Source organism: Hermetia illucens, chromosome 2 (assembly GCF_905115235.1).
Source record: "Hermetia illucens chromosome 2, iHerIll2.2.curated.20191125, whole genome shotgun sequence".
In the NCBI taxonomy this organism is placed as follows: Eukaryota; Metazoa; Arthropoda; class Insecta; order Diptera; family Stratiomyidae; genus Hermetia; species Hermetia illucens.
Genome location: NC_051850.1, coordinates 133,692,724 through 133,836,902, shown reverse-complemented (window position 1 = coordinate 133,836,902; position 144,179 = coordinate 133,692,724). Strand labels below are relative to the sequence as shown.

At 40.4% G+C, this 144,179-nt stretch overlaps 3 protein-coding genes and 1 long non-coding RNA gene across 9 annotated transcripts in view; 3 read left to right on the top strand and 1 right to left on the bottom strand.

The window, feature by feature from the left end:
* Positions 1 to 17,722, top strand: part of LOC119648133 (4-aminobutyrate aminotransferase, mitochondrial) — a 19,352-nt gene extending 1,630 nt beyond the window's left edge. Inside the window, exons 3-5 of the mRNA XM_038049676.1 lie at positions 9,648 to 9,819; positions 9,894 to 10,056; positions 15,937 to 17,722. Of these exons, the coding sequence (XP_037905604.1) occupies positions 9,648 to 9,819; positions 9,894 to 10,056; positions 15,937 to 16,906 (1,305 nt within the window). The 3' untranslated portion in view covers positions 16,907 to 17,722. The remainder of the gene's footprint in view (positions 1 to 9,647; positions 9,820 to 9,893; positions 10,057 to 15,936) is intronic.
* On the top strand, positions 1,323 to 2,182 carry LOC119648134. The gene is made up of 2 exons (XR_005249020.1): positions 1,323 to 1,702; positions 1,760 to 2,182. It is a non-coding gene; the product is annotated as an uncharacterized LOC119648134 (long non-coding RNA).
* Positions 17,723 to 25,863: 8,141 nt separating the features above from the next.
* On the bottom strand, positions 25,864 to 33,637 carry LOC119649706 (islet cell autoantigen 1). The gene is made up of 3 exons (XM_038051977.1): positions 32,942 to 33,637; positions 32,640 to 32,885; positions 25,864 to 27,267 (listed from the first exon to the last, which is right to left on the bottom strand). The coding sequence occupies exons 1-3, from the start codon at positions 33,521 to 33,523 to the stop codon at positions 26,557 to 26,559; spliced, it is 1,539 nt and encodes a 512-aa protein (XP_037907905.1). The 5' UTR covers positions 33,524 to 33,637; the 3' UTR covers positions 25,864 to 26,556.
* A 269-nt stretch (positions 33,638 to 33,906) lies between these two features.
* On the top strand, positions 33,907 to 98,470 carry LOC119649046 (nucleosome-remodeling factor subunit NURF301). 6 transcript variants are annotated; one of them, XM_038051020.1, is made up of 17 exons: positions 33,908 to 34,330; positions 34,396 to 35,097; positions 51,848 to 52,438; positions 52,775 to 56,815; positions 56,886 to 57,272; positions 57,331 to 57,384; positions 57,463 to 57,753; positions 57,840 to 58,009; positions 58,081 to 59,353; positions 65,642 to 65,784; positions 79,719 to 80,040; positions 80,322 to 80,764; positions 81,253 to 81,443; positions 81,513 to 81,704; positions 87,585 to 87,948; positions 88,009 to 88,093; positions 96,106 to 98,470. In XM_038051020.1, the coding sequence occupies exons 3-17, from the start codon at positions 52,138 to 52,140 to the stop codon at positions 96,306 to 96,308; spliced, it is 8,460 nt and encodes a 2,819-aa protein (XP_037906948.1). In that variant the 5' UTR covers positions 33,908 to 34,330; positions 34,396 to 35,097; positions 51,848 to 52,137; the 3' UTR covers positions 96,309 to 98,470. The 6 variants fall into 6 exon arrangements, with proteins under 6 accessions (XP_037906952.1, XP_037906948.1, XP_037906947.1 ...); XM_038051019.1 differs by lacking the exon at positions 34,396 to 35,097; XM_038051021.1 differs by having other exon boundaries at positions 33,908 to 35,097; positions 81,274 to 81,443.
* Positions 98,471 to 144,179: the final 45,709 nt, after the last annotated feature.

The window sequence follows — 144,179 nt, the reverse complement described above, 5'->3', positions numbered from 1 at the left end:
TTTGGTTGCATTATGGAAATTAGGCGGTATCAAGTGCTGCTTTGATTTTTATGGTGCTAAATCCGTTCGCTTTGGAAATATTCAATAAACCTGGGAAATCCAACATGTGTTCATTATTTCAGTTTATCGGAAGAAGGATTGTGTGAACAAAGCACTGCAAATTTTACGAGGGCGTGCTTAATTTTGTGATTCGCATGGATCTAAGTTCGCTTAGCGTTAACTGAGCTTATTATATGCATACGAGCTCACTTGATCTAATCTTATTTCAAAATAAAATATGAATGCATAGATTAGAATAAAGCCGAAGATCAGTTCAAACTAAGCTAAAAAAGTATGTACAAGAACTCAGTATCTTTTCCAGAATTGATGTTTGTTGGGTTCTGTAATTGTACCATTTGGTACTAATTAAACATTGCGCCCAAAAACGAGATAAATTGTGCCAACTGGTTCTCCAGAAAAAAATTATACGACAAACGGTTTCCTCCAGGGCAGAGGCAACCATTTGGTCCGGTCCAACAAGTGGTTGTGGACTTAGGATCCCTCACTTATCCTAAACAATTATTTTAGCTTTAGCCAGCTCAGGCTCAAACTATTGGTTTCTACTGGATATAATTCGCACCCTTGGCGTGTTTTTCCAAATATATAAAAGAGCGTTTTCCATCTGTTGCCATTCGCGGTCACGGTCCCGGGGCAGAGGTGAGGCAGTGTCTGACGAGTTGCCTCCGCCCTGGACGAAACCGTTTGTCCTATAATTTTTTAATGCTTGGGTGTCATGCCCCAAACGAGGGATCTGCGGACCAAAGAGACGTGGGAGTAAGTTGCTGTTCATTTGGTCCGGTCCAACAACAAGTGGTTGTGGACTTAGGATCCCTCACTTATCCTGAGTAGGGTAGGGCTGACGGAAAACAATTTGTTACGAAACCACAAAAGGAGCCTCGGACTGGATGGGTTTTACAAAGACGAACCCGGCAACAAAAACGGACTAATGATTTGCGCATTTTTGTATGGAACAGCCCAACAGCTACCCGATATCCTGTCCCAATATAAGGCTGGTGTAACAGCATTACAAGAGATGAAATCTGCTCTTATCGGCTTTGAAAACATAAGCTTAAATGTTACTTGATTGACCATGCATTCTACGCTTGCTATGCAAATTTCGAAATATAGGCCTCGTTAACGTTCGTGCCCCTACAGATGAGACTGCAGAGTCGGAGAAGGATACCCTCTACGAAGTAGTAGAACGGACCCTTGAAGCCTGTTCCAGGTATGATATCAGGACTACTTTCAACAAAATTCACCACGTGCTGGTTGAACGCCACCATTTTTCAGCCTTGATGAAAGTCAGAACATACAGGGTGTCCAACAAGTCAACGGTAATATTTAAAGGGCGGATATAGATATAGAATATGAAATGCCCTTAGTAAAAATTGATGGTTTTCGAGATATTGGCAATTCAATGGAATTCATTAAAATCGTTCACTTGAATCAGATTTTCGAGTGTGACTCCTAAAAAAATTCTTATTTTTAGATTCAGATTTTCTATATTAATTAAGCATTTCATTAATCAAATAGCAACATATGATTAGTTCTCAAAACTATACAACAACTGCCAGGTATTCATTAAGGAAGTGACAGTACAACCTTTTCACTGATTCAGAAATCCATTTTTAAAGTAATAACTCAAATCATTGTGACCGCGCAGGTACTTTATAGTAAACAATTGTGGAATAATTTACTGTCTTTTTCTGTTTTTTGTAAGACTGTTTACATGAGAGATACTGGCCTTAGTTAGATTGAGAAAAATTGTCACTTTCCCGTTCGAGAAGGAAAACCCCGTGTCGATTATGATGATGAAATTTTAAGAGACATTTCAGCTGAGCAATCGCAAGATGAACAAGGATGCCAAAATTAAATATGATTACTACTTGAACACTTGAACACCCAAATTTTTTTACTGGGGTTGCATAAAAGAAAAGGTTTATGCAAAACCAAAAATAATATTCATGAATTACGTCAGTGAATAACTAACGCGGCCCAAGAGCTGAATGTCGCAAGAAATGCAAGATGGATAAAGAGGTCGTTTTTGAGAAGATACATCGCCTGCATTTGCGTTAGTAGTAGGCAATTTGAACATATTGTTTAATTTTTTTTAGGTTAAATTAAAACGGTACTTTAAACATGATTCAAATTATTTTATTTTATAAAATGATTTCATAAAGTACATTATGATTATCCTTCACGATAAGTCATTATTTTGCTTATTAGAACAAGGAATACCTTGCAGGTGTTGCATAATTTCGAAAACTACATTAAAAAGCAAATTGTTCAAGTCACTGGCCAAATTAGCTCAGTATTTTTTTTTACTGCGTGATTAGGGGGCCGAATAAAGACTCGGACCACTATCTTGTTGGCATAGTGCTCCGGCCCCAAAAAACAACCCTGCTAGAATCCTTCTCACAATCATTATGCAATTAGTTGCGAAAACAACAATTTTTATTAAACCTATAAAAATACAATGCTAAATTAACCTAACTTAAGTACTACCTTAACAGCCTAGCTTAATCTAAGGTATAATCTATGGCTTAAACTAACTTATCGCTAAGGAGTAAATGGAAAAAATACATGTTATGATATCTGGAGGAAAAGTCGAAAAAAACCTCCATTAGTTGACTTTTGTTATGCAATTAGTTTGTCAGACCATTCACTTTTATATGATACTGACTTTCGAAGTTTTAGAATGCAATAAATTTGCACAAAAGTGACAAAGTTGACGTATTATAGTTGTTAGTAGTTATGCAATTTTTACCGAACTTGGTATTATCGTGCTCTATAGTATAACTTTCATTACTGCATTGATACTTCTAACAGAAACTTGAGAGGGGTTCCTAATCAATTTCTAAAAAAAATATGCTTATAATGAATATGGTAATATATTATTATTAACTTGATTTAAACAAGTATTCGTATGGAGAGTATTTTGAGGCCTAGATAACATTTGCGTGGATCAGTAGATTTTCATATATTTGGGGTGTATAATTTCTGAGAGCGGTTCCTTGATGTAACTGACCCTCTGCGGATCTCGCCCTCCTCCCCTTTGTAACCAATGCCAAAACTAATATCGGTTTCGGAAAATACTAATCGAGACCTTTCATTTGATATCCCCCACGACTATACTCGATGAAAAAAAAATGTTCACCCCTCTTTTGCATGTAGGGGACCTCCCCCCTTAAACGAACTAGGTTACTCACAGCATGCAATGAGATTTCCAGGTCCCACCTTTCTATCAAATTCCTTATCAATAAGAGTAAACATTTCTGAAATAATTGGTGTCACAAACAGAAAGACAGTAAACTGATTTTAATAAGGTTTTGTTTTACACAAAAGCTTAAAAAGGGCTAGGGAAAAGTAAATTCTTGATAAATGAAACTTTAATATTTCACTCGAATGTCAATTATTCTCGTTAATTATGACGTCAGCATTTTGCATGGCTTAAAATCCAGTTTATTTGTGCGAAATTTATAAGCTTAAACAGTCGGACCGGCTGGTTCAACAATGAATGCAAACTAGCAACCGAACGGAAGATTGCTGCGTACCGAGTAATGATGCGTTCTCAAAGAACACGGGCACGCGTGAAGACTTATCACGAACTTCGTCGAACAGAAAAGCGACTCACAGACAGAAAAAGAAGCCTGGGAGAACCAGCAGCCTGTAAACTCGAAAAGTATGGAGAGCAACCGTCCCAGGTACTCAAGTTTAACTAACAAGTCAGCAGGATGAACCCTTATACATGTCGATGCTCTTCCTTCCGAGACAGAGAGGAACAACGACGGAAGATGGAAGAAACAGTCCGTGCAATTCAACGGCTTAAACATCATAAGTCACCAAGATCTGATAGAATTATAGCCGAACTGTATATGTAGGCGACCAATTACACCAAGCGGTTCATCAACTTCTGCTCGAGGTGTGGAACAGCGAGTTAATGTTTGATGACTGACAGAAAAGCATTTCTATCCCATACATAAAAAGGGAGATGTCACGCAGTGCAGCAATTATAGAGGTTTCACGCTGAGAACATCATCGGGAAATCATCAACAGATCAGTTTTTCTTTGTGCGGCAAGCGATAGAAAAACTGATGGAATATGACCAGCAATTGCACCATATTTTCATCGACTTCAAGGCCGCCTATGATAGCATAGCCAGGGTGAAACTGCACACGGCCAATTCGATATCCCGACGAAATTGATAAGACTGACTAGGCTGACCTTAAAAAGTGAAAAAGTGCTCCATGATGCTATTGTAAATGCGAGAGTCACCATCCTCTTTAAGTCCATCCAGCTATTGGCCTACGCTGACGATATCACATCAAGGGAACAATAACCTGAGATGTTCAATCTATCTTTTTCTAGATTGAGCAGGCGACGTGAGATATTGGACTGCACACCAACGAAGGCAGGACGAAGTCGATAGTAACAACGTCAGCACCAAAAACTAAAAGCCAACAACATCAAATAGCACTGGTCAAATGAGAGCAAAACAAGTCGGAATACCGGAAGCTCGCACTTCGGGTATAAAGGTTTTGTGTTCATCTTATGTAAGAAATTTCAACGCACATTTTTCTATCCGTATATAGCTACAAATCCAACATAATCCTTTATATTTTTCCAAACTACGAGACATACGTACACATTACGCTCGCCCTAAACAAACAAACTGCCTATTTCCGAATACTGTACACATATATGCACGTATATCAATTGATCGTACCCATATTTCCGATTTACTTCTTATATTTATCTGAATTAGGTACTACCCGCAAAGTTCATTAGCACGCATATACTATATACCTACATACACACATGTCTGGTTGGAGTAATTGATATTCACATACAAATGATTAAAAAACTAAAACAAAATAATTCTTTGCGACCCCATCCATAACAACTCATTTCGTTGTGGTATTGACGAAATGATATGTGATGATGACGTCATGCAGGTTGTAGAGTGCACGAAATTCACAAAACATGGTAAAGTTTTACCCCCTATAACTTTGTTAGTAATAATTGGATTTTCTTCAAACTTGATCAAACTGTGCACTATGTTCTTTACTATATGCATGCTAAATTTTGTACTTCTGGGATGAACATAAGAGGGGGTGCCGGATAAATTTCTAAAATGTGGAAATATACTATTATTAACTTTATTTGTGCAGATATCGGAACCGGATATATTTTGAGGCCTAGATTTCGTAGAGGTGCACCACTGTGATTTTTTTCAGATTTTTCGGTTGGATAGGTTCTGAGAACGAGACCTGTTACACTTTTTGGGGGTCATATTTTGAGCCCTCACTCCCCCATGTTTCACCCAACATCAAATATTGAACCAGTTTCGAAAAGTACTAATTGAGACCTTTCATTTGATACCCCACATGGCCACATTCTGTGAAAAAAAAATTTGCACCCTCCTTTCACATGTATGAGAAGCCCCCCCTTAAACTTAACGCAAAATGGCGTCGGTTGCTGCATGTAAAGGGAACGGCAGATTACATACTCCTACCAATTTTCGTGACGATCGGTCCAGCCGTTTCCGAATAAATCGGCTGTGACAGACAGACAGACAGACAGACAGACAGACAGACAGACAGACAGACAGACAGACAGACAGACAGACGGACAGACAGACATCGAATCGATTCTAATAAGGTTTTGTTTCACACAAAACCTTAAAAAAATAGAAGACTACAACTTTGAGACCACTGATAATTTCTCGGCAGCCAACAGAACCTATTTCAGCTTACAAAAACTGTTCCGCTCGAAATATCCCACAATAGAGTCAACACTCTTACTGTAAAAGACAATGACCTTGGCAGTCCTCATGTATTCCTTGGAGACCTGGGTTCTTAGCAAGAAACATAATCTTCCCAAATACATTTGTAAATCCGGTCCATTGTGTTCATTCCTACTTTTAGCGAATTCCGTGGGTGTATGTGATGAAAGAAACTATTCCTATGCATTAAGTGACAAGCGTAAAATATTATAGCGAAAGTTAATATTCCACTCAAATGATTTTATATAACAAAAATGTAAAATCTTTTCATACTTGACTTGTTTATTTTGGTATTTCTCAGGAATCTTTTTCTTGCCGTGTTGTATATTAGTTTCCCATTAGTCAATTTTTCATGGATTGACTTATGGCAGGCTGATAAAATACTAACGGCTTAGGGTAGGCCTAAAATGAAGGCCGTAACACTAATTTTTTATAGGATCATAGGATCGTGTGTGCACAAGACTGTCGTACGGAAGGTCGCGGTTCAAATCTCAGTGGTGGCAGTGGAATTTGTATCGTGATTTGACGTCGAATATCAGTCGACTCAGCTGTGAATGGGTACCTGAGTCAAATCAGGGTAAACATCTCGGGCGAGCGCAGCAATGTTGACCACATTGCCTCCTACATTATACTGTAGTGTACCGTTACGGTCTCGGGCTCTAACACACTTCAAGGCCCTGATCCAATATGGATTGTTGCGCCAACGATTATTATTATTATAGTACCGGTATTGGAAAATTTAGTGGAAATCCTACTATTATTTTCAAAATTGTATTATCTTGGAAAATGGAATGAAGTTTCACTCCCTTGCTAAGTGGGTATGAAGAATGCAGTATCGATAGTTTCAAGTACAAAAAAGACAACAGTTTCACACCTAAACCGCCCAGTTTTTGACTTTCAACTTTTTTTCTTTATATCTTAATTTTGTAACTTATCTTTCACTATGACACCGCACATGACCATTTCTTCAACAAGCACTATAGGCGTCTTCTCCACATTCTGAAAAGTACATTTAATTGGGGGATATTTTATCAAACATATTAATATTAAATAAATAGTAAATTTTGTAAGTTTTCTAAAATTGACTTGAGGATTGAACAGTTTTTCATTGATTCTTTTTGAATGGTATTAAACAGTAATGGCTTTGAGCCTTTGCCATAGTAAATATCTCAAAATCTTTTAGGGAGGAATGAAGAAATTCGATGCCCTGGCCTTTTATTTCTAGGTTGTGCTCAAATGCCCATGTTTGGTTCATTGTCTCAAAAATGAGTTTGAATGTGAACGTATTCTACAGGTTCGTTTATAATCGCCATTTGATTACTTGTCTATTAACGCCTTGGTACCGACTTAGAGTGCGCATGCTAATATCGTTGGTGATGCGCACAGGAATAATAAGAACTCATGGTGTAACAGTCCAATTTGAATCTAGGCTTTTTGGTGGCCCTCCTGAAACATTTAAGAGAATCTTGAAACTTACGAATATAGAGTGGAATCTTCTTAGACATACTGGGCCAACTGATTGGTTCGTTATAATTTTCGCCGAAACCGCGTGGTTGCCAATCTCTGTTATCGCCCCACATACGCCTTTTGGGATTCAGTACAGAGGGTTCTATACATTCCACTTTTTCGACAAACAAAAAGGACATGGTCTTTAACCGATTTGAGTAGGCCTTTTAGTTCGTGATTCGTAATTATGTAGAAATGTGTGAAAGTTATTCTTTTCTTGTCTGTCACTTCTACGTTTTGTGAAAATGCTTGGTTAATTCAGATTAGCTTCTTTTGAAATCGTTTTTTTCCTGGGAGGATGCAGTATAAACCTCGCCTTCTGGAATCTGGACGTAATTGAAGGGGTTATGTTAGTTTACCTCGGGTGGGTTTAATATTTTTTTTGTATTGAGTCTAGGCACATGAATAAAATCGCTGTGTCCTGACAGGGAGATAATATTTGAGAACCAAGAACTCCGGCTCTCATCTCGCCGAACTGTTAGCATTCGGGGTAGCTCCAGCATGTCCCGTCCGGTTCCACATATTATCTCGCACAGTCGGTGTTGAAGACTGGCAAAATTGTTATGGAAGTTTGGTTGTCGTTTCGGATGCCAATTGTAATAAATGTGAAAGTCAACCCTCTAAAAAGCTAGTCACCCTCTATCACATTTTCTTTAGTGTCGAGATATCAGCATGTTATGTGCAAAGAGAGTTGACTACTTGTTGTGAAGCTCGAATATCATATAAGGAGCGCATGAGAAATGAAATGAGGAACTAATAGATTTTGCTGAAATATCATTAAACGTTTTATTGGTAACATTCCTTTGTATGTACGATCATGCAACTCATATATAGTGTTCTACCGACTTCAAACTATCACAAACGGTTGTGAAGTCGATACATTCAGTTGAAACCCAGAATGACAATACCGATAAGAAAAAAAGATCGGAACTTACTCGATTCGCTATTGCCTAAGATTTTATGAGACGTGGTATTATATGTATATGATTCCTCTTTAGTCCTTTGTGAGCCACAAAGTGTCTTCTTTCTTATTGCCATTTTTTCCTCTTTCATTTTTATGATTATATAGTTCAGTTTCACTATCATCAGATTTTATACTGAACAAGTGATAAAGCTACATAGTGAGTCAAATCCAGACATTCATTATTGGAATCAAGACTCGAACCCGGGGCACGGGGGAAAACTGGAAAGATACAGTCAGCCCGCCTCTTGGACCGCCGACCCTCGACTCTTACCACTTGACATTCCTTTAATCAGTAATTGAGACCCCTAATAACAGAAATTCTTGTTGACACTCACAAGAAGAAGGAATATATGTCCATGGAGTATGTGTCAACCTACGATTCTAGAGTACTTGAAAATTTTGACTGTTCAGGATGAAATGGTCAATGCGATGAATAGATGTCAAGCAAGGCTAGGCAATTCTCCAAATAAACTAGTTCAAATCAACAATAACAACCTGGAATTCAACGTGTAATTTATTTAATGAAATTCAACCCATTTAGAGTTTGAATAATGTAACGAGTGCTAAGTGCGATGAAAATTAAAGTATGGTAAATACTTATAATGCAACATTATTGCTAAACACTAGAGGTTATAATGTTTGCGCCAAGTGCCTAAGGCTTGGGAATTTTGTTTTGTGCAGTGAAATGGCTAAAATAAATTAATGCTTGTACTCGTAGCTTAAGGAAACGCAAGTTATTGTTCTATGTTGAACTGAGGCGAGCAGTAACATTTAGTAAAGTGAAATAGCCAATGGAGTGTTTAAATTAGTCAACTAATTAGAAATATAATTAGAAGTTTAAGCTTGTCTGATAATATTTCTTATCAATATGTCTACCAACTGGCTATAGATCCATATAAGCTCGACAAATATACCAAAGGGCACTAGGGAATCGCAGCATAATAAGAACCATTGTACACATTTTAAACAAATCACTCTCACCAACATGTGTTTATCGATACAATCAGAATACCCATAGTTCTCGTATCAAACAAATGCCATAAATTACATATTTTTTTCTAATTTCATTTGAAATTCTAATCTATTTACGTATACGTATGTAGATGACTATTAAAATCTGTTGGTTAAATCTAAACATGTGATAAGATAAAACAGTTCACTACAATGCACTTGAATTTCGCGAATAAAGGTGGCAATATCAAGGAGAACTTTTCATTGTCACGACCTCACTTTCCTTTGTTGATATTACATAATAACATAAGTACAAATCAGATAAAAGTATTATATATCAAATGATGCAAAGATAAGTTCGTACGTAATAAATCAAAAACTTCTGATTTATCCATATTACAGAATGCCCAAGCTGTTCAGCTATTTGTCAATTATGATAAATCAATCGGAAACTATTTGGTCGATGCTGATGGAAATGTACTATTGGATGTTTACACACAAATCTCTTCAATGCCCTTGGGCTACAACCATCCTGAAATGATCAAAGCGTTCAAAGAAGATCATAACTTGCGAAGTAAGTAAATTAAATTATACAAAACTCTCCGTGCTTATGGTGTTCATACATAATAAAATTACCTTTATTTACAGCATTAATCAATCGTCCTGCTCTTGGCGTTTTCCCTGGAGAAGATTGGCCGAAAAAATTGGAAAATATCCTGTTAACTGTTGCACCGAAAGGCCTCCAAAATGTAACCACAATGATGTGTGGATCATGCTCCAACGAGAATGCCTACAAATCCATATTCATCTGGTAATTCTATTTGTTTATCAATTATTTTGTAAATTTGTAACTTGTTTCGTACTTTGACTTCCCAAACACCATATAATTGGTCGTCCGAATTATTAACCACATTTGCGACTTCTGTACAGTCAGTAGGGATGTATTACCAATATCATTTGAGTCCTCCTGAAGTTAGATTGGCTTCTAACAAATCCCATACCGTTGGCTTCTTCCTTGAATACTCTTTCGGTATTCTGAACTCAATCATTCTTTGTATGCAGATGGGCTGATGTTTTCGAAATTCCTTAAATTTTATATTGCATATTCAAATTTGCAATTGGCATTTCACGGAACATAGGACATTTTTTTTTTCAATAAGTTCGTAGAATGGGGGCGATGGAGGCAGATAAAATCGCTCATTTTTACTTTGATTGATGAGGGCACTCCTTAAAAGTTTATAATAACAACACCACTCAGAATCCCCTCTGACAATCAGGTGGCAGTTAACACTGAAGCCATTCACAACACAGCCCTCCGCAACACCTATAAGAGGAAAATAGATGCCGCAATAGCCGCAGTCAAGAGAGATCCTGGAGATGAAGCATCAACAAATGATCTTCACAATCACCTGAAGAACATTATCATAAATACGGCCACAAACATACTTGGACCCAACCGCAAAAGGAGTCGGAATGGCTGGTTTGACGATGAATGTAAGCTAGTAACGGAACGGAAGAATGCTGCATACCGAGTAATGTTGCATTCTCAAAGGACGCAGACACGCGCGGAGACTTACCATGAACTCCGGCGAGCGAAGAAGCGACTTCACAGATGGAAATAGGAAGCCTTGGAGAACCAACAGGTCTGTGAACTCGAAAAGTACAAAGAACAACCGCACCAGGCGCGAAAGTTTTATCAATAAGTCAACAGGATGAACCCTTATACACCTCGATGCTCATCCTGCCGAGACAAAGAGGGAAATTTGATTTCCGACAGAATGGGCATATTGGAGCGATGGGTTGAGTACTTTGGTGAACTATTGAACAACCAGAACATCGGCGAGTTGGAGGTCCGACCAACTGAAGACGACGGACAAATACTGCCACCACAAAGTATAGGAGAAAGAGTCCGTGCAATTCATAGGCTTAAAAATCATAAATCGCCAGAAGTCGATGGAATTACAGTCGAATTGGTTAAATATGGAGGTGACCAGTTACAACAGGTGGTTGATCAACTTCTGCTCAAGGTGTGAGATAGCGAATCAATGCCTGACGGCTGGCAAAGAGGCATTATCTGTCTCATAAAAGGGAGATATCGCAAAGTGCAGCAATTATAGAGGTATCACGTTGCTAAGTACCATCTCTAAGATATTCTCTGCTATCTTGCTAGAACGGATAGCCCCATACGCCCAGAACATCATTGGCCCATACCAAAGAGGCGTCACTCCAGGTAAATCAGCAACAGATCAGATTTTCTCTGTGCGGCAAGCAATGGAAAAACTGCTAGAATATGGACATCAGTTGCACCATCTTTTCATCAATTAAAGCCGCCTATGATAGCATAGCCAGGGTAAAACTGTACATGGCCATGAGAAAATTCGGTATCCTGACGAAATTGATAAGACTGACTAGACTGACCCTGGCCAATGTGTGAGGCCAGATAGAAGCAGCAGGATCATTCTCAAAATCATTTGACATCAACAACGGTCTGAGACAAGGGGATGTCCTATCATGCGTCCTCTTTAACCTGGTCTTGGAGAAAGTGATTCGCGATGCCGATGTAAATGCGAGAGGCACCATCCTTTTCAAGTCCTCCCAACTACTGGCCTACGCTGACGTAATCGACATCATTGGATGAACACCCCGAGATGTACGGTCTACCTTCATCCAGATTGAACAGGCGGCAGTTGGTGCGAGATCTTGGGCTGCACATTAACGAAGGCAATAGGAAGTACATGGTGGCAACGTCAGCGCCAAAACCAAAAGAATGAACAACATCGAATCGCACTGGTCAAACGAAAACCATGAAGATAGGAGACTACAACTTTGAGCCCGTTGAAAATTTTTCCAATCTAGGGTCGAAAATCACAACCGATAACAGCTATGACGATGAAATCCGCGCACGGTTGTTGGCTGCCAAGAGAACCTATTTCAGCTTACAAAAACTGTTTCACTCGAAACGTCTCACCATAGGGTCAAATCTCTTACTGTACAAGACTATGATCTTCCCAGTCCTTATGTATTCCTCGGAAACTTGGGTTCTTAGCAAGAAAAATTGGGAACTCTCGGCCGCGTTCGAGAGAAGAATCCTCAGAAGAATTTTTGGCCCCCTACATGAGGATGGACGATTCCGTAGTCTAAATAACGACGAAATCTATGAGCGATACAACGACCGTCTGATTGTGGATAAAATCCGGCTCAACAGGTTGTGGTGGGCGGGTCACTTAATCCGTATGGATGAAGATGATCCAGCCCGGAAAGTCTATAAGGGCAATATCTCTGGTAGAAAAAGAAGACGAGTCAGACCCTGCCTGAGATGGAGTGATAGCGTAGGTCAGGACGCCAGACAGCTTTTAGGAATATCGAATTGGTGGACCTCGGCGCAAAACCGGGGTGTCTGGAGTTCCTTATTAAGGCAGGTCTAGACCGGATACCGGTTGTTGCGCTGTTGATGATGATGATGATTATTTTTCGTTTGGGGAAAGAAAGTAATTTTCGAATGACGGTGAATGATGTGATTTCTGGCCACACAGCATTTTCGGGATGCATGCCCTGCGATGAATCTGCAAGTTATCAACATCTTTGTGGCTTTTCGACATACATTTTCAACATGTATCTTCCAGAGTAGTTTTTGGTCTGTTGTGATTCCTAAATATTTGACCTTTATTGCTCGTTTCGCCTTCATGCCATGTAATCTAATGGCTCTCAGGTGGTGAAGCGTACGCTTCCTAGTAAATAGTACAAAATTGTCCTTGGCAAGATTTATGCGCAGCCCTGGTTACCTGCACCAGTTGTTAGTGATTCGTAGTTGAGTTTGGATTCTGTTACAAAAGGTATATTCATATTTTCCTCTACAGGTGTCAGCTACCATACTTCACATTAGCAATGACAGTATCACGCCCCGAAGACAACCCTGAGTAGTGTTCTTGATAATGTCTTTTACTAACTTCCAATTTTCCTTTTTCATTTGTTGTTGAGATGTCAGGCAAACTTTTATTGTCTTTCACCGTAGGCAGGATCCCGGGAAGTGGGTTCTGAGAAGCAGATGTACCCTTTCTTCTCATTCTCGATTCCTTCTTTGTAAAGACAGAAGGTATTGCTTTGTCTTTGGCTATAGCTTTGTATAGCCTAGATGATCCACTCACAGAATTCGCTAGAAGCTGTTTCATTTTGCTTTCCTAATCGTGTTACAGGTCGTCAGGGTGTTTTGCACCTCTACTAGCCTTCGGTTCGTTTCGCCCCCTGAAGAGTTTTCGGACCTCCGTTCTCATTTTGGCTAGGTTCGTATTCTACCAGGGTATATCCGTTGATGATGTGATTGTCTTAGCAAGATAGCTGATAAGACTTGTTTCCATGTAGATGAAAGTCACTGTGCTTTGCATAGGGGTCCCAATTTTTTCTCCTGGCATTTCTAACTATTCTTTCTACTTCCGAGTTGTTTTAAATATCGAATTTGAATATTTTGTGATTCGACATAGAGGGCTCATCCGACATCCTCCATCAATCCGTTCATTAGACTGTTCCCTAGAGTTATGTCTAGTAACTATGGTTAATCACGAATATTGGTATGTTCTCTAGATTATATATTTCTAGCTTATTAGTGAGGATAGTGTCTGAATGGTTGAATGGTTAGTTGAGTGGTTCAAATCTCACTGGTGGCAGTGGGATTTGTATCGTGATTTGACGTCGGATATCAGTCGACTAAGGATAAATTCAAGGAGGATCTCAACTCTTCGATTAGTGTCCAAGATTTCATGATTGACGTTAGCATTGAGAGGAGAAGTGGTAGCACCTTCATCTCGCAAAATTTCGCCAGTCTAACAACTGTTTCCGGTGGGATCCGGATGTCGTCTCCTAGGAAGTATCCGTGTTTGTCTCTCAAGTTCTCCCCCTTATATGTAATTCCTAAACTTTAAGTTTAACTGCTAAAATATTTGTTTATTTTTTTTTTTTTTGTTTTTTTCCATCTTTTCAATAATATGTTACTCATAACAACAACATCGTCCCTTGCATGACAGATTCCGCCTTCACTAATAGCCAAATCAGAATGAATTGAGGTGAAGTATTAAGCCTTGGAGGGAACTGGAACGCATGGCAATGGGGCGTATGTGTAGTTGACGCGCGATGCCTCACGTAGGAGATAATAACGCCATTTATACACATATATACGTTAAGTGCTTCCGTTCCTATTTGAAGCAACTTGCACTTTCGTTGTCATCACCTTGGTGTTCCTCACGTTTATCGATTTGTCTCCATACTACTAGCCTACTACAATGTCAATGCCTTTTTTGATAGGCTAACTCTTCTTCCAATCGTGATATGCTTAACTTATATAGGCCGCCATTCAAGGCAACCTAATTAATCTTCCATTTTGAACAGTATGCTCAGATGATGAGAAACTAAGAAGTTCACAAGCTTTTGATGTTAAAACCGGGGCTACATGGGGCTGATAAAACATTTCTCCTCTCCTCCAGGGTATTAGCCCATAATATTGTACTCATCGATTTCAATTCGGCATATTTAAATCAGGGTCATTTCGAAATTATGATGCATGGGAGACTCGTGGTTTAGTTCTTATTTTCCATAACGTACCATCTAAATCTTGGATTTAAAAATCGCTGGAACCCAGCTAGAGAATACGTACAATTTGGTAGCTTCCTATACCGTGAAAAGTATATGGTACAGAATTTCAAAAAGACATACATTAATGATTAACAGCAAACGAAAATTTGTCCACATCCAAAAAATGAACGCATTTTTCAAAGAAATGAAGCTACGGAATTTGGTGGGCGGCGATATAGCATCCTGAAGTATCTCCGCCACATGCAGGCTGAGCTTCAAGAGGAATTTTGCGATTGACTTTCCTACCAAGGCAGAGTGGAATACCGGCGGTGTGTTGCGAAGTTATGACGCAGTATTCTTTACCTTCGAATCGAAGGTGAAATCGAAGCGGTAGTGTTTTCAAATACGCATAGTGTGCCGAGTTGTACGGTCTTACGGGATATGCCAGTGAATCCCAAGTGGAGGTACTGTCGTTACTGGAGGACTACCGATAACATAGCCGTTCTGACCGACAACTAAGCGGCCGTCACAACTTTGTGCTGGCAGGGACACACTCAAAGTTCTGGGTCTGTGGGGATGGAATCTACTCGCACTACTTGAAAGCCGCTGACTTCAGATGGCGAGGGCTCACCACTTACGTTTAGTTAAGGAGCATCTGGGCCTTCTGCAACAAAACCGGACTACAAAAGCGTTTGAGCCCAGATACGCACAAATGCGTACTGGATTATAGGACGGCAGACTAGGAATACAATACAATTCGCATTGTAGAAGTTACGGAGAAAAGGGAAAAACCATTAATCACTTCCTTTGCGATGGTCCAGCTCTAACTAGAGCCAAGCTAAGGATCTCAAAGAGATTTATGGGGTGGGGGTGATGTTATTCTTCGGAAATGCTATGGATTGGCTCTGAATTAAGCCGACTGGGTTCCGCTCATCTTTCCTTTGACACGAAGTCACAGTTTTAGATATATATGACATCAAAACGGCGCTCCACTGCCCTAACAGGGCTCCTCGAAGCGACAACAGATACCTACCTACCTTTGCTATGATCAAATAAAACAAACCTTGTATGAATGTTTTTTTTTATTTTCTATGCTATATTCTTATTGATTCTTTATATAATTTTCCAGGTATCGTCGAATTCAACGTGGTGAAAAAATAGAATTCACTGATGCCGAAAAGAATTCATGTATGATCAACATGCCACCAGGATCACCTCATTTAAGTTTGCTTTCATTCAAAGGAGCATTCCATGGTCGTACCTTAGGAGCTCTTGCAACCACACATTCAAAATACATCCACAAAATCGATATTCCATCCTTCGACTGGCCGATTGCTTCTTTCCCACATTATAAATATCCTTTGGAGGAAAACGTCCGTGACAACAAAGAAGAGGACGAACGATGCTTGGCTGAAGTAGAAGACCTTATTAGTCAGTATGCCAAGAGAAATATACCAGTCGCTGGTATTGTTATTGAACCGATTCAGAGTGAGGGTGGTGACAACGAAGCCTCGCCAGAATTCTTCCAAGGATTGCAGGCTATTGCCAAGAGAAACGGTTCAGCTTTGCTTATCGACGAAGTACAAACAGGAGGCGGTGGAACTGGAAAAATGTGGTGTCATGAACACTTCAATTTACCCTCCCCACCAGATGTAGTTACCTTCAGTAAAAAAATGCAATTGGGTGGCTATTTCCATGCCCCTGAATTCAAACCTAAGGAATCATATCGCGTATTCAACACATGGATGGGAGATCCAGGCAAACTTGTCTTGCTGGAACGCGTTCTAGACGTTATTAAACGCGATTCACTTCTCGATAATGTCGCACGTGCTGGTAATCGTCTTAAGGGTGGTTTGTTAGCCATTGAAAAGGAATACTCACATTTGCTGAATTCGACACGTGGTCGAGGCACTTTCTTAGCTATTAATTGTAAGAATGGAAAACTGCGAGATGATATAATCCATAGGCTCAAACAAAAGGGTATTCAATCGGGTGGATGTGGTGAATTATCTATTCGCTTCCGTCCCGCTTTAATATTTGAGGAAAAGCATGCTGATATTTTCTTGGATAAATTCCGTCAAGTATTGAAAGAATTGTAAACTATCTAAAAAGCAAGAAAAGTAAAAATTGAGCAGATAGATAATTAGGTAGAAGCATTTGGAGTAGATCTTTCTATGATGGCGGTATTACAGAACGGGAGATGGAAACAAGTTTTCAGTGACTTAGGCTTGAAGTTCAGCTCATAACATAATGAGTGAAAATTACCTTACAAGTGTTCCTGAATGTCTGAACGTAACAATATTGTGTCAAACACGAACGTCTTCATTATTTATTAAAAGGAACAAATTGCTGCCACGTTCACTAGCCAAATTTGCCTATTGTATGCTAAGTGGTCTACTTCCAAATGCACCCAACAACCTCAGAACCTATTCCACATTCCGCAGAATTGCTTTGCCGCACAAACAATTAAAGAAGGAAAACTGCTCAAAATATATGTTATTTTATGGTAAATAATTTTCTATAAAAAAACCTGTAAATTTGCGTTGCATTTAGTTCAAGTAAAAATGGCACCTTAACATTAGCCATTGATTTTTTTTTCAAAAACAAGAATGCATTTATTCCTTGTTCCTAGTTTGTTCTGTAAGTTTTAAGTTTAATATATTATGTATGAATTCATTCAGTCACTGGAGTGTATAATATGTTTGCAATCAATAGTCTTCCTCATGAAGCAATCAACGTCTTCCAATTAGCCATTGAAAAGTAATAATATTGGTGTTTAATAGATGTACTGTTTTTAGTTGAAAAATCACAAAAATTGCACAAATATCATGTTCAAAATGGAATTTAAAAAGAAATGAAACAGCTATAAATATTGTATGTTAAATCTGTGAGAAGAACATTAAAAGATTATTCTTGAAAAAATAATTTCATTCATATTTTTTTCCTGCTAACCGCGATTTTTTTTTATTTTATAATATACTATGGTATTTTCGTGCTTCCTGGGGTCCCGAAAATAATAGCTAAAATCACCTCGAAAATTTTATTGACAGGAAGCAGGTTTCCTCTCTGGATCCTCATGTAGCGACCATATTAATACCATTAGGGATCATTGGGAAACAGTGTATAGATTTTAGATCTCCGCTTCACCTGCTCTTCATTGGCTCCGAGATACTTTCCGAAAACGTAAACAGGCAGTGTATCTGGAATGCTCTACTTACGAACGATGCGCCATATGATGGCACATGTCACGTGTTGCATCCAGATACAATCTCTGAACAATTAGAAAGTTCAAAGCAGGGCCGATCACTGCGGAATTTTGACACCGAAATTACTTCTCTTCGTTTTCGATGACACTCCCCATGTGGCCTTGACCAGCGGATATTTTCAATTGGCTATGTCATCTTTCTTCAAACACCTCGACTACAACAATGCCCCAATATGCCCGCTCTTTCACTGAGTTATCGACCTTGGTTTTTGTTTTGGAGAAGGAGAGAATTTGCATTAATGGACAAAACACCGAAAGCGCCAACCACTTCATATATATGAGCCAATCTACGATAGCGCTAAATCCGCTTTTATTAATTGATGTCTGCGTCAGTTCACCAGGGTTAGTTAACATGAAATAATAACTAATGAAGAAGTTAGTCTATATAGAGACGAGATTCCTGTCGGTGTTTTGATTAGATAACAATTGTGGCCCGTACTGGGAAAAGGCAATGACTCCAATGCGGGTTATACAATGGAACCTCTGAGAGGGGCTCCCTAGAACTATGTGGCGTAGAGCAATGGAGAGGAACGCAAGTTTCCCGGAAAATCTAAGGGTGAGTTGAAGCACATTACTAAGGCTGACATCGATATCGCATAGACATGGTTTACACGCCAAACATTCATATTGTATATATTATATACATAATATAAGGTATATTTCATAACAGCAAGGTATATTTCAAGTACAGTGCTTGGCGCAGTGCCCAAGCAGGCATATTAATAGAGAGTCTTGTCAAGATTCAAAGAATTTTTGGGAGGAAAAGGTCCCCTGAAGATAAAGTTTATGTTAATTTTTCCGGTTGCATAATTTATGAGATTGAGTTCTCGATCCAAGCATGCTCTATTTAACCCCCGAATCTCCCTCCCATGTATGGAGGATTATATTTTCAAGATTCTGCTCAAATTTAATGGGGATGGCGGCCTTCCCTCCCAAAAAGTTGAGCAGGTAAGAAGGACGGCTGAAGAAAGGTGACACTTCGGAAAAGGAGAGATAGGAGGAGGATACGACCGGTGCTTATTATTATCTCCAAACGAGCGAAGGGTCAAACGCTGACATTCTCAGGACATTCACCAATCTGGGACATAATGTTAGCCGCATTAGATAGTCCCAGAAAGGAGACCTTATGTTGAAGTTGTAGAAATCCAAATGCCTCCGTCAAATTGGAAAGTCCTTAGGACAGGAAGCCGAAATCTGGCCTAGCAGGTCGGAGATCTCTATAGTCTGCAAGAATATACATGAGGTCATCACAAAGGGGGAAGCTCGCGACGCCTACGAAAAAAGGAGTTCAACCTTATTGGACTTCAAGATTCAGTGGTTAAAATGCTGCGAAAAACCTACGGTGGGACGCAAATCGCCATATTCAAGCTACCAGTGGAGGCAGCACGCAAACTGTTGTCATTCTGTGCCGTCTTAGGGAGGTGGAACTGAAGCGGTGCCTTAGATGCCTTGGCGTCTGTCGCATCGCGAAATCATGTTCCAGTGCAGATGACAGATCGAGCAATGCAGAAGCGTGCTTCCTGTAGAGAAGCAGAGCGAAGGGTTACATCCGCAAGGACTGTTGAGCGGACCCAATTTGCACACCGTTCAAAGGAAAGGAGGGTGTGGACCATCGGTATATTGCAGGCAGCAGCAGGTGCCCAAATGTTGTCTAATATTGGTGGGTCCAAACACTGTAGAAGATTGCTTCTGGCCGGTATGGTGCTATCCGTTTAGCTTTACACGTTGCGCGTGTTTCGGCGGAGGCGATTGCGAACTCTGAGAAAAGGAAGCAGGAGAATTCGGTTGTCCGGCTGATGGCTTTGAGAATTTGCTGCGGTTTTAGAACCACATTCGATGAGACAGTATTGATGCTGGCGGACATGATCCCAGTCGACATTACGGTGAATGAAACAAGTGTACTATACTATGCGAGATGTATGAAGGATCGCTCAGAACTTAGGAGTTGCATGATCGTTGGCAACGGAGATGGGAGAAGTCTTTGAAGGATTGGTGGATGTACAGGTTCATTCCCAACGTTAGAGTATGGTTTCAGCGGAAACATGGAGAAACGAACTACCACATTACCCAGTTCCTCACGAGGCAAGGTAATTGCTACATTCACTACCAAATTTTCGCATGATCAGCTATAGCGGACTTGTCTTTCTAAGATTTTATGAACGAAAAAATATACAGATACACTCAGGTTCTGCATAAGTTCAAGAGGGAAGTAAAAGTGTAAACAGTGCAGGGCATCTTATTTCCTGAAATTCATTCAGGTGAAAACAAGATTGAAGGTATATATGTATGTAATCCTGATTGTACTTCAATATAACATCCAGACCTCAAAAACTCTCCATCTCGATATCTGCTCAAATAACGGTAATAATAGTATGCATGTTACTATATTTTGTAAAGTTACTGAAAGTGAGCTCGTTAAGTTCATCCTGGAATCATACATGCGAGCCATAATATGAAACATGATACTGGGAAGTTTGGTGCAAATTCTGCTATCCTAAACAAACTCAGGAATCCATAGAAGCCTGTACCCATCCACCACTGTTCTAACCCACTTGTTGGCCATCCTGGTGTAGTAGTGTCCATTGGATGGAATAGCCAGCAATGGAGTTGTCGCGACTTTTTGACTTGTGACATATCCATTACCACATCCGTCTTCCCATTAACATGGGTAACTGGTTTGTTCGTCGAATAACTGGCCAGTTCAAAGCTCGATGAAATGTGAAATGTCTAAACCCCGAACATTGCTCCAATATGATTTGCAGGGTGTTGGTTTTGGTGGTGCAGAAGGGTATAGAGGAGAAACCAGTCTGTTCTTTGACGCTGCCGGAATTATTTTAATCATTATTTCTGCAGTAAAGCAGTTTTTGCCCCTATGTTATTTCTCGAACATAACATAAGGTGTGCAGATGAGAATCGTGGTGGAGTGCCTTTCCACCTCTTCTGCTGCTCATAATAGTGCCGAGCCGGACTATGGAAATATTTGCACTTACAAATTACTTCGTGTTGCGGTAGGCGATTTTAAAATCGTGATTATTTGCCGCATCTGCTTCTTCACCAGCGTAATAGTAAATTTATTTTTACCGCGGCGCAGACTACATTTCCCTTTTAGGGGTTTCTCCTGATATCGGAGTTCGAGCACCATAGAATCGTTATTGTTTTCATTAGCTTTGTACTGATGAAGGGAGTAAGTTGCTCCCGAAATATATATATACATAATAAAATAAAATTGTAGTTGGGATTAAGCTAATGGTCTATTAATTTTAGACTTAACTACAAACAGAAGGCGATATCTAACATTTTATATTCAGCTGCTCAAAAAAGCCTTCTTCTCCTTTCCATGTGGGGTATCAAATGAAAGGTCTCAATTAGTACTTTTCGAAACTGGTTCAATATTTGATATTGGGTGAAACATAGGGGAGTGAGGGCTCCAAATATGACCCCCAAAAAATGTAGCAGGTCTCGTTCTCAGAACCTATCCAACCGAAAAACCTGAAAGTCACAGTGGTGCATCTCTACGAAATCTAGGCCTCAAAATATATCCGGTTCCGATATCTGCACAAATAAAGTTAATAATAGTATATGGAAATATGGGTACGATCAATTTATATACGTGCATATATGTGTACAGTATTCGGAAATAGGCAGTTTTTTCGTTTAGGGTGAGCGTAATATCTATTATGGCTGTAATATGTACGTATGTCTCGTAGTTTGGAAAAATATGAAGGATTATGTTGGATTTGTAGCTATCATATATACGGATAGAAAAATGTGCGTTGAAATTTCTTACATAAGATGAACACAAAACCTTTATACCCGAAGCGCGAGCTTCCGGTGTTCCGACTGGCTATTGAGGTTGAAACTGTGTGTAGAAATATATCAGTGGCGTAGCGTCATTGAAAGCAACGGAAACATTGCTTCCCTTGCTTAACTATAGAAAAATAACAAGAAATAAATGTGAGAAAATGTAATACAGCTTAAACTTCTGCAGTTTGATAGAACAAAGCAGAATAACAACAGAAAATGCTCTTTGCGATACACATTTTAAAATCTGCTTGTATCACGGTGTAGTCGTTATCGAGCGTTCATCGCGAATTCATAAATTGTATGGAACCAATGCAATGGATTGAAGAAATAAACCTCTTCATCATCCGCTCCTACGACAAAATCCCGGCCACCATCAGGGAGCGTGTTCGACTTGAGGTCATCGGGGAAACTGGTAACCTAGAGTCGATGGGGGCAGAGGCGGCGGCATCAACAACACCACACCGCACTGCAGGTAACAGTTTCAGTACTCGCCAAAGCACTCTTCTCCACCGTCCAGCTGAGGTTTCCGCTGAAGTTCGGGACGAATTCCAAAGAGCGTGTATAAAATTCTCGGATATGGATCCTTTGCATAGACCAGGTATTCCCAGGCTCTATGCATCTTCAGCAACTCCGGGAATTCTATCTCAAATCAATGATGAGATTGCCGGTTGTGTGCTGATAGACCGTTAGAAGATTCGCTTTTGTGCTATTGGTTTGAGTGACCGAAGAGATCCACCATGGAAAATTCGTCTGGAACGTCGGCGGGGTTCACTAAGTCAGGAACTATGCCATTCCCAGACACCCGTAGTTGAAATTTTGGACACACTAAAGCAGAAACTTTCTGTCATATGCAGTCGGTTACGACGATATGGCGAAATTTATTCCAGACGTGTCCAGAATGCAACATACGCGAGGAACCAGCGCAGCTTTTTCAGATCTCTCAACGAATCCCAACAGAGCGTCCAGACAGTGCAGTTTTCGGTGATGGAAGCGAAGGAGTATTGGGGTGGACTTTGGGGGTTATCCGCCCAGCATGCTGAGCATGCTGAGTGGATCATCGCCGAAGGCACCCGCCGGGCATGAATTTTACGGATGCTACCGAAGAGGAAGTTCGACGAACCATAAACAGCTCGAAAAACTGGAGGGGACTAGGTCTGGATCGGGTGCAGAATTTCTGGTATAAGAAATTTACCAGCTTACACAGTCAGTTGGCACGTATTATAAATGAGGTCATGAGTCGGCTGGAGGAATTTCCACCCTTCCTCACTGCGGGGATTACCTACCTTATCCCTAAGAAGAACACGGTGCAGGACCCCCCAGACACAAGGCCGATTACTTGCTTACCAACCCTCTACAAATTCGTCACGTCCATTATTAGGGAAGGATCAAAGCGCACCTCGAGACCAACAACATTCTTCTCTCTGAGGAGCAGAAGGGCTGCGGAGTTGGGTCAAGGGGTTGCAAAGAGCCACCCATTATCGACTCGGTAGTTGTAGGACAAGCAACTAGAGGCCAAAGAAACCTCTTTTGTTGCTATATCGATTATGCCAAGGCTTTTGATAGCGTTCCGCATACCTGGCTAATCGATATCCTACATCTGCATCGCATTGATCCGAAACTAATAAAGTTTTTGCCGACAGTCATGGAAGGGTGGCATACCACCTTATCAGTGTGTACATCTGAGGGTGCTAATACCTCAGAGCCCCTCCGTATATGGACGGGCATCTTCCAGGGGGACTCATTGAGTCCCCTTTGGTTTTGTATGGCACTGAACCCCCTTTCATGACTACTGAATGATGCTAGAGGGCATGGTTTTGCAATAAAGTATGGCCTACGTGCTAAGTGCGAACTGACGCACTTGATGTACTTAGATGACATCAAGCTGTATGTTGACTGACGACAATCTTAGAATTCTGTTGCGGATAATAAACATGTTCAGCCGTGATATTCGGATGGATTTTGGATTAGACAAGTGTAGAATCCAAACCATCCGCAAGGGTCATCACGAGCCACATGCCGGACATAGCATTGGTGACCTGCACATCGAAGCTATCATCGAGACAGACTTCTACAAGTACCTAGGAATTCTGCAAGGAACCCATGTTCGAGTTGGTAATCTGCAGGATGCTCTGCTGTCCGAATTCCTGCGACGTGTAAAGCTGGTGCTGAAATCGCATCTCTCGGGGAAGAATAAAATAAGCGCGTTGAATGTATTCGCTATCCCTTCACTGGCTTATGCATTCGGAATATTACCGTGGACGAAGACCGATCTGGAATACGTTCAGCGGCGGATACGGACAACTATGTCCAAATTCCGAATGCATCATCCAAAGTCTGCCGTGGAGCGGATGAACCTGCCTCGTGACATCGGAGGTAGGGGCGTAATTGACGTGACGGCACAACATCATCGCCAAGTCGACTCGCTGCCCGCTTATTTTTACAGCAAAGAGCAGGCGAGTCCCTTGCATGCGGCTGCCTGTAAGGCAGACTGTGGGCTGACTCCACTTAACTTGAAGGATCGATCTTTCAATCCTCTGAGTGGGGTGAAGTCGGACCACCGGGGGTGAAAGCGGATCGATGAATGGAAGTCGAAGGCAATGCACGGTAAACACGTGAATTCTTTGGCAGCCATTTGCCGATTTGCATTTGTCGAATAGATGGCTGTGTGCTGGGGAGCTCTTTGCTGAGACGGAGGGGTTCATGTGTTCCATTCAGGACGGCGTGGTCATCACCCGAGCTTATAAAAAGCTCATCATGAAAGAACGGGTCGAAAACTACCAGTGCAGAATGTGTGATTCGGCATTAGAGACGTTGCACCATCTCATTTCTGGTTGCACTGTGATGGCACCGGTGCAATACATCACCAGGCATAATGCTGTATGTAAAGTTATCTATCAAAACCTTGCATACAAGCATGGGCTGATCACGGGAACATGTCCGGTTTACCGATATGAGCCGCAAGCAGTACTTGACAGTTCTGCTTACAGCATGTATTGGGACCAGCAAGTTCTAACTGATCGCCATACTCTACACAACAAGCCTGACGTACTGTTAGTTGACAAGACGAGTCGCTCCGCGTATATTATTGATGTAGCTATTTCCCATAATAGCAACATTGAATGGAAAAACGTGGAGAAGAAAGTGAACTATGAGCCGTTGGCTCGGGAAATCAAAGAAATTTGGCGTCTCGAGCAGGTGGTTGTAGTTCCCATAATATTGTCAGCTATAGGTATTGTACCTAAAGCCCTCACGGCTTCCCTTGGAAGTCCTGGAACTTTCGCACAGTCTGGTTCAAACCATGCAGAAGTACACCATTCTGCATACGTACTCGATGTTGGGGGGAGTTCTCAATGGATTCTTCCATTAACATAGCACCGGCCACGACCTCCAGCGCCCCTTTAGTTTTTAAGTAGGTAGGATCGTCCGAGCCTAAATGCTTGGCACTTAGTGCTAGTATTAGGTAAAATCCGGCATCTGCCGAGATTGTGATAACTCGGAAAATAATAAGGTTTATCAAGTTCCCACTAGATGTGAATAGGACGCGACAAAGCCGATTATCATTGCTCACATTGCACAAATTACATATATTCTTCCTGATTTTCAATTCGTACATGAAAATTTTCCATATAATTTATTAATGTTACCTCAGGATAGCGAAAGGTAAAGTGTGAGGTTTTTACTTTTTGTTGATAAATAAAAATACCGCATCTCATACTCACTAATATCGCGGTTAGATTATCAAATGGGCGCCATAAAAAACGCCGCTTAATCTGCTCTTGTTTAATTAAAAGCATTGTAAATACAAATATCCATATCAAATTAATGTTCGTGTTCGAAAGATTGCTTATAACGATAAGGTGCATAGTAATAACGTTTCACACAATAGGAGACCCAATCTCTGCAAAGATAAGCTCAATATCAAAGTGCCCAATTTTATACACATCCATATGAATATGTGCCCATGAAAAATAAAACAAAGAATTCACATACACTCTGCATAAATATATATGTATTTTTTATTTCGTTTATGCAATGTTTACATCGAAATATATATCGAGGATGACTAGTAATGATTCCACTAAAATTGTCAAATAAAATACGACAAAAATACACGATAAATAGAAAAAAATAAGTTTCAGATTAGTGTGTTTAAACATTTATATATTATATAAATTATACGTTTTGACTAGCTTATAGTGTTCATCTCACATTTCATTTTGTCAGGCTTTCAAGCTTCCTTTCGGAAAAACCTCTCTCAGTAGCGTGTCTTTTAGATTCCTATTTATTGTTTTGATTCACAATTTCTCGTTCGTTTCATCATTCACTTGGGAAAGCATTCGCGATTTCACCTCTAACTGTACCGCAAAAAAGCGAATATTTACTATCGATAAACTGGCAACGCATGACTAAAAGTTTAGGAGTATCCCTTATCGGTAAAAATCTTAATTACAAGTTCTATTCCGAAATGATAATTTTACGAGATTTAAAAAGGTGTTAACCCGAAATTTCGGCTTTCATTGTAGAAACATTTTCAAGTCTTGGGAAAAGATTCTTTTCGAAATATTTTCCCCGCTTTTTGTCGATAAATTCCGAAGAATTTAGTTCAATAAAGGATACATTCCCAGTCTATCGATTGCATGTCATTAACACATATGACTAAGATGATCCTTCACACACTCCTTAAGCAGCTTGGCTATTGTCCTTCCCCCCATCAATTTTCCTTGCCATTGCATCTGGATTCGCCAAAGGATCCAATTCAGCAAATAAATGAAACCATGCAGACATATCTTTACGACCGTTTTTATCTTTTGACTTTGGCATTCCACCGGTGCTACTAGTTTTTGTTTGGTTAGTATCGTTATTATTGGCGCTTGCTCCGCTGGTATTTTGTTTATTCAGTGAAGGAATGTTGAAGAAATCTAAAATGGAATTCTTATTCTTTGGAACGTCGGACGAATCATTCTTATTTTCGGGAACGGAATGGTTTTCTAAGTCAGGTTTCGTTGCTTCTGCATTCATTATGGTATTAATTTCTTCGCCTAGTAATAGTTGGGAGGGCATAAATGAGAGTGGTTCCGATTGTGATGATACAAAATCGCCAAAATCATCGCCTAAACCTAGTAGTTGTTCGAGGGTTGTCTTTTCGGAATTGTTGATATTATTTGTTGTAGTGCTAGGAGGAGGTAAAGGAGCAGCATTTTGATTATCGGAAGAATTGTCGAGTTTGTCCAATAGAGAAGTTGTCGCCTTAAGTTCACTTGTTGTTTCTTCAGAAGTCGAGATGTCAATAAGGGCTGGTATTAATGTAGGCTGCTTTGCTGCTTCAGATTCTTGTTGTTGAGGTTTGGTTTCGGCGTTTTTAGTTTCGATTTTATCGTCTTTGTAGTCATCCTAGGGGATAAAGAGTAGGAAACGGAAAAAGGTATTTTATTTTCGTCGAAACATTATTTGATATACAAAATGAAGAGTAAATTCCAATCTATAATTTTCATTAAAAAAAAACATTGGATATTAAGTAATTCTGATAAGTTATGGAAAAGAATGCTGTCAAGTATTTTCTTCGGTTAGCTTGACAGCATTTATCATTTTAACTCAATGAAAAAGATTCAAATCGAATCCTTTGCGAAAACAAAACTACGTTCGGATACTTCTGAGTTTGATCAACTATGATGGCATCTGCGTGAAGTACCTGAGATTCCAGGATTTCCCTAGGAGATTGATGTTGGATGGCTTACCTGAGCCCCATAAATAATCTCATTGTACAAACCGAACGCAACAGTAAGACTCGCTTCACACGTATAAGGTGCCATTCGATTCGGTTCGTTGTCGGTTCTGTTTAGGTGTCAGAGTAAAACCTATTCGTGTCGTGGGAGCATTCGATGCTATACGGTTTCAATTATATCAAATATGCATCGAATTGAAACCAAAACACCGTTTCATACTTATCGGCAGCGACTGAAACTGAATCGTAAAAACGAACTGAACCGAATGGAACCGGATACGTGTGAAACGAGTTTAGAGCGATCAATCGGAGAAAATTTAATGTCATCAATATGTATAAAACTATATGGTGGGTAGTTCATTAATAATTTTATCTCCTGCCTTGTCAATACACTGGACAAACTGATTGAGGAACACATAAGGGAGAGACTAACAGTCTCTCTTGCATCGCGACCAACATGGCGGGGGCGGCACTCTATTAGTTGGTGTCGAAGATTGAGATCACATAAAATAATAAAGATCAATTGAACCAATCGTCAAGAAGTGTAGTATAGAAGGCACTTGACGTCTACATTCGTTACAGGCTCTTATCACCTCTACTGTGAAAGTTTGTAGTAGAGGAGCTGCTAGTCGGGGGGTTTCATACCGAAGGACATGGAGATGACATTGGCACAATCATGCAACTATATCAAAGCGAGTATAATAACCACTGAGTCTAGTAAGACCATGTTATTAACGAGAACATCTCATGATAAATCCGAACAGAGTCAGTCTCCCTGCAGACACTTCTCACCATAAGAAGGGCCGTAGGTAAGACATGGGTATTGAAATCACACCTAGTATGCTAAATTTGTCAGATCGTGGTGAAGCTTGTCCTTACCTAACCCTCTAATTAACACATCTACCGATACCTGACCTGTAGGCATACTTACATCTGGCTTTGGCTGAACCGTATATTCAGGTAGAAGTATACGCGGTAAATCTATGTGTCTGTGAGAATCTATGGCAACGGCATCGGAGGTCTATAGACATAGTAAATTAATACTACTGGACGGTGGATTAAATGAGCCAAAACTTTGAAATTAGCTAAACTACACTGACCACATCAACATTTTGTTGATCATTTTGGAAGAGTGCGTGAAGTTTAGATCTTCGTTTCAGTTGCTCTTCATCGCTTCGATAGCTTAAACAAGGAGGGTATCTGGTGTGGTTTATACAGGAGCATTCCGGAGAAACTAATAGCTATTATCAGAGCGACATATGTATGATGACGCGAAATGTCACGTGTTGCATCGATGTAGAATCTTCGAGAAATTTCTTCTTGTTATTGATGACGCTATTAATGCTACCTTGCTGGGAGGACGTGGAAGAGTTCAATCGCCGATGACATGTTTCCTCAAACACTTCGATTATGCTGATAACACCTGTTTGCCAAGGACTTTGGCCCATGACATCAGGCAGTTCAACAACTCATGCTCAAGGTGTGAAACATTGGACCAATGCCTGACGACTGGCAACAAGGCATTATATGCGCCATACATAAAATGGGGCATATCACGCAATGCAGCAATTATAGAGATATCATGTTGCTGAGTACTATCTATAAGATAGTACTCTATTTTGCTAGGATGGGTAGTCCAAATGCCAAGCACAGCAAATAAATGAAACCATTATCGGCCCATACCAAAGAAGCGTGACTCTAGGCAAATCAGTAACAAATCAGATTTTTCTCTGTGGTAAGCGATGGACAAACTGTTGAATTTATTCATCGACTTTAAGGCCGCCCATGATAGCGTAGCTAGGGTAAAACTGTACATGAGCATGAGAGAAGAGATAAAAGCAGCAGGATCACTCTCGAGACCATTTAACATCAACAACGGTCTAAGAAAAGGAGATGTCCTATCATACTTCTTCTTTAACCTGAACCTTGAAAAAATGATCTGCGATGCAGATGTTAATGCAAGAGCCACCATCCTCTTCAAGTGCATCCAACTACTGGCCTGACGATATTGACATAATATGAAGAATAGCCCGAGATGTACAGTACGCCTTCAGCCAGGTCGAGCAGGAGGCGCGAAATTTTGGGCTGCACATCAATGAAGGCAAGACGAAGTACATGGTGGCAACGTCAGCGCCAAAATCCCAAAGAACCAATAATTTTGAATCGCACTGGGCAAACCGGAACAATAAAGATAGGATCAAGGGTCAAAAATCACAATGGATAACAACTATGATGATGAAAAATAAGGCACGGTTGTTGGCAGCCAACAGAGCCTATTTCAGCTTGCAAAAACTGTTTCGCTCGAAATATCTCACCATAGGGTCAAAGAGACAATGGATATTGCCAGTTCTAATGTATTCCTGGGAGACTTGGGTTCTTAGCAAGAAAAATTTCGAACTCTTGGCCGCGTTCGAGAGAAGAATCCTCCGAAGAATTTTTGGCCCCATACATGAGGATGGACGATTCCGTAGCCTCTCTAATGATGGCATTTTTGGGCGATACTACGACGGTCCGATTGTGAATAAAATCCGACTCAACAGGTTGCTGCGGGCGGATCACCTAATCCGTATGGGTGAGGATGATACAGCCTGGAAAGTCCATAAGAGCAATATCTATGGTAGAAAAAGAGGACGGAGCAGACGCTGCTTGAGATGGAGCGATGGGACGCCAGACATCTTTTAGGGTTATCGAATTGATGGACCTTGGTGCAGAACCGGGATGTTTGGAGTTCATTACTAAGACAGCCTAGAACGGATACCTGTTGTTGCGTCGTTGATGAACAATTTTGCAGATGTTCAAAATAAAATATTTCCGTTTTCTCCATTTTCTTCCCTAACTATGCAAAAAAGGACCCTTGAAAATATGATATCATCCCAAATATTGGTTCATATTCTCTGTAATTTTGTGAAGAATCATAATGGCCGGTTCATTACTTGTTGAGTTGAATAGAGTATTATAATTCTGGAGTGTACCGTTACGGTCTTGAATGAAGTGCTCTAAGACACTTCAAGGCCCTGATCCAATATGGATTGTTGCGCCAACGATTGTTATTATAAATTACGGACGATTTAGGGCATTAATTATTGAAAAGTTTGTGAATGGAGTATATGACCAATTGAGTAAAACTCTATAGATAATACACAATTGGTGCTGCTGTAATAGACCAACGGGGAACGGTAGGAAGACAGATTAATCATGCTCACTTGGAACTCTGGTGCAGCTGCATGGTATTGATCTTACATGTCTACAACCAAGGCACAATTCGACGAAATACCTCATGCTGGTCCAGAGGAAAGTAGTGCCGAAATATGACGAAAAATTAGGGATGGTATCCAGAGTGCAGCTAAAAACACCCTTGGGCATGTAAAACGGAGGAACCGTAACGAATGACTTACGAGAAGCATTTAGTATAGTGAAACAGATGAGGATAGGTTATAAACCGCGAACCATCCTCTGCGGAGATCAGAATGGAAATATTACCAGCGATGCGACTCAAATAAAAGCAAGATGAACCCAACGACGACACATTTCCACCCTCTTTTTCATTCCGGGTGACCCAAACTGAGAACAAGTGCTTTGTACGAAGTAAAGGCAGCTTTGGTTAAATTCCAAATAATCATTTTAAAAGAAGAGCTTATCAGTCGAATCTGCAAACTAATCAACAGAATTTAGACAGCCAAACGAATACCTATGTCTGGAGGAAAAGTGTAACTTTTTCAGTGACAACATTCTGGCGAATGTTAGATTGATTTGCCTTAAGTTCTTTGGATTTGAATAGTTATCTTTCCCAGGCTTTGGTATGAAGACCACTTTCACCTTCTGCCAAGGCACGTAGGCCAGAGCAAGACATCTTCGAAAAATATTTCTTAGAGGTTGCTCTATGTGCTCCATACTCTCCTTTAGCATTGGCGGATAGAAGCCATCCATGCCAAGTGCTTTGAAATGTTCAAAGGACAGTATGGCAGCTCTCAACTTTTCTTGGGTAACAACCGCTTTCGCAGTGTTCCAGTTCCCCTTGCAGTACTTGCGTGTTGAAGAGGTTGCAAGAACCGCCAACTCTCCCCCTGCCACTTCTCGCACACGTTCTCCCGGATGATGTACTTCCAGGCGGGTCTGTACTGAATCTAGTCTGGAGTTCGTGAAAGTACCGTCGGGTTTTCTAAGAAAGTTCAACTTGGCCGACTCATCCCTTTTAAGGACTCTGCGCAGCCTTGAAGTCTCGTTCCTCTTTACCTAACGAGCCTCTTATATTCATGCTGTTCTTGAAATTTAACCAGGGTTCCGTCATTGTACTGCAGACTGTTCGCCCGCAATAGTCGGATTGAATTCTAGGTATAGGTGATCTGACAGTGAGTCCTTGAGGGTTTAACGTGAGTACCTGTCTAGATGACTTAATCCCACGATCTTCTTAAGACATGGATTGATTTTGTGACCACAATCAGAGCCCCCTTGAGACAAGCAACAACGGTACCAGTCTATACCAAGTGCATGGCTTAGCATTCATACTGGTGGTTGCAAGACCTACCTAAATCTCTGCCGAACTAAGGAGTACGGCACCCGTGTTGAAACGCGACACCACGCCGAGGCAATTACTTCGGTTTAGTCAAGTGTACTCTGAAGGGTGAAGTTGCAAGGGCTTACGTAGCAGAATCGAAAAATCGGAATTCGGCAGGCGGAAATCTTTGTAAAAAGACGAAACTGTAGAGTGGCATTTTTATAGTCCCTCAAGAAGGAAGAGAAATCCTAGTAGGGCTTTTAACCGTAGACAGCTCCTGAAACCATTGCATGAAAAAAAAATCGGGATCACGGCTGTATGTAGACAATGGCAAGAAGGGGAGGGTCTTACATTTTGTATGCGGAATAAGACGGTGCCATAAGGATTTCTTTCGTTGCAACATAACAGCAGTCATTAAAAACAAAAAATCGCCCCTCGTTTTGCTAATTGAATATTAGATCGAACTCCTGCTTCCAATATCAATTACTCACTCGTGGGAAACCTTCCCTTAATCCCTTAAACCCACTTCACTCATTTAATACTCACCAAAAAGAAAAGCATCTGATCGGAATCCAATGGGGTGACATCTTTCCTCTCCTCGGGGACTTCCTCCACCGGGGCTTGGGTTAAATCTTTCAAAATACAAAAATTATATTGTGGACTGGCTGAGAGAGCTTTTGCGGTTGCCTTGAAGGTCTCCGACGTTTTTATGGCGTAGTGTAGGAGCGCGGCCATGTAAGCAACAAGTGTATGGGAAAACATATTGCAACGGGCGGCGGCGAGGAGGTCGATCTGGGGATGAAAAAAATTAATTTTTCCATCTTATCTGCCATCGAGGTGTTACTTACCTTCTGCAGGCAATCCAGAGCCAAGCGATCGAACTTGGTCTTTGCCACTCGGACGTGTGTTTGTGCCTTACGGAACTTGTCCACCCCGCGGCCAGTGTCGGGATCCAATTGATTGCTCACGGACTTCATCCAGCTTAAAGCCGCTCGGTACTCAGTCCGTTCCTTCTCCATAATCACGATTGTGGCATGTGTGTCGGCGATGGCGCGGCCCCGAAACGTCTCCACTTCATGATGCAGCCGTAGCAGCGATGGTCGAATGGTCATTCGCTGTTGGCCACAGTAGGAAATCGCCTTCCCAGTGCTCTGCATCACTTTCCCCGTCGTGTTGCTGTTCTTTCCCGTTTCCTTGAGAAATTTGCCGAGCGCATTCTCTTCCTGTGCTAGTATGCAAAGGCGTTCCTGATAGTGATCGATTATGCGATAAAGGTGCCCGCAACTTTCCGATATCGATTTGAAAAGTTCAATTTTTGCATCGAGTTCGGCATCTGACGATACGATGCACTCGTCCTCTTTGGTGCCGAGGCGACGTTGAAAGGCCTTCTTGGTCACCCAGAACTGATGTTGCATCTCGGACTTGAGCATTTTGTTGCCAGTTTGTAACTAACTTATCGGCACTTCACTGAAACATAAGCGAAAAACTAACTAGACACAAATCACACACAGGAAAAATAATCAAATAGGAATGTGTCATAGAAAATTTTTGACAGATTGAAAATTGTCAAAAATTCATGAGATATTCTAGTACTGCAGTTCGAAGATTTAACATGAGGTTTCTTACAGCGGTAACATTCAGTTAAAAGTTGGTATGAAACTTTGAATGCATTAAAAGCAGATTAAAAGCTTTTAAAGGAATATTTAACAATCATGCTAATAGGTTTGACTAAGGTGGCGTAAATATTATTTAAAAACTACTCCATGATAAGAAGCTGCTTGACATCCGCCCTATAACTTGCCTTCATCTTCTGCGACACATAAATTGGCAGCCCTGCTTGCGTACCAAACTTTCCGGACGGACGCTAGATGCCAGTACTCCAGTGTGACATCGCGAGTGCTTGCAGTTTCTTCGAAGAAGTCGGGAAAAACGAAGGGATTGCGGGAAATTAAATTTACGGTCCATATAAAATCATCAGTTTCAAATTGCTACGTATTGCCGTAGCGCGACGGTTGCAGACGTGAAATTTGTCAATTTGGCGCGTTTTCACGCAATCGGATTTCGCACACACGGTTGTCGCGCGAATATGTGCAGTGGATCGATGACATTTGGTCGCTGAGACGAAGCGGAGCTGTGGCATTTGTCGCGTTGAGTTGCAGGTGAAATAGTTGTGTGACAGTGTGCAACGTTCGTGGGTACGTCCTCAAGGGATTTTTCACGTCCGTAGACCATCAAACGTGAGTTCTTGTTTACATTTTCCAAAAAGTGGAATTTTCTTGCCATATTTTTCATCTTCCTCTAGTTTGTACGGCTCTATGGCCATCTCGCTCTGGCGTGGTACTTGGCTGAACAAAAGGTTCGAAAGGCTATAGATGGCGCATAAGTCGCAGGTTGATAGAAGCCGCACGTTGATTGGCTGAGAAGTGTTTTGGTTGATTGCAAGGATTTTCATTAGTTTTTTGTGAAGTTTCCCATATCTTGCCAATTGCGAATTATCCTGGCCGATTTTGCCATTGATGAATGTATATTTCGCCTGGGAAAAGTGAGTTGTTCGCTTCAGATGCGGCAGAAATCGCTTGAAAATTTCCTGAAGCGCCGTAATGGCGGTTCATCCGTCGACCAATCACCGTCGAGCTTCTAAACGGTCGTTGATCGAATCGACGTCGACTTGCTCGCATTCGCGTCTGAATTTTTCGTGTGGTGGCGGTGCGTCTTTTTTCGCGCTGGAGATTTTATTCGAATTTTTGACAAACGTCGTGCCCGTTTTTAACCCTCAGCAGAAAATAAAAACAAATTGCGTTCGCGGCGTTGTCTGCACCTGGACCCTGGTGCGGGACGAGTTCAAGTCGACGGAAAAACGTCAAAAGTGTGATTTTCTCGGGGATTTCGTCGCGCAGCCAGGCCAGCGCCATTTAATTGGAGGAAGATTTCGAGGCGAGAATCTCGCTCGCAGACAACTGCGGACATCGGGCAGTGCAGTAAATTGGAATCGTCTTGCGAACAGGTGAAAATGCATTCCATTTTGGAATTTTCTTGTTGTTTCCGTGTCTTTGACAGTTGTTGGGACTTTTACTTTCTTCTCGTGCGTTGACGACGGCCGCAGGGGATCAAAACGTCGACAAAACGACAGCAACTCGACCTCCATCGTCTTGTAATCAGCTGAGTTTCGAGTTTGTGAAAAATTTTCTAGTTTTTCAATTTCGCCAGACTGGCCGTCGTCCGGGTGAGAAATTCGCATGTAAACAGAATTCCCGGGAGGAGTTTTTCGCTGTCCCGGTTGGGAAGGACGAACGCGGGTCATGAGGACTGTCTGGGAGGTCGGAATCTTGTAAATTTCGGAGTTTTGGAGCCTTTTCAGGCTCCGACCGAGGCTAAACTTGTCCGGCAGATTTGCATGCCTCGCGAATGTCTGAGCGAACAGCTGATTTGCAATTTGAGAATTGCCCGCTCATTTTTTGTAACGTAACAGAAAACGTAAATATTGACATTATGGACGGAACGGGTTGTGGCGGGGGTTTGGAAATGTCGCCGTCACCGGTGTCATTGTTTACGTTCAGAGCGTTGCCCCTATCGCCGCCGAAATCGACGCGGATCTAATTAGGAGGACGTTCTTAGAAATGGGAATATTTTGGTCGAGGATGGTGCAGGCCGTCGACAAGATGCACTGCGCCATCCTCGGGTATTCGCTTGGAAATTGCACTTGAATGGCTTTGCTTGTCCTGATTTGTGTTCACTATTTGGAAAATGCAGATATCCGGAAAATGAGAGGGGTCTGTTATCACATCTGTTTATAGAAATATACAGAAAATAGTAAATGTAGTCAATAAAATGGAATAGAGAAAAACCATCCAAATTCCTTTGGTGTCTCGCGGAAGTCGATAATTTGCAATTTGTATTTCTAACGTTTCTCGACCTTATTATATTTTGCTTCTTTGATAATCGAACTAACGGTAGCGGATGGTATTCCCTGTGAGTTTATCTACCCTTTGACCACGACTGCAGGCATGATAACTAGTTCCTTCTTTGATAATCAAAATTGCTTTAGTTGAGTACGTTATCCATGGGGGCCTTCTACTCTTTATTCGCATCTGCCCTTAATAGATTACCTATGGAGGTGGAATCTTTCCGTGATTGAGCTTCTGAGTTGACATATGCAGGTATACGGGTTGTTTTCAATATTTCTCGAACCTTTATGATTCCTGAAAGCAAAATTGGGGGCATTCGATGCTCGCTTTTAACATCAAGTTAACTAAAATTATTATCTTGAGTCTAATGCGGTTGCTTTCGTCACGGTTCAGACTTTGCTTTCAGGATATCCCTCCTCCACCCAACTTGATCCATCGATCGCGTTCTCTAATTTCGAAATCAGCTGTCTTCGCCAATAGAATCTGCAATTCGATTTCGGGGTCTTTGATCTTCTATTCTCGTTTTGAATATCTTTTTAGGTATCCGAATGTAGTCCATATGTTGAATGTGGTCGTCCCATTGCTGCTTTCATGGATTGATTATTTTGGAGAGTTCAGGGTCTTCCACTCATGGTTGCGCCTGATTCGCCGTTGGTTGTCTTCACTTTTATTAATGGAGAAACACCGTCAGAAGCATCGCCCTCTTTACATGGCATTTCTGGATCTGGAAAAACCGTTTGACCGTGTTCCACCCTGGCATGCGCTTGGTTAAATTGCTTTACCACGATCCGAAAAGTAAAGTTGGAAGTGTGGCGGGTGTATCAAAACCGCTTCGTGTCTCAGTTGGTGTTCATGAAGGATTCGCCTTTCATTGCTCCTCTTTGTTCTTGTTATGGACACTTGTCACACGGGACATCCAACGTTCAGCGCCATATACACTGCTTTATGCAGAAGATGTTTTTCTAGGGTCTAATAGCAAAAATGATTTCGAGCAACTTGTCCAAAAATGGAATGATCGCCTCATCCAACACGGTCTCAGATTGAATCTAAACAAAACTGAATTTTTGACGGCCGATCCCCATGAAACAGGCACAATCACTGTCAGTGGCAGTGACCTGCCCAGAACTAAGCGGTTTAAATATCTCGTGTCAATGCTATCAGCCAATGGAGAATTGCTTGCGAACGGGTCAAAGGCTGAAGAAAAAGAAGATTCTCTTCAAGACCATCCTCTTGAAGGTATTGACCAGCTTTTCGGAGCTTTGTGTTATGGTCCATGTTTCGCATTTGTAGCATAGCCCAGGTTTTATTGCCACCGCAGCTTTACTTTCCAGTGTGCACAGCTGTCCCTTAAATGAGTAGAAGGCGCTGTTTTCGAGATGAATTCGGCCTTATATTTCGTTAACTTCATTTCCATCTTTCGTCAGTTGTTCACCTAAGTATATACAGGGATACCTCGACTTATCACGTTAATTGGTTCTATGAAAGTGTCTTATAAGTCGAAAATGTGATAGTTTTTTTACCATAAGTTCTTTTTTCAGAGTTACTAATAGAAGAAACTATTTCTTGTGGCTCGATGGCTGCTGCTTGTGCCTCCAATTCAATAAGATCTTCGTCAGTCAGTTTTTGGGAATGTGAACATAACAAATCATCAATATCATCAGCAGTAACTGCAATGTCAGGCAAACGGTTAGGCAAATGAACAATGTCAGTTGTGATCTCATCGATATTTGGTTGATCTGTAGATGAAGAACTTTCAGATAGCTTAAAAAAATGTGGGCATAACTTTTTCCAAACTCCCATTAAATTGTTGGGTGTCACCTCATCCCATGAAGCAGCAATATTTTACGCATTGCAAGATATAACTTTTCCAAAAATCACTCAGCTCCATGCCATCTTTTTCATTAGGCTTTACAGCCTGTGAAAAAGTTCTCCTGAGATAATAGGCCTTAAAAGACGCTATAACTCATTGATCCATCGGCTGTAACAACGAAGTGGTGTTTGGAGGCAGGAACAAAACTTTGATTTGAGGATCGATATCGGCAGTACACACAGGATGGCCGGGAGCATTGTCCAAAATAAGTAAAGCTTTATAAGCCAAATTATTGTTTAAACAGTACTGTTTCACTTCAAGCATAAAATGCTTAGTAAACCATTCTTCAAAAAGTATTGATGTAACCCATGCCTCTAGATTAGCCTTCCATATAACTGGAAGAGTACTCTTGACGTAATTTTTAAGAGCTCGAGGATTTTCGGACCCATAAACCAAAAGGGGTTTCAATTTTAAATCACCTTCAACATTCGAACCCAATAACAACGTTAAACGATTTTTAGCCGCTTTAAACCCAGGCATAGACTTTTCTTCTTGCGATATAAAAGTACGAGAAGGCATTTTTCCCAAAATAAATCAGTTTCGTCCACGTTAAAAATTTGTTTAGACGAATAGTCTCCACTTTCGATAAGTTTCTTTAATATTCCAGGGAGACTCTGAGCAACCACATGATCGGCACTAGCATCTTCACTGTAACGAATATCTCGTTTTAAAGTGTATGAAGTATCCGCGACTGGCAGAAAAAGATTTTGTTTCTTCACTATTATTCTCGCTACATTTATTTTGCAGTGTGTTGATGATACTCAGCGCCTTATTTTGAATAATAGCCCAACTTAGAGGAACCCGTCGCTGAGTTTGATTTTGAATCCAAGTGTACAAGAGTTTTTTCATTTCACAAATTAAAGCATTCATTTTTCGTATATTAGTGCTCTTTAAAGGGACGGAAGGTAGAGCTGTTAGGGAGTTTTACCTTATCTATCAATATTGTTTGCACGGTCTTGCGTGATAAATTACTTTCTCGCCCAATAGATGAAGTCGAACAACCGCGATCTTTGAATTTTAAAATCATAGATTTAACCTCCATTGTAATTGTCTTTGACCTCGCGACAAGTGAATTCTCCTATGCCGGAAATCCAAACAATTGACGTATGCTTGAGGAATAGTGTTAAAGCATTCTTTGACGTAACTTGAAACGACGTTACCTCGAGGACTGCCTGTACATACAAAAATGTAAACGTTTTTGGTTTATATAGAGGATTCATTAGAAAATATTATAAAAGTACACATGTATATAAATATGAATATTTATGAGTCATTCCTCATCACTTGATGACAAATGACGATGAATCCTTGATGTTAACGGTTTGAAAAAAATTAGTTAAAGTCGTCTGATTTGCTTTAAACTTTCTCGATTTGTACAATTCCCGATAACATTCAACACTTTTACTTATTGAAAAGGACACCGTCTGCCTCGATCATCATCCAAATACTCCAACGCCTTCTCAATATGTTCGAAAAATTTGGAAATGTTTTTGGTTGGAAACTCCTTTTCTCTCTCGTCTAAATTTTGTTGTACCAATTCTGTGTCATCTGTTAAAATATTCAACAATTCTTGGTTGGAAAGTGGCACTTCAGGAGTATTAATTACGTAAAATATATCCCCTTCATCGATTTCGTCAAAGCCTATAGTTTTTGCTTCTGGGCAGATTTCACGCCAGGCTTTGTTAATTATGCCACTAGTTACCTCTTCCTTACTTCTAAGAAGCTTCAATATTTTCAACAGCCTTGAGAATATCAAAATTTTTCCAGATTTCTTTAATTGATAATTGCCTATCTTTATCCAATGTCTAAACGTTCGACCAACTGCCTGAAAGTTAGACGTAGATAGTAAGCCCTTGGTCCATGGGTTGCAGCAGGGAAGCGGTATTTGGCGGTAGGAAGACTACTTTCAAATTTTCATCGCTTTGGTTGAGAGTTGCAGGATGTCCAGGAGCATCATCGATTAATAGCAAAACCTTGCGCGATAAGTTGTTCTTCCTACAGTATTCTTTGAGTGAATAAAACCGAAGTTACCCCAGACTTTTTATTATGTCTACAAATAACTGGCAGCGTGGTTTTCGATATATTTTTTAAGGCCCTTGGATTTTCCGAATGGCACACCAGTAGAGGCTTCAGTTTGAAATCGCCGGCCGCATTTCCGGCCAAAGCAAGTGTAAGCCTGTCTTTTGAGACTTTCAAGCCTGATGTTGTAGCTTCCTCCTTGGAAATAAATGTAGGTGATGGCAAGCGCTTCCAGTAAAGTCCTGTCTCATCGACATTAAAAACTTCTCTCGGGCTGTAACCGCTTTCATCAATAATACTTTTAAGCATATCGGGAAATTTTTTCGCTTCTTCATAATCAGCACTGGCAGCTCCAGTCAATTTTAAATTATGCAGACCAAATTTTGATTTGAACTTGCCGAACCATCATCGACTTCGATTAAATTCGAAGGCTTCGTTTTCACTTCTGATGGTATTGAACAAACTCTTCGCCTTTTCTTGGATGACTGAAGTTGAAATTGGTATGCTTCTTTTGTTCATGTCGAGAATCCAGACATACAGCAATTTTTCCGTCTTCTCTAATACAAAGGGTCGGTGTTTTGTTATGGTACTTGCTGGTGAAGAAATGTCCGTCTTAATATGCTCGCGAATTTTTTCCGAATTCCTTTTTATCTGTCTGATAGCACATGCCTTCAATCCTAAGGAAACATCAATTTGCAGGGCTCTCCCTCCGTCGTCCAAACTAATAATAATAACTTGCCTCTGCCTCTTCTTTTTAGAGGAGCTGTATTCTTTATCTATACTGCTATGCGGGTTTTTGATCCTTTTTCTGTTAAAACAATTTTGCCGCTTAGGATATTCTTACCAAGTTTTAGTCGTTAATTTCTTACTCGAAATCAAACTAACAAATTTTTGCCTGATGGGCGTCTTTTTTCTCCTTTGTCCCATAATTTTCGTCTTGTTTTCATTTACTCATAATAAAAAATAGTAAAAATCTTCTTTATTGATGTGAAAGATGGCGCCATGATTGTATCATTCGTATATGTGACGATTTGGCAGGACTAATAGAGCAGCGTGCTTTCTGAGTCCACGAACAACATATAATAAGGTGCACTAGTGCTTCATTGAACAGTAGAGGTGCCAGTTCATTTCTTTGCTTTAACCCGACATTTGTCTCAAGGCTATTATTGATTCAGCCTCGCGCTGTTGAGTGGGACTTTGCCATTCTTGTAGGGTTAGTTAGTTTCACTGGAACTTCCAAGTAGCTATCGTATGCCTGCTTGAAGTCTACCAGTGTTTGATGGGCATCGATATTGGATTCCTAGCGTTTTTCTAGCACCTGTTTGACTGAAAAGAGTCCATTCCGAAAAACTCTTTGTTAGTGATTTACCCAAGGGCTAATCCTTTAAATGAATGTCGAAGGAGGCGGTTAGGAATTAGGAGGGAGCGGGAAAGTACATAAAACGGTTAGCAATTCTTCTTTAATGTTATGAATGAATGAGCACATCCTCCAGTAAGAAAATCTTAGAAGCAGGCTGCAACAACAGAATCCTTCCAACTGTTTCTCCGGTTCTTCTTTTCGTCAGTTACCTTTTAGCACTCATTTCATTATGGGCAAGAGTGGCTAAAATACTTTGTAGATATGGTTGACTTAAACCCGATATAGGGGGCATAGAGAGTCAACCATCTATATGCTCCAGCTCTCTTCATGATTTTCAGAGAAACTGGTTTCCTCTGAGCTTACCTTCGTGACGATGCTGAAGTGGTTGCATATAATTATAGTGAGTGTTATGACATTTTCTAGACTTTTTTTCAGCAGCATAATAAATATTGATTAAACCAGTCGGAAACCGAAAGGTCGACGATTCAGGTATGAAAGGGTTTGTTTTTATGTAAGAATAATTCGCTACACGATGGTTCTACTTATATATAAATCGTAGTTTGTATACGTTGAATATATCTGGTATTCAATTCGATGTGGTACTGACATTTTAACATATCTCTTAGGGAGTAGTAATTTGACATGACTGAGGGAACTTAGACTTACTACAACTTTCTTAATAATAGTGGGATTTCCACCAAACTTCCATATCTTAACGGACATTATTTGGAGGCCTAAATACTATACTACTATAATTTCTTAGAAGTTTTTTGGTAGTAGCTTCTGAGAACGGGCTGTTAAAGTGATTAATCTTTTCCGACCGCCGCACTCCTCCCTTTTCATGTCAATGTCAAAACTAGTAAAAGAAGTGCGGATCAAGAATTTTCATTTCATACCCCACATGGATCTATTCGATGAAAAAATAGCATCCCTTTTTTACGTAATTCATCGTATGTGGGGGATTCACAGTTCTAAACTTCCAATCACATTTCATATTAATAGGTGCATTCAGTTCTGAAGAAATACGTGTGACAGACATACAGGCAATGAAATGATATTAACAAGGTTTTGTTTTCAACAGAACAAAGGAGTAGCTTTGAACACCGAAACAAACACGAAGCGTTTTTGATATATCCACCACACTTCGAACTTTACACTTCGGATCACTGCAGAGCGACTTCACGAAGCGCATGAGGAGCTGCCGCAAACCATACCAGATAAGTTTGTGTGGCGCACGATCAAAGACTTCCCTAGATAAATCCAGTAATGCAATGTAGAGTTAGCGTTGCTTTTTTTCATTCTCTCGGTGGGATTCTCATATTGTGGTCTTACGTCACGGGGCGGGATCTTTATTTGCGTTCATGTTCCTCACTCGTTTCTTCTTCCGGCTGACTTCCTTCTGTCTAAGCTACGATCATCTTTTCATGATGTTTTGGGGTGTTAAGTGCTCCCCGGTTGTAGCTTCTAATGCAGGACTTTGATTTGCGCATCTCGGGCATTGAAATCAAGTGTTTTCTGCCTCTGCAATGTTCGGACAATTTGGGCAATATGCGAATGGTCATGCCCAATGCCAAATCGATAGAGGCATCCTCGATAATCTTCCTGTACGCTCAAAAGTCATGGGTCCAGCGACCTTTTTCTAATTCATTCCGCCTCTCCTGCCACTTAGCAATACATTCAATTCGTGTGAACTGCCACTGGTGGGCAGAAGATTCTTAGTTGAGATATGTTCAATCATAAAAACGTCTCTGAGAATATCAATTGGGGGCCATCTTTACTATCAGGCAGATTCTATTAGTTTATGGGGTATGTGACAATGGACAGAACGTGGCTTCATTATTTCACACCAGAACAAAAATAATCTAAAACCTCTAAAGACGCAACCGCTTGGCAAGTCTGTGGAATCAGTATTTTGGGGTGCGCATGGTATAATATTCATCCACTATCTTGAGAAGGGAAAAACTATCAACAGCGACTATTACATAGCGTTATTGGAGCGTTTGAAGAATGAAATTGCGGAAAAAACGGCTCCGTTAGTAGAAAAAGAAAGTACTGTTTTATCTTGACGCGTGTTACAAATCAATAAAAACGATGGCAAAAGTGCATGAATTGGGCATCGAATTGGTTCACCACACATCCGCAACTTATATATTAAAATGAGTGATTTTTCTCATCACATCGCAAAGGTTTGACGTAACGAACGAATCGAAGACACGATCATTCGAGATATGCTCCCCACTTTTTTTCTTAAAAAAAGTACATTTCTCAGATTTTTATTTGATTTTTTTGAAATAATTGCGGGGAAGATTCCGATCGCCATTGCGTCGCGGTATGTTAATGGTTAAAACCTCCAAATTTTAACATAGTCCTGAAATATATTTCTTGCTTTTGACGATTTTATGATTGATTTCGATAAAATTACCTAATGCAATGCCTAAAAATATTTATGATTGTTTTCAAAAGTCGATTTCGGTTCTCCAGATTACTGATGTTATTGCGCGCATTTGGCTCATCAACATATTCACCGATACTGTGATTGGCGCACAAATGGGGAGTATTAGGGCCAAACTTTTGTTTGGCGCCCCAGTGCATATGCGGAATATTGGTCTATTAACATGCGAATGTATAACCATAGTTCCCGTTTGCACTACAAACCAAAATTACCTATTTCATGGCGTCATCAAAGGACTATGCTTCTAGTGCGAATGTTTAGGCAACTAAAATTCTAAATTTAAGACAGGGTATCAAAAACGTATTTCGGGTCTTTTGTGGGTTCTGCCTCATAATGCAATTTGCAGACGTATGCCCTATCGAAGTTCGTCTACATGAGAAGCTTAATCTTTTTCAAGTCTACTTTCAGTTTCAGATATTCGATTGACTGTTTCAACGGCAGGTTGAATTCCATAGTATACATTTGCTATGCCTACAACACCGCTGACTCCAGTTGGGTTAGTTACCTAAGCTCCTAGCTCGTTTAATTTCTACAAACAAGCATTGTGGTGAAGGATATTGCCTCTTTTCTGTTCACTAACCTCGGGCACAAGCGTTGTAGTTTTACACTCATCGCGTCGATTTCATGATAATACCTCTGCGTAAATGTTTTGCCCGGATTTACATGGGGAGTTAGTTTTGATTCAACTTCCGGGGCAACGGTTCCCATAGTTCTTTTCCATCCCCGATTTCTGTCGGATTGAAAGATGCTGTGACTAAACCTAGGTGAGAAGCAAGCTCTTGTGGCGGCTTTCAGAGCATGCTAATGAAGGGAAATGCATAACTACTGCAAATAAAAACAATTATGCAATAAATTAGGTAGATTAGCTAGTGCCCACATTGACAAATTTCACTTTGACGCACTGTACAGAAACGACAAAGTGGAAATCTACTTTACCAGCCATTGTATATCCATTATATGTGATGGAATAGTATTTAGGAATGCAAATGGAAACAAGTCGGAATACCGGAAGCTGGCGCTTCGGGTATAAAGGTTTTGTGTTCATCTTATTTGAGAAATTTCTACGTACATTTTTCCATTTGTATATGGCTAAAAATCCAAAATAATATTGATCATACACCTATTTTCGATTAACTTCGTGCATGTACATGTTCAATGTACAGATATATCTATTTGAACTAGGTACTACCCCAAAGCTTCATTTACATATACATAAAAAAAACAAAAAACAAATAATGTGCGAGGCCAGATAAAAGCAGCAGGATCACTCTCAAGACCATTCGACATCAACAACGGTCTACGACAAGGGGATGCGCTATCATGCGTCCTCTTTAACCTGGCCCTCGAGAAGGTGATCCGTGATGCTGAGGTGAATGCAAGAGGTACGATCCTCTTCAAGTCCACCCAACTACTGGCCTATGCTGACGATATCGACATCATGGGAAGAACCACCCGAGACGTTCAAACTGCCTTCATCCAGATCGAGCAGGCGGCGCGAGATCTTGGGCTGCACATCAATGAAGGCAAGACAAAATACATGGTGGCAACGTCAGCACCGAAGACGAATCAACCAACAACATCAAACCGCACTGGTCAAACACAAACACGAACAAGAATAAGGATAGGGGAATACAACTTTGAGACCGTTGACAATTTCTCCTATCTAGGGTCGAAAATCACAACCGATAACAACTACGATGATGAAATCCGCGCACGGTTGTTGTCAGCCAACAGAGCCTACTTCAGCTTACAAAGACTGTTCCGCTCGAAACGTCTCACCATAGGGTCAAAGCTCTTACTGTACAAGACTATGATCTTGCCAGTCCTCATGTATTCCTCGGAAACTTGGGTTCTTAGCAAGAAAAATTGCGAACTCTTGGCCGCGTTCGAGAGAAGAATCCTCCGAAGAATTTTTGGCCCCCTACATGAGGATGGACGATTCCGTAGCCTACACAATGACGAAATCTATGAGCGATACCATGACCGTCCGGTTGTGGATAAAATCCGGCTCAATAGGTTACGGTGGGCGGGTCACTTAATCCGTATGGATGAAGATGATCCCACCCGGAAAGTCTATAAGGGCAATATCTATGGTAGGAAAAGAAGACGAGGCAGACCCTGCCTAAGATGGAGCGATGGCGTGGGCCAGGACGCCAGACAGCTTTTAGGGATATCAAATTGGTGGACCTCGGCGCAAAACCGGGATATCTGGAGTTCCTTATTAAGGCAGGCCTAGACCAGATACCGGTTGTTGCGCCGTTGATGATGATAAAAAAAACATACGTATATCTGTCTGAAGTAATTCATATTGATATATAAATGATTAAAAAACTAAAACGAAATGTTTCCCTCCGACCTCCCATTCTCAGCTCACTTTGATCTGATATTGACGAATTGATATGTTGTGATGACGTCACATACGATTTAGAATGCACGAAATTCAGATAAAATGTAGAAGCTTCACCTTCTATAATTTTGTTAAAAATAGTTGGATTTCCTTCAAACTTCCCAAAGTTATACCTTATATTATCCCTTATGCAAGTGGAAAATTTTGTAGTTCGAGCATGAACCTCAGGGAGTTCCGGCTAAATTTCTAAAATATGCTAATATATTATTATTAACTTTATTTGTGCAGATGTCCGAATGGGATGTATTTTGAGGCCTAGACTTCGTTTAGATACACCACTGTGATTTTTTTCAAATTTTTCGGTTGGATAGGCTCTGAGAACGGTACCTGCTACACCTTTCGGGGGTCATATTTTGAGTCCTCACTCCGCTACGTTTCACCCGATATCAAATATGAGACCAGTTTCGTAAAGTACTAATTAAGCCCTTTCATTTGATATGATTGATATGATTTGCACCTTCCATTCGCATGTATGGGGAATTTGTTTGTTTTACACAAAACCTTAAAAATTATCTTTTCTTTCCGTCAAAGTAGATATCCCTTAAAAAAGTGCAAAAGCAATTCGTTTTTCATTTATGAACAGAATCATCATCGAGCTTGAAAGATAAAGCGATATCGGAGGAGAACCCGGCACGTATAGGAGAAAAATTATAGAATTCGTAATCGAAAATACATAATCAATGTGGTACATTACGGGAAAGCTGTCATGCATTAGTACACACAAAAATCGTCATTACACCATCCCCTTAGATTCTATCATTTCGAATATTGGAAAACCTTGTCGCTTACGAAGTAGGCATTTCCTAATTTAATAAATTATTGCAAATAATTTATCTTAGATAAGCAATTTTTCGCGTAATGATTGTAAAATGAAATCGTGTGTAGTTTGTATGCAGACCGAAATGTGTGGATATTTTTTTTTTGGCAATTTTATCGTTTCGAATATAATGCAGAAAAAGTCATTGTGTCCTTTCGAACCAATCTTAAAGGGTTCCTGTTTTTGCCGCTGAAGCTTTGTTTTATTTGCTACTAAAATCTGGGTTCTGTTTATTTTTTAAAATCCTTTTTCACAATTTTAGAGTGTTTTTAAATGGTACTGATTTGCTGTTTCTTTTATGTTGAAGATAAAGGATGAAATTGAAATAAAAAATGTGTCCGGTTGTTGTTGTTGTACATTAGATGATGTATTAGATGTTGAAATTGCCTTTTTTGGGACTTGATCCGGCTTTGCCTGCTTTTATAACCAAACCGTGAACTCTTAAAAAAAATCCTTTATGTCAACGAACTGGAAATTCTAGTTTGGGCCATATTGACGAGTGTTGTCATGTTTCTAGGAAAAGTTTTGAAAAACGCGTTTTCGATGTTAACACCTTCAAAATTTTAGAATATTAAAATTTATTAAGATAGGTATATAGAATAAAATAGAAAAAGAATCAATTAAATCCAAAAAGTGGCCGGAAAAATTTGGTGCCACAAAGACAATTAGTAGTGACTTGTATGAAATTTCCTGACTGACCTTCACTAAAAAAAACCCCAAAAAGAAACTATTGCTAGCATTGACTTTGGAATCTTGAGACATTCTATCGAAATAAAATAATTTTGCAACAAAAAAAAAACTGCTGACTGTGAAAAGTCCCTTTAACTGCTGTTTTGTTTCAGGGATGTAATAGTTTATTTGAATCAAACTGTGAACACGATAGGCGGCCTTAGAAGAATCCAGAGATTCTCAAACCCCGATGCTTGGTTGTTTTTATTGTCTATTAACTTGGTTGAATATATTCCTTTTGTCCTGTAGCCTTGGCCATAAATATTAGGCATAGGATGCCTTTTGTCTTTTTCTTGTTTAGCGAAAAAAATTAAACTCTTTTAGTGATTTAATCGCTTGTGTTATATAATTCACACAATGTTATTAATGGTGTATGGTTGGTCTATCCTTGACCTTTATTGCAGCAGCTATCATTTACGTTATACTCCTATATTAGCTTCGTAAATCGCTGTGTGCATGTGACGCTCCATTCGTGGATTAAAACGTTTTTGAGCACTGTTTTGGTTGTAATGCTATGCTCCCTCACATTGTGCTTTAGGGTGCCCCAAAGATGTTCGATGGGGTTCACATTTGGGGACTGGGCCGGTCAATCTAACAAGGCAATGTTATTCTCTAGACCAATCCATTACGATTGCTGAATTGTAATTGGCTGAGTTAATTTGTTAGAATTTAATACCATTCAAATCGGTGTTACCAAAAATGAACGTTTATGAAGGCATCAAGCCAGTACGACCTTCACAAAAGACCATTTACCCGATGCCACTTACACCTATACATTATAACAGCATAAAACTGCTTTCTCCGTGTATAACAGTGGCTAATCCAGATAATATTTTTCACCAACATGACGTCTTACGAAGACCACCTTCGACGTTTTTTATGCCTGCGAAAAAACAAATACCTATTTCCGAATTTGGTCATCATTTTCCTAATTTCATTCATTATTATTCATTATGCAAACTCTCATATGTAAACTTACTCGGAAGATCACTTCGTCGGGCCGCATAACATTCCTCGAAATTTCCACTCTGCAATGTTGACGTGAAAACCATTCCATGCGATTCCTACTCCAACAGCTGCGGTTTTTTTCAGGCTAACCGTTATAATCCACTTCGGCAAGTATCTTTCTTACGGTACGAGTACAAATAATCTTTCTATTTTTCTTCGGCAGATCCCTAGTAAGCTCAAACATTTTTTTAAAAATCCTTAACAGGTTCGCGAATAAGTTTCCTGTTCAGGATTGTCGCGTTTTCTAACCGCTTTTGGTATAATAGCGTGGCAGCTTGCCTCATTAAATCTTTTAATAGCAGACTGAACTGCTCCCCGCGAATATTGCACTAGCTTTGATATTTCAACGTGACACTTTTTTCTCTAAAAAAATTTTTTTTTCGTTTTGCTATTGAAAGATGACTCATTTTACCATTTTCGGAAACACAAGTGGACTTAACCAAAAAAGCAACAAAACGCCACGTACTTGCACTAACAATAGCAAATACAAACTGATAACACATCAACAAAAAACGTAAAACACCTGTTTTGACTTTACCCTGCAGATGTACTAATCATCGTGAAAAGTCTCATGTTATTTTCCAGGTAACGGTATCGTCCCAGGTTGTATCCAAAGCGTTTGTAAAAATAAATTTTTACGTTTCAATGTATCATTTTCTAGGGGTGCCTAATACTTTTGGCCAAGGTTGTATATTGTGCACTTTGTGAATGATTTCTGTAGTGTACTTTTCGGACTTGTGAGATTTATTTTTTAGGTTTTAACGACCACGTCTAAAGGCATTAGTTCACTTTGATATTGTTGAGAAGGAGGGAGCACAGTCGCTTGATTGTTTTTCTTATTTGTATGGATGTGTGTTGCTGGGCAAATTATTAGTAACAAACAGAATCTCTCTGTATTTTCTATTTTTACTTATTTTTTCAGTAGATATCAGTTTATATACAAAGGAGTTTCTAATTGAGGGAGAAGAAGAATAAGTTACGAAAGAATATTATTTTTGTCATAAAAAACTTCTTGATAGAAAGCACATTTAATTCTTTGTCATCATGCGGTTCTCTGTTGGGAGTTTCGATCAACTGTCCCTTGATTACCTCCATATACTCTTTGGTTCAAGTTGGATTAAATTCCCGGTCAGAGCAGAACGATAATGTTCTTTAGCCAAGAATGTTTAATTCAATTGCACATGATCATGCATTCTTCATCACCACAGAATCATTCTTTAAACATGGCTGTAGCCAACTTTCTAATATTTGCTTATACTGGCAGTGTCTTATGTTGTCCCACACTACTGCCCTATGTCCTTGGCTGAAATTAAAGACTACACCATGAGAGAAACCGGGCTTCACCTTCCCACAAGGTAATCTGAATGAAATTGTTTTCATTGAAGTGGTCAGACGGACCAAAAATCGATCATAATTTGAGAAATTAATTCGTCTGAAAAGAGTATCAAAATATCAACATCTACGCCATCAATCAGCGGAAAAATCTAAGGGCTTCTTTTAAAGTTCTATTTGACATAAGATACCGAAATGGGGTTATAAGGAGAATAATTGTCGAATAAGATCTGGCGATTGATTATGCACTGATGTGGCATTTCATACAGATTGCATTTTTCCCTATGTGTGTTGATAATGGTTCGATTTGTTTTACGCTCAAGTTTCACCTCAGATGTGACCTGAGTCTAATCCAAGAGATGTTGCTTTTGATGCTCTGAAAACGAATATAACTTCCAGCGGATATTTATTATGATCTCCTAGGCGCACCCAAATTTGATATTGAACTTCCGGGCGTTGTACCAGGGGGATTTCGTCTATTTTCTTCTACAAAATTTCGGATTGCATCAACGCAAGATGATCATCTTTGGATGCTGACTGCGAATCTGTTATTCGACGTCTTCCGTTTTATTGGATGGTGTGCTAGCATATGGAGAGTTTTAGGCTCCTAGAGACATAGCTGCTAGTTTTCTCAATGTGGCGATCGAATTCTCCATTTCGGAAAGCGTATAATTGCCTTATTGGGATTGATTGGGTCGATCACGCTGTTCAATCGTACGTACGTACTATCCAGCCGAAAAATCTGAGAAAAATCAACGTTGCCTAGGCTCCAAAATACCCTCCATACCGATATCTGTTCAAATAAAGTTAATAATAGTATATTACTATAATCTTTAGTAATTGAATGCAAAACCCCCCTTAATTTAATCTTAGAATCACGAAGTAATGCAGACTATAACATAGAGCATAATCCTGCCAAGTTTGGTGGAAGTCACACGATTACTAACAAAGTTATAATGGGTCAAAATTGCCGTTTTTGTGCAAACTCAAGACTTTGAATGTCAGTATCACGTGAAAAAGGATATTCACACATAATATGTATATGCCACGTACATGGGACAACTGTCCACTCAAATGTTTTTTTTTTTTAAAGAAATACACAAAACCTTTGATACCTGAAGTGTCCAGCTTCCGATTTCCCGACTTGTTACAGAGTCGCAGTCAACTCTCTCATCTGTTCTTACAGTCAGACCACTGGATATTACTTTTGTCTACACCTTTATGCTGTCTAAAAAGAGGGATCTTGGCTGGGTATGCCCGTGGATCGTACGCGTCGAATAATGAGATTTTAGATCAAAATCTTCTGAACCCATACGTTCAAAAGTAAAATCTATAAATGATGTAAATTATTCGAGTACGTTTTTCAAAGAAGGGGGAAATCAGATGCATCAAATCCAGTTTGCCTCAATTTTTTCCTATTAGAGTTCGCGTTTCAGCAAAGCGTAATTTTTGTCTATTTACATGACGATTGGATTTTAAGCTGATTCCAAATCAGTTTGGCCAGTGTACACTTGATTTCGTTGTAAATTTTGAACGGGGTCAATGCACCTGACTGTTGTGAGTCCTTGTCGCTTTTGGAGTAATTTGTTGCAGTCAAACCAAGCATATAGAGTAGGACAAAGAATGAATCATTTAGTTTAGTCAAGTCCCGTAAGCAGGCGTCGAATTTGAGGAAGGGATGAAAGCTATTGATCCAATGTTTCATAGATGAATTTTTTTAAAGTGTTTGTGCATAATTAGGTTTTACACCTGGGATTCAAGCTGAGTGCGCTCTCTGATCTTCCCAGCTTTACATCATTTTAAGCAAACCAGTGCATGTATCATTCCCACTAATAAATATTTTTTTCTTTTCTAGATTTTTTTATGTCCATCTGTCCACCACTATCGGGAAATATGTGTAAAAGTAATTTTATAAACTATTTAAAAATTTTACTAAAAGACTGTGTCAAAAAACGGTAGACGCCAACTATCAAACGTTATTTTCGGATCCATAGAGTGCGCATGGTTCAAGATTAGTTGAAATTATTCAAAATAAAGCCCTTTAAAGATACGACAATCTTTAAGAGTCTACAAGAAAAAAGTTCATAAAAGTCAAAGTGAATAGAAAAAATTTTACCAAAATCGATAAAAACACCGACCGCAGTTATGTCGGGTCGCGGGTCACGTAAACGCGGCCGACCGCCTAAAACAATAACATCGGATCGTCCTAGTAAATTCAACTATCAGCTTATGAAAAAACCAAAGTATCTGACAAAAGGATCTGATTCACAATTTAGTACACCATCAGCATCGCGCGCCTCATCGCCACAAGGTAGCGATGCAAGTAGACGAAGTGTATCGCGTCCATCAATGAGTAAATCGTCGTCGTCAACGGCTAGAGGTCGTGGACGACGCGGTGGTGCTTCCAATACATCGTATAATGCATCGACATCATATTCAAGAAAAGGTATGTGATTATTGAAGTGATTTGGGCAGTTTGGATGAATATCTTTTTGGAAATGCATTTGAGCTAGTTTCCCCACTGATCTAATTTTTATGAGAAGTGTTGGTGAAGCACTATTTATTCTGTATTACTCCTATTTTATTCTCTTTGTACTGCTTGTATCGAAAATGCAGAGTTCTGTAAATGTCATACATAGCTGCCCTGTAAAAAAAATTCAAGAATTATTTGATAGAAGTCTATGCTGGAATTTAGTTCAGCTTAGTGGGAGTTGTATCCATATCCTGCTTTTAAGATCATTGATATCATTATGCTTACATTTTGAATCTGTATTTCTGACAGGCTATGAATCAGAATATCACTACGGTTCCGATTTTGGGGATTCAACGGACAAGAGCGACGCGGATGATGATCCCTTACTCATGTCACCAACTGACGACGAGAGCATTGACAACGATCATGATAGCGATAGCGACTTTTCTGTAAATAGTTTTGGCCCAACACCGAATGGTGTTGGACGGCCGCCAAGACCGCCAAGTCCTGATCCGATTTGGTTACAAGATCGGGAAGTCCCGACCCTTACATTACCATCATCTTCTGATGATCTTCTCCTTTCCAAGGAGTATACACTGCGAGCGGCTACGATATATGAAGTTTTGAGAAGGTTTCGTAATCAAATCCGGTTGTCCCCATTTCGGTTTGAAGATTTTTGTGGAGCTTTGGTGTGTGACGAGCAGAGCGCTCTATTGGCTGAAATTCATATGATGCTGTTGAAGGCGATGTTGCGGGAGGAGGATATGCAAGCTACACATTTCGGGCCGTTGGATCAGAAAGACAGTATTAATATTACATTGTATTTGATGGATAATATGACGTGGCCGGAAATTTTAAGGAGTTATGTGGAAAGCGATTCGGTATTTGATAGAAATATTCTAGAAATACTGTCAACACGCGAATACCCCTACACTGGAATCGAAGATCGACTAACAGTTCTTCAATTTCTAACTGATCAATTTCTTGTGACAACTTGCATCCGGGATGATATGCTCCAAGAGGGCCCTATTCATTACGACGATCACTGTCGTATTTGTCATCGATTGGGAAAGCTTCTGTGTTGTGAGACGTGTCCTGCCGTTTTCCACTTGGAGTGTGTCGATCCGCCCTTAGTTGATGTACCTAATGAAGACTGGCAATGTAGTATTTGTAAGGCGCATAAAATTTCTGGCGTGTCTGATTGTATCTCGACTCAGGAGAAGCAAGGGATACTTATTCGTCAAGATTGCTTGGGGTACGATCGGCACGGACGCAAATTTTGGTATGTGTGTCGGCGGATATTCGTGGAAGATCAAGAATCGAAGGACATTTGGTATTATAGTACAGTAGAACAATTGGAGTATCTGCTTTCGAAGTTAGATGAAAAAGAGCTGGAGGCAGGTTTGTGTAGAGAAATCAATGACATGAAAGAAGAGATCGTCCGACAGATGAAAATCACAGAAACACTAACGAATGAAAATAAGGGTAGTAAAAAGTCTTATTTCGAAGTAGAAAATGAGAGGATCGCAAAGCTTAGAGAAAGTGGCGAGTCTGAAGATGTTGACGGAAATCAGAATTCAGATTCATCAGGCGAAACTGACCCCAATAAAAGTCTTGTCGAACGGAAAAATTCTAATGCTGGCGAAGGGGACCTGCGCATGACAAGAAACAAGCTGAGTCAATTGTCAAATGGAACTCTCTACTTCAAGTTGGCAATGGAAAACGGATTCAAAACATACGTGAATCAGTACACCACAAATCCAATAGCCTTGAATAAACCACAGCGAAATGAAGAGCGTGATAAAAAGCGACATCTTTCGCACAAGTTCTCGTTGACCACGGCATCTGAGTTTAAATGGACTGGAATGCCGAATGGGATCAGTGAGACTGGAGTTATATCAGCGTTACGGCAAACTTTTTTGACATTGGAGCAGGCAATTGTAACGCCATTCATGAATCCCAATTGGCAATCTCTAAGGAAAACATGGGTTGCGGCTGTAACGGCGTGTTCCAAGCCATACGAATTTGCTTGTGTGTTAACCGTTCTGCAAACTTGTTTCAAAAGTGTGATTTATGCGAATGTCTGGCATGAACAATTAGGTCATACTAAACTACAGAGGATAACGTCAGGTGAGCGAGAGGAAAAGAAAAAATCGGAGAAGCGGGAAAAGCGTGAACGAGATGATGAAGAGGAACGAAATCGATTAGCATACAATTATGTTAAATACACTCTAGGATTGAAACATCAGGTGTGGAAGCAGAAGGGCGAGGAGTATCGAATTCACGGACAGTGGGGTTGGATTTGGATGTCATATGGACGGCGGCAAGTTCGCATGCCAAGAGTGCTCGATAAAATGGTTCCCAATAAAGTTATGATGCGCATAAAGAAAGACGATATCGAACGAGTTATATCCGTCGACAGGCGAACACAAATTGTCCTTAATAGTTTAAATGAAAATTCCAAACCTGATGACTTGGCGACCTATGCTGAGATGAAAAATGTTGATGTGCTTCCAGTTACTCAAAAATTTGAAGAGATCGATGTTTCAAAGGCTCTCACAACGCCCGGGAGATTGCTTTACCCCAAAATTGCCAAAAAATCGAAGCTTGACGATCTCCTGTCGCGTCGAATAAAGCTCAAGGAAATGGAAGAGGACAGACTGACATGTGGCGAGAAGAAAGAAGACGATGTGGACGTCGTGAACGACACGACGCCGGCAACAAACGATGCGAAATTGGCAACACAAACCCAACAATCTCCACAGCCGATACAGTCCTCCCTCGAGAGAGAGTTGATTCGTCTGTCAACCGGATCCAAGCCGAATCAAGCATCAAACGTCAATGTCGAATTAGTAAACAGCTTAGCGAAAAAAATCCAAACTGTTCGTCACCAATTTGGTATTCTTAATCGGTTTGCCAAGTCATATCGATGTTATTCGCAGAGTTGTAATACGAATTCGAATTCATTGGCGCAAATCAATCAACAGACTTGTTATTCGCCCCTTTGCCTGCAGAAAGCTCGTGCGAAGCGAGAATTGCTCCTTCTCTTGAGGAAGGCTCACACCGCTGGGAATGGCAAGGAGACGGTTGCCGCAATATTGGGTGCTGTAAAGAAACCCTCAATCCTCGAGCAAAAGCTAATGGAAGGAAAAAATAATGGGAACTATTCGGTTGATGATCCTGACGACTATCGCCATTCGGAAGACACACCAACTGATGTACTAAACGACTTTAGGACTGCAATAGCAAACTCTTTCGGGTGTGAAGAATCTCTAATTGCGTCTTGTATTAAATTAACCAAAGATGATATAAAAGTAGAACCCACCACAGAAGATAATATTAAAAACGAGACGATAAAGGAGGAAGTAATAAAACCAGAACTTGAAAATGACAATGCAATGGAAGTTGCCGGGCATGAAGTGGTCGAATCTGAGGTCACGATCAAAACTGAGTCGGACAGCCCCAATGCCAAACGTATTCGCCTTGAAGATGGTCTTGTGGATGTAGACAGCAACCCACCACCGAGTATAGACATTGAGAGCTCAGAATCACTGCCCGATTTCATGGATGAGGACAGTTCGAGTCGGAAGTCTCGCAAATCGCGGAGATCTACTAGAGCTGCTAACTTGGACTACTCGAGGAACGGACAGAAGAACGGTTCCGATAAACCCTCGAATGATGAGGCTTCCGGCGATAAGAAACCTTTTCAAGCAAAATCTAACCGAAGATTTCCAATTGGCGGGAAACCCATTAAGCGGGAAGACAAATGCAAATTTGAAAAAGAACTGGCTCCGAACGGTGAAGAACGAATATACACCGTTACAAATCCCCGCGGGAAGATTTGCTTGAAGCAGATTAAAGTCGAAAGCCGACTGACAAAGGTGCAATCGCAGAAAGTGAACGTAAAATTCCCTCTTGTGGCAAACTTCAATACGCATCGAGGATTGAAGACAATTATGATGTTGCCACGCCACGAGGCTCTGAAGCTTGCTCGTATTGGAGGTAAGATTGCTGTGGGGGGATACCATCACATGGCAAAGAATAATACATCCGTTTGGCCGTACCCCTGCTCGCGACCTCTATTCAAAACTTGTTGGTTATATCGCATGTCTAATGCGCGAACACTGTCGGCGGTTGCACTGCAGTTCCGCATTCTGTGGTGTTGTTTACGCTGGGACGATATGGTCACCAAGCCGCCTACGACTGACGGCAAACATCAAATCACTACCGAGACAGAAATTGTTACTTTGGAGTTGTTGAAACATCGACATTTAGGCAAATATTCTGAGAAAACGCAATATTTGAGGCGGAAAGTTGTTATTCCTTTGGAGCTACCAAAGACGGTTAGAGGTAAGGAAGCTTTAAATTGAACGTCAGATGAGTATTCTTTTATAATTAAATTTGTCTTTCGTGTTCGTAGAAGTAACATCGATACGGTCCGGTCTTCGAAAACGCAAGCGAGCCGAATCGCCTCAACAGACAGAGCCGCAAGTCACCGAAGAATGGGTTGACGAAGAGAAACTGGAGTTATGGGAAATCAAATTGTTCGGTGAAAAACAAGAGAAAACCATGACAACTCGGACGGTAACTGGCAAGTTGCCGCCTCAAAGACATATTCTAGCTGATACCTCAACGGGCAATACACAGAGCAATGCTAATAAAACAATCGTTACTAAAACAACTATTGTTGTTGGGCCAAAGGCCACGCCAGAAGAAATCAAAGAGAAGATGGAGCAACAGTTGCGAATACAGCGGGCAGCACATAATCAAAAACGGCAGCTGGAATTGCAAAAGCAACAGCAACAAGGTAAGTTCTGTCGAGTGTTATAAGGACTATAATTGCAAGTATAATTTTCTAATACAAGCCGCTACTAACGCTCCCACTGTCAAGCCCGATTTGCAAAGGGCTGAGGAGGAAGGTATACTTTATTTGCCAGAAAAATTAGGAATAATTTCTTTGCAAAATAGTCTGACTATTGAATTTTAATACTCTTTAGGAACTCTTCAAAAACCAAACATCATTGGAAATCGTCGGGTTGTTGTGAAAAATCCAGATGGAACAACAAGAATTATTCATCAAACCATTTCTGCACCCACACCGAAAACGGCTGCACAAGGTGGGGTATCCTCTGATGCTTCATCGACACAAACTCCGTCGGCACCGGCTCAACATAAAGTCCAAATTATACGAGGGCCGGATGGAAAAGTCAGCGTGAGAGGGCTGAATCCCGGTCAACAGCTAATTCAAATGCCAGATGGGAAGCTACATGTTCTCACGACAACTCCAGGTAAATTTGTTTTAATAAAGATTTCCAGTGTTTGCTTTCCAATTAAACATTTCAAAAATTATACAACAAATCTAATGTATTCACAGGAGCTGCAAATAAAACTGTTGCTTTGAAACCCGCCCCGACAGCAGGGAAGACAGTCATTGCAACACAACCAAAACAAGTTGCAGCTTCGCCTGTGAACGCGAATCGGCAGCAAGTAGTTGTAAAACAAATTGTAAAACCCGTCGAGCAGAAAAAAGTTGTCACGCAAAAGGTAAGCTAATTTATATTATCAACAATTCAAGATATTTTTATTTACATGTTTTTCCTTTTTATCCGCTTCAGATTGTCGCTGGTGGTCAGAGTCAAATTATCACACAAAATTCACAACAAAACGTCGTGCAGCAAACAGTTTCTGGTACAGCAGCCCAAAAAATCATCACATCGACTGGCCAGATTGTTTCTTCTCCTAGTGGCACTCAGAAAATCATAACTTCCTCTGGCAATATTCAACACCTTCTAGTTCAAGCATGTCAGAAAGTTGTCGGGTCAAATGTTCCTGTCCAGAAAGTGTTAATTTCCTCTCCTTCGTCCCAGCAACAGCAGCAGCAACAACAGCAACAGCAGCCCGTCCAACAACAAATCCTTGTACAAAATGCGCAGGGTGTTCAGCCACAACAGCAAATCGTCATCAATCAGCAAGGCCAGAAGGTGATACAGCAATTAGTGCAAACAGGAAATCAGCAACAAGTCATTCAAAGGATATTACTGAGTCCTGGTCAAAGACTAGTTACAACTCAGCAACCCAGTCAAGGCAATTCTCAGCAGATTCAAGTTTTGCAACAGCAGATTATTCAGCCTGCCCAACAGCAGCAAATCATCCAACCTCATGTTGTTGTTCAGCCAGCACAACAGCAAGTGCAACAGCAGCAAGTCGTTCAAAAAGTTGTGCAACGGCAGCAACCGCAATTGGTGCAACAGCAGGTAGTACAACAGCAAGTTGTACAGCAGCAACAAGTTGTTCAGCAACAATCGCAGCAGCAACAGCAACCACAGACAAACAATCATCAAGTTGTCGTTCAAAATTCTGCTCTAGCACAGCAGTTAGCGCAGGGTAAGCTGCAGGTCGCAAACGTTAATGGTCAGCAGGTTATTATTCGACCGTTAGGCAACAATCAAGCTCAAATTGTGGCCCACATTAAAACCCAAAGTGATGGCAATGCTCATATTGTCACCAATTCAAATTTCATGGAAGGTGAATCCACCACACCGGAAATTCAATCACCAGCAAAAGTAGTTGTACGACAACAGGCCGTACAGGTGAATCCTGCTACAGAATCAGTTCAGAAAGTGCAGTCTCAAGTGCAGCAGCCACCTCAGTTGCAGCAAGTGCAACAGCAGCAAATTGTGCAGCAGCAGAATCCTGGTTTGGCGCCGTCAATAGAACAATCACTTCTTCAGGGACAGCCGCCTGGAACAGTGATAAAATGTGTTACGGCGCAAGTTATACAGACCGATCATGGTCCGCGGATAGTTTTACAAGGTCTGACAGGGAACGATTTTACACCGCAGCAATTGGCACTGGTTCAGCAGCAAGTCAAGCAACAGTTGCTTAAAGGTAAGTGGAAATTGTGTTTATATTTTAAAAAACCGTGATGGGAATTTTCTCAGATTTTCTGATGGAATCAAGTCACAATATACTTACATAAGTAGAATACGTACTTGCCTGGAAACGATTGGCAGTTTAGTTTAAAACAAGGAGGTATAGTGTGAAATTAGAAAGTGTTCAACATCCTATCATTTACTGATGATAATATACAGCATCGGACCCTGAGTCTTAGGTTAGGAAATAGCAATGAATATGAATTTAGGAAAAGATTTTCTTTGCGAGAGTGAAGTGGAAATTTATATCGAAGGTATCACTGGAATGGATTTGATTAGAACTGTGTCTGTGTCTGATATCCGCCAAGATATATCAACAAGGGTTCATAATGGTATAAATTCGATGGCTATAGTCAAATTCGGAATAAGTCAAAATTGTACATTGTAGGAATTGGTGAACAGAATACAAAGTATTCAAATTTATTGTATCGCCTTTAAAAATAGGTCCCTTCCGAAATCACATACTACATACATAAACAATAATTCATCATAACATTCTTAAAACGTATTTGGCGAAAGTGTTCTGAGTTCTTGAATTCGCATTTTTCTAGTTTCGGGTCAACTGACAGTCGCCATTTTGGAGCTGCTGTCTTGGTTTGTATGTCAAACTCGTAAGCTCATGTCTTATCTCCAGTTATGATTTATGAATGCGGATTTTCTGAACTGATCGAGCGGCAACGCCTTTCATACCCAAATGGTCATGTAAGACGGTACGAATTGATTCGTGATATACAAAAATTCAGCGACTATCTCTCTCAAATTTGAACGATTATTTTCAGTTACAGTTTTTCTCATTTTATCGAGGTTAGCTTTAGTTGAAGAGGTTGATTACCAACAAGACAAGAGCTCCCGAATTCCATCCCCCGCGACTAAGTGGGCAAAAATTGGCACTTTCCTCTAATGTCAACTATCTGGGTGGTGATTGTTAAGAGGGTTGTAGGAATATAGGGGCGAATGATTTCAAATGGCGAAGGCTCACCACTTGCACTAAGTTGAGGCTCTCCTAGAACAAAACGCGGTCATGCGGTGGTTTGCACGGGGAACTGTCTTATAGGGGACTCAGACTGGGTGTATCTTACAATTCGTATTTCCGAAATTGCGGTCAGAGGCGAGAAACCCCCAGGAATTTTTTTAGCGATGCTGGAGCTTTAGCTAGAGTAGACGCGTGCTGATTCTGAGGATCTGCGCCAGTTCAATTCTGCTCCTCTCACCTTTCCTATACTTACCACTATCTTGAAAGTTTGCGGTGTCAAAGCGGTCCACTACTGCACCAATTGGGCTCCTCGGAACAGTCACTGACATCCACCAACCATATTTTGACCGCATGTCTTTTCACTGTGTCACTCATATGTACATCTTTTGACAAATCCGGTTCGCCGTAAGCCTTCTGCAACGTTTTCAACAATTTGGCATAATATTCCGTTTGCAATACATAATTTGAGACAAATTCTATATTCGATATTTTTATTTGTTGTAAAAATCACAATTGAGCACAGTATACAATTGAAATAACAGGTCGTGCTCAAATATCGTGTGAGTATAGAAGAAAATTATGCCAATGTGTCGTCCAAGATTATTTTGATTATGCCTTTGAGCGGATTTTTAAAATGATCAATTACTCGTATTTTTCTTTGACAGAGTGTATTTACTTTGTACTGTGGGACTAGCAAAAGTTCGGTAAATTTAAATAAAACAAGTGGGAATACCGCTACTTGCGCTTCGGATATAAAGCTCTGTGTTCATCTTATATCGGAAACTTCTACGCACATTTTTTGCATCCGTATATAGCTACAAATCCAACAAACAGACATAGATATACTATTGTTAACTTCATTTTTGCAGATATCGGAACCGGATGTATTTTGAGGCCTAGATTTCGTAGAAATGTATTATTGTGATTTTTTCCAGATTTTTTGGTTACATATGTTCTGAGAACGAGACCTGCTTCACTTTTCGGGGCAGCCATTTTGAGCCCTCACTCTCCTATGGTATGTGAAACAAAACCTTATTAAAAATCGGTTCACTGTATGTGCGTCTGTCTGTCTGGCACACGCATTTTTCTCGGAAGCGGTTGTAGCGATTGACATCAAATTTGATGGAAAGGTGGGAACCTTAACGCTCACCGATACAGTGAGTTACATAATTGTAAGTTGAATTTAATTAAATATAGCCATGTGGAGTATCAAATGAAAGGTCTCGGTTTGTACTTGCCAAGGCCAGTCTTAGTTTTGATATTTGGTGGTGTGCGAGGGATTGAAAGTGATGATTTTTTTAACGGACCCATTCTCAGAACTACCTAACCGAAAAATCTGAAAAGTCAATATGCTGCCACTATATGGTGCCTAGGCTCCGAAATACCCTCCGCACCTATATCTGCTCAAATAAAGTTAATAATAGTATATTACCATAATTTTTAGTAATTGGCTGGAGAACCCCCTGAAGTTCATCCTAGTACTTTGCAGCGATGTAGGCTGTATTATAGAGCATGATCCTATCAAGTTTGGTGGAAATCGCACTATTACTAACAAAGTTGTAATAGGTCAAAGTTGTCGCTTCTTTGCAAATTCAAGACTTTGAATGTCTTTCTAGACTGGCAACCCCCCTTAGCTTTATCCTAGCTAGAATCGTCAACTTTTGCAGTAATATGGGCTATACCATAGAGCATGATACCACCAAATTTTGTGGAAATCGTAATATTTACTGTTACAGAGTTTTAGTAGGTCAAAGTTGTCGCATTTGTGCAAATTTCTTACATTCTAAAGCTTTGAATGTTAGTATCATACTGAAGTGAAGTCTGACAAACTACATGCATAATCATTACGAGCTAGGTACAAAAGGGGCAAATGCACACCTAAATATGTTTATATAAGAAATACACCGAATCTTTCATACCTGAACCGCTTAACTTCTTCTAAAAGTTTCAATCAAAATCGTATGGAACCACCTTTTAACAATAGTTTTCGATAGAGTATCTTTATAAGTAGTTCAAATCTTTTCATAGATCCTGATACAGCACACCCATATCAATTTATTGTTATCAAAGTTGCGAATAAAAAGTTTCCAGATGCAATTAGGGTTCTTACTTCAATTTCAAAGTCATCATCATCATCAACGACGCAACAACCAGTATCCGGTCTAGGCCTGCTTTAATAAGTATCTCCAGACATCGCTCCATCTGAGGCAGGGTCTGCCTCGTCTTCTTTTCCTACCATAGATATTGCCCTTATAGACTTTCCCGGTTGGATTATCCTTATCCATACGGATTAAGTGACCCACCCACCGTAACCTATTGAGCCGGATTTTATCGACGACTTGACGGTCATGGTATCGCTCATAGATTTCGTCGTTATGGAGGCTATGAAATCGTCCATCCTCATGTAGGGGCCAAAGATTCTTCGGAGGATTCTTCTCTCGAACGCGGCTAAGAGTTCGCAATTCTCCACTCTACCCAAGTCTCCGAGCAATACATGAGGACTGGCAAGATCATAGTCTTGTACAGTAAGAGCATTGACCCTATGGTGAGACGTTTCGAGCGAAACAGTTTTTGTGAGCCGTCCGCGGTTTTCATCGTCATAGCTGTTATCGGTTGTGATTTTCGACCCTAGATAGGAGAAATTATCAACGATCTCAAAGTTATAGCCTCCTATCTTTATTCTTCCCGTTTGACCAGTGCGATTTGATGTTGGTTTTTGGTGCTGACGTTGCCACCATATACTTTGTCTTGCCTTCATTGATGTGCATCCTAAGATCTCGCGCCGCCTGCTCCATCTGGATGAAGTTTGCAGTTTGTATGTCTCGGGTCGTTCTTCCCATGATGTCGATATCGTTAGCATAGGCCAGTAGTTGGGTGGACTTGAAGAGGATCGTACCTCTTGCATTAAAGAGGACGCATGATAGCGCATCCCCTTGTCGTAGACCGTTGTTGATGTCGAATGGTCTTGAGAGTGATCCTGCTGCTTTTATCTGGCTTCGCACATTGGTCAGGGTCAGCCTAGTCAGTCTTATTAATTTCGTCGGGATACCGAATTCTCCCATGGCCGGGTACAGAATTTCTCTGGCTATGCTGCGGCTTTAAAGTCGATGAAGAGATGGTGCAACTGATGTCCATATTCCAACAGTTTTTCCCTCGCTTGCCGCAGAGAGAAAATCTGATCTGTTGCTGATTTGCCTGGAGCCATTGATGTTCTGGGCGTATGGGGCTATCCGGCCTACCAAGATAGCGGAGAATATCTTATAGATGGCACTCAGCAACGTGATACCTCTGTAATTGCTGTACTGTGTGATATCTCCTTTTTTATGTACGAGACAGATAATGGCTCTTTGCCAGTCGTCAGGCGTTGATTCGCTGTCCCACGCCTTGCGCACAAGTTGATGAACCACTTGGTGTAATTGGTCGCCTTCATATTTGACTAATTCGGCTGTAATTTCATCGGCTCCTGGCGACTTATGATTTTTAAATTTTACGGTTGCTCCCAAGTTTCATTTTTCCGTCTGTGAAGTCGCTTCTCCGCTCGACGGAGTTCGTGATAAGTCTCCGCGCGAGCCCGCATTCTTTGTGAATGCAGCATTACTCGGTATGCAACATCCGTTCTGTTGCTAGCTTTCATTCATCGTCAAACCAGCCGTTCCGACTCTTTTTGTGGCTGGGGCCAAGTATGTTTGTGACCATATTTATGAAAACGTCTTTCAGGTGATTGTGAAGATCATTTGTTGGTGCTTCATCTCGAGGATCTCTGTGGACTGCATCCATTTCCCTCTTATAGGTGTTGCGGAGGGCTGTGTTGTGGATGACTTCAGTGTTAACTCTCACCTGATTGTCAGAGGGGATTCTGGGTGGTATTGCTACTCGAGCTCTGAGCACCATGCCAACGAGATAGTGAACCGAGTCTGGCCCCCTATATGTTCTGCCATTCATCAAGACTGAGAGGTGGCACCGTTCAATCAACACGCGGTCAATTTGGTTGAAAGTGGTCCCGTCTGGAAAGGCCCATGTGGACCGCTTTCCGCGCAAACCAGGTACTTCCAACAACCATTCCGTGTGACACTGCTAATTGAATGATCCGCAGTCCGTTATCATTTGTATTTTGGTGTAAGCTATGGGAGCCAACGTATCGCCTGAATACGGGCTCCTTCCCTTCTTGGCTGCTAAAATCCCCAAGTATGATTTTGATATCATATCTGGGACAGGCTTCGAGGGTCTGTTCTCGTAGAAGGTATCCTTCTCCAATTCTGCAGTCTCCTCTGTAGGGGCGTGAACGTTAATGAGGCCTATATTTCTAAATTTGCATCCAAGCGCAGAGTGCATAGCCGTTCGCTTATGTTTTCAAAGCCGATAACAGCAGGTTTCATTTTTTGGCTGACTAAAAAACCTACTCCGAGCACATGGTTTACTGGATGGCCAGTCCTTGTCCAACGCATTCCCTGTAACGCTGTTACATCAGCCCTATATTGGAACAGGGTATCGGCTAGCTGCTCAGCAGCTTCATCTCTGTACAGGGAGCGCACGTTCCATGAGAAAATGCGCAAATCGTTATTCCTTTGTCGTTGCCGGGTCCGTCGTTGTGTTATCTGTCCAGTGCGAGGATCCCGTTGTGGCTTCGTAACTTCGGTTTTCTGTGCAGGGTTATCAGCCCTACCCAACCCAGAACTTGGAGGACCAGTTGGTACAATTTGTCCCGTTTTTAGGCGCGGGAGACTCGCCTTCATCCTTCTTCGTCTGCAGCTTTTCGTTACAGAGAGCTCCCAGCGGTCACCACGTGGAGGTGGAGATAGGGTTTGGTAGTAGAGCTGTTGGTGTTGGTTCAGCAGGCGTTTCTCAGGTTTTATGCTCCATCGTGGATACCATTCCACATTTCGCCCTCGGACCTGTACTACCCTTTGACCACCTAATAAAAGCCTTTTTTTTTAGAAAGTGGGGGATATTTTAGCCTGCCGGAGTGGAAATCGTGTCCACCAGAGCTATACTGCTTCCCGATCTGATTAGTTTGCAGGTATTATTTTAGAATTTTTTTTTTCAACCAATGCCTTGGTCGTCGAAAATATAAAGGAAGGTTTAGGGTACTAATTAATTTTTGGCAAAAATTAATTCTAAAGGGATAAAACCCCCATTTGAAACTTACAAGCTTTCCAATACCACAATAATCAGCTAAATATGTATACCCCAGCATTTTCGATAATGATAATTCGTAATCGGATTCAAAATTACCTTCAATGAAGTGTAACATTTTCTTTTTAATCTTCACAGCTCAAGAATCGAGTGGAAAACAAGGTGTCTTAGGTCCAACCAAAATATACTTGGCTGTGCAGCCATCACCGGCCGGTCAACAAGCTACTTCAGCGCAACCTCCTCCACTTGCACCAGTCCAACAATCACCTCAGCAGCAACAAGTAAGTATTTGTTAAATGCATTTTCAAAGTGTTTGGATCAAATGGTTTCCTCGTTGTCGTTGATTTTTTTTCATTTAATTTGCCCTTTTTATATATAAGTATCTACGGAAATTATTGTGTATTTTCTATTACTCTCTCCTCCCTATGTTAATATTATTTAAGTTTAAAATTAGCATTTTATTCCCTCTCTACACTTAACACTTTCAATATCGTCGTTTTATTTATCATTAATATTTAATTTCCTCCGCTCCGCTCTATGAAATTTATTTTGATTATTTGATGAATTATATAAGTACAATGATAAATATGAAAAGTGGGTCAGTTTAATTAGGATATTTCTATTTCTTAGTCGAAACTTGGACGTGTATCATCATCTATGCATCAGATAGTTTTACTTGTAAAAAGAAATTCTTAAGCTAGTGAATGTATAGTTTCATGATATTTAATAAGTAAAGTGATTTTAGCTTGTAGGACAATCGGATAATGATACACAAGTTGTTATTTCTTTTTGCAAACATTTAAAAGTAATATATATACATATATATATATAATTTCGAACTCAATTGAGTAAATTCTCTCGCGACCGTATTACGAAGAAATTTCATTACCTTGAATTGGTACACGTAAATCCACACCAATCATATTAAAGGAATTGATTAAACGCTGATAAATGCTGTGGTTTTTTCACAAACATTCCTTATTTCTTTTTCATCAAATATAGAAAGACTTGGGACTGTCGATTATTAGAATTATTATTTAAAACAATATGCATAGAATAAAAGCTCTGGGGCATTTGTCTTGCCAACATGATGACAAACAATCGCAACACACATACAGATATACAAAATGAAGAAAATATAGTACATAATAGGATAATTATGAGTTTAATATTAAGAATAAATTTTCGTTTTATTTATTTTGACACGTTTTGTACGTTTAGTAATGGTTTAGGCGGCTTTTCGAATGTAACTGATCGATTCGCCTTTTAGTTCTAGGTGGAAAGTTGTGAATTTCTTTTTATTAGTCAATTTTATACTGTCCTCAGTTTTCTTTCTAAGCGTTACGTTTTTCGCAAGTTTTTGATGAATGTTTTGCCTTCGGTGTTCTAGGACTATTTTTAATATGTAACTAGAGAACATGGTGGATAGAGGATATTTTATTCCAATTTCGGTAATAGTCTAACGAGTTTATCCGTTCCGAAAACGATCTTCTAGGCTAATGAATATTCGAGGATACTCTGTTCGGCTTTTATTTATGTAGAGGGAATCCATGACATCTAAACCAAAACTTCGGTTCCTACTCCATTCGTTCGAATATATGGTTCATAAAAGGGTTTTCCGCACGTAGAATATTTTATTTTTCTATACCATCTGAAATTCCCGGCTTTAAGCTTCTTTATCTTTTTGTATTTATGAAGTCGTAGCTTCCTTAAATTTTTCGCATGATTCGTAATTCGTAATTGTTAGATGTTTTTGACATGTCCGGTGAATTGCTACAAAAGCGAGATTGTTCATTTGCTGCGCTGATGGTCCATTTCTATTTAGATATTTTATTTTTATCTTCCTTCTGAGAATCAAATTAATTGCTTTTAAACGAAGCTAGGTTGAGTTATTATTTATCGACTTATAAACGAGGTCATTTGATTTTCATTTCAAATGGTCTTTGTTGTTCAAAATGATTGTTATATTTTGAACAAGACGATTATCGAATTTACTGAAATTTAAAATTGATCATGGTAATTGTATTATGTATTCCTTTTACATTCAATTGTTCATAATTATACACCCCTTTAAGATCATGAAATTCGATCCAACATCTGAGGACAGTATAGGAGGTACTTTTGTTTTCTCCGCAAATTTGTTTATTTCAATTATTTGGTTCTGACTTTTCTGTTTGATTTTCACAATCCGAAAAAGTTCATAAATCGTAATTCATGCTGTATCAAATTGATTACATGAAGGTTATAAGATTGAATTGTTACACAAAATCAAAAAAGTAAATCACTACAATATTAAATATCAAAGAAAGAAAAAAAGATAATTTGAATTATGTTTGTCAGTAAAACAACAAAAAGTACATACAAAATTTATTGTAAATGTAAAGCGCTTTTTGCAATAAAAACTCATTTAACAATTACTAAATAACTCGTTTTTTGATTCTCATTCACTTTTTTCCGTTTATAATTCATTTAAGTTGAGCTATTAACGGGATTCGTTACTCGTCGGATCGTTAAGATCAAAGTTTTCCTTCAATGTGGGTATGAAATCGAAAAAAAATCATACACACATTGTCGTCGTGTTTTGTTCGCGGAAAGATTCGACGCAAATCTATATTCACATTTTGTTAATTGGTTTAAGAGCCATTTTGCTAGGTTTGAATTTTTCCTTCTTCTATCTTGAAAGTTTATATATACAATATATGCACTCAAATTTCTGATTATAGTTTTCAATTGTTTTCTTTTATTTGCATTTGATTCTATCTAAAAACGAAAACTACGTTTAGTAAGAGAGTGCATTGTTTGATAAGATATTTTTTTTTTATTTTTTTTTTCGAACTGCTCAACATTCACTAATTTTTCAAGATGCACATTCGAATACTAGTTTTGAGAATTGCAAAAGTAGATGAAAATTGAAAAGTAAAAAAAAAACGTTTGTGAACTTTAGAAGTACATTTATGAATATATTTTTCATTCCCTCGGGAAGTCAAGTTTTCGCAGCTTTTTGAAAAATGAAATATAACAAATTCATGGACGGTTAAAGTAAATACATTTTCCGGGGTCTCTACATAACCTCGAGTGTTAAACGAAAAATAATTTCGATAGTTGGATGATTATTTGCAATTGGCCTTTGTGTTGACAAAAAGCGCTCTATAAATTTTACTATACATTTTGATTTTGTCTTTAAATTACTATGTAAAGAGATGAAGTCTCTTTCTTGTTTCTTTTCCATCATTATTCATAGAATTTTATTTTGTCTATTTCTACAATTTAAAATAAAAGAAAAAAAAAATGCTGAAACCAACAGTCAATCAATCAATATTTAATTTTAAATATCGCTTGTTTGTAAAACGTTTGATGCTTTCAATTTTTCCAATGCATTTCTTCATACTAATCTTTAAAATGAAAAGAATCAAGTCATGATTGATCAAGCAATATAGAGAACGTGTATAGTATTGGAATGATGAAGAGATTATCGTGAAGAATGAATGGTATGAGCAGCGTCGTTCGAATTTTTTTCAGTTTTATTTATCTTCAATTTGTTCTATTTCAAACAAATGTATTTCAATTGAATTATTTTCCTTATATCGAAAAGTGAATGTCGATGATAAAACACAAAGGCTTAACCGTTTGTAATCATCTTACTTTTATAAATAAACTCAATATCCAATGAAAAAACCAAACTAAATACCAAAACAATATTTCAGATAGAAAAAGAAGAAGAAAAAATTTCAACTAGTTTTCCATTTAGTTATCACAAAACACAGTTTTCTTGTGTTTAATTCTACCTTCCTTCTCGTTTTGTTCGCGAGTGGAAAAAAAAATATGTCTGTGTATATTTTTCATAAATCGCTTTTATCTCCTTTGATTTTTGTTAGTCTGATTTGATTTCGTTCATCTAACTACATTTCTCATATTTGAAACGGACTAAGAAAGAAGAGATTTAGATGAACACCTCGCGCATTACGACTAACGTTTAAATTAAAACATGTGAATATACAAACTGCTTATACTAGTTTTTACCGTTAATCTCTTCATAAAATTCCATCCATCCAAAGGTGTCCAGGAGTAGATTCATCCACTGATCAAGATTGATACAGGTAGGTTCTTTTTATATTTTTGATTGATTGATTTGCTGTTGGTTTTAGTATGTAAGTCTTGCTAAAATATTTTGAAGAGGAATGAAGTAAAATAAGGTGTAAAATTGCATAATATTATAGGCAACTGGGTTGTTGGAAGTATATATCCGATAAAACAGGATAATATCGATTTGATTCGGGTGTCTGATAGTGGTGGTAATGTGCAAATTTTTATAAATATCATATTTGAAATGTACTCACATAATTGTCCTTTGATACTGCAGTTGTGCAGGATTAAGTCAGCCACTAAATGTGTGCGAATTACAGTTCTTTTGGTTTAAATATAGGACAAGGGCTTGCCGTTATAGAGTGGTCTCACGTATTATCCTCCGACTCTCATGAATTAAGCTGCGATCATCACTGATCAGCAATTTAATATTTACTCGGAATCTGCCTCTTCAACGTTCTTTGCGCAATTTGATAATGACCTTGCCAGTGTTTTGTTTAATTTGCCTTTTCGTCCATTTTTTACTGTGGCACAATTTATTCTAAGACCCTACATTTCGTTTCTATTTGATTAAAACTTGTATTTGATATATATTTTATTTCGAAAATGTTTTCTTTGGAGTTTTTTAAAGGCAGGCGGCCTCTAATTATAAAATTTAAACAGACGATGGGATCTGTGAAACTCTTTTCAAGATTTGAATGACAAAAATTTGCATTGAGCATACATACAGGGTGCTTTTCAAAAGTAATGCAATTATGTGTTTTAAAATAATTTATTGAACAGATTTGCACGATCGCTTACCTATAAAACTTTTCGAAGTACTGTTCTTGGGCCTCTACAAATGTTTTTCAAGCAACTCTGCCATGACCTGTATCTCTTCTATGGACGAAAATCATACTCCTGGGCTGCCTTTATCCGAGGGAACAAAAAGAAATCTGCTGACGCGACGTCAGGACTATAGGGGGGATGGGGCAGCGTTGGCACCTGGTATTTGGCCAGGCACTCGCGGATTAGTAGTCCGTTGAGGTAAGGAGCATTGTCGTGATGGAGTTTGCAGGTAGCGGGGATGTCTTTGCTAGTCCTGATGACCCCTTTTCGGAGTTTTTCCAGCACATGCACTTAGTAGTCAGAGATAACTGTCTATTCTTGAGGAACAAACTCCTTATGAACCACTCCTTTACTGTCGAAAAGGGCAAATGAGCAATTTTTTTTCCAGTTTTGGTTTGCTCATTCTTGCTTTTCTCGATTTGGGGAACTGGTTGTTGTGCCATTCAGAGCTTTGTTGTTTTGTTTCTGGGTCATATTGAAAAGCCCAGGTTTTATCGGCAGTGATGACGTTTCCCAAAAAATCAGGTTCAATTTCGATATGTTGGAGAAATTCACTTGAAATTTTCGCTCGGCCGTCGATTTCATTGTTGTCGTGACAAGGTCGCCACGCAGAGGTTTACAATAACTGGCGTCCTGTTGCTTGTACAGCTTGAAGAGCACTTAGATCGGTTTCATGGCAAAGGTTAGAGTCCCCTCACCCCACCTACTCCAAGTGGTTCTATCTCACTTCGACTAATGAGCGGTAGGGGAAATTCAATTGTATTACTTTTGGAATGCACCCTGTACATGCGAAAGCATTGTAAATATTTTTCCCCTAAATACCAAGTGTGTAGATATGAATTTGGAATTTTTTATTGAAAAAGACATAGTTGCAGTTTGAAGGTTATTTGTTAGCTATTGGTTAAACAAAAGAAACAGGTTGAAGAGATTTGACTTTTATTGGCTAAAATTATTTGTTAGAAACCACAAAAACTATATTTCGGGAGCCAACTGGTGTTTGCTTCATCAGCGTCAATGAATATAGTATTTGTGATTTCTAATAAATAACTTGAACAAATAAAGTAAAACCTTTCTTAGCAAAGGCATGAATTATATTGGGTGGTCCCATAAGTCTTTTCGGTTTAAACATAGCCCAGGATTCAGATTCTTTTTTCTAAGGTGGTACGTTGAATCTCTCTGATAATTCAGCAACAATTAGTTTATCTTCCTCCTCTAATGTCACTATTCGTTACACAATTCGTTTGAATGAAAAAAAAATATAACAAATTTCTCAATCAAGCGCTCCCACGTGCATAATGGTGCTTTTTCATGTAGAAAAACCAGTTTTTGTCGTAATTTGTGTTATCCTGGTATTTTTTTAAGGGATGCAAAGTTAATCGTCTGTTGTCGATAGCGTTTGATATTGAGCATTTGTCAGGATTCAGCAGTTCTTAGTAAAGATCATTTGATCACACTGGATATTGCAGTATGATGAAAATATATAATATCATATTTTACTTATTCAATTTGTTTTCTAAAGCGAAAGCTGTGGAATAAAATTGAGCTCGAATGGCGTTAGTAATGTTTAGACCTGTTAGGGTTATATCCGGGTGGTTTAACGTGAATTGCCGCCATTGAGGCCTACGTCACGGTCTTTTTAAAACAGATTGACAATCATTCTGACAAGTAACAATGTTACGAGTTTATACTGAGTGCTGGCTCAGCATTCATAATGGTGGATGCAAGATCTCCCTAAATCTCAACAAGTTGTACGCGTAAGTTCAAGATTGAGACGCGAAACTCTCTGTTTGCGATGTGGCCGTAACCACAATCCCCATGAAGCTCTTACAAGGGGATCAATAGCAAATAACCGGGTTAAGAATACATGCCCTTCTGTGAGTTCTGCTTAGACATGAACTCGGAGCGTTATCCTGGTCCCTATGGTAACAGATGCCCTTTAGTAAGGCTTCGTGGCCGAAGCCGCTTCAGATGAGTCACCGTGCAGACTCGGGTCTGATCGCTCAAAGCCTTGGAGCATATTGCATCCAGACCACCAAGTTAGTGTGAATGCAGCTTTTCCCGGTGTCACCCCGTGGAGGTGCTTCTTGATCACTTGTTGATTCGGACGACAGGGTTGCTTCTCCGTCTGCCTTCTCGTCACCTTAGGGCACTAGAAGTGGAAGGGTGCAAAAGAAAAGAAAAGGGAGTGCCAACGTCCGCAAAACGAGATTCGTCCTGCTTGTCGGCCGCCGACTCAACCTGTTAACTTGTGCGGTTCTTCCCCATAGCTTCCAGACGTATGGAAATCATATACCTTACCATAAATTTATTTGATTTGTGACTTTAATTTTCATCCAACAACACTTTCATTTCGGCGTGTTTATTCTGTCTTTGTATCTAACAGATCATAGACAACTCAATAAAAAAAATAATCGTTAAAATGGGGGTAAGGCAACTCTTCTATATGGACGGATAAATCCACGTACTCGAAATCAAAAATCATTTTTTTCACAAATTTGTTATTTACTGTTTACAAGAAGAATATACTTTTTGCGGAGATACTCTAATATATCTACATCTATGATTTGTCGTTGCCATGTCTGGGAAGTGTATCAGGAAAAATTTTCGTACTTGATGTGGTTTAATTTGGTCATTGCTTTTTTAGATGTATGGGTTGGTTCATTATCTATCGTGGTCAATCGCTCCAATAATGTAATATAATATTGTTCTGCAACTGTTTTATTTTTCTGAAGATATTTTATACAAATTATTTTTTGGGCATCCCAAAAAAACACCGAACACCTATCCGGGTATTTTTTCCACTGCCCAGATTTTTTATCTGACTATGATAGGTAATGGTGTATTTATGTTTTGTCCATTATCATATACTGTTGCATAAACGCTACGCTGATACATCCGTAAGTTGTTATTTTTTATCACTTGTGAGAAAACGAGGCATCTATCGCGCACAATGTTTATTCATATGCAAATATTCATTCAATATGTTTCCCACATGTTCTGTTGACATTTTAAGGATATATGGTATATCATACAATTTTACATTTAAAATAATGTGATTAATTTTGTCGATGTTGTTTAAAGTTATAATCTCAGTCGATCGTCCAAAACGTCCAGTATTGTTGGTGTATGTATTGTTACTGAACCACTTACAAACCACTGTTTTTGAGGGGAAAGGGTCGTTATAATATTTTTCAAGCCATTTTTTGGACAGTATTTTTTTGCAATAAAAAACAATGTTCAATTACCACGCGACACTCCTTGGTGTCCATGTTTCCCACATTAACAAAAGCGACGTTATGCAAACGAGTGTAATTTTAAAATCAGTCAACACGATGTAATTCTTCCCCTCCCTCCGTCTTTCAATAAACCTTAAAACAATTTCTGAAACCCCTGTCTTGGTCGCGATTTGTTGTGCAGTTAGTGTACAGTTAGATGCTAATCGAACAATTCTCCATTCGGACTGGGGAGTTAAGGCGACCATCCACCGTTAGGCAGGCCTGGTTATCACGGCGGAACAGCCAACAGTCCATCCAGCCGCCTGTTGGATTCAAAACACCACCGCCGGCAACCTGGACGACACCTTGCGTGCAACTCTGGCCGTAAGGCATTGAGAAGCAAATCAAAGATATTTTTGTGTTTGAGCATTCTTAAAAAATGTTTATCATGAAATTCTCGTTCAGTACCTAACGAGGCATGGAATTCTTGCTTAATGCCTAAACAGCCTATATGGCGTTCGTCGATAGGGCACATCAACACCCACACGTACCGATTTGCCTCATCTGCTTTGCGACTGGCCGAATTGTTTTTCAATCGCTCATCGGTCAACTGTTCAGACGTAACTGACTGGTGGGCCTGATCGTGGATGCCGGCTTTTATAGTTTTAGTTGTCCTTTTGACCTTTTGTTGTCATAATATTCGGGGTCCCGAATAAGATTGCGGACCTTTTCCTCTGCAACACAATCCGAGAAATTTCCTCCTTGGGCTTTCCTTCATCACGTAGTTTTTCTTTTTCTTCAGCCTTTGTCCTGTTCACAAGCGGGGTCGGCCCGTCGTGATCGATCTCGCCATTTGGCTCTATCAAATGCCTGATCTGGATCTCGAGGCTTTTTAATCCCTATCCAGCGTATTAAGCCACCGTTGTTTCGGCCGGCCTTTTGGTCGTTTACCATCGACTTCGATGTTCAGACCAATCTTTGCAGATGAATTCTCATTAGCGCGAATTGCGTGACCATACCATCGAAGACGCCTCTCGCAATTTTTCCACCATCGATGCAGCCCCATAACGATCGTGGATATCCTCATTTCGGATGTGATCGAAACGTGTCACGCCACTAGTTCAACACAACATCTTCGCCTTCATTACCGCAAGATGCCGTTCATTGTCTTTTATATTCGGCCAACACGGAACCATAGAGGGCGACAGGACGGACGACATTGCGGTGAATTTTAGATTTGAGGCATTCGTTGATACATGGATTACAAAGAACATCAGTTGTGGAACACCACTTCATCTAGGTATTTAAATCGCTCAGTTCTGGGCAGGTCACTGCCGCTGACAGTGATTGTGCCTGTTTCATGGGGATCGATCGTCAAAAATCATTTTTACTATTATCATCTGCATAAATGTTTTATAATTTTCAATCTTTTTGCAATTAACTATTTTGTTCTATTGAATATCATGAATTCGCTATACAAAGTTAGTTGAAAATCATCTTTAAATATTGAAAAACAATTGCATAAGTAGTTTTTGTTTTCTTTACATGGCAAATTTTCACACCCCAATAAATAGAGAATGTTTGTTCCCTGCTCTTTTTCTTTTTTACATACCTAAAATTAAAATTTCTTTAATTATTCGGAGAATGTAATGGAGTGCTGCGGTCATATATTAGATACAGCTTTCGGAAATCGTTTTATTTTACGAATATCCTTGAAAAACGGTTGAATCTTGATCATTATTATCGGCACTGTATATGCAATTTTTTCTTTCACCAACGGACTTGTAACCCCATGTAGTGGACGCTAAAGACAGTGTTTGTTTTTCAATTGAAGTGGACATTGGACCTTAGCAAATCTGTTGTGTCGTTTTCAGTGGACGTCCTTCTTAAATGTGGAAGAGTGTGAAGAAATATCGAGATCGAGTGCAAAATGAGTAGTGAGCCTCTCTAGATAGGCAAGTTGTTCAATATCCTTAATCTTCTGAGGACTTCTTGCTGGCCTGCTTGTTCAAAATTGGAGTAGGAGCCGCTATAGGAAAGATGAAGGTCCTGCAATAATAACTGTTAAGGCTGGAATCTACCTACCTTCGGATAATGTTATTAACACTCGGTCACCCTATTGGAAATCGTCAATCATCGCATCTACAGGTGCGACCACAGTAGCCATATTTTATGCGAAATAATAAACCGATGTCAATGATTTGACCTAAATTTCCATACACATTTGAGATGAATGACATCTGACATTCAGCCTACAATTCAAATTTCTCTATCATCAGTGAGTGTTGACTTATTATCTTCTGTTCCAAAAGCTAAGCTCTCTAATTATGCATGGCACGCTCCTGGCCTTTTTTTTGAGATCAGTGGATCAGATATGTGATACTTCTCAATGGCGAGTTATAAATTGGTCCCAACAGGTCAGGCTCTGAATCTGACATCTTTGAATGCAACAGAATCTAACCCTTTCTATTAATATCCTATCGCCAAACTTGTCTGTATCATCAAAGATATAATTTTTGGGAAGTCTGAAGCCATATGGAGTGTAATATTAATGTTTCCATAATGCAGTCATTTTGCTATGAAATCTGAAGTTTTAATCCTGGTTAATATACCATCGGAGAAACGTTCCTGGTATGGTTTTGTCTATTCGGTCTTGGATATGTGATTGAAAACATTGTCTCGGCGCATGTCCAGGTCTTGCTGGACAATAAATAAATAGTGGTGAATTCAAGCTTTTTTTTATCTTGGTTGTTTGTCTGTTGCAGATACTTTTCTCACGAAGTTGACACGAAATTTGGAAAGAAAGTGGGAACTGTAAACGCCATCCATGCAGAAAGTTACGTATTTTTACGTTGAGTTTAAGGGGGGAGGGTTCTCATGAATGCAAACAGGGGTGTAAAGTTTTTTTCCCGAATATGGTCATGTTGGGTATCAGATGGAAGTTCTAGATTAGTACCTTTCAAAGCCAGTCTTAGTTTTGATATTCGTTGGAAACGCGGGAAGTGCGGAGTGTTGAAAGTTATGATTTCTTTAACCGATACATTCTCAGAAACTACCCAACTGAAAAATCTGAATCGATATCTACTCAAATTAAATTACAATGTTTTTGGGAAAATTGACTAGAAACCCTCCTTTGAGTTTATCCTAGAGTTATAAGAATTTGTAGTAATGTAGACTATAGTATGATATCCCCAAGTTTGATTGAAATCGTACTATTACTGGTAAAGTTACAGTAGCTCAAAGTTGCTTTTTTCCTGTAAATTTACTGCAACCCAAAATACTCAATATCAATATCACTTTGTTCAATTTTTGCTAAAATATAGGCTCAATAGGATTCTTCATTATCGTATGCTTTGATAAAACCACGGTTTATCCTCTAAAATCTAATATTCGCTTTGTCTGCGTTCAATTACTTTCTCTAGGGACGAGGCCAACACGAATAGGGGTAAATATTCAAGGAATTTGTGGTCAAGTACATACCTTTCATTACTGTCGTTTCGTGTTAATTTAATATTGCTTCCCGAAAGATATGCCAGAAAGTTTTCTAAAACCGCCGTTCTGAGAGACACCCATTTTTCTTATTTCCCGTATAATAATAGGTTCTGTTCAAGATTATCAAATCCTTAGTTTTGCCGGATGGAACTTCCAACTGCCATGTAGCTCCAGTGGGATCTACTCCTTGCCTGTTGTGATGATTCTAATTATATATTGCAGCCAACAATAGTGTCGTTGTCGTTTCATAATACGTATGTTTTTCATTGCCAGGTGACGTCGTTCCCGCTGAAGTGGTTTTGGGGATTTAGTATTGTTAATAGGTAGAGCTTGACAATTTTCTCGCCTTTTTGTTCTATGTTTTCCTTCAGTTCGGTTTTCCTGGCTCCCTTCCATAAATCCTTAGTTACTTGCTTAAGAGGAGATTTTATCTGCCTTCTATATAAAGGAGAACGAAGTACGCTGGCGAGATAATAATAAATCACATAGAAAATAGTATGTGACATGACGTGTTATAACACACGTAGCGCAGTGTGCTCTTCGAAGAGCTCGAAGTCTACTTTCATTCCCCGATTCCTAGGCTTTGCCGAAATTACAACGCAGAACAACTTGGTCCCTTTAACTTCTCTACTTTAAGTAGTTTTAAACGTAGGATAAGACTTTCGATTTCTCCTCCTCCTGAGGACAATAATTAATTGGAATTTACTTTGTTTTATTAAATAAATAAATAAATTACTACTTGAAATTTTATATAAGGTGTAAGCTGTAGTTCATGGCGATTACGTTGTCAAATGTCGATGTAAATTTATCTGAAGTATCAGAGTGAAATTATGCGGTGTTTCCAACGATTAATTAATTGAAGTAATAAAAACTTGTTGTTTCTTTTTCGTTGGTGTGGGTTGAAGTTTGCACTGATGAAGGGAACAAGTGGTTCCCGAAATATCGGTATTTGCAAGAATAAATACCTACACCAAAGAAAAAGAAACAACAAGTTTTTATTACTTCAATTTATCTGAAGTATTCTTTTTGTACAAGTGTTCCAGAAGCTGTCAGAGGCGTCCCAGAAATAATTCAAAACCATATGGAGCGTTTTCATGGTTACTAAAGGAGGCTTCAGACCGAGATTCGGTTTGTTCTTTGTTGATCAAGCTTCCGAAGTACTCGTATAGAATAGTATCTTGTTAGATATTAGCATTCTGACTTGTATTTTGTTCAATCTACCATTTCCCTTTTTTTTGTATATTGTTCAATCCATTTCTGAGATGACTATACCTTTCAGACCTTTAAGGTATGACGAAAGATCCTTCTGCTTTTCAGCAGATTTGGGACCGTTACTGCTAGTTTGTTGAGTTCCTTTAAATCTAGAAAATAAATGTTCCGTAAACAAGCATTTTATTCATTTCCAGTATAAGGAGTGAGATGAGTGTGTGAAACAAAATAATAATCGTTGGCACAACAATCCATATTGGATCAGGGCCTTGAAGTGTGTTAGAGCACTTTATTCAAGACCGTAACTGTACACTACAGTATACTGTAGGAGGGAATGTGGTCAGTATTACGCTCGCCCGAGATTATTACCCTGATTTGACTCAGGTACTCATTCACAACTGAGTCGACTGGTATCCGACCTCAAATCACGATACAAATCCCACTGCCATTAGTGAGATTTGAACCGCGACCTTCCGTACGACAGTCTTGTGCTCTACCCACATACAAAACCTTATTAAAATCGTTTTACTGTCGGTCTGTCATATGTATTTTTCTCGGAAACGGTTATAGCGATTGAAAACAAATTTGGTGAAAAGGTGGAAACTGTGAACGCACACGCATACAGTGAGTTATATCCTTCTATGTCGAATTTAAGGGGGGGGGGCTCCACACATGTAAAAGGAGAGTGTATATTTTTTTTCACCAAATATAGTAATGTGGGGTATCAAACGAAAGGTCTCGGCTAGTACTTTCCAAAGCAGGTATTAGTTTTGACATTTGTTGGAAAGGTGGGGAGTGCGGGGGGTCAAAATTGATCATTTCTTTAACGGATCCATTCTCAGAAACTACTCAACCGAAAAATCTGCGACTATATGGAGCCTAGGCTCCGAAATACCCATCAAACTGATATCTGTTCAAATAAAGTTAATAATAGTATATTAGATCAAAGTTGTCACTTCTTTGCAAATTCAGGACTTCGAATGTCAATATCACGTAATATGGTATATGCATACTTTACGTGCTACGTACATATGGAACAAATGCACACTCAAATGTCTTTATAAAAGAAATACACAAAACCTTTCATACTTGAACCGTCCAGCTTCCAGTTTTCCGACTTGTTCTCAAATTATGTTCCCTTTCGAAATTGCTACTTCTTCATAAACATGTGTTACTGTTTCGCTGTTCACTGATGAAACCTAGGATATATAGCTCTTTTAGGGAGTTGTTCCTTTCATCATTATATTTGCAACTTTACTACCAATAGCCACATAAATCAAATAATATCAATGCAATTTTACAACAAAATGGAGTAGGAACATATATCGATCGTAATATTATCTAATGCATAATACCACTTTATTATTTTTCTAATTTTCTCGTTGTAGATGACATCCCCAACTGCATTGCTATCCCCAAATGAAAAATTCGATGAAGTCCAAAAACAAAAAGTCAATGGTGCTCAATTGAACCCGGACGTTAAGAAAGATATTCAGAAAGTATTAGTAGCAAATATCCAAAAGAAAGCTGCATTACAACAGCAAAAAACGTTGCAGCAGCAACAATCACCACTCAATGATCAACAGCAACAATTTCAAACTCTACAATCGCTTCAGACGCAAGACGGACAGCAACAAAGTGAAGATAAAATTGACCTAAAAAATAACACAGATCAGTCCTTTGTGATAACGCCGGATTATATTCAGCAAAGTAAGTATGGTTTTCTCGACTGTGAGGATTGTGTATAGATTTTTAGTTTCTAAACTGCCGTTTGATATTTAAACCGATATTAAGTCGCAGCAGATTTATGTAGAGAAAGATTCTTAACTTTATTTTTAAATAAAAAATGGAAATGCACTATATATCAGTCTGTTTTGTGTGAATAGAGCAGATTGTCTGAGAAATTTGACACTTTCTCTAAAAGTTATTGTTTTCTAAGTCTTTATTAGGATGCGTCTACATTTCATCTCACTTCTACTTTTTATCCCCAGCTATCAAAAATGCTTTGAAACAGGAAAATCTTAATCCTGAAATTGAAGAAAAATTGCTTAATCTTCAACGTTACCAAGAACGACAAATGAAAACTGGCACTAACGAAACAAATGTTTCTACATTAGATCAATATAGTGCAGTGGCATCACCACCATCACCTGTCAAATCTAATTCGTCACGAAAAAAGACAAACAGCCGTTCGAATGATGACGACGAGTGGGTACTGGAGACCCCTCGCAAGCGACCACCGCGCAATTCGTCATGTAGTACGTCGGAAAAGAAAATAAATGAAGTGACTACATCTGTCACGATGACTAAACCATCCCCGCCAGAGATACATCAAGTGGTGGTGTCACCTCCTCCACAACCACCTATGAACAACCGGCGATTGGCAGCCATTAAGCGAGAGAGCGAGAAAAAGAAACAAAATTATCAATTAACGGTAAATTGACTTTGTTGATTCTAGTAGAAAATTCCATTCTTTTAACAGCTCCTGATTTCTGTTTATTTTCAATGATAACATTGTTTCCGTCATGAAAAATAAATCTTGTTAAACTACGGCGATATTGAATTTTCGTTTATCTGGGCGCTAATATTAACTTGACATGATCTGCCTAGATAAAAATGTAGTGAAGTTATTTTTTATGTTAATTGCTTAAGCAAGTAATATTTGAAAATTCAATATTTTCGTTCTTATTTATCAAAATTTATTTTCATCGGAAATCTAAATGATTCTGTTTTAAAATTTATCTATTTATGCCTTTCCCAACATATCCGTCAGTAACCTTCACGTAGTATTTTTTCCTTTTTTATACAATTATCTCTACAATTTCAAATTGCTTATATAAGTATACTCATAACGAATAATAACACAATACGTTGGGATTCAGCAGTAAATAGAATTATTTTGCATTTTTGATAATTTTAAAGCATCGACTTTATCGTCATAAGGAACTTCTGAAAAAGGATATTTTGAAGAAGAGAAATTTACTGGAGAAAGAACTACAAATTGAGATACAAAAAGAGCTAGCTACTGAACTTTCGGCTCGATCGAAAATGGAGCGGGTGAAACCAGAAGAATATAAAAATGCGGATAATACACCAAGTCATAACAAAAAGAAGTAAGAGATTAGTATTGGTGGTTTTATTATATGTCATCCTAATTGCGTGATTATTCTGCATTCTTCCAGATCACCAACAAAACAAAGTACAAGTCATAACGCACAAGAAACAACGCCATCAACAACTGCAACCAATCCATCCTCAACAACAACGTCTTCAAGCTCGAGTCGAAATCGAAAGAATCCTAAAAACTCAGGGTCGTCAGGAAAGAAAAAGGAGAAACTTTATTGTCTCTGTAGGACTCCATATGATGATACTAAGTAAGTTAATTTTTCTTTTTTCAATTACATTAATTAGGATTTACTAGTGTTAATCTGCAAGAAGCGCCTTATTAGGATGTTAAACAACAATCCAATGTAGATCTAGGTCTTGAAGTGTGTTAGGTCCTTCACTCAAGCCTAACGGCACAGTAGGAGGCAATTTGATCAACTTTGCGCTCTTTTTATTGTAAAACCTGGTACTGGTTAACTAAAACTAAACTTTTGACACTAACTCATAAACTCCTTAAGAAATATCAGTCTATATTTGGACTTAAAGTAATCGTAATCATAATCCTCGTCCACAAATTTCGTATCAATTCTCTTAAGACATCGTTAAGGTGGTTTTTGAGGTAATAGTGTATAAAAGTCAATTAAATCCAAACGATAATAAGAAATAATCTATATTGGATCAGGGCCTTGAAGTGTGTTAGAGCATTAACATTGAAGACCCTAACGGTACACTACAGAATTACCCTGTAAGAGGCAATGTGGTCAGCATTGCGCTCGCCCGAGATTAATACCTTGATTTGACTCAGTTACTCACTCATAGCTGAGTCGACTGGTATCCACGTCAAATCGCGATGCAAATCCCACTGCCACTAGTGAGATTTGAACCGCAACCTTCCGTACGACAACTTTGTGCTCTAACCACTCAGCTGTCCGGACACGATAATAAGAAAATGAAAATTTAATGGGGTCAGATGCCGAGAATTCGGGCATGGATCTATTGCCGAGAATGTTGTGCGTGTTTGCTTCCACCAAGCTACTGATAGAGGAATTTTAAAACATCATTTGCTGGGTGATTCCATTAAAATCCATTACCATTAATCCTAAAAAAATCTTTAAGGAAGCTTTGGTTCTCGTTGGGGTGTGGGAAGCCATAAACAGCTGTGGAATGTCTATTGTTATAACAGATGCTGCCATGTGCTCGTAACCACGTGGGCGCAAACCAATGCCGCCCTGTATCACATATACGGCACTAATACCAGTATGTACGGAATTTTTGTCGCGCAACTCCCAGCGTGGTCGAAGATGTGCAATGATTTTTCGTCGGCTCTATGTAGTTTTAGGGCAGTCCACTCGCCGGCTATCTTTAGAAAATGAGTTTCATTCATGGCACAGCCTCCGATAGAGTTGTCACCCTTTGTCAATGTGTCACCTATCTAATGCCATAATCGCTTTCTCGCGCCCGTCCGCCGGCGAAATTCTTAATTTATTACCGCCCTCAGGCTAGTCGTCACATCCGCCGTTATCTGGCCTATTCGCCGGCAAAGTTCTTCATTTGTTACTGCCTCAGGCCAGAATACTCCGATGATAGGATGTAGACATTAGTTGATAAAAGCTTGAAGCTTTCGAGTAATAGTAATCATTTTCCATGATTATTCTTGTATAGTGGCACAGAGGGACCATGACGAGGAATAGACTCCACTTGATGTTTATATTGACATATCTACATTTCCAGATTTTGTACAGTTAAGGTCCTCTTGGTTTTACGTGAGTATTCGCCTAATCCCACGGTCCTCTTCAGAAACAGATTAATTTGGAGGCTACACTCAGAGCTCTGTTGTGACTAACACAACGGTACTAATTTATACTGAGTAAATAACCGGACCGAGAACACATCCTCCAGAAATTCTGCTGAGAAATATGCCCGGGGAGGGCTACCTCGGTTCCCATAGTACCAGATAATGTCTGAGACTATGCTTCACTTTCATTATCATCGCGCTCTATGCTGTGCAAGTGATAAGCTCACAGCAGAAAGACAAATATAAGACCAGCATGAAAATCCATGGCCACCTGGATTCGAACCCAGGACAGCAGGGTTGAGAGGTTAGCGCTATATCCCGTCATGTGTTGCTCTGATATTAGCTACATGTTAGATATTGATATGGTCGATGCAGGTGGATGAAGAACGGAAGCCATAAATCAAAGGCAAATTTCGTTGCTGGTAGGAGCTAGTCGACGAGGTGGATGGGGATCCGTGGAGGCTCGATTATATACCCGAAAAATGGAGTCCCTGCGGAAACCCTGATCACTGAATGCTGAATTCTGCTGCGGGGTGACTTATTCCCAGGCACTTCGGTTTTAAAGCGCCGGTGGTGGAGGGTGTGAACGCTACTCATCGAACTGAGGCACCCACAAATGATCTCCACGAGTAGTGCTCCCCGTAACGCTTGATGTTAGAAACGCCTTCGGTTCTGAAAGATTGCTGATATGATAATCATGGGAATACTTGTCGTTTATCTGAGATCGCTTCCTGCTTTGAGGGAGACCAGGGAGTATGGAGGTATGGACCATTGCGCCTGGTCGGTTATGCAGATGATGTTGCGGCTTTGTTCCTGGACTCACTGTTAATCAAGCGCAAAGCAGACTTAGCACATTGATGCGACGGGCAAGCAGATAGATGCGTGCACAACAAGATCCGAAGTAGCCATCTTGACACAAAAAAACAATCTCAACCCTGCATCCAGTGTCGATCGGCGAGTTGATTATAGAGTCAAACCCAATGGTTAAGCACCTTGGACTGACGCGCAACTTGAAGATGAGCGTTTTCAATTAAGCAAATCGGACAAGTCCGCAGCTGAAGTTTCGGTATTAAGTCGACTAATTGCAAACTTTGGGGATCCTACGTCCAGAAGGAGACGTCTTCTTATGGATGCAATGTAATTGTACCGCTTTATGAGTCGGAAGTTTGAGCTGAGAAGATTTAAGGGAAGTGATTGCTCGTGCAAACCGGCACCATACACAATAAGTGGCAACTCTTGGGGAAAACTAGTCAAGAGAAAGATGGACCGCGCGGCTCATCCGCTTATCCTCAATTAAATATTAGGCAGATCCGAAAGCAGGCTGAGGTTGATTTTTTTCTTATCCAGCTTTTAAGCGGGCATGGAGGTTTTCGGTTTTACCGTGCTGAGATTTGAAAGACACGATTTCCCGACAGTGTGTTCCGCCATAGGATGGCTGGTGACGCTGATTACACCTTGTTTTCTTATGGAAGATTAGATGGGATTCAATAAGAATCTTATGCAGATACAGGGGAGCTGTCACCAGACAACATAGTCACAAAGATGTTGATGGACGCTGATAGGAAGAAGCGTGTTACGCATTAAATTCGGGTTCATATTCTTGTGAAAAAGAACGGCAGGGAGTTCTCTAAACTAACAATTCCCTTCCGTCTATCCTACTCCCTAACAGACAACTTCTTTGGTGAAAGGAATTGTTTGACTTGAAGGATCTCCAAGGCGAATGAGCAGGCTAACCTGAAGTAATGTGTCAAACCATTCGAGACTAGTTTCGTGATGAAGGGGTGTTTAGTTATTACGATTACGTGAGTCCAACACTCGCATCATGATGTGGTCTTTTTTGAGCTTCCTCAAGAGACGAAATGCGAAGGATAATGATATAACACTGATATGAACAATGGTTTTCAGTCCCCTTTCAAAGCGAATTGAGAATCACAGATTTCGAATTATGACTGCTCATTTGATCCCAAATATGCAAAAGTTTTTCTACCGATCCAATATTTGCAATGTTGAAAATAAAGTTTTATAGGTAATGTCAACTGCAGTAATGTATTACCATCGGTAGTCGCTTCAATCCAAATGGATTTTCTTAGTTCATCTCTGCAAATAGTTCTAAGATATTCTCATGGCCAATTTGTTGGAATGTGCGCCGTAGAGCTTCAATAAAAGTCTGAGCACTAAGCGAAAGCTGATTTAAGTTCAACATGGTGGACACAGTAAATTTTCATTCAGTGGCGAATACCTAAACCATAATTCCATTACTGTTAGTCCTATTAGGATTTCATTACATTGCTCCCTTTCGCTGGAAACAGCCTTGGATTGGTTGCGGTTATCGATCCATTTTTATATCTTCGTAAATGCACTTTCGATAATCGGGCAGTTCTAATTGTAATTCCCCCGTAAATTTTTGACTCTATCCATCCGCAAAGCAAACTGGTTGTGTATCACATACAGTTACTCTCAAAACTGATCACGCTTCATTATGCAACATTGACAGGGATTAATTTTTCCACACAAGCTATTTACTTCGTTAAACACAAATCATTTTTATTATTACCTAGAAACAAAAAATTAAAAATATCAAAAATTGAGAGATCGGTTCTGTGACTTTAACCATTTGGGAACTTATTCGCCATCGATATCTTTTGTATCCACTTTTGCGCCTAGTGCAGCCTTAATTCTTTCTGGCGTACTATCAAGAAGATACCTGCACACATTTGCGGGAATGTTCTGCCATGCAGGATGCACTTTTGCCCACAGCTCTTCCTTACTTCTCGTCTCTCCAGTAACCGACCTATTCAAGGCCCCCCGTATAGGAATGCATTGAAACATATTTCTCTTTCTTTTCTTCTGGTTTAGATCTTCCTCGATTAGCCTCTTATTGCCCGGTTGATACGCTGTAATTTTAATTTAATTAGTTGCTGTTTTGTTTGAATGACATGTTTATATTGACGTACAGTAAAAATCAACGATTCTTTAATTCAACTTGTGCACAATCGAAGTATTTTGAAATTCTCTACTTGACATAATTTTTTCATTACGTGGTGATGCTCTTGATGCTACGTGACACACCAAATTTTGATCACCTTCAAAATATTCGTTTTTGACTACAACGCACTTCTCCAAACGATTTTTCCATTGTTCAAAATATTTTTTAAATTCATTCATCGGAATGTCCTTTAATTGTTTCAGCGATTTTTGTTTCACCTCCTCCACAGTGGCAAAACGCTTTCCTTTCATATTTCTTTTGAGTCGTATCCATAGTACCACGATTCATCACCAGTAATCACCGTGGGGTCCTCCGGGTCCTCTTCGAGCTGATTTTGAAGCTCAAAACATGCCTGAAGTCGACGCTCCCTTTGCTCATCTGTGAGAAGGCGCGGGACGAATCAGGCTGCAACCCTTTTCATGTGCAAATCTTCGGATAAAATTCTCTGAATTGAACTCCATGACATTCCCAACATCTCACAGAATTGATCAATGGTTCGGCGGCGGTCTTCACGAACGAGGGCATTGATTTTGTCGACATTTTGATCAGTTCTTTACGTTGAGGGGCATTCTGAACGAAGTTTGTTTTCAATAGACATTTCGCCATTTTTAAAACGTGAAAACCAATCGTAAACTCTGGTTTTACTTAAGGCAGCATCCCCATAAGCAGTCTTAACCATTACAATAGTTTCCGCGACGAATTTCCCCAATAGAAAACAAAATTTCATAGTCACGCGTTGTTCTCGGCAATTTGCCATTACGTTTTCGCCGAAATATAAAAAGTTATTTTACTAAAAAAAACTCACAGGCGAACCGATGCACTCACAGTGACACAACTTCGCACACTGATGCAGGTGGCGTAACACTAACGGATATGTGGTCAAACAATAGGTTCCCCCACTCTCCCTCCCCACCACAGCGTGTTTCCCGGAACTTATTGTAGTACAGCGTTCTAACATCCATAAGAACAGTCCTTGTCCGCTGTTATGATTTTATTGTTGGTTTTAATCAGAAACTAAGGATGCGTTGCTAGTGCTTGTTTCTATAAAAGAGCAACTCCACCGGATTTTAGTTTCCACCAATGATATTTGTCGTTGCTGTTGAAATATTTCAAAGCGGTTATTATATGGTGCTGAGACGATATTTAAATACTGAAAGTTAAATAACTATCAGCTCGCAGTAGTTTGGAATCCATTCATTGCTGATAACAAAAAAAATATCAACAAAAAATAAATTCCACTTTTAATTGACTGCTACCCTAGTAAATCCTCTCTGAAATCAAGAGAAGTAATTTTGAAAATTTGTAAATGAAATTTTATAGGTTTGGATGTCAGTAAACATATTAATCCTATTTCATCAATATTTTCAGATTTTATGTCGGTTGTGATCTATGCAATAATTGGTTCCATGGCGATTGTGTTGGAATCACCGAAGAGGCTTCAAAGAAATTGTCTGAATTTATTTGTGGTGAATGTAAACATGCACGTGAAACTCAAGAATTATATTGTCTATGCAAGCAGCCATACGATGAAAGTCAATTCTACATATGTTGTGATAAATGCCAGGACTGGTTCCATGGGCGTTGTGTTGGCATTCTACAAAGTGAAGCTGAATATATTGATGAATATATTTGTCCAAATTGTCAACGAAATAGTTCGGTGAATTTTGCAAACATGAAAGATCTGAGTCAGAATGAATATGATAATTTAAAAAAGTTAATTAAGCAGATACAGGTAAGAAGCTTCGTCTGTAGTGACTAGAGAGTAGAAAGAATAACATTGAAATGTTTACAGAGTCATAAAAATGCATGGCCGTTTATGGAGCCGGTGGATCCAGAGGAAGCACCCGACTACTATAAAGTGATAAAAGAGCCAATGGGTAAGTTCACTTCAATATTCACACATTTTGTTAGAAATTCTTCTTTGTTGTTGTTTGTTCACATTTGCACTCCTTGTTTCCCGTCTAAAGGTACGAACCCATATACGCTACGCGACGTGACACTACATTCAGCCCAACTGCCGTATGCTTATATTGCATGTTTATATTGCACTAGCGCGGCAACTAACTACAAACAACTGCATTTTTTGACATTTTACCAGGTCGATGCAATCAAAAACTGAAAAATCGTAGCAGTCAACTGAGTTCATTATATGGAAATGACACGCGACACTGCAATATATTCTCTACCAGGCAACTCGGTCGCGTCGCTTGGCTGAATGTCGGATCGTGCAGTGTCGCTCAAGTGTATATTGCTGCCTACGAAAATATATAAAGATATTTTGATAGGCAGTGCAGTTTGTGGCCGCGTCGCGGAGTGCAGATGGGGTCGTACCTTACTGCTCGGAAAGTGAAGGAAAGAGCTTGACAGCTGTTGCTCACTTTAGGAAACAACTAATTCTGTTATCTAATTGAGCGAGTTCTAAGTCCTAATTGATCGAAGACGTAGAAAATTGTTTTCCTTCCACTAGTTTTGGTTCACTATGAAACTGTTTGTCTTTATTTTTGAAAAAAAATTGACGCTTTACTAACGAGTGTGGAGCGGGCAAACATATCAGCACTTGAAGGGAATAGGTTTCCTTTCGTCTGATCCGTGTAATTTAAATTTTACACTTGTCGGAAAAGATTCAATTCCACTGACATGCTTGTGGACTCATTTCTGGTCAACACGCTTGACCCGAGTCGAAAATTGTAATTTTTTAACAAACTCTCCATGAAAATCCGTACTATTGTAATCGGCTCCCTAGGGAACGCACTTTCAGAAGAAGCCAACTCTTCTTTTAAATCATACCCTGTTTTGAAGCAATCCTAAAGCGCAACCAGTGAAGTACCCGATTTTTTTTTTTTTTGGTGAAGTTATTCTAATCCGCCCAGATCCATTTATATGTCCAGTATTTCCCGAACACCGATAATTCTACAGCCATCTTACAGTTGAGGGAGGACAAGGCATCTTATGTGCAATATCCGAGTAATTCACATTTTCGTTGGCCAGCGTGGTTACGGCAGCTCTTTATTCGGAACAGAGTTGTTTCCCTTTGCAAGGCAAAATTGTCTAGTATTCATTATTCAACTATTTTTTCAAAACTAGCCAAGTGCTCAATCTAATATAAAATGATTTATGTAAGAAATACTAAGGAGGTAGGCATTCTGTAATCGCAGTATAAATCTATTTTATTGTGGTAATTACGTAAAACTGCAGAAAATATATCATTGTGCGTTTTTTGCCGCTATTGTGAATATAATGGTGTGAATAATGCCTCTAAACTACTTTCGGCCCGAATGCTCCCAGATTAGAGGTGAATGAATTTTGCCTCCGCCTTGAACGAAACCGTGGGTCCTCCCCATGTGTTCCTCAACTCGCCCGTACAATATAGTGGTTGATTAGGCAATAGCTCTCACCCTTTACATTAAAAACATATTTTACATATTTTAATAATCATTTTTTAACGAATAATACCACTAACAAAGCGAAAATATTTATTTTTATTTATTATTTATAATTATGGGAATATGTTCTGAAAAAGTGCCTTTAGAACGGGACGGCTATTGGTGCCCGCGAGTGAGGCCGTAAATAAAATAGATTATCAATCTGTAGGTCAGCCGCTATGTATCTTTTCTTAATTTTTTGAAATTTGAAAATAAGGTGGCGGCTTAAATGGAAAATACAAAATTTAATTTTTAATCATTAAAAAATTAGGAAGATTTCGAATGGAATGGAAGAAAGAATATTCTGTCAAAATTTCAAACTTATAGCTTTAAAACTGTCCCTCTGAGAGTGGGTGGAAAAGGATATTTCGAGATAGACGCGTTTAAAGTTTGGACAAGGGGTTTTTAATATAAATTGCCGACTTGTAATAAATCGATGATACCAGGTCCATATAAGATCCTTTCTGCTATCTCGAATTTATGATTGTCGAAAAAAATGGCATTCCGTCGAGTTGGCATCTATCGTCCATCATTTTCAGTATTGGAGCGTTCTAGCCCTCATAGAAGGTGTATACCGCTATATATGCCGCAATTTTAATTGTTTCCCGCAGAGTTGCCAAATCCAACTCTCTCATTATTTTTGAGTGTTTACACCAACGCATCGCTGCAATAAGTTATCTGTTATTCCTTCAGCTATATATGTAGTTTTTTCGGCTTATTTTATAATGGAATGGGACCTGCTGACCTCTTCCACATTGAGATTTTGTCTGAACTGCTTATGGACCAGCTTAAGTATCTAAATCTAGACCTTAATTGCTAGTTCATTTAATTACTTATCTAATTAACTCGAAAAGCCAACTGAAGATGTTTCCTAAATTACCGTTAATTCTTTTATCCTCCCATATCTTGTGGATGATGAAACTTTCTAATGCGTCCAATTCGTGAAGTCACTAACTTCTTTAATTACCCTTAGGTTATCCTCCGTTATTGCATGTTTCTCCTCGATGATGTGTCTGGCTACCAATGATTTGAGGGCATATATTGGTCTATTTTTTATTTTCGCCAGATTTGCTTCCCGTATATGTTCGTTGAACCTCGTTATTAATCTTCTAGTTTGCCCTATATATAATTTTTCACAATCGATGCAGGTTGTCTGATAGATTCTGATTTTCTCGCTATCATCCATGGGGCCCTTGACGTTTTTTAATTGTGTCTTCAGTTGATGTGGTCTGATGGTAGATATCATTTCCATGTCGCGTTTCTTTAGGATCCAGGGACACAAAAAATCAAAGTGCATTTGTTAAGGAGATATTTCACGAGGTTACCCTGGAAGAATTTAATTTTTTGTCGATTTTTCAATTTCTCTTAGCATTTGGGAGCCAAAAACTCGGTTTTTGCTAAAAATGGGCTAATTCAAATAAATTTAAAATTAATAAAAAATACAAAAAAAATAAAATAAAAAAACTCCCAGGGATACCTAGAAAATAATTTGCAGAATACTGTGCAAAATATCGAAATGATTGGTACGGCGATTTTTAAGTTTTGCGCGCTAACGAACCCGGCCTGGAGCAACGGACGTTCTAATAATACTCATAACTTCGTCAATTTTACACCAATCGACTTGAAATTTTGACGCTATACCCTGAAAATGTTATCCATTCATCCATTTGCAAAAAATAAACAAGTCGGAATACCGGAAGCTTGCGCTTCGGATATAAAGGTTTTGTGTTCATCTTATGTAAGAAATTTCAACGCACATTTTTCTATCCGTATATAGCTACAAATCTAACATAATCCTTCATATTTTTCCAAATTACGAGACTACGAGACATACGGACATATTACAGCCATAGATATTACGCTCACCCTAAACAAACTACTACTGTACACATATATACACGTATATAAATTGATCGTACCCATACTTCCGATTTACTTCTTATATCTATTTGAATTAGGCACTACCCGCAAAGTTCGTTAACACGCATATATTATATACCTTCATACACACAGGTCTGGTTGACAGATATCTAGAAAACTAAAACAAAATAATTCTCTGCGACCGAATTCATAAGAACTCATTTCGTTGTGGTATTGACGAATTGATATGTGATGATGACGTCATGCATGTTGTAGAATGCACGAAATTCACAAAAAATTGTAAAGTTTCACCCCCCATAACTTTGTTAATAATAGTTGGATTTTCTTCAAACTTGATCGAATTGTGCACCATGTCCTTTATTACACCTATGCTAAATTTTGTGCTTCTACGATGAACTTAAGGAGGGTGCCGGGCAAATTTCTAAAATGTGGAAATATAATATTATTAACTTTACTTCTGCAGATATCGTAACCGGATATATTTTGAGGATTAGATTTCATAGAGATGCACTACTGTGATTTTTTTCGGATTTTTCGGTTGGATAGGTTCTGAGAATGAGACCTGTTACACTTTTTGGGGGTCATATTTCGAGCCCTCATTCCCCTATGTTTCACCTAACATCAAATATTGAATCAGTTTCGAAAAGTACTAATTGAGACCTTTCATTTGATACCCCACATGGCTACATTCTGTGAAAAAAAATTTTGCAGCCTCCTTTCACCTGTATGGGGAGCCCCTCTTAAACTTAATACAAAATGGCGCCAGTTGTTGCATGTATAGGGAACGGCAGATTACATACTCCTACCAATTTTCGTGACAATCGGTCCAGTCGTTTCCGAATAAATCGGGTGTGACAGACAGACAGACAGACGGACAGACAGACATCGAATCGATTCTAATAAGGTTTTGTTTCACACAAAACCTTAAAAATGGAAATGAAAAACTACAAAGCACAGGGACAATCCCGTACGACAGCCTAAACCGAAACAGAGCCGGCGCCATGAAAAATCTGCTGCGGAGCGGTCAGTCGGTAAAGTGTTAAGGTCGTCAATGGCATGTTAATTAAGGCTGCAACAAGCACGACAAGAAAACGCTGAAAATGGCCAAAATACAGAAAAAAAATAGAGATAACATCTTTCTGCTGCTTCTCTCTCAGCGAAACAGAAAGTTCACTTTCCACACGCTAACACGAGGGGATGTGATCTGCTGTGAATCATCCCTTTTGGCCGCGACACTCAGGCCATGAGTTCTCGGCTTCCCGTGCAGTTGATTCAGTATTTTTTTTTACTCTTCCAATTTTCAGTTTAGCCTTAGCTTCCATAATTTCCCTGTGGTCCTAATTACCCGGAAGGGCACGTCAAATTTTATAATCGACTCTTTGTCTGTCTGTCTGTCACACCCGATTTATTCGGAAACGGCTAAACCGATTGTCACGAAAATTGGTGAGAGTATGTAATCTGGTGTTCCCTTTACATGCAGTAAGTAGCACCATCTTGTATTAAGTTTAAGGGGGGGCTCCCCATACATGTGAATGGAGGGTGCAAATTTTTTTTTAATAGAATGTAGCCATGTGGGGTATCAAATGAAAGGTCTCAATTAGTACTTTTCGAAACTGGTTAAATATTTGCGATTGGGTGAAACATACGGGAGCGAGGGCACATATGACCCCCAAAAATTGTAATAGGTCTCGTTCTTAGAACCTATCCAACCGAAAAATCTGAAAAAAATCACAGTGGTGCATCTCTACGAAATCTAGGCCTCAAACTATATCCGGTTCCGATATCTGCACAAACAAAGTTAATAATAGTATATTTCCACATTTTAGAAATTTAACCGTTTAGTTGATGTGGTTGTTTATTCAATCTGTTCAAATTTAGAGACGAACTGGTGAAACTTGATGCACTGAACGCCGCACGATTAGAAAAACTACTACAAAAATCACCGATAAATTATTCCGAAAAAAATGGACACAGTAATTCCGCATGCTTGAGGAGTATAGCGTTCAATAGTTTCTCCAAACCAATTGTAATTATGTTTGCTTTACAAATGTCACAAATGCGCTGACATTCGCAAAAGGTCCAATAGAGTTATTTATCTTGGGCCATCTTGTACAGCATTTGTTTGCCTGCCAAGTCTACTTGTCAGCTTCAATTGGTGGTTACCTGATAACATTTTGTTAATTTTCTTTAGTATTTCTTGGTAGCGATTTTCGCCAGGTAGCTCGTACATTTGAAATTTGTTATCCAATATTTTAATGTTTTCTTGCCCAGCTTTGATCTACATACTGGTTGAGCTGTGACCTTTCAAATGATTGTACTGTACAATGAGCAAACTTAAATTTTTCGAACATAGTAAATTTTTTCCAAAAACAGCATTTCCATCGATTTTCTTCAAAAATAATCTTGTTCGGTAATTTCTAGTTCATTTTTGATGACACAGTTTATTTTTAAATGAAAAACTCATTTTTTAAAATATCTCAAGAAATAATGATGGTCTTAAACTGCTGAGTTAGTATTTAAGCGAGAAGAGGTCGCATTTTTGCGCTTTAGTTTTTTTTTGTTTTTTTGTGATATTTAAAAAAAATGTTAAAAAATTTTAAAAAAAATGTTTGGAGTAAATCACAGTTTTTTCTGAAAGTAAGCACTCTATCCTCCAAGTTTTCAGAATTTATTGTAAGAGGGGATTCTCTCACTTTCTCTTACTTTCAATTTATATTTTTATATGAGAAAACCAAGTTTCTGCTCAATATCATTTCTACACTAAATGCATGGCTTTCCAGTTATCTGCGAAAACCGTTGAAAAACATGCATTTTTCCGATGATAAAACATGTTTGAACATGAACAATTCGTAAACTACTACTAGTACGAAAATGTTTCACTCAACATTTTTTGCTTAGAATTGACCATTTAATCGATTTCTGCTGTTATTTCGGAAAAAAATCTATTTCGGATTATATAACTATTGTTTCTTATGCCACCATCTACCTCCACTTCAAATTTCATGTCAATTGGTGTTTACTGAAAGAATTCGAAGGTTAAAAGCTTCAATGACTGGACTAAAAGGAGGGGACCCGTTTTGAGTGTGACAATTGTTGGGGGGGGGGGGCATCTGCGTGCGTGTGTCCGGATAGCTGAGTGGTTAGAGAACATGGATGTCATACGGAAGATCGCCATTCAAATCTTACTGGTGGCAGTGGGTTTCCGTTCCGTTAACGCCCTACGGATCATTTTGGAACAGTGCGTAGAGTTTACATCTTCGCTGCACTTGTTCTTCATCGATTTCGAGAAAGTTTTCGATACCGTGAACAGGGAGTGTATCTGGAAGAGGATCATTCCGGACAAAATAATATCTATTATCAGAGCGACATATGCTGGCGGAAATTGTCACCCGCTACACCGGAGTAAAGTCTCGGAGGATTTCCTCAAACACCTCGACTACGCTGTTGACATCTATTTTCTCTCCCACCGGGTCATAGACCTTGGCTCTGAATTTGGAAAGAGACAAGCAGAGTTGGACTGAAGCTAAACACTAACAAACCAAGGTACTCAGTCTAACAAGTCATCGCACACTCCCTACCTGCGTTAATGGACAGAGCATCGAAAGCGTCGATACATTTGTATATCTAGGAAGCCTGGTTTCTACCGACTGTGGCACTGAGCTGGATATTGCCTGACGCATTAACAACACTAAATTCATTTTCACTGCTCTGTCTAAAGTCTGGAAATGCAGTTATTTCCACCTCAAGATAGAGTTGAGACTGTTCTCTGTCAGTGTTCTTTCTGTTTTGCTATATGGGAGTAGCACATGGAAAGTGAACTCAATTGTTACCTAAAAGCTTAAAGCTTTCTTCAATACCTGTCTACATCGTACCATCGGAGTCTGTTGGCCTGGCACTATCTCAAACGAAGAACTTGGGATGTCGTGGGATTAGCTGAAGGGCATTTCAGGTAATTTGGTATTTCAGCAAACGATGGCACACAGGAGTGTTTGACGCGCTATACCCCACCAAAGAGTGAATGGCAACCATATATATAGAACTGGAGTTTAAACCGCCGGGGCAGTTTGATGTTAGTAATTAATGGCGAGAGAGGCGTCTTCGATAATATGGTCACGCAATTTGCGCTAATGATTCAATGAAGATTGGTCTGAAGATCGAGGTCGATTGCTTAAAATAATTTTTTTTTTTAATTTATTAGAAATTGCCATCCATCCCAATAATATAGGCTACAATTTGGAGAGCAATATTGGAAAGTTTGTTGGAAGTTTTACTATTGTTAACAAATTTATAGTAGACCTAAATTATTAATTAATTAAATAAATATGTAGAATGCCGCCACAGTCTGACATACTTAACGCATATACATGTATTACTAGCTACGTACAGTAGCCATATATTTGTACGTCCCTACCTAAAAAATAGAAATAGAAATTAATTGTGTCAAAGTTTGTGGTGTGCACTATGTGGGAAAAGCCGAAAGTATTCCTTAAGGACGATGTATATTTAGCTCCTCTAGAAGTTTATTATACTTTCAGTTAATCTATGCAAATAATTTATTTCATCTAAGCTATATTATTTATTTACAGATCTCCAGAAAATCGACGATAAAATCAACTCAAAAATGTATTCTAAATTGTCAGAGTTCATCGGTGATATGACTAAAATTTTCGACAACTGCCGCTACTACAATCCAAAAGAATCGCCATTTTATAAGTGCGCGGAAAGTCTCGAGGGATACTTTGTACAGAAAATCAAACATTTCCGGGAAAATCTGGTGGATCAATCGTAACTGTTGCAACAACAGTTTAAATTTAAAGGTGCCACGGTGAGAAGGAATTTATGATGGTCCCGTAGCAATTGAATAAGAGTAAATCAGAATACAAACCATAAGATGAGGTCTACGTGTTGTATACTTCAGTCGCACACAACCCTTGTATAGTTAATCTAATCTATAGTTTCTCTTAACATTGAATTATTTCATTAAGTATAGTATAATATCGGAGACACTCTGCTACATTTTTAATAATTAGATTAAAACGAAAAGAGCAATACTTAAATAATCCAATAGATGTCGTTGTAAAGTATATTTAATCGTTCACATTAAATGCTGATCGAAAGATTTCAGTTTTTCTTGTTTCTATCTGTTCCGATTGAAAGTGAATATGAAAATGTTTCATTGGAATCTATTTTTATTTTTACGACAATATCATAATTGTTAAGGATTTAATTGAATTTTTAGTTGTAATTATTGTATTTGCTAATTTAAAAAAAAATCTCTCTGGAATATTTATGTGCATTTTTCTTGTTCACTAAAACCGATTACAATTTTTAGTGTAGCCTGGATTTTATTTAAATTAATTTTATTAAATTATCGCTATTCCATATGAATAAAGGTAAAAAGTTTGTATATAATATTGAAAAATCACTTGGATCTTTTTCTATCCCAAAGACGATTTTCTCCCTAGCCCCTATTACATGTGGATCTTGTTTTTGTGAGGTTTTAACGCGGAGAGAAGCAACACGTATGGCATTAAAACGAAATACAAGCCTTTGATTTCACTTGTTCGAGGCAAGCAATTTTTCTATAAAAATAGAATTTAAGGATGAACATAATTTATCAAATAACTGAGTATTACGGGGGAAACAAAGAAACGAATCAAATTAGTGCATCATCGAATTTGTAAAAACAAAAGCATTTTGAGCGTTAGTTGTTCGAGAAGTTTCACAAATGCGTGCATCATCTACATTAGAATAAAAAGACATCTTCATTTCGACTCCATGCACCTTTCATACACGCATATAAATATCATAATATGAAGCAAAAGTTGATAAGAACATAAACCATTGCAAATTCATTTTTTTAATGAATAACTTTTAGAGGTACTTATATTAGTTCACGTAGTCGATGCAGTTAAAGTAGGGATACAGACATTTTATGTAGAAAGAAAACCAGAAGAAATAAACAAATGTATAGCATGTTGAAGATAATTTAAAGTATTTAGACTTTATAAATATGTACATATAAATCCTGTGATAGGATTTCAATGGAAACAGATAATATATAAAACTTTTAGAGATAAAAACCATTTCTGCTCTTTTGTTACTATCTGACTTCACAATAGAACTTTGCTTTCATTGTAATATTTTCGATTTTTCCTTATCTGATTTGTAATTAAATGGAATATGCGGGAAAGAATTAGCCACGATTCGATGCTTCCGTGAAATATTCTACTTGATTTGATGTAAACTGTAAAGTCAACCAATATTTGTTATCTTAGACACAGGGAATAATTTTCAAGTACTTTTAACGTGAATTTAGTCGATGCCGTTTTGCTAGCCATAACATATCCGTTTACGCAATTTTCAATTTGTATTTAATTTTTTATGATATCGCTTTTTCAGTTGATTGCATTTTGTTGATTCTTCTTTCATGGCTATTATCTTTCAAGCCGGGACATCATAGTTTATACGATTTGTGAATACACTCTTCCCAATATTTTTTTATTATACTTTCGAAATTGAAACTCGCACCACATAATTATAGATTAAAGCTTACCTTTTGTATATAACGCATAAAGGGCAATACTATTGCAATCCTTCTACTTTTCTTCAAAGATCTTTAAAATATATTTTATTTACCGACCATTGTCAAAAAAAAAAATTGCAGAAAAATATTTTCTTGATAAGAAATAAAGTTTAATTTGTAAAACTATTTTCTAGATTGGAGATTTTTGTAGAAATCTGTATATAGCAATTAGTGAGAATTTAATGCGGAAAAAAGTGTAATAAGTGATAATCGCGAAATATTTTTCCCCTTCTTCTATTGTATAGATTTAATTTTTATAAGTATCATTAGTTGAGGATGAATATTATGATTATTATAGATATTTGCTAATATGTTTAAATGTGTTAATTTTTCATATAATATCTAATAAAAATATTTGAACTCTATCGGTTGTATTGTAGTTATTTCCTTGAGAGCTTATTTACATTGGTTGGCGTTCATAAGATGACACTTAAGGGCACTCTTGCACTCTTTACAGTTTTAAAACAAGTCGGGATACTAGAGGCTGGACGCTTCGAGTAAGAAAGGTTATGTGACGAACTTTCAATGTAGATGTGGTCAGACGGATGTATTGATTAATTGAAATCGAATTCTACGCATCCTCGAAAACTCGGTGTAAATCGTTTAAATTCTCTTGTTTTGCAAACAAAACCTTATTAAAATCGGTTCAATATCCGTCTTTTTTTTCCGATGGAAGGTGGGAAGCTTCAACAGCTACCGCAGGCTCCTGTCACACGGTTATGTGGGACTCTTACCCACTAAAACCACCTTCTCCTTCCACTCTCCCCGCGGGACTCCCATTTGGTATTACGTTGCGGGGCTGGATCAGAATTTATTCTGCGCTCATGTTAATATTCGTATTCCTCTTGCATTCATTTTTTCGGATGACTTCTTCCTGCCTAAGCTTCTTTCCGATGGCGGCAATCAATTTTTCGACTTCGGTACATATCTCCCTTGCTTTCACTATAAATTCCATTATATTTTCGGGTGTAAAGTGCTTCTCGGTTGTAGCTTCTAATGTAGCAATGAAAAAAGGCATGTTCTGCGTCCTCTGCAATATTTGGGCAATATGACGAATCAACACGCCCAAATCGATATAGGTATGCTCGGCAGCCTCCTACTTCGCCGTGGGGTCGTTCGATCCAGCGGCTTTTTTCTGACTCGTCCCACTTCTCTTGCCATTCCGCGACAGTTTCAGTTCGTGCGAACTGTCGCCGACGGGCAGGAGATTCTCCGGTGAGGTACGTTCGATCGTAAAGTCGTTGTATTTCATTCGCCAGGATTTCAATCGGGACCATTCCTGCTATCACGCAAGCTGCTTCATTTTATATTGTTCTGTAAGCGCAACATGTTAGGAGTATACTTATGCGATACGCAGCTTCAATCTTTCTCTTATTTGCTATATTTTTCAGTGCATCTGCCCATACTGGTGCTGCATACAGTAGGATCGAACTGATCACCTTCGAAATAAGGAGTCAACGGCTCGGCCTTGGGCCACCTATATTTGGTAGCATTCTCGCAACCACCGCTCCGATGTTATATGCCTTGGCTGCTGCACTCTCCACATAATATAATAATAATAATAATCGTTGGCGCAACAATTCATATTGGTTCAGGGCCATGAAGTGTGTTAGAGCATTTCATTCAAGAACGTAACGGTACACTACAGTAGACTGTAGGAGGTAATGTGGTCAGCATTGTGCTCGCCCGAAATTATTACCCTGATTTGACTCAGGTAATCATTCACAGCTGAGTCGACTGGTATCCGACGTCAAATCACGATGCAAATCCCACTGCCACTAGTGGATTTGAACCGCGAACTTCCGTACGACAGCCTTGTGCTCTACCCGCTCAGCTATCCGGACACCCTCCACATGCAATCTGAAATTTAACCTCTGGTCAATCATTACACCTAAGTACTTAAGTGCAGGCTTGGAATGAATTGTTTGCGTTCCAACTTTGATCTCCATGGAAGTACACTTTCTCTACTTGGTAATAAGTACTACTTCCGTCTTATACTCTGCGAGCTGTAGATCAGCATTCTCTAACCAGGATTTAATCTCAGACTGCTTCATTTGCATGAAGCTCGACTTCTTCGAAAAGGCGTGCAACAACCGTCACACCAATATCGTCTGTGAAACCAATGGAGGCCACACCAGTAGGAAGGTCTAGGGTCAGTACCTCGTTATACATAATAATCCACAAGAGTGGCCCTAGGACAGATCCTTGTGGAACTTCGCATGTCGTTTGGTATCTGATTTGCAGCAGAGAATCCTATCGATTAGGGAATCGGCAACGATACGCACCAGGTACTTCGCCACGCCTAAGTTGATTAGGGACTCAAGTATCTTGCTCCATCTAGAGGAATTGAAGGTATTCTTCACATCAAGTGTAATCACTGCACAACATTTGCCCTCGTCAAGTACGGTGTGTTAGCTACTAGGACAAGTGCATCCGTTGTAGACCCCCTCTTTCGAGAACCGAACTGATTTTCGGAGAGACCGCCATCCTTTTCGGCAATTCGAATTAATCTGTTATAGATTACTCGTTCGAATAGTTCGTCAGTATTATTTAGAGGGCATATCGACCTGTAGGACGAAGCTTCACCCAAAGGTTTGTTTGGCTTGGGGACTAGTATTAGTTTCTGCTTCTTCCATTGTGTAGGGAATGCTCCTTCTTTAAGGCATTTGGTGAACGCCTCGGCAAACCTATTTGGAGCTATTTTCACTGCTGCCTTGAGAGTTTTATTGGGGATGCTATCCTGCTTTATTTCCAACAATTTGATCCGCAGCTTCGAGGACCTCCTTTTCACTTACCATGGGAACTTCGGCGGTGTCTATCTCGACAGTGGGAAGGTTCGCGGTACTCACATTCTGTGGGAAAAGATTCGTTACCCTTTCATTAAGCAGAGTAGGGTAAGAAATCGGTGGGGTTTGCCTTTAACTTTTGATATTATGGTTTTATAAGCGCCACTCCAGGGGTTCGTGTCAGCTTCATTACACAGTCGCTTAAAGTGTTCGCTTTTACTTTTTGTGATGGCCACATGTAATTTCTTACGAGCGTTTTTGTATTCTTCATATAATTGCTCGTATCCAGATCGGTTTCTGTTTCGCTGACTACGCCTTGAGGCAGGCCTTGCGGCATTCGCCGATTTCAGAATTTCACCAAAAGTTCGGAACTCGCTTCTGGAATAGAACATACCTTGGCGTGGATGCGTCACATACTCGTCGCAGCTTTATTTTCTGCGCTTCCTTCAAGTGCTGTATTTTGCTGCAGAACTTCTTCGAAAATCTCCTCGTCAAACTTATTAGCTGCCCACGTTTCAGCTCTCGTCCGACACCATTTCATTCGTTTACCATGCCTGATTTCAAAAATGACTGGTGGTCGCTATGCGTATATTCGTCACTCACATACCACTGCAGATCCTTAGCTAAAACATCGCTAACAAAAGCGACATCTATCACGGACCCCATTTCTTCTCTTACGGAAAGTGTTCACGCATCCAGTATTAGCAACTATAGGATTCAGACGAGAAAGAGTTTCGAGTAATATAGGTCCTCTTGCATTCGTTTCTTGGCGGCCCCATTCTTCAGCCCATGCGTTGAAATCGCCAGTGACCATCTTAGGGCTATCGTTGTGTGCATCCGTTGCTAGCCTCTCCGCCAAAGAATGGAACTTCTTTGTCGTAATGCTTGGAGCCGCATAAGAGCTGTAAATAGATATTCCGCCTATTTTTGCTCTAGTGAAGCCATTCTGGAGGATCTTCGTGGTTCCTTCTAGGGCCCGATTTCCGCATGTCCATATCGCTGCCTTTCCGCTCTTATCCGCAACCCAAACTCCACTGTTTAGATTTTTGTACTGTTCGCAGATAATAGCCACGTCGGTTTTTTTTCCAATATCGTCTGGGAGAGCAGGTCCTGAGCCGCTTGGCAATGGTTCAGGTTTAGCTGTAGGAACCTCATTTACGCATATTGTCGATCACCTTCCTATACACTGGACATGTGCTGCTGCCTGTGATATGGGCGCTGTCAATGTCGTTTATTTGCCTGCAGAGCAGACAATTGGGATTTTCTTCGCAGACTTTTGCAATGTGTCCTTTTTTTCGACACAGGTCGGACCTATTGTGAACGCAAGTACATTTTTTCGCCACGTGCCCAAATTCCAAACACCTGAAGCATCTTTTCAGAGTTATCTGTTCTCGTAGTCGGCAGACGACCCAGCCAATTCGAACTTTACTGGCAAGGATAGCCCTTTTGGCCGCTTCAAGTGTTGGACTTATGGACCTAGGGCGTAGGGCTCGACAAATTTCCTCCTTCATTGTAATCTAGTCTATGTCTTTACACTCAATAACCACGCGATTTTTACTGAGCTTCACTTCTGCTGCAAGTCTTCTGACTTATTTTCGCCCGGTTTAAATTCCAGCAATAGGTTATCCTTCTGCTTTCGCCTTATGCGGTTCCCGCTTTCACCTAGCTCTATTAACGAGGTGTCTGTTTTGACCTTGCGCAGAATATCAGCGTACGTTAGCTCACTTGTTTTTGTTATTATTAGTTCCGAGTTATCACAATCTCGGCAGATGCCGGATTTTACCTAATACTAGCACTAAGTGCCAAGTATTTAGGCTCGGACGATCCTACCTACTTAAAAACTAAAGGGGCACTGATGGTGGTGGCCGGTGGTAGGTCAGTGGGAGAATCCGTCGAGTACCCCCCGCAACATCGAGCACGTATGCAGAATGGTGTACTTCTGCATGGTTTGAACCAGACTGTGCGGAAGTCCCAGGACATCAAGGGAAGCCGTGAGGGATTTAGGTACAATACCTGTAGCTGACAATATTATGGGAACTACAACCACCCGCTCGAGACGCCAAATTTCTTTGATTTCCCGAGCCAATGGCTCATAGTTCACCTTCTTCTCCACGTATTTCCGTTCAATGTTGCTATTATGGGGGATAGCAACATCAATAATATACGCGGAGCGACCCGTCTTGTCAACTAGCAGTACGTCAGGCTTGTTGTGTGCGGTATGGCGATCAGTCAGAACTTGCCGGTCCCAATACATGCTGTAAGCAGAACTATCAAGTACTGCTTGCGGCTCATATCGGTAAACCGGACATGTTCCCGTGATCAGCCCATGCTTATATGCAAGGTTTTGATGGATAACCTTACATACAGCATTATGCCTGATGATGTATTGCACCGGTGCCATAACAGTACAGCCAGAAATGAGATGGTCCAACGTCTCTAACGCCGAACCACACATTCTGCACTGGTCGTTCTCCACCCGTTCTTTCATGATGAGCTTTTTATAAGCTCGGGTGGCGACCACGCCATCCTGAATGGCACACATGAACCCCTCCGTCTCAGCAAAGAGCTCCCCAGCACACAGCCACCTGTTCGACAGATGCAAATCGACAAATGGCTGCCAAAGACAATTCACGTGTTTACCGTGCATTGCCTTCGACTTCCATTCCTCGATCCGCTCCTGGTCCGACTTCACCCCACTCAGAGGATTGAAAGATCGATCCTTCAAGTTAAGTGGAGTCAGTCCACAGTCTGCCTTACAGACAGCCGCATGCGAGGGGCTCGCCTGCTCTTTACTGTAAAAATAAGCGCGCAGCGAGTCAACTTGGCGATGATGTTGTGCCGCCACGTCAACCACGCCCCTACCTCCGATGTCACGAGGCAGGTTCATCCGCTCCACGGCAGACTTTGGGTGATGCATTCGGAATTTGGACATAGTTGTCCGTATCCGCCGCTGGACGCTTTCCAGGTCGGTCTTCGTCCACGGCAATATTCCGAATGCATAAGCCAGTGAAGGGATAGCGAATACATTCAACGCGCTTATTTTATTCTTCCCCGAGAGATGCGATTTCAGCACCAGCTTTACACGTCGCAGGAATTCGGACAGCAGAGCTTCCTTCAGATCACCAACTCGAGCATGGGTTCCTTGCAGAATTCCTAGGTACTTGTAGAAGTCTGTCTCGGTCATAGCTTCGATGTGGAGGTCACCAATGCTATATCCGGCATGCGGCTCGTGATGACCTTTGCGAATGGCTTGGATTCGACATTTGTCTAATCCAAACTCCATCCGAATATCACGGCTGAACATGTCAATTATTCGCAACAGACTTCTAAGATGATCGTCAGTACCAGCATACAGCTTGATGTCATCTAGGTACATCAAGTGTGTCAGTTCGCACTTAGCACGTAGGCCATATTTTATTGCAAAACCATGCCCTCTAGCATCATTCAGTAGCCATGAAAGGGGGTTCAGTGCCATACAAAACCAAAGAGGACTCAATGAATCCCCCTGGAAGATGCCCCTCCGAATACGGATGGGCTCTGAGGTATTAGCACCCTCAGATGTACGGACTGACAAGGAGTTATTATTATATGTTATTATTAGCGCATTCTCCCCCATACATGTAAAAGGGGGGTGTACAAATTTTTTTCACCGAATATAGTCATGTGGGGTATCAAATGAAAGGTCTCGATTAGTACTTTTCGAAGCTGGTCTTAGTTTTGAGATTTGTTAGAAAGAAGGGGAGTGGGAGGGGTGGAAAATGCTGATTTCTTTAACGGACCCATTCATGAAGCTGCCTCTAGATGGTGCCCAGGCCTCATATTCTGAACACAAGATTCAATGGATTACGAGATAAGTGGATTGCCCAGGCATACTTCGTGAATATTTTGTGTTTAAATTTTCTTCGTAGGGTTTTGTCTCTCATAAACCTTTGTTGTAAAACACTCCAATCATTGATATCAGGAGACTTGGGTGGCCAAAAAAGAGCGGCGATGTTTCGATTGGACAAAACCCCTTGACAGATTTCGCGGTATTGGAGAGTGCATTGCCTTGCATAAAGATTGTAGAAACTCCATTTGCCTTCCATTCGTTGTTTAAATAGCAGAAGATCTTCGTTTCAGATTTTTAAATATTGCTTCCGTCAGGACTTTTGTTCCCTACCACTCCCCAAACCATCACTGAATGAGAGTATTTAACAGTTAGAACGCAGGAAGTGTAGTATTTTTCTCTTGAGCGTTGTTTTGAAATTACTTTTAATTCAAGTCTTACCTTTTCCCAGTCAGATGCAAAGAATATCTTGTACTCTTTGCGAAATTTTCATCGCATCTTATGAATTTTGGCCTTTTTATTTGACGTCTACCACGAATGAGGGCGAGAATGACTTCTTTTTTAACTGGGCTGGATCATCCTGACCCATACGCATTAGATGACCCGCTCACCGGAACCTCTTGAGCCGGATTTTATCCACAACCAGTTGATCGTGGTATCGCTCATAAATTTCATCATTATAGAGGTTGCGGAATCTTCCATCCTCATGTAGGGCTCAAAAATTCTTCGGAGGATTCTTCTCTCGAACGTGGCCAAGAGTTTGCAATTTTTCTTGCTTAAAACCCAAGTCCCCGGACATACATAAGGACTGGCAGGGCCAGATTAAAGAGGACGCATGATAACGCATCCCCTTGCCTTGGGCCGTCATTGATCGAGTGACCTTGCTACTTTTATCTGGCCTCGTACATTGGTCAGGGTCATCCTAGTCAGTGTTTTCAATTTCGTCGGGATACCGAATTCATTCATGACCGTGTATAGTCTTACTCTGTCTTTGCTATCATAGGCGGCCTTGAAGTGGATGAAAAAATGGTGCAACCGTTTTTCCATCATCATCATCATTAACTGCGCAACAACCGGTATCCCATCTAGGCCTGCCTTAATAAAGAACTCCAGGCATCCCGGTTTTGGGCCGAGGACCACCAATTCACTATCCCTCAAAGCTGTCTGGCGTCCTGACCTACGCCATCGCTCCATCTTGGCAGGGTCTGCCTCGTCTTCTTTTTCTACCATACATATTGCCCTTATAGACTTTCCGGGCTGGATCATCCTTATTCATACGGATTAAGTGACACGCTCACCGTAACCTATTGAGCCGGATTTTATGCACAACTTGACGGTCATGGTGTCGCTCATAGATTTCGTCGTTATGTAGAATAGGGAATTGTCCATCCTCATGTAGGGGGCCACAAATTCTTCGGAGGATTCTTCTCTCGAGTGCAGCCAAGAGATCGCAATTCTTCTTGCTAAGAACCCAAGTCTCCGAGGAATACCTGAGGACTGGCAAGATCATTCTATAGTAAGAGCTTTGACCCTATGGTGAGACGTTTCGAGCGGAACAGTTTTTGTAAGCTGAAATTGGCTCTGTTGGCTGACAACAACCGTGCGCGGATTTCATCAACGTAGCTGTTATCGGTTGTGATTTTCGACCCTAGATAGAAGAAATTTTCAAGGGTCTCAAAGTTGTATTCTCCTACCCTTATTCTTCCTGTTTGACCAGTGCGGTTTGATGTTGTTTGTTGGTTGGTCTTCGGTGCTGACGTTGCTACCATATACTTTGTCTTGCCTTCATTGATGTGCAGCCCAAGATCTCGCACCGATTGCCGCCTGCTCGATCTGAATGAAGACAGTTTGTACGTCTCGGGTGGTTCTTCCCATGATGTCGATATCGTCAACATAGGCCAGTAGTTGGGTGGGCTTAAAGAGCATCGTACCTCTTGCATTTACATCAGCATCACGGATCACTTTCTCCAGGGCCAGGTTAAAGAGGACGCATGATTGGGCATCCCCTTGTCGTAGACCGTTGTTGATGTCGAGTGGTCTTGAGAATGATCCTGGTGCTTTTATCTGGCCTCGTACATTGGTCAGGGTCTGCCTAGTCAGTCTTATTAATTTCGTCGGGATACCGAATTCTCTCATGGCCGTGTACAGTTTGACCCTGTCTATGCTATCATAGACGGCTTTAAATTCGATGAATAGATGATGCAACTGTTGTCCATATTCCAACACAACTGGCTATGCTGTCATAGACGTCAATGAAAAGATGGTGCACCTAATGACCGTATTCTAACAGTTTTTCCGTCGTTTGCCGTAGAGAGAAAATCTGATATGTTACTGATTTGCCTGGAGTGAAGCCTCTTTGGTATGGGCTAATGGTGTTCTCGGCGCATGGGGCTATCCAGCCTAGTGAGATAGCGGAGAATATCTTATAGATAGTATTCAGCAACGTGACACTTCTATAATTGCTGGTGGGTGATATCTCCCTTTTTTTGTATGGCGCAAATAATGCCCCGTTACCAGTCGTCAAGCATTGATTCGCTGTTGCATACTTTGAACATTAGTTGATGAACCGTTTGGTGTAATTGGTCGCCTCCATATCCATGTAATCCCTGATGACTTATGATTTTTAAGCCGGACTATTTCTTCTATTCTTGGTAGTGGCAGCATTTGTCTGTCGTCTTCAGTTAGCGGGACCTCCAACTCGCTGATATTTTGGTTGTTGAGCAGCTTATCAAAATACGCAACCCATCGCTCCAATACGTCCATTTTGTCGGAAATCAGATTTCCCTCTTTGTCTCGGCTGGATGAGCATCGAGGTGTATAAGGCTTGAAGGGGGGCTTCAAGGCTGCTGACTTGTAGGTAAAACTTGCGCGCCTTGTGCGGGTGCTCCCTGTATTTCTCGACTTCATGGTCTTCTTGGTTCACCCAGGTTACCTTTTTCATCTGTGAAGTCGCTTCCCTACGCAACGGAGTTCGCGTTAGGCCTCAGTGCGTGCCCGCGTCCTTTGAAATAACATTTTTCCGTTCCGTAGCTAGCTTACATTCATCGTCGAACCAACCGTTAAGACTTTTCTTGCCGCTGTGGCCAAGTATGTTTGTAGATGTATCAATGGTGATGCTCTTCAGGTAGTTGTGAAGATCATTTGTTGATGTTTGATCACCAGGACATATGTTAGCTGCGGTTATTGCGGCTGCAGATGGCTTCAGTATTCACTCTCATCAAATTGTCAGAGGAGATTGTAGGCGGTGTTGTAACTTGAGCCCGGAGCACTATGCCAACGAGATAGTGATCCGAGTCTGTATTGACCCTCCTATATGACATTGGTCAAGGCTGAGAGGTGGCGGCGTTCAATTTGGTTGAAAGTGGTCCCGTCTGGAGAGGCCCATGTATGTTTGCGGACAGCTTTCCACCCAAACTAGGTACTTTCAACAATCATTTGGTGTTATACTTTTAACTGAATAAACCGCAGTCCGTTATCATTGGTATCCTTATGTAAGCTCTGAGAGCCAACGTGTCGCCTGAATACGGCTGTTTGCCCTACCCAACCCCCCACCTGGAGGACTAGTGGATACAATTTGTCCCATTTTTGGGCGCGGGAGATTCGCTTTCATCCTTCTCCGTCTGAAGTTTTTAATTAAGAAAGAACTCCCAGTGATCACCACGTGAAGGTGGAGAGAGGGTTTCCTAGATTTTATGCTCCATCGGTTAAATACCTTGGTTTGATGCTCGATTCAAAGATGAGCTGCTTCGAGCACATTAAAGAACAGGGCTGTAGCTGGAGTCTCGGTCCTGAGTCGGGATGCCCTATATCTACTAGTAGACTTCTTATTATGTGAGCATATATACCTGCCTTGATCAAGTGCAGAGATGGGGAGCTTTACGAGTGGCGTCTGTTTATCGCAATGTTTCCAAACCGGCCGTGATGGTGCTCTCGGGAGTGACCCCATGGCTCTTCTTGCGAGGCTAACTGAAAATTTAAATCCGTGGCTGAGTCGAACGCATGGTGAAATTGATAACTTCCTTACCCAACTTCTAAGCGGGCATGGAGGTTTCCAGTCGTACCTCCACGGGATTGGGAAGGCGCGATCTCTTGATTGTGTGTTCTGCAATGGAATGGTGGACGACGCTGAACACATCTTTTCTCTTGCGAGAGGTAGGACGGCTTTCGTCAGCAGCTTTATGCAGACACAGGGGAGCTCTTTCCAGATAATGTTGTCAGAGAGATGCTGAGGAGCGCTGGTAGCCGAAATCGTGTTGCGCATTATGTGTAGGCTCTTCTTATTGCGAAGAAGATTGAACTCGACCGCCGGAGGGACCGAATGGCAAGGAGTTGCTTGATTTAACAACTCTCCTTCCGTTGATGAAGGGAATTCCCTGATTTGAAGGCTCCTAAAGCTGGGAGAGCGGGAGGGCTAGTTCGAAGTAATGTGTCAAACGGTTCTAGGCTAGTTGTCTAACGACAGGGAGGTGTTCAGTTGGTAGTCCGACAGGGTATTGTTGCAGGGTCTAACACTCTTTACGTAAACGCATTCATCTATTCTATTCCACAAAAAAATATATATATAGGGTCACTAGGCCTCAAAATACTCCCATACCGATATCTGTTTAAATAAAGTCAATATAATGTATTACTATAATATCTTTTTAGAAATTGGCTGGAAACACCCCTTAAGTTCATACTAGTATGCTGCAATATAGGCTTTAATATAGAGCATGATACTAGCAAGTGTGGTGGAAACGGTGCCATTACAAACGAATTTATAATATGCCAAAGCTGTCTCTTTTGTACAAATTGACTGCATTAGCTTTGAAGTTTAGTGTCACACTGAAGTAAATTGCCATCATAAATAGTACATGCATAAACATGACGAGCTAAAAGGAACAGATGGTCATTCAAATATTCTTCCATAAGAAATACACATACCTGATGCGCTTCTGGTTTGCGACTTGTTCCTTCATTGAGTATATAATCAAATGACCTCCGGTCGAGGAATTTTGCCCTGTATCAGTCGATTTCGTTAGTCCATACTATTTAAATTGTATATCGTTCCTTTTCTTGTTGTGTTAAGGAAAAGAGGATGCCCTATCATGCATCCTTTTTAACCTGGCCCTGGAAAAAGTGATTCGTGATGCTGAGGTAAATGCGACGGGCACCATTCTCTTTAAGACCACCCAACTATTGGTCTATGCTGACGATATCGACATCATGGGAAGAACGACCCGAGACGTACAAACAGCCTTCATCTGGATCGAGCAGACGATGCGAGATCTCTGTTGGCACCCAGTTGAGCCTATTTCAGCCTGCAAAAACTGCAACTGCTAGCATCTCACCATAGGGTCAAAGCTTTTACTGTACAAGGCTTTGATCTTGCCAGTCCTTATGCATTCCTCGGAGATCTGAGTTCATAGCAAGACAAATTGCGAATTCTTGAAAGCGTTGGAGAGAAGAATTTTCCAGAGAATTTTTGGCCTCCTACATGAGGATGGACGATTCCGTAGCCTACATAATGAAGAAATCTATGAGCGATACTATGACTGTCAGGTTGTGGATAACATCCGGCTGAATAGGTTGAGGTGGGCGGATCACTTAATCCGTATGAGGATGAGGATTATCTAGCACGGAAAGTCTAAAAGGGCAATATCTATGGTAGAAAAACAAGTCGGGAAACCGGAAGCTAGATGCTTCAGGTATGAAAGGTTTTGTGTGTTTCTTTTATAAAGAGATTTGAGTGTGCATTTGTCCGATTAGTATTTAACACGTAATATATGCATACATTATGTGAAAATATCCACTTTCAAGTGACATTGACATTCATAGTCTTGAATTTGCACAAAAGCGACAGCTTTGACCTAGTATAACTTTGTTAGTAATAGTGTGATTTTTACCAGGCATTCAGGCGGGATCATGCTCTATGATGTAGTCTACATTGTTGCAAAATTTCGTGATTCTGGGGTGAACTTAAGGGGGATTTTCCTGTCAATTACTAAAAATTATAGTAATGAGCTATTATCAACTTTATTTGAACAGGTATCGATATGGAGGATATTTCGGATCCTAGTCACTTATATGTAGCAACCCCCTGATTTTTTTCAGATTTTTCGGTTGGGTAGTTTCTGAGAATGGGTTCGCTAAAAAAATTATCACTTTCAACCCCCGTACTACCCACCTTTCCAACAAATGTCAAAACTAAGACCGGCTTCGAAAAGTACGAACCGAGACCTTTAATTTGATACCCCAGATGACTACATTTGATAAAAAAAATTTACACCCCCCTTTTGCGTGTACGGGACCCCCCATGTGTTTACACAAAACCTTAAAAAGACGGGGTAGACTCTGCCTGAGATGGAGCGATGGCGTAGGTGAGGACGCCAGACAGCTTTTAGGGATATCGAATTGGTGGACCTCGGTGCAAAACCGGGGTGTGTGGAGTTCCTTTTGCGAGGGTTGATGATGATGATTATGTTAAAACCAGTAGTCCCTTGAGTGTGCATACATTTCCTGGTCCTTGCCAATCGAAGGCTCCAGTTGGTTACTCGCCTCTCCAGTTGCTTCGTGGTCCTAGTTTATTTTTCTATTCGTTACCTATGGTATATTATTGCCATTTGTGTTGAATGGAAAGGATCCTCGATTCGGTATGAGAGTAGTAATTTTTGCTTTTGATGTAGAGAGAAATTCGAGGGATTGTAATTAGTTTTTTGCTCCTCCTCTAATTTGATTTTTGTTTGGGGGCAGATATGCAGCTTTTTTTGTATTTTTCAAATCTGATATAAATTTATAGCTTTCTGAGAAGAAACAGCTGATTGATTGTTAAAGATGGAATCGATCATACTGGTGGGAATACTTGGTATGAATTGTGGCGTGAATCTGAAGTTATTACCAGAATTCTAAGGAGATTTTCGATGTTCTTCGCTGTCTCCTTCAGTGAGTACTCCTGATAACAATCGCCATTAACTGCCATATTGTATTTTAAAGGAGATGGGAATGCAGATTTGAATCTAAACAAGAAAGACAACTATGAAAAGCTCGAATTACAATAATAAATCCTAAGACTCGACAAAGCATGTCCGTCCTCCCCCAAAGTCTTCTCAATTTCTTGAATATCTTTCCAAGATTTCCACAGAGAGTTTAGTATATGTACACATACGATAAGTGGTCACTACCATGTTCGGAGAACATTAAGCATGGTAACAAATAGCCGCATCAATTACCGCAGACGGAACTTGTCCCTTAAGTCCTCCTACAACACAATTTACGATCCTTTATTGGACAATGGGATGACTGGTCATAAAATAAGCGTTACTTGGACCGCCGCCGACATGTCATAAGATAAATGGACAACGATAAGATTTAACATAAACGTTTGGTAATTAAACGTCGTCAATTAATCAAAAAAGGGTAAAAGCCGGGATACGGAGGTCAGTTATGACATTCATGTTCGGTTTCATCACAAAACTTGGCCATGTATTATGACCAGTCAAGTTCTAAGAAAGTCGTGGGAGCAATTATATTACTTCTATCCCGTTTCGCCTGTGACTTGTGGCTTGATAATAAAAGCCACACACAATGAATCCATGTAAGTATGAGCATATTTGAAACTTAACCCTATAGAGTTCCATTTCCAGGAATCCTTGGTTACTAACATAGAAGATACGAGATTCTTTGAGGTAGCATGGAGAGTTAAATCAGAAAATGCCCAAGTTCTCACTACCACAATTTTTGAAGGATACTCTTCGTTTTTACTCTTACTAAGTAAATGACGGATAGCTCCTGATCCAGACAAGACCTGAGAGGATTACCATCTCCGAGGGTTAAAAAACTTCCATCTCGCAGCTTCCGAATGTCGCATCTAACCAAACATAATCCTCCACCTATACAAGATATCCACATTGTCCAGAAGATACTTAATACATTCTCTTGTTTGAAACGATGTTGTCGGTTGTACTCGATGACATGAAGGACCACAACATTTCCAAGAAATCTCAACAATTTCTTGATTTCTTGATTTTCAGATTTCCATCACAGCATCTGCAGCATCAGTAGGAATAAGTTATGAAGATTTCATCTCCAGATTGTGTACGGACGTTCATAAAGTATTTGTTAATTGTGTCGCATTTCTCTTATTATTCATTGTAATTTTTTTGAAATCGCCACTGTCCAATGTCCACTAGCCAACAACTAATGGGTTTTCGTCTGGACCCAAGCTGCTGGACAAGCGGGAATGTTCTGTTTGGCGACACAGGTAGCTAATAGTCACCCACTGTGCGTGGGTTATTTAGTAATCGATTTTTTTCTCAAACGGTCCCCTAAAACTGGAATCTTTTGGGGACGTTATTATCATTTTAATTATTCGGATTTTATTGTTATTAATTATAATTGTATTTTCAAGCCTTCGGACATGAGTTTCGGTTGGTTTCTGAGAAAGGTATAATGAGCAGCATCAAAGATTCATATACATAATGAGGGTTTGTGCGGTCGCCCAACATAACTTCATTCACATATGGACGAGAAAGGGTTTTATTGTCACTTAATATTCTCTTAATTTGGCTGGAAATTCTTATTTTTTGGAATCTTGAATCTTATCAAGAAAATTAAGATATTCTTAAGTTAATAGCAATGATGTTATGGAGTCACTGAAGCTCAAATTATTTTGGTTGTTTACTCTTTAACGGGAAAGTGTAGGAAGCCGGTATATCCAACTGAGGTGTTGTATTTGGATTCTTCAGCTATGGGTTTACAAAACTTAATTAGGGTCACTTTAGCGAATTATTGATATTCTTTTAAGAGTTGATTTATTCATAGTGGTCCTTTTCCAGTTCAGTTGGATGATGGGAAAGGATACCATGCTTACATCAAAATATCGTTTCTAGGTACAACACATAAATTTTGCTATGTTCATATTGTCGAGCAAACCCACCAGCATATTTTCGTTTTGCCTACTTAACTACCTTCAATGCTTCTGTTACCCTCTTTTCAATTTCCCATTTGCCATCCTGACATTTAGTCATTTTTATCGGTTGTGATTTTCGACCCTAGATAGGAGAAAATATCAACGGTCTCAAAGTTGTATTCTCCTATTCTTATTCTTCCTGTTTGACCAGTACGGTTTGATGTTGTTGGTTGGTTCGTCTTCGGTGCTGACGTTGCCACCATATATAATACTTTGTCTTGCCTTTATTGATGTGCAGCCCAAGATCTGGCGCCAATCTGCGCCTGCTGGATCTGGATGAAGGCAGTTTGTACGTCTCGGGTCGTTCTGCCTATGCTGACGATATCGATATCATGGATGTCGATATCGTCAGCATAGGCCAGTAGTTGGGTGGACTTGAAGAGGATCGTACCTCTTGCGTTTACCTCAGCATCACGGATCACTTTCTCGAGGGCCAGGGTAAAGAGGACGCATGATAGGGCATCCCCTTGTCGTAGACCGTTGTAATCCTGACATTTAGTCGTTTTTAAAATAATAATCCTAAAATGATCATTTTTAAGGTTTTGTGTGAACCAAAACCTTATTAGAATCGAGGCGATGTCTGCCTGTCCGTCTGTCGATTTATTCGGAAACGACTAAACCGATTATCACGAATTTTGGTGAGAATGTGTGGTCTGTGAAACCCTTTACATGTAGCAAGTGGCGTCATTTTAAGTGGAGTTTAAGGGGAGCTTCCTATACATATGAGCACTTACGTACGAATGGTGTAACATTTTTTGACGTGATAACGTCGTATAAATCGATTAACATCGGCTGCACGCATGAAAAAGTGTCACGTTCCGTCTGAGCCTGAGCGTGGAAGCGAGAGCGCGGAACAAGTGACAGGGAGGCACGATCGGCCCAAGCGTCGGAATTTATCTCTCTTCTCGCGTGACGTCAGAGTTAGCAGTTCGAATATTTCTGCTACTGGAATGCCGCCACGTGGCGTGATGCCGGCAAGGCATTCGAGCTGCTAGCTCTGACGTCACGCGAGAAGAGAGACTAATTCCGACTTTTGGGCCGATCGTGCCTCTCTATCACGTTTGATGTCATTATTCATAAGTACTCCTCGAAACAACCACAACAGTTGGTGTACGTGGCGATGAGTCGGGTAACGAATATAGACGGCTTGAACATCATCACGGACAAAGATGCTCCCTTCATCTGCAAACACGGTCGAAATGGCAACGACTCCTAGACTACGCGAGATATTCGTAATGAATACGTTCGACTCCGTGGACACGCACTTCAAACAATCACTAAGAGTAGCAATCTATCGCAAATTATCATCAACATCCACTTCCAGAGTTCCAGAGTTCTCCGTCATTGTGTTACATTGTCTGACATAGCTCGTGTCATCAAAAACACAGGTGTATTTGGCCGAAAATAACATGCTTTGCTGGTGATGCAACGTTTAAATTTGTACTTGGCGTCGTATATATTCATCCTGGAGCAAGTATCCTGTACCTTGTTCCATATGTTCCCCAGTAGAGTTGAAGACAGTATACGCCACCGTTCTTGATGGACATTGATGCCGATGTACCAATTTTTCTTCTTCGATCGCGGATATCCTCATTTCGCATGTGATCAAAACGTGTCACGCTACTAGTCCAACGTAACATCTTCGTCTTCATTAACGGAAGACGCCGTTCATTCAGAACCATAAAGGGCGGCAGGACGGACGACATTGCCGTAAATTTTAGATTTGAGACTTTTGTTGATACGACGATCACAAAGAACACCAGTTGTGGAACACCACTTCATCCAGGTTGCGTTAATGCGTGAAGGAATTTCATAACGCAGTTCTGTATTGACTGATGGCGTTGACCCGATATATTTAAATCGCTCAGTTCTGTGCAGATCACTGCCGCTGACAGTGATTGTGCCTGTTTCATGGGGATTGGTGGTCAAAAATTCAGTTTTGTTTAGATTCAATCTGATACCGTGTTGTATGAGTCGATCATTCCATTTTTGAACAAGTTGTTCAAGATCAGTTTTGCTGTTAGATGCTAGGAAAACATCATCTGCATAAAGCAGGGTATAAGGCGCTGGACGTTGGATATCCCGTGTGGTAGTGTTCATAACAAAAACAAAGAGGAGTGGTGAAAGGGCACTTCCTTGATGAACACCAACAGAGATACGAAGCGGTTTTGATACACCCGCCCTAATTCGAACTTTACTTTTCGGATCGTGGTAGAGCAATTGACGAGTGCACGAGATCTTCTGACACTAAGTGTTGTCGTAAAGTATACCAGATGAGTTCGTGTGGCACACGGTCAAACGCTTTCTCTAGATCGAGAAATGCAATGTAAAGAGGCCGATGCTCCTCACGGTGTTTCTCCATGAGCAACCGCGCAGCGTGTATTGTGTCAGTATTTCCGCAGTTTTTGACAAATCCGGCTTGATTCACGGTTATTTCAACGATTTCGCGAATACAGTTGTGTTCAAAAATCCAGTGTCCAGTTTATCATAAAGATGTCCGCTCGGGTGACAGCGATTGCTTTCTTTGCGTCCCGGTTGGCATTCTTATAAATTTGCCGATTGGTCAGCGTTTTATCGTCGACAAATTTATGGTAGAGGCGTTTCTTTTCACGGACCGTCATTTTAACACCGTTATTTCAAAGCCAAGTATTTCGGTTAATGTACCGCTCACCTGGCTTGGTGACCCGGAGGGTTGCAGAGGCCGCTTTGTGGATCCTGTCTTTCATTTGGTTCCACGATTCTTCCACATTCGTAATGGTCGGTAATTGTGTGAACGAGATCATTTCTTCTTTCTCCTCACGAAATGGCCACCATTTAATGCGCGGCGGGCCAGTGCGTTCCTCACGCGCGTTTGTCGGCAATCAATGGCCGATGTTCAGGTGTGATGTTCGAAACAATTGTAATTTTTAATTAACTCCTTCCTTTATACAGGATAATAATAATTTAGTGGTAATAAGTTAATTTAATTCATGAAAGTATACAATTTTTCATGAATGTTTCTTTCTGACGTTATCACGTAAAACTATCGTCCGACTTTACAGTCACCATTCCTCCCGCATTAACGGAGTAGGGTTGAAATACAATCTACAATGAGTACCAAAAAAAACACTTTGTGGATCCATAACTGGTTATGGGGGTGTAAACAGGGGCGACTTTACCTCTCCCTCACCATAAACTCTTCACTGCCTTAGGGGATGGAGTTGAAAATTCAATGTTTACCTTCACTTTTCATCGCCAGTACAAGCCACGTACACTATCCCCATCACACAAATGGGAACCAATACTAATGAAAATGCGTAAAACGCCGCCGCGACCTTGACTGAAAAGCTCCGTCCACTGGACGCCATCTTTTTTTTTTACAGAAGATGACCATGCGAAAAGGCCGCATGGGAGTGAGGGCACAAAATATGACCACCAAAAACTATAACAGGTCTCGTTCTCAGAACCTATTCAATCAAAAAATCTGAAAAAAATCATAGTAGTGTATCTAAACGAAATCTAGGCCTTAAAATACATCCCGTTCTGATATCTGCACAAATAAGGTTAATAATATTATATTACCATATTTTAGACATTTTGCCGGAAACTTCCCTTACGTTCATCTAGAAGTACAAAATTTGGCGCAAGCGCAAGGAAGTTTGAAGGAAGTCCAACTGTTCTTAACAAAGTTACAGAACGTGAAACTTTTACATTTTGTCTTAATTTCGTCCGAACAAATTAAAATCGGGATTCAATTAAACGAATGGAAAATGCAACGAGATCCTGCTGCTTTTATCACTTTGGTTAGTGTCGGTATCAATTTCATCGAGATACCGAATTCTCTCATGGCCGTGTATTGTTTTACTCTGGCTATGCTATCATAGTCGGCCTTCAAGTCGATCAAAAGATGATGATGACCATATTCCAACAGTTTTTTCATCGCTTGCTGCAGAGAGAAAATTTGATTTGTTGCTAATTTGTCTGGAGTGAAGTTTCTCTGGTATGGGTCAATGAGATTTTTAGCGTATGGGGCTACAGATTTAGAAAGATAGTGGGGCCTATCTTATAGATGTTCCTCAGTAACGTTATATCTCTAAAATTGCTGCACAGCGTGATTTCTTCCTTTTTATTTATGGGACAGATAATGCCTCGTTGCCAGTCGTCAGGCATTGATTCGTTGTCCTAGACCTTGAGTATTAATTAGTTGATGAACCACTTGGTGTAATTGGTCGCCCCCATATTTAACCAATTCGGCTGTAATTTCATCGACTCCTGGCGACTTATGATTTTTAAGCCGATGAATTGCTCGAACTTGGTTGTGGTAGTATATATCCATCGTCTTCAGTTGGAGGACCTCCAACGGGTCGATATTTTCATCAAAATACTCAACCCATCGCTCCAATATGTCCATTCTGTCATAGATCAGATTTACCTCTTTGTCTCGGGAGGATGAACACCGAGGTGTATAAGGCTTCATCCTGCTGACTTGTTGGTAAAACTTCTACGCCTGGTGCGGCTGCTCCCGGTACTTTTCGAGTTCACAGACTTGTTGGTTCTCCCACGACGGAGTTCGTGATAAGTCTCCGCGCGTGCCTGCTTTCTATGAGAATTCAACATTACTCGGTATGAAGCATTCTTCCGTTCCGTTCATCATCATCAACGGCGCAACAACCGGTATCCGGTCTAGACCTGCCTTAATAAGAAACTCCAGACATCCCGGTTTTGCGCCGAGGTCCACCAATTCGATATCCCTAAAAGCTGTCTGGCGTCCTGACCTACGCCATCGCTCCATCTTAGGCAGGGTCTGCCTCGTCTTTTTTTTCTACCATAGATGTTGCCCTTATAGACTTTCCGGGTGGGATCATCCTCATCCATACGCATTAAGTGACCCGCCCACCGTAACCTATTGAGCCGGATTTTATCCACAACCGGACGGTCATGGTATCGCTTATAGATTTCGTCATTGTGTAGGCTACGGAATCCGTTCCGTTCCGTTGCTAGCTTATATTCATCATTGTATCAGCCGTTCTGACTTTCCTTGCGACTTGGGCCGCATGAATGATAACGTTCCTCAAGTGATTGTGAAGATAATTTGTTGATGTTTTACCTCCAGATCCTCTGTTGATTATGGTTATTGCGGCATCCATTTCCTTTTTATAGTTGTTATTTAGGGCTGTGCTGTGGTTTCAGTATTAACTCTTACCTGATTGTCAGAGAAATTATCTGCGTGTATATTGGGCCCTCTATAGGTACAGACATTAATCAAAACTAAAAGGTGGCGATGTTTGGTCAACACATGGTAAATTTGGTTGAAAGTGGTCCAGTCTGGAGAGGCCCACGTCTATTTGCGGACCACTTTCTTCACAGACCAGGTACTTCGAACGACAATTTTGCGCGACACTGCTAACTGAATGATAAATAGAGAATTCGCGGTTCGTTATCGTTAGTAATATTACGATACCTGGGACAGGCTTCGAAGGATCGTTCTACTGCCTCGTAGAAGGTATCTCCTTTGCAGGGGCGTGAACATGAATGAGGTTTATATTTCTAAATTTACCTCGCAAATGCAGAATGCATAGTCGTTCGCTTATGCTTTCAAAGCGTACAACATTTTTTTGCTGACTAAGAAACCTACACCGAGCACATGGTTTACTGGATGGTCGCTATAATCCACACCATAGTAGTGGCTCTTTCAACGCATCTCTTGCAACGTTACTATATCACCCTTATATTGGGACAGGAATCGGCTAGTTGTTAAGCAGAATTTGATCTGTACAGGAAGCGTACTTTCCATGAGAAAATGTGCAAATCGTTATTCCGCCCCAAAATTCTGATAATAGACTCCCATCTTATTTTCATTAATGACGGAAATCACTTCAATAGCCCAATCAAACAAAGCTCTCAAAAATCATTAAAAACTATTTGTTTTAAATTATCAGCATTTTAAATTTCAATAAAATTCAAACGAACTGAAAAGTCCGCGCCATATTGTGTGATGTCACGACTCGTACCAAGAATCTTCAGTAGACCGGCAACTGGCAGTTACTCATAAAAATATAAAAGTGTCGAAATTAATTTCACCCGTGAAATGTCAAGGAGGGCGGTGAAATGTTGTTTGGTGCCTTGTTGCACAAATAGCTCCACAAAAATCCGGCTGAAAGCTTTTTTAGCTGCTTCGAAAGTAAACGTTCGGAAGAAGTGGATTGCCATCGCTCGACAAAATCCGAATTCTTTGTTGTCAGGTTTATATTGTTGTGCAGATAATTTTAATGTGAGTTAACATTTAATAAACAAGCTGTGAAATTACAAAGGAAGCAGAAGATAAACAAGTCGGGAAACCGGAAGCTTCACGCTTTTTGTGTTTCCCTATGTGAGGAGCATAACGTAATTCTCCATTGGCTTATAGCATTGACCCGAGATATTGAAGTCGCTCAGTTCTGGGCAGGTTACTGCCATTGCCAGAACTGAGCGAATTAAATATCTCGAAGGGGAGGTTACTACCATTGCCAGAACTTAGCGATTTAAATATCTCGAGTCAATGCTATCAGCCAATGGAGAACTGAAATTGTTTTACGCATTAATGCAACCTGGATGAAGTGGCATTCCCCAACTGGTGTTCTTTGTGATCGACGTATCAGCGCACGTCCCATATCTAAAATTTACTGCAATATCGTCCGTCTGCCGCTTTCTATAGTTCTGAGTGTTGGCCGACTATAAAGGAGAATGAACGGCGTCTTGCGGTAATGGGGACGAAGATGTTGCATTGCACTGGTGGCGCGACACGTTTTGATTATGTCTGAAAGGAGAATCTCCGCGATCGATATGGGTTTGCACCGATCGTGGGAAAACTGCAAGAGAGACATTTTCGATGGTGTGGTCACGTAATTCACGCTAACGAGAATTTAACAACCAGTATTGGCCAGAACATCGAAAGCAATGGTAAGCAACCAAAAAGCCGGCCAAAACAATGGTGGCTTGATACGCTGGATGGGAATTTAAAGGTCTCGCGATTACATCCTGATCAGGCATTTGATAAAATAAAATGACGAAACCGATCACCACGAGCCGGCCCCGCTTGTGAACAGGACAAAGGCTGAAAAAAAAGAAAAATATGTGAGGAGCCACGAGTGCACGACAGCTCTGTGTGATATAGCTGCAAATTACATTGCCCGATTTAAATAAATCATTTGATGGAAAGCCCTGTGTTGATAATGGTCAACCTCATACGCTTCACACTCTGAGTTTATTATTATTAGCAAATGCCAACAATTTAACCAACATCAAATATAAACAAGTCGGGAAACTGGAAGCTGGACGCTTCAGGTACGAAAGGTTTTGTGTATTTCTTAGTACGTAGCACGTAATATATCCATATATTATGTGAGAGTATCCACTTTCGGGTGATATTGAAATTCATAGTCTTCAATTTTCAAAGAAGCAACAAATTTGAGGTATTATAACTTTGTTAGTAATAGTGCGATTTCCACCAAACTTGGTAGGATCATGTTCTATATTATAGCCTATATCACTGCAATTTCATGGTACTAGGATGAACTTAAGGGGGGTTTCTAACCAGTTACAAAAATTGTAGTAATATACTATTATTTACTTTATTTAAACAGATATCGGCATGGAAGGTATTTCGGAGCCCAGGCACCATATACTGGCAGCCTCCTAATTTTTTTCAGATTTTTCGGTTTGGTAATTTCTGAGAATGACCCCCTTAAAGAAGTGATCACTTTCAACCCCCGCGCTCCCCACCCTTCCAACGAATGTCAAAACTAAGATCGGCTTTGAAAAGTACTAATGATTATATTTGATGAAAAAAAATTTTACACCCCCCTTTTGCATGCATGGGGACCCCCCTTGAATTAGACGTAAAAGGATGTAATTCACTTTATGCGTGAGCGTTCACAGTTCCCACCTTTCTACCAAATTTGGTGTCAATCGCTATAACCGTCTCCGAAAAAAAAGCGTGTGACGGACAGATAGACAGGCAGACAGTAAACCGATTTTAATAAGGTTTTGTGTTTACACAAAACCTTAAAAAGGGGTAGGGAGAATTAGATTCTTCTTGAATGGAATTTTAATATTTCGCTTGAATTTCAATTATTCTCGTTAATTATGACGTCAGCATCTTATTTGTATGGCTTGGGATACTGTTAATTTGCACGAAATTGAGAAGTTTGATCTGCTATAACTTTGACACTAATAGTTGGATTTTTTTGGGACTTGGCACGTGTATGCACGAGACTGTCCTCTATGCTGATACAAAATTACAGTACACCTAGGATGAACTTAAGGGGAGTTTTTTAGTCAATTTCTAAAAGTTGATAATATACTATTAGTAAATTTATTTGAGCAGATACCCGAATGGGACATCTCTCGAAGATTAGATTTCACATAAGTGTTTTACACAAAAGCTTAAAAAGAGCTGCAGATAAATGGATTTTTCATAAATGCGACTTTAATATTTCACGCGAATGTCAATTATTCCGGGTAATTATGACGTCAGCATCTGATTTGCATGGCTTTGGAAGCAGTAAATTCGGGCGAAATCGCAAAGTTTGAACTGCTATAACTTTGGCACTAATAGCCAGATTTCCACGAAATTTAGCACTTATATACGAAATATTGTCTTCTATACTGGTACAAGTCCTAGGATAAATTTAAGGGGGGTTTTTCAGTAGTAGTAATATACTATTAGTAAGTTTATTTGAGCAGATATCGGAATGGGATTTATTTTGAGGCCTAGATTTCATCTATTCGCACCACCCTGATTTTTTTCGGATTTTTAGGTTGGGTAGTTTCCGAAAATGAGTCCTGTCTCACTTCAAGTGCGTACATTTTGACTCCTTACTCACGCACTTTGGAATTTATGCCAAAACTAATGTCAGTTTCGGAAAGTACAAATCGGGACCTTTCATTTGATACCCTATACAACTATATCCGGTGAAAAAAATTTTTGAATTCCCCCTTTGCATGTATGGGGAGCCCCCGTTTAAACTTCACCTAAATTTATGCCACTCGCTGTATCCGTGGGATTTCATAGTTCCCATCTGAACGTACGCGTTATCACCGGCCAGGTAAAGATGTGAGTGAAATTTCTTGCGCACCTGTGTTTGGGCACAATTTCCACCAAATCAGTGTAAAGTTTGGCTTTGCACATTAACTCTACTCCCCGCATTGCATTGTCTTTAAAACTTTTCCGCTGGCATATGTAAATCAATTATGTAACAATATGACGAAGATTTGCATTAATTTAATTTCTCACATTTGTAAAATGAAAAATATGTTTGAAGTAATCAATGGAGATAGATATTAACCAACATTACAACACTATTATACTACTTCATCATCATCAATGGCGTAATAACCGGTACCCGGTCTAGGCCTGCCTTAATAAGAAACTCCAGACATCCCAGTTTTGCGCCGAGGTCCCCCAATTCGATATCGCTAAAAGCTGTCTAGCGTCCTAACCATCGCTCCATCTCAGACAGGGTCTGCCTCGTCTTCTTTTCCTACCATAGATATTGCCCTTATAGACTTTCCGGGCTGGATCATCCTCATTCATACGGATTAAGTGACCCGCCTACCATAACCTTTGGAGGCGGATTTTACCCACAACCTGACCAACATGGTATCGCTCATATATTTCGTCGTTATGTAGGCTACGGAATCGTCCATTCTCATTTAGGGGACCAAAGATTGTTTGGAGGATTCTTCTCTCTAACGCGGCCAAGAGCTCGCAATTTTTCTTGCTAAGAACCCAAGTCTCCGAGGAATACATGAGGACTAGCAAGATCGTTGCCTTGTACAGTAAGAGCTTTGACCCTATGGTGTTTCGAGCGGAACAGTTTTTGTAAGCTGAAATAGGCTCTGTTGGCTGACAACAACCGTGCGCGGATTTCATCATCGTAGTTGTTATCGGTTGTGATTTTCGACTTTAAATAGGAGAAATTATCAACGGTCTCAAAGTTGTAGTCTCTATCTTTATTCTTCCCCTTTGACCAGTGCAGTTTGATGTTGTTGGTTGGTTTTTGGCACTGACGTTGCCACCGCATACTTTATCTAGCCTTCATTGATATGCAGCCCAAGATGTCGTGCCGCCTGCTCGATCTGGATGAAGACAGTTTGTACGTCTAGGGTGGTTCTTCCCATGATGTCGATATCGTCAACATAGGCCAGCAGTTGGGTGGACTCAAAGAGGATCGTACCTCTCGCATTTACCTCAGCATCACGGATCATTTTCTCCAGGGCCAAGTTAAAGAGGATGTCCTAGAACGTTGTTGATGCCGAATGGTCTTGAGAGTGATCGCGCTGCTTTTATCTGGTCTCGCACATTGGGTCCTAGTCAGTCTTACCAATTTTGTCGGGATACCGAATTCTCTCATGGCCGTGTATAGGTAATGCCTTCTTGCCAGCCGTCAGGCATTGATTCGCTGTCCCACGCGTTGAGCACAAGTTGGTGAGCCACTTGGTGTAATTGGTCGTCTCCGTATTTAACCAATTCGGCTGTGATTCCATCGGTTCCTGGCGACTTATGATTTTTAAGCCCATGAATTGCACGGACTGTTTCTTCTATACTTAGTGGCGGCAGTATTTGTCCGTCATCTTCAGTTGGGAGATCTCCAACTCGCCGATGTTCTGGTTGTTCAGTAGTTCATAAAAGTACTCAACCTACCGCTCCAATATGCCCATTCTGGGCCAAGTATGTTTGTAGCCGTATTTATGATTACGTTCTTCAGGTGGTTGTGAAGATCATTTGTTGATGCTTCATCTCCACGAAATCTGTTGACTGCGGTTATTGCGGCATCCATTTCTCTCTTATAGGTGTTGTGGAGGGCTGTGTTGTGGATGGCTTCAGTGTTAACTGTCACCTGATTGTCAGAGGGGATTCTGGGTGGTGTTCTTATTCCAGAGTGGAACACCATGCCAACGCGATAGTGATCCGAGTCTGTATTGGCCCCCTTATATGTTGTGACATTCATCAAGGCTGAGAGGTGGCGGCGTTCGATCAACTTGTAGTCAATTTGGCTGAAAGTGGTCCCATCTGGAGAGGCCCACGTATGTTTATGGAGCGCTTTCCGCGCAAACCAGGTACTTCCAACAACCATTTCGTGTAACACTGCTAATTGTATAATGCGCAATCCGTTATCATTTGTATTTTGATGTAATCTATGAGAGCCAACGTATCGCCTGGATACGGGCTCCTTCCCTACTTGGCTGTTAAAATCTCCGAGTATGATTTCGTCGAGGGTTCGTTCTACTGCCTTGTAGAAGGTATCTTTCTCCGACTCTGCAGTCTCCTCTGTAGGAGCGTGAACGTTGATGAGGCTTATATTTCTAAACTTGCTTCGCAAGCGCAGAGTGCATAGCCGTTCTCTTATGTTTTCAATGCCGATAAAAGAAGGTTTCATTTTTTGGCTGACTAAGAAACCTACTCCAAGCACGGTTTACTGGAAGGTCACTATAATATATGGTGTAGTGACTCTTCTCCAGGAAACCGGTCCCGGTCCAACGCATCTCCTGTAACGCTATTACATCAGGCAGTTTCATCTCTGTACAAGGAGCGTTCCATGAGAAAATGCGCAAATCGTTACTCTGTTTTCTTTGCCGGGCTCGTCGTTGTGTTATCTGTCCAGTCCAAAGCTTCTGTTGTGGCTTCGTTACAAGTTGCTTTCCGTGTGGGGTTGCCAGCCTTGCCCAATCTCCCACCTGGAGGACCAGTTGATACAATTTGTCCCGTTCTTAGGCGCGGAGACTCGCCTACATCCTTCTCTGTCTGCAGCTTTTCCATAAGAAAGAGCTTCGAGCGGTCATCACGTGGAGGTGGAGATAGGGTTTGGTAGTAAAGACGTTGGTGTTGGTTCAGCAGGCGTTTCCCAGGTTTTATGCTCTATCTTGGGTGCAAATCCACGTTTCGCCCTGGGACCTATACTACCCTTTGACCGTTATTCTACTTAATAATAATAATAATCGTTGGCGCAACAATCCATATTGGATCAGGGCCTTGAAGTGTGTTGTTCTACTTAGTACAACTAATATGCGGTAAAAAACATATTCAATTTTCCGTTTTGACAGTTTTGCTTTTGACATTGTACTTGCCAGAATTACTAACATAGATTGCTGCCATTACTGTTGAAAAGTAAGATAAATTGCGAAAATCGTCCTTTCACGCAACAATTTCCACTTTTCTGTTAAAAACTGATTAATTACTACGAAAGTAACAAGGAACAAACACTCAACCGTACGCTTTCACGTAAATAAGATTCAAATTCCTTGCTCCGTAACGTCACATGAAGTGTCCGCCTTGTAAGAACTCAATTTTGAAATCATTAAAATTAATAAATGATTCTATTGAATTGGTTTTTTTAACGGATATGGTAATTGGGCAGGTCAAACTACTATTTATGAAGATAATTGTCGAAATAGCAATTACCACTTTGAAAGTTTAATCAACAAAGAACAAATTCATTTTTACTTTGGGTTTCCTGACCACGTCAGCATTTATGAATTTTTGAGGAAACCTGACAAGGGGTTTGTGGTAGCACTAACTAACTAACGGAGTGTTCCGATAGAGCAATGATTAGGACCAGCTTAGAAATATTATTATATTATTTACTCGTGTAGTGAGATATTCTGTTATCGGTACAACTTACGATCCGGTATTCTGCGAGGCATTTTAATTTTCTTGGGAATATAGAAGAGATCTCAGATTCAGCGGGGAAAAGGATATATAAAGATATTTATTTGGCTCCGAACCGTTTAAAACTAGGTTTCCATAGATCAACTGAAAATCATCATTAATTATCCTGGAAAAGTGTTTCATTTCATAAATCACTTCTCGTTCAATATATCAATTTCCACTAAACCGGGTTACATTAAAAAACCACTTAATTTTCTCCATACACCAAATTGCAATTAACGACTAAGCACAATGCAAGACAATTCATATTCCCCACCAGCTAAGTGTGTGCACGTCGACATTGTCGAAAAAGGATTATGCTGCAGAATGAGACCTTTAGGACACACAATTGAAAACGAACAGGCAAAGTGGCGTCGGTGGAGGTAAAGTTCTTCGTATATAATTAGATTTATGATTTTGAAATTGTCATCGCACGACCTCCAGAATAAATCGGGTCCAAAGTAGTTGGACCGAGGAATACGACACTGGACTCGAATCATACAAGGATTGTGCTCGTTGTTGCTTGGGTATTTTTAGCATTTTCTCCTTGCATTTTTTCCTTTTTTCATTTTATTGGACACATTATGTTCAAATCGTTGGTTCGGTAGGAAAATGAAGGAAAAAATGTTCTGAGCTTTTAGGATGGTGAGAAGTTAATGTTGCTCCTACAATTCAACTAGCGACACCGAGAAATTTTATAGTTTCATGGCAAGAAATGAAAGCGTTATTAGTCTCGCTGAATGATTTCAAGTGTAGAGGAAGTTGTTGTGGTTGGAGGTGAAAGTTTCCAGGTTTACTGTACTTACATTTCAGGGTTATCTAGGGAATATTGCAAGTAATGAGAAAGGAAAGCAAATTTATAAATAATTTTTATTCATTCCAGAATTAGACCTGAGCACTCAATTTGGATATTTATATTTCTAATATCATTTCCAATAATTGAATATGATTAAAATCCTTTTATCCTCATTTAGTTCTCGAAGCCTCTACATTATTTGTTCCTTAACATTTCTTTTTATGAGGATGCATATTGCAACCACTTTCCTCACGTTACCCTACCCTTTAAATGTGCAGTACTTATGGGAAAATCCGTGCAAAGTACAGGAAGAGGCCGATCCATGGTGTTAAGGAAAGCACTTTACTTCAAATAGAGTCTAGTTTTAAAATTTACACTGTTCGTAACATAGAAGGGGTGCACTCTTCGCACTCGGAGAACTGAAACTTACAATGAAATAACATCCCCGAATCCTTGTTTCGTTTTCCCTGCCAAAAGTCTGTACTATGCATAAAAATAACTATCTTCATACATCGCAATTTTTTCGTTTTGTTTTACTTTCTTTTCCTTTTTTTGTGTCTCCATTGTCATATTCATTGGCAAAAGTTTTGTCGCTTCTACAACAGGATTAAATAGTAAAGAAGAAGTTAAAGTTATATAATGATATTGTTAAGTGTCTTTACAGTCTTGTGCTATGATCTGGAAGGAATGAATTTCAATTAATGTTTGAAAAAGGAAAAAGTTTGGTCAGTTCGTATACATGAGTTGATTTTCTATATACATAGGTTCTGGGACAAGGAACGGAAAAAAAGCATAAAGAGAAATAAATGAAGTTTGCTTTTGCATTGGAAACATCTTATTTTTTGTTGGAAAAATATCTGCACTTTACCTTTCTGATAATGCTAAGACTCCACCTACTTTAGTTATTCAAAAAGTTTTTTGTAAGGTTTTGTGTAAAACAAAACCTTATTAAAATCGGTTTACTGTCTGTCTGTATTTTGAATGAAGGTAGAAATCTTAGAAAGACGCTGCTGTGCCAGGTTGCAGCAATGTGTGGGGTTCTCACCTAATAAAACCATCCGACAATTATCTGATAGCATATACTAGTTTCCAGAAGGTCTCTCAGGCTCCTTGCTGAGCAAGTACAGTTGAATATTATATTCTCGTGGTCCTCAGCTTGTTGGCAAAAGGGAGAATCATCCAGTTTGAATTATAGTGTGGGTCCAGTGATCTCTCTGCATGTAATCCCACTATTGTCGCTATTTTTACAGCGGGTCCGGCCTTGTCAACCTTCAGTATTCGGTATCCTTTTCTGGTAAATTCATTCTCCTTTTCTCGTACAGACATCGTGTTTTATTTGCCAGAATGTCCTTCGGGATCATACCCACAACGCTGGCTCGCCTGAGACTATCTTGAAGGCGCTGCACACTCTTACTGCCGCGTGTGACAGGGCAGAGCGAACCACTTCGGTCATAAGTAATCTGCAGTTGTACTTTTGACCTTCAATGTTACCTGTGCTAATAATGCGCTGGTATTTATTACTTTCTCACAAGCATAATACAGGTGTCTCTTGAAATTCATCTCAATTCAATTCATTCATTCAATTCCCGTCAATTATCACTCCCAGGTATTTGATAACCGGCCTTGAAATGATGATGTGGTAATTTTTACTTTCCAAGTCAAGCTGAACCATCTCCAGCCACTTTTTTTATGCCGCTGATGGTTTTGTTATCGCATACTTCTACAGGTCTTCCGATTGTTTCGCGACGACAGCCACGGCTAGATCATCCGCGAAACCGATTATCGTGGCCTCCTATGGTACGGGAAGGACAAGGACTTCATTGTACATCACGTTCCACAAGAAAGGACCCAACACTGGGCCTAATGGCACTCCTGCAGTGATGGTTTACTGCTTAGGTCCCTCATCCCTATCATACTAAAATGTCCTTTCCGAGCGGTAATTTTCGAAGAGAATAGTCAAATATTCGTTTTAGCCAATGAGTTTTTCATCGACTCCCAGTTAGCTGAATTAAACGCATTTTTGACGTCCAATGCTGTTACGGCACAACATTTATTAGATGACATCGCGTTTTGATCCAACTTCAAAACCACATCTACGGCGTTGATCATTTAACGAGCTTGAGGAAAGCCGAACTGTCGCTCCGATAAGCCCTCCTATGTTATATGGTCGGGAGAAGTCTATTGCAACATCTTTGCTACTGTGTCAATAAGGCCAATTGGGCGGTATGATGACGGGTGTCCCGGCTGCTTATTGGGGTTTGGAAGCAAAACTCCCTCTATCATAGATGCCTCAAACATGCTGATAAATCCGTCGGGTATCGTGTTAACAGTGGGTTTAAGTGAGCTTCATTATTCTCTGGCAGATCTCAGCAACTTCTACCACGGTTATCACAGGAATGGGGAAGACGTCCAACCTTTGTTTATATTTTTTGCACTCTACTTTATGTACCATCCCTATATCAAGAAAATACGGGCAGGACTGGTTGTTTGTATTTTTTGCTTTTAAGAAGGTGGGAATTTTCAAAAGACACTGGGCTGGACACCGCAGCGTGAGTGATTTTTATCCGCTAAAATCACCGCCGAATACCCGCCATGCTCCGTGGAACCTCCATAAGGTATTACATCATGGAGCGCAGTCAGGTCACACTAGCTTTGTCCCTTTTCTTCTCTACATGGCGTCCGTAACCGCGCTTTCGTCAACTCCTCTGCTTTTCGCAGTTTGCTCTGGGTAGATGCGATCATGGAATTGATTGCATCCCAGTCCTTTTGAATTGCTAGCATTCTCCGCACCAGATTTTCAGTTAGAGTTGCCTCTAGGTTCTTCCTTTCTTTCACAAATCTTCGCTAGTGGAAGAATACGTACTCTAGGTCCTCTGGAACTCCATCGCAGTTTGGCACTGGCGTTATGCTCCATGCCCCGGGGGAAACTAGGTAAGATTATAATTAAACTCACCGTGCCGTCTCTTCAACCACTCGTTGATGGCGGGGATGAGTCTCTGTGTCCACCGACCTTTTCCCGAGCGTTTCCAATCCTCTTACATCTATTTGAAAATCTCTCCCTTTCGATGTTCTTCGTCTGTTCTAAAGGGACGATCGATTTCGCATTGGATAAGCTCGCCATTTCATGTGCTAAGATATCAATTGAACGCTATATCTTTTGAGACAGTTCTAAAGGCAGCACACAACTTTCTGTTCTTCTGTCCTTCTGTAGACTGCACTCAGTTTATGAGCTTTAGTTGAGATCTGCGATACCTTTCCTCAACTTGGAGCAGTATAGAGCAAAATCGAGTTCACCTCCCTAGCTATAAGCAACCTAGAATTATACCGTGTCCACGCTCGGTGCCATACTTTCCAGGGCCATATTTGCATTGAATGTTTTGTCATAAACATGCTGCATGAACTTCCCGCCTATCATCACTCCCAGGTATTTAATAGCTTCCTCGGAAGTGATGATATATGAAATCTCCAATTTGAATATGAACATAATTTCTTTTACGTCGCTTGATGATGAAGACTGCTTCAGTTTTTTCTTCCGCTACTGTCAGACTAGAACTTTTTTAACAGCACTGATTGCTTCACATGAGAGTAACTCAGCATTATAGAGATGCTTTGCGACCACAATCAGTGCTATATCGTCGGCATAATCCCCGACCGTGACTTATAGAAAGATGATACATCTGGAGGTTTAGCTGCCTTAGGCAACACTACTAACTTTTGACGCTACTATGCTGCAGGAAATATCTCTTCAGGCATGCATATTCCGAACAACTAGCAGTCTGGAAGTTTAGGGCCTTATTCAATACTACGCCCAGGCCCCGGGCTTTAATGTCGCCTGTTCTACCGAAGATCACCTGTAGCTCCTCTCGGGGGATTACTGGAATCGGCGTCACATCCAGAGGTCGCTGGATAATCCCTGGGTGATTTTCAGTAAAAGAATAGGGCTCCTGATCTGCGGAGGTGAACGGTCTCTGAATCGCACCACCACGATTCTATATGTGCTACCCCACGGGTTTATATTTGCCGCTAAGCAGAGCCTTTTTAAAGCATTCCCGGTGGCAGGCTCACCGAAGGCTAACAAGTTCATCATTCCATCATTGAAAAAACTGTTGTTTCTGACAGTAGGCCAATAGTTATGAAACGGTTGAATTTCCGATACTTACCACTTACTTTATTAATAATTTTTTTAAAGGACCAGTTTATTAGAAGGATATCAAATTAGTGAGGGAGATTGGGATGAAGCTCGTCTCTCCCATAGGAATACTAGCACGAAGGCAGCAAAAAAGAGGACGTCTCGTAAACAGATATTGACGTCTGAACCGAAGCCAACGTTCAATCTTTAAGGTTTCGATGATTGGCACCTGTGTTTAGAGTGCATTAACGAGATCGCAAATATTGACATGCTGAACTGGCCGGGTTAGTGTTAGCCATGCTAGGCAGTCCGTTGTGGGGGTCCTGCATCGGAACCTGAAAAATCATAATAAACATTGGAATATCCCGCGAACCTATCGCAAGAAAATACACTGTCGAAAATTGGAAAAAGAGAAAAAAAATCCGCGTCGACCCCGCGTAGATCGGAAGATCTACAATGGATCACATCCTCAATGGATACTTTTCCTGTCTCTGCAATTCATGAGGCGAGGTGTTGGAGGTTTTCAATTTGTCTTGGCATCCTCAGCCCATAAAAATAGAGAATGTCTCTTTATTTAGTTTGACCTCGCGGGAGTTAGAGAGGACAAGCGGTAGAGTGAAATTGAAAGGAGGATAATGAAGGTGTTAGAAGATTCTAAATAACAACGTGAACTACACTCAGATTACGACGCTCTATGTCTTTCAACTTATTTTGGACTGTTTGAACTTTATCGATGACGCTTGGATTCACCAACTTGTGATCCAGCTTTGCATTTGATTACCTTGCTGCACTGTTTAGGTTTAAGAACCGCTTATACACTATATCTCCGACCTGAAATTCATGAGTTTGGGATCGCAAGTTCTATCAAGTCTTTTTTCCGCCATCTTTCCTAAGTTCAGTTTTAATATTGAGAAACACTAAAACTCCCGAAAACAGAAAATAATAACCAAATGTATATAGGAGAAGATAGAAATTGTGTACTTATGCGTCCTGGCTTTTGATGCAAAGCCAAGCATACCGACATTTGTTTTTTTCAGGAAGATAATTATATTATAATTATTCTGGATAGGATGTAGCTTTCAATAAAGTCTGATACCAAGAGTTATTTCAATTGTTTCGATGTTTCCTTGCTTCTTTCAATTTTATTTTGTAAAGCTATTCATGCTTTCTACGAGCAATTAAACGCGGCTCAGGGGAAGCTTTTTAAAGGTGACATTCACGAGCAGGTGATCTAGATGTCAAGGTGTGTTCTGATAACACCTTGCTCGGGCATGTGATGGGGAAGCACGGTCTTGACGACCGTAACGTTAATGGTGGGAGGTTTGTGGATTTGGAAAAAGTGGATGACCGTTGAGATTCCAAAAAAGGGCACTCGTTTCGAGTGTGACATTTGGAGGGGTATCTGTGCTCTCTGCTGTCGCAAAGATAATAGTTAAAATAGTCTTGGGACGCATCAATGAACATTTCGAAAACTTAATCGACAGATAGCAGGCTGGTTTCCGCTCCGTATCCTCCTGCATCGACCACATCAACACCCTACAGATTATTTTGGAACAGTACGCGGAATTTAGATTTTCGCATAACCTGCCCTTCAGTGTATCCGGAATGCTTTACGTATGAGGGACATTTCGGAAAAACTAATAGCTATTATCAGAGCGACATATGATAGCGCAAAATGTCACGTGCTGCAACGAGGTAAAGTCTCGGTGGATTTCGAATCCGTCAAGGCTGCATCATGTCACCAATATTATTTATTCTTGTTATCTATAATGTTCTTCATGCAGCCCTGTCCGGAGGACGGGGAGGAATTCAATGATATCATTGCTCAAACACCTCGACAACGATGATATCTGTTTGGCTCTTTCACTGGGTCATGGATCTTGGCCAAATGGCTGTAGATTTGGAAAAGGAAGCAAGTATAGTTGGACTGAAGATAAACGCCAACAAAGCCAAGGTTCTCTGTCAGTTGGGTCATCTCATTTCCCCTATCTGCATTACTGGGCAGAGCATTGAAAGCGTCGATCACCTTGTATATCTAGGATATGATTTTTACGGACGGTGGCACCGAACTGGATGCATTAACAGCTCTAGATCTGTTTTCGCTGCTATAAGGGGGTAGTAAATGGAAGATGCACTTCACTATTACTCAAGAGCTCCAAGCTTTCGTCAATACCTTTCTGCGTCGTATTATCGTAGTACGCTTTCCTGACCCTATCTCAAACGAAAAACTTGGTCGGCGCACAGGCTTGGCACTCGTATGCAATTTTATATAAAAACGGGAGTAGCAGTCGATTGGTCACACATTATGGGGGCGACAATTGCATTACGGGTTATCCACTCTGCCAAAATGGCCGAAGAGTGGGTGCTCTCAAGGCCACTTGATGCAGAACAGTAGAGGACGAGTGCGAGTGTCTCGGGAGACCGTGGGGTCAGCTGGAACGCATTTCGGATAACCGCGGACGATGGCGCGTATGTGTAGTTGACGCGCTATACCCACCAAGAGGTAAAAGGCAACCATATATCATATATTCAATATCCAAAAGTCTTACCATAAAAATACTACTACCTTGAAGTCAGATTTCTTAGAAAAGCATTTTGGGGTTTGTGTGTATTTGTGGTATCTGAGCATAGGAATCTTCCTCTTTTTTTTTTTACGCGACCATTTTGGGATAAGGATACAGCGGGGACATTGTTAATTAAAATTATTTTTCTGAACAAAAGCTATCCGATGTCTTATGGATTAAATTGCATTGAAGAAAAGCCAGATAACGTAAGTTTTCAAATCAATTGCGAACAAATTTGAAAGGATCATTTCTGTAGAGTGTCCGATCCACGCTCATTAATGCATTATTAATCTGACATCTATAATAATTATCTTCCCGACGTAAGTGAATCTACACAACAATCTTTCGAAACTGACTCCATGTACTCATTGCAAATTATAGTTTCCTTTGATTCGTGAGAGTGCATTAAATTTATACGTACTATATGTACCTACATTGCTGGTCTTCATGCTTTGATATGAACGCTGCATCACGATGATGAATTGGTGAATCTCCATTGCATATGTTATAGGAATTGTAGGAGGCTTGAGCGCAATGGACACCATACGAAATCGCCCGTAATTCTAATGTACTTGTACGTAAAGTAGGCATGTCGGTTGGTACGCTACCAAAGGGATAATTATTTCTCATGTACGCTAACTTGTCTCTGATATCACCATCGATAAATAGTATCGTTTGATGTGCAAGTGCAATCGAGGTTTGATGCGAGCTGGCTATTAATGCAAGTAACGGAGCGCTTTTAATGTCAATGGGATAAAAACACACCACTGCTGATTGGGGTTGAATTTTTTACTATAAGGAGAAAAAAAATCTGCGGAGGGTACATTGTCGATACCAAATCATGCATCAGCAGCACATAATGTAAATCTCATTCATCCGCGCGAAACGGTTAAGTATTCATTTACTATGGAAGAAATTTGGAAAAATGTATGACCACACCGTTCTATGTTTCAGTAGAATTGGAATTTGTTGAGTTACTTTCGATCTGGATTTTGAGTTTAAGAATACACTCAAAGTCTTCCCTGGTTGTCGTAGAAGGTGACTAATAGGGATAGAAATTTGTGAGCTAGCAATCTGCAAACTTGTATTGTATCGAGGGTCTCTAGAATGCTCGTTTGTTCCAACTCGAGATGGACATTCTAGTCCTAAGCAAAGTAAGATGGTGGCTCTCTGGAGAATATTGCACTCTTTTCTGTTCTCACTGGAGTATTTCTGAAGGCTATCGCAAGGTGCATCCATGCATCATGCCACTTTGCGATCAGCGGGTCGGAAGCCAATAAAAGGGATCTCCTAACCCGAAACCTTCGACGTCAGGGGTCTCCTCAAAAGCAACGGCTGACAAAAATGCCGGTTACCGGAAACCGATATAGAAGCGGAGGTCCACTGGAGTCCTGATCAAGAACCAGTGCCAGAAAGCAATATATATTATGAGCAACATTGAGAAGCCTAAAAGTCATTCCACACGACGAGATCTCCAGGAAACTGGACGCTCGGATCTGGTTGCCGAAGAACCGTATGGATAAGGATAAGCTCGTCCAATCCTTGTGTTTTTAAAACTACAGGATTCCTATGGATGACTGGGTGGTTATTGAGGAGGATGAAACCCAGGCGAACAACCAACCCTCTCTACTCTGCATAAACGGAGGCACTAGAGTCACTGGAAAAGGCGAATTACAAAGAGTGGTTCGAAGTTAGTCGGCGCCGTAAACGAGCTGTTCGAGAAGATGTAGATCGACGGCCTGGCGGGGATTAATGACGATAAATCTGCAATGCTCGAAATGCGCCTTAGCTAATCTGCTAGTCTTGATCCTTGAAGAAGACATCGAATTTACATTAATACTGGAGCTCTGAATCGGAGGAGAGCGAACCATCAAGGTACATCCAAGGTACATTTTTTAATTTATTCCACAGCAGAAGAAACATTGATCGGAACAGATCTAGAGCATATATCCTTGCGAGGAAGAGCCTGAACGCTGTCTGGAGTTGAGTTTCAGTGACCTAGTCGTGAGAACATGTATATGTCGCCCATTACCGCAGCAAAGAAGGCTAACCTGTTGATATACTGCGATGCATTTTTAGATTTTATTATTAACACAAATCCATCGGTGTATTAAGAACAAACTCTCCCGTGCGAAAGTTAGTAAGATGTGTACGACAGACAAACTGGAGGATTTGGGGTCTGGAAAAGACCGCCTTTAATGTCTCATGCCCTTCTAAATACAGCAAGAAGATATTGCCACCGCGGTGTAATGAAGACCTGTCCAGCTTCGGGAAGCTGACTAGGGAGATATATATACAGGAGATAATAACCATTCAAAGACTGTCTGAAAAAAAACAACTCGGCCATCAACAAGAGTCGGTTCTGGTTGGACTATTGCTAGATTATTGAAAGCAGTGGCGAATCTGTGAAACTCAGTCAGACTTTATCCAAGGAGCCCATTCTGTCTTAAAAAATCGGTAGGCTCCCGAACGATCCTGAAATTCAACGAATGACCGTTCGTTTCAAATACGCGGTGGTCGGGCTGGACGGGAAGCCAGTTGAGCTTGTCTCCGACGTCCTTGAGGGCTGCTCTTATAGGCCATTAAAAGAGTAGCTTATAAAACGCCTGTTAGTAAGTGAGATGGCTAACCTTAACCACTTACTGACAGAGTTAACGCTAGGTGACCGTGCCCAAGCCAACTGCTACGTGAAATAAAAAAATTTTCAGATGGTGACAAAGTCGGCACCGAGCTGCTACAATCTTCGTAGCTGTAGAAGCTTCCGGAAAGCATACATGCCATCCTGGCATGAGTGGATTCGGGGTCTCTGGATACGTTACCCGCCATCACGGACAAAGTTCATAAGGTTCACGTGAGACCCATCGTTGGTGAGGAATCTTGCGACAACTTAAGCCAGGTCGCTTAGTTGTAGCATTAACCGCTACCGTCTTTGAGTTTGCAGATGCCGTCAGTGCTTTGCGTTCGGGGAGTGGAACTAGATCAAAGTTTAGATCCGCCTCCCAAAATGGGCGATCGGTTAGTAGTTCGTCGGGACCTTCGGCAAGTACCGGGGCATGCTGGTACCATCGGTATCATGAAAAGAAAAGAAACTACCTGGTCGATACAGGCACTGAAGTTTCGGTTCTTCCTGTATTCTGGCATCATCATTTAACGCCGCAATTGTTAAAACTCGCGGCAGCAAATTCTTCGTCGATCCACAGGGATCGCTACAACCGGGCAGACTTGAGACTTTCAACGAGCGTTTTCTTGGCGCTTCATTATCGCGGACATAAGCGTACTCATCTTAGGCGCGGATTGACGGAGAAAAATCTCATTCTGCTCATCCACTCTTTCCATTGTTTTTAAAGACGTTGCCGATGCACGTATTCGCTCACTTCTTCAAAAATATCGCAACATCACTACCGAGCATAGTCTCTCTGGACCCATTAAGCATGATGTTCAGCACCAGTTCTAAGGTGCGCTTATTACCATCGCAGAAGCTCGCAGTTGCCCGGAAAGATTTCGAAGAAGGGTATTTGCAGACCTTTATACAGTTGTTGGTTTTCGCCACTTCACATGGTTCCTAAATTCAATGGCAAATGGAGACCTTCTTGCGACTACAGACGTCAGACGATTCCAGATCGTTAATCCTTCCCACTCATCTATCAATTTGCGCACTCCATCGCACACTACCGTATTTTAACGACCTTGGACTTAGTCAAGGCATACCATCCGATCCTTGTAGCTCCCGAAGACATTCCGAAAACGGGAATACGACTCTTCGAGTTCACTAGGATGACTTTTGGACTGTACAACGCGGCGTAAACCTTTCAAAAATGCCCGCTTTCCTCTGAGTCCGCGCATTTAGAGCACCTCGAGTGCATTTTTCAACGTCTCCTTGAGGTCGGTCTAGTTCTTAACGTTAAGAAATACAAATTCTTGCTTTTGCAGGTGAGATTCTACCGTCCACCGGACCCAGTCAAGGTGCAAGTGATTTTGATCTTCTCGCTTCTAAAAATTGTCAAGGATCTGGGAAGGTTCTTGGGCATGTTAAACTTCCATCGTCGTTTCGATCCTTAACACCTTCTTGTCTGGGCAGAAAACCAAAGTCTCCCATCTGATTGTGTGGTTCCCAAAGGCTTTCTAGGCGCTTGAGACCACCAAGAAACAGCTAGTATATGCTACACTTCTGGCATTCCCTCAGCAAGATGCATCCCGAGCCGTATTCGTTGATGCTTTTGATATTGCTGCTCTTCACAAAATGGCGCAATCCCGCTCAACGGAACTACAGCACCTATGATTGTGAGTTAGTCGACGCGTACCTCGCAATTAAATACTTTCGGTATTCCCTTGAAGGTAGGCCATTCACATTGTTCACGCACCATAATCCACTCACTTTTGCTTTGAAATAAAACCCCGACAAAGCGTGCCCTCACCAACTTCGGCGCTTGAGCTTTATCGCCCAGTTCACTTACGAAATTTAATACTTGTCTGGAAAAGATAACGTGGTTGCTGACGCTTTGTCACATGTTGCAGAGGTCAAGATCCCTACCACTGTCGATTTTCCGGCAATCGATATCATTGGCCCTTTGCGAGAGTCGCACGGTTGCAGGTATTGCCTCACAATCATCGATAGGTTGACGCGGACCGAGGCGATACCTCTGAAAGATATTTCTGTAAAAATCGGTGGCTGACGTGCCCTGGGTTCTTGAATCCTGTATGCATCTCCTAATTAGGATGGACGGTCCTTCGAAGCCGCTCCAGCCACCTTATAAGTGCTCCTTCGACGCTGTCGAGCCGGGCTGACATTATTTTAGCCTCAACGTTGGGGGCATGGTCAAGTGGGTCTCCTTGGCTCTGCTAAAGCGCTTCGTCCAGATAGAAAACAAGACCAGGGCGAGAGGCGGGTGATGCTTTCGTTTTGACTTGCATTCGCCGAGTTGCGGGAGCCGCGTGTCTGATTCTTCACTGAACCCCTGGGCTGGATCATCTCATCCATACGGATTAAGTGACCCCCCACTGCAACCTGTTGAGCCGAATTTTATCCACAGTCAGACGGTCGTGGTATCGCTCATAGATTTCGTCGTTATGTAAGCTACGGAATCGTCCATCCTCACGTAGGGGGGCCAAAAATTCTTCGGATGATTCTTCTCTCGAACGCGGTCAAGAGTTCGCAATTTTTCTTGCTAAGAACCCAAGTTTCCGAAGAATACATGAGGACTGGCAAGATCATTGTCTTGTACAGTAAGAGCTTTGACCCTATGGTGAGACGTTTCGAGCGTAACAGTTTTTGTAAGCTGAAATAGGCTCTGTTAGCTGCCAACAACCGTGCGCGGATTTCATCATTGTAACTGTTATCGGTTGTGATTTTCGACCCTAAATAGGAGAAATTATAAACGGTCTCAAAGTCGTAGTCTCCTATTTTCATTCTTCCCGTTTGACCAGTGCGGTTTGATGTTGTTGGTTGGTTGGTTTTGGTGCTGACTTTGCCACCATACACTTTGTCTTGCCTTCATTGATGTGCAACCTAAGATCTCGCGCCTATTGTCGCCTGCTCGATCGTGTGATTCTTCCCATGACGTCGATATCGTCAGCAGAGGCCAGTAGTTGGGTGGACTTAAAGAGGATCGTACGCACGGATCACTTTGTCGAGGGCCAGGTTGAAGAGGACACATGATACGCCATCCCCTTGTCGCAGACCGTTGTTGATGTCGAATGGTCTCGAAAGTGATCCTGCTGCTTTTATCTGGCCTCGCACATTGGTCAGGGTCAGCCTAGTCAGTCTTATCAATTTCGTCGGGATGCATGGCCGTGTACAGTTCACCCTGGCTATGGTGTCAAAGGCGGCTTTAAAGTCGATGGTGCAACTGATGTCCACATTCCAACATTTTTTTCTATCGCTTGCCGCACAGGGAAAATCTGATCTGTTGCTAATTTGCCTGGAGTGAAGCCTCTTTTGTATGAGTCAATGATGTTCTGGGCGTATGAGGCTATCCGGACTAGCAAGATAGTGGAGAATATCTTATAGATGATGCTCAGCAACGTGATACCTACCTCTATAATTGCTGCACTGTGTGATATCTCCCTTTTTATGTATGAGGCAGATAATACCTCGTTTCCGGTGGTCAGGCATTGATTCGCTGTCCCATACTTTGAGCATCAGTTGATGAACTACTTGGTATAATTGGTCGCCTCCATATTTAATTAATTTGGTTGTAATTCCATCGGCTCCTGACGACTCATGGTTTTTAAGCCGATGAATTGCACGGAATGTTTTTTCCATGCGTGATGGTGCGAGCATTTTTCCAACCGCCGATATTTTGGATGTTGAGCAGTTCATCCAAATACTCGACCTATCGCTCCAATATGCCTATTCTGTCGGAAATCAGATTTCCCTCTTTGTCTCGGTAGAATGAACACCGAGGTGTGTAAGGCTCCATCTTGCTGACTTGCATGCCTGTTGCGGTTGCTCCCTGTACTTTTCACATAGCTGTTGGTTCTCCCAGGCTTCCCTTTAACGTCTGTGAAGTCGCTTCTCCGCTTGACGGAGTTCTTGGTAGGTTTCTGCGCGTGCTCGCGCGTTCAATCAGCATGTGGTCAGCACGGGTAGTGGCCCCGTTTGGAGAGGCACACGTATGTTTGTGGACCGCTTTCCGCGCAAACCAGGTACTTCCAACACCATTTCGTGCGATACTGCTAATTGGATAACGCGCAGTCCGTTGTTGAAATCTCCAAGTATGATTTTGATATCATACTTGGGACGGGCTTGGGGGGCCCGCTTAAATGCCTCGAAGAAGGTATCCTTCTCCGACTCTGCAGTCTCCTCTGTATGAACGTTTATGAGGCTGATATTTCTAAAATTGCCTCGGAAGCGCAGAGTGCATAGCCTTTCGCTTATATTTTCAAAACCGATAACAGCGGGTTTCATTTTTGGGCTGACTAAGAAGCCTACTCCGGGCACATGGTTTACTGGAAGGCTGCTATAATATATGGTGTAGCGGCTCTTCTGCAGGATAGTGGTGATTGTAAATCGCACCTCTTGCAATGCTGTTACATCAGCCTTATATTGGGACAGGGTAGCTGTTCAGCAGCATTCGGTCTGTACAGAGAGTACACGTTCCATGGGAAAATTCGCAAATCGTTAATCCGTTATAGTTGCCGGGTTCGTCGTTGTAAATTCCATTCTGTCCGAGGCTCCTTCCGTGGTTTCGTAACATCGATTTTCCGTGTAGGGTTGTCAGCCCTACCCAACCCCCAACCTGGAGGACCAGTTGGTACATTTTGTGTCGTTTTTAGGTGCAGGAGACTCGTCTTCATCCTTCTCCGTCTGTAGTTTTTCATAAAGAAAGAATTCCCGGCGATCACTATGTGGGGATGGAGATAGGGTGTGATAGTAGAGCTGTTGGTATTGGTTCAGCAGGGGTTTCCAAGATTTTATGCTCCATCGTGGGTACCAATCCACGTTTCGCCCTGGGACCTATACTACCCTTTGATCGCAACGACATTAGATTGATATGATTCAAAGAGCTGTGCGTGCAGATGCAAGCGGTGCTCTGCACTCTTGCCCGGCAGATGCTGTTAACGGACTCTTGCATTTCTTCCACTTAGACTTCCACATTAAATACGCTGTAGCGTGGAGTTCTGTCAGACTACATGGGTCTGGATGTTCGACAGCGAGGCCTTCCGGTGATAGTAACATACTAGAAGAAATACCTCCGGAGCTATGAGCATTCTTCACGGACTGTGTCACACATAAGCCGAACTTTACGAAACACTCCGCTGTGGAAAGTCCAAGAAGGGCAGAGTTGAAGACCGACGGTGCGTTGCTAGGCTATGCCATGTATTGTTCACTGACGGATCAAAGATGGCCTGTGGATTCGGTGTGAAAGTTTTCTCGGATACTCACAGTACATCCGAGTCGTACGGTCTCCCAGGATTGGGAACTGTATTTGAATCGGACGTATCATTCTAACCGACAACCAAGCGGCCATTAAGGCCTCGTACCAAGCGCCAAATCAAGGAGTATTCGGCCTGTCTACAACAAAACCCGAACGCGCTCTTGTGCCTGACGCATGCAAATGCATACAAGATTGCGGCGGTCTGCACGTGGTACTGGTCTATAAGGGAGCATGCCTCCAGACTCGGTATATCTTACAATTCGCTTTGCTGATGCTGCGGAGAAGAGAGCTCTAGCTAGAGCCATGCTACGGACACTATTGACAAACCATTCTTTGGGGCCCACAGAGGAATCTCGAGCTGCGGGGTGGGAGACCTGCTTTCCTTCGAAGCTGGCTCTGTAGATCTGAGCCGGCTGAATTTCCCCTCTTGTTGTTACTAAAGCAGTCGTGGTATGGGGCATTTGGGCTTTTCGGAGTGGCCACTGATACCTACCTACTTACCATCTACTTTGTATTCAATCATTTCTAGCTTCGGTCATTTGATCCGCATACGAGTAAAACCTCGAAATAACGTGTTTGTTTGCTTCCTTCTGTACAATTTGAAATGATAATGATCGGAAATCCTAGCCTTCTTAAATTTCATTACAACCTGCCCTGGTTTTCTGTCACTCATTCTGAGGCGTTGAGCTAGGATACTAAAAGCACAATAACTAGTCAGTGGAAAGGAGACGGGGAGCAGCCTAGCATTATCATATGTATGTAGGTGTCTCACGTTCTTGAATGCAACTGCACAGAGGCTATCCTATTTGAATATATCTAGACACGCTCCGGTTGCATATATCTGAATATGCACACGAACGTGTATCCACGAATGACACCATGGTGAAGTCTCGCGTAATGAACGTAAATTACAGTTTGATATGTTGCTGTCCGTTCTAGCCCGATATAAGTTAGCTTTTATGTATTGCATAAATTAATATCGAATCGGATTACAGTCAAACTTGTCCAGCAGCCTCGGCTCGATGTTTTCGTGGGTGGATTGTAATGTATGCGTGGCCGATTTGTAGATCACCTCCTTTGCTCTCGCAGCTTCGCTTCAGGAAAACGTTCACACGGATGATATCGAGCTAGCGCCATTTGATATCATTAGAATATCGACATAAACCTGTACTTAGCTTATTATGCATTCTATCTTCTCCCCAGCGAAAGGGACTAGGAACACTTATACAGATACTTTGTGATTAAGTGGTCTAACGTACGTCACTAGATGGATGGTGCTCATTATTATGCATGTAGATGGCTTAGATAATTTGGATTTATAATGCGTATTTGCAACCGTTTATCGCTTTTCGGAATGTCCATTAAATGAAATATTTTCACTTTATTTTGAGCGGTGGTACCATATTACCCTGACTCAAGGAAGCAGAGTGACTTATACTGATTGAGAAATTTCGCATATTTTGTGGGGTAGGTAGTGAGTGGTGTACACTAATGTACTCCTTTACTCCATGAAACAATATAAATTGGCTTTCACATAATTTGCCCTCATGCTTGTTAATGTCAGTTCTGAGATCGAGCGGAAGATATCGAAACATGCCTCGCTAGCTCCCCGCTAAATTTAGAAGGAAAACGAAACGAAGCCCCATGAGACCTAGTACGCAAATTACATAGCATTGTTACCCGGAGTAATTGCAAGTAAGTATTGTACCCTGAGTACGTCTTTCATGGCTGCAGCACTATCCAAATATTTCACTGAATGGAAATGCAAACAAGAATATATTGAGAGTTGATGTATGTGACAATGTAATCCTTTAGCGATACCAACGACATATTTTATAAAATCAGAGGCGGCGTTGGTTGGTGGTGGCATACAATAAGTACATGGGGATTGTTTTATTGCATGTTTCATTGGTTCAACTTGGATTTTAAATGAAATATCTTTTGTTTGGTTTTATTCTCCACGCGATAGTGGCAGACGTTGTCCATGGATTCAGGTTCACTTACTCTAATTTTATTGCAAATTTGGAAATACAAATTTAGAATCCGAAAATTGTTTTTGTTTGATGTCTGGATCTGATCCGCATGGAGACAATCAACCAGGGCTACTATTAGAATGGCAGGAAATACCAAAACTAATCTGGACTTGTCCAATAAATTACTGTAAATAATTCCATTCGAAATTTTAAAACAATTTCAATAGAGGCAAATTGTCAATAAATCAATATCAAATCGTTAGGGATTCAAATTTTCCTATAGACACCAGCAACGGCGGTTATTTGATCACGTATAACATAAAATTCCCCAAGAAAGATCCCACGACTCGTATCTACATATCTAATAACAAAGAAACATTTTAGATAACATTATTTAGAACAGTATGCATATGGCAGATATTCGACGTATGAGTAAAACCATGGGAATATCGTGTTAATTTCATATATAATTTGCATTGATTGGAGGACTGCAATATATCGTATCAATA

What these genes read in the sequence shown, in the direction of transcription:
- LOC119649046 (XM_038051019.1), top strand. Translation starts at nt 52,138, where the DNA reads ATGTCGGGTCGCGGGTCACGTAAACGCGGCCGACCGCCTAAAACAATA. An exon ending in AAAAAGTTGTCACGCAAAAG is followed by an intron (nt 58,010 to 58,080) that starts GTAAGCTAATTT and finishes TATCCGCTTCAG; the next exon opens with ATTGTCGCTGGTGGTCAGAG. An exon ending in ACTCCATATGATGATACTAA is followed by an intron (nt 81,705 to 87,584) that starts GTAAGTTAATTT and finishes CAATATTTTCAG; the next exon opens with ATTTTATGTCGGTTGTGATC.
- LOC119649706 (XM_038051977.1), bottom strand. Translation starts at nt 33,523, where the DNA reads ATGCTCAAGTCCGAGATGCAACATCAGTTCTGGGTGACCAAGAAGGCC. An exon ending in CTCTGGATTGCCTGCAGAAG is followed by an intron (nt 32,886 to 32,941) that starts GTAAGTAACACC and finishes TTTCATCCCCAG; the next exon opens with ATCGACCTCCTCGCCGCCGC. An exon ending in ATCAGATGCTTTTCTTTTTG is followed by an intron (nt 27,268 to 32,639) that starts GTGAGTATTAAA and finishes TTTATCCCCTAG; the next exon opens with GATGACTACAAAGACGATAA.